This window comes from Microtus pennsylvanicus, chromosome 5, assembly GCF_037038515.1.
Source record: "Microtus pennsylvanicus isolate mMicPen1 chromosome 5, mMicPen1.hap1, whole genome shotgun sequence".
NCBI classification, from domain to species: domain Eukaryota; kingdom Metazoa; phylum Chordata; class Mammalia; order Rodentia; family Cricetidae; genus Microtus; species Microtus pennsylvanicus.
In genome coordinates, this window is record NC_134583.1 from 9,252,287 (window position 1) to 9,363,748 (window position 111,462).

General features: G+C 44.8%; 2 protein-coding genes across 3 annotated transcripts; both read right to left on the reverse strand.

The window, feature by feature from the left end:
* Window positions 1–30,318: 30,318 nt before the first annotated feature.
* On the reverse strand, window positions 30,319–67,423 carry Gabrr2 (gamma-aminobutyric acid type A receptor subunit rho2). The gene is made up of 9 exons (XM_075974628.1): window positions 66,998–67,423; window positions 58,978–59,084; window positions 45,884–45,951; window positions 42,942–43,165; window positions 41,856–41,938; window positions 41,549–41,689; window positions 40,262–40,414; window positions 39,066–39,262; window positions 30,319–33,524 (listed from the first exon to the last, which is right to left on the reverse strand). Exons 1-9 carry the CDS (start codon window positions 67,183–67,185, stop codon window positions 33,213–33,215), a joined length of 1,473 nt encoding a protein of 490 aa, XP_075830743.1. The 5' UTR covers window positions 67,186–67,423; the 3' UTR covers window positions 30,319–33,212.
* Window positions 67,424–82,804: 15,381 nt separating this feature from the next.
* Window positions 82,805–105,142, reverse strand: Ube2j1 (ubiquitin conjugating enzyme E2 J1). Of its 2 annotated transcripts, XM_075971260.1 has the most exons (8): window positions 104,912–105,142; window positions 98,565–98,638; window positions 97,635–97,766; window positions 95,052–95,136; window positions 94,222–94,327; window positions 92,394–92,523; window positions 90,074–90,193; window positions 82,805–85,577 (listed from the first exon to the last, which is right to left on the reverse strand). In XM_075971260.1, exons 1-8 carry the CDS (start codon window positions 104,940–104,942, stop codon window positions 85,302–85,304), a joined length of 954 nt encoding a protein of 317 aa, XP_075827375.1. In that variant the 5' UTR covers window positions 104,943–105,142; the 3' UTR covers window positions 82,805–85,301. The 2 variants fall into 2 exon arrangements, with proteins under 2 accessions (XP_075827375.1, XP_075827373.1); XM_075971258.1 differs by lacking the exon at window positions 90,074–90,193 and having other exon boundaries at window positions 104,912–105,087.
* Between the last annotated feature and the right edge of the window lie 6,320 nt (window positions 105,143–111,462).

Sequence of the window (111,462 nt, forward strand, 5' to 3'; positions counted from 1 at the left end):
TGTAGATCCTGCTGTCACAGAGGATGTCACATCTACATGTTACATTGTGTCCTGTAGATCCTGCTGTGTGCAAAGGATGTCACATCCTACATGTTACATTGTGTCCTGTAGATCCTGCTGTGTGCAGAGGATGTCACATCTACATGTTACATTGTGTCCTGTAGATCCAGCTGTGTGCAGAGATGTCACATCCTACATGTTACATTGTGTCCTGTAGATCCTGCTGTCACAGAGGATGTCACATCTACATGTTACATTGTGTCCTGTCGATCCTGCTGTGTGCAGAGATGTCACATCTACATGTTACATTGTGTCCTGTAGATCCTGCTGTGTGCAGAGATGTCACATCTACATGTTACATTGTGTCCTGTAGATCCTGCTGTCACAGAGGATGTCACATCCTACATGTTACATTGTGTCCTGTAGATCCTGCTGTGTGCAGAGATGTCACATCCTACATGTTACATTGTGTCCTGTAGATCCCTGCTGTTTGCAGAGGATGTCACATCCTACATGTTACATTGTGTCCTGTAGATCCTGCTGTCACAGAGGATGTCACATCTACATGTTACATTGTGTCCTGTAGATCCTGCTGTGTGCAAAGGATGTCACATCCTACATGTTACATTGTGTCCTGTAGATCCTGCTGTGTGCAGAGGATGTCACATCTACATGTTACATTGTGTCCTGTAGATCCAGCTGTGTGCAGAGATGTCACATCCTACATGTTACATTGTGTCCTGTAGATCCTGCTGTCACAGAGGATGTCACATCTACATGTTACATTGTGTCCTGTAGATCCTGCTGTGTGCAGAGATGTCACATCCTACATGTTACATTGTGTCCTGTAGATCCTGCTGTGTGCAGAGATGTCATATCCTACATGTTACATTGTGTCCTGTAGATCCTGCTGTGTGCAGAGATGTCACATCCTACATGTTACATTGTGTCCTGTAGACCATGCTGTGTGCAGAGGATGTCACATCCTACATGTTACATTGTGTCCTGTAGGTCCTGCTGTCACAGAGGATGTCACATCCTACATGTTACATTGTGTCCTGTAGACCATGCTGTGTGCAGAGGATGTCACATCCTACATGTTACATTGTGTCCTGTAGATCCTGCTGTGTGCAGAGGATGTCACATCCTACATGTTACATTGTGTCCTGTAGATCCTGCTGTGTGCAGAGATGTCACATCCTACATGTTACATTGTGTCCTGTAGATCCTGCTGTCACAGAGGACGTCACATCTACATGTTACATTGTGTCCTGTAGATCCTGCTGTGTACAGAGATTTCACATCCTACATGTTACATTGTGTCCTGTAGATCCTGCTGTGTGCAGAGATGTCACATCCTACATGTTACATTGTGTCCTGTAGACCCTGCTGTGTGCAGAGGATGTCACATCCTACATGTTACATTGTGTCCTGTAGATCCTGCTGTGTGCAGAGATGTCACATCCTACTAGTTACATTGTGTCCTGTAGATCCTGCTGTGTACAGAGATGTCACATCCTATATGTTACATTGTGTCCTGTAGATCCTGCTGTGTGCAGAGGATGTCACATATACATGTTACATTGTGTCCTGTAGATCCTGCTGTGTGCAGAGATGTCACATCCTACATGTTACATTGTGTCCTGTAGATCCTGCTGTGTGCAGAGGATGTCACATCCTACATGTTACATTGTGTCCTGTAGATCCTGCTGTGTACAGAGATGTCACATCCTACATGTTACATTGTGTCCTGTAGATCCTGCTGTGTGCAGAGGATGTCACATCCTACATGTTACATTGTGTCCTGTAGATCCTGCTGTGTGCAGAGATGTCATATCCTACATGTTACATTGTGTCCTGTAGATCCTGCTCTGTGCAGAGATGTAACATCCTACATGTTACATTGTGTCCTGTAGATCCTGCTGTGTGCAGAGGATGTCACATCTACATGTTACATTGTGTCCTGTAGATCCTGCTGTGTGCAGAGATGTCACATCCTACATGTTACATTGTGTCCTGTAGATCCTGCTGTGTGCAGAGATGTCACATCTACATGTTACATTGTGTCCTGTAGATCCTGCTGTGTGCAGAGATGTCACATCCTACATGTTACATTGTATCCTGTAGATCCTGCTGTGTGCAGAGATGTCACATCTACATGTTACATTGTGTCCTGTAGATCCTGCTGTGTGCAGAGGATGTCACATCCTACATGTTACATTGTGTCCTGTAGATCCTGCTGTGTGCAGAGGATGTCACATCCTACATGTTACATTGTGTCCTGTAGATCCTGCTGTGTGCAGAGATGTCACATCCTACATGTTACATTGTGTCCTGTAGATCCTGCTGTGTGCAGAGGATGTCACATCCTACATGTTACATTGTTTCCTGTAGATCCTGCTGTGTACAGAGATGTCACATCTTACATGTTACATTGTGTCCTATAGATCCTGCTGTGTGCAGAAATGTCACATCCTACAAGTTATATTGTGTCCTGTAGATCCTGCTGTGTGCAGAGATGTCACATCCTACATGTTACATTGTGTCCTGTAGATCCTGCTGTGTGCAGAGGATGTCACATCCTACATGTTACATTGTGTCCTATAGACCATGCTGTGTGCAGAGATGTCACATCTACATGTTACATTGTGTCCTGTAGATCCTGCTGTGTGCAGAGATGTCACATACTACATGTTACATTGTGTCCTGTAGATCCTGCTGTGTGCAGAGATGTCATATCCTACATGTTACATTGTGTCCTGTAGATCCTGCTGTGTGCAGAGATGTCACATCCTACATGTTACATTGTGTCCTGTAGACCATGCTGTGTGCAGAGGATGTCACATCCTACATGTTACATTGTGTCCTGTAGGTCCTGCTGTCACAGAGGATGTCACATCCTACATGTTACATTGTGTCCTGTAGACCATGCTGTGTGCAGAGGATGTCACATCCTACATGTTACATTGTGTCCTGTAGATCCTGCTGTGTGCAGAAGATGTCACATCTACATGTTACATTGTGTCCTGTAGATCCTGCTGTGTGCAGAGATGTCACATCCTACATGTTACATTGTGTCCTGTAGATCCTGCTGTCACAGAGATGTCACATCTACATGTTACATTGTGTCCTGTAGATCCTGCTGTCACAGAGGATGTCACATCTACATGTTACATTGTGTCCTGTAGATCCTGCTGTCACAGAGATGTCACATCTACATGTTACATTGTGTCCTGTAGATCCTGCTGTGTACAGAGATTTCACATCCTACATGTTACATTGTGTCCTGTAGATCCTGCTGTGTGCAGAGATGTCACATCCTACATGTTACATTGTGTCCTGTAGATCCTGCTGTGTGCAGAGGATGTCACATCCTACAAGTTACATTGTGTCCTGTAGATCCTGCTGTGTGCAGAGATGTCACATCCTACTAGTTACATTGTGTCCTGTAGATCCTGCTGTGTACAGAGATGTCACATCCTATATGTTACATTGTGTCCTGTAGATCCTGCTGTGTGCAGAGGATGTCACATATACATGTTACATTGTGTCCTGTAGATCCTGCTGTGTGCAGAGATGTCACATCCTACATGTTACATTGTGTCCTGTAGATCCTGCTGTGTGCAGAGATGTCACATCTACATGTTACATTGTGTCCTGTAGATCCTGCTGTGTACAGAGATGTCACATCCTACATGTTACATTGTGTCCAGTAGATCCTGCTCTGTGCAGAGGAAGTCACATCTACATGTTACATTGTGTCCTATAGATCCTGCTGTGTGCAGAGGATGTCACATCCTACATGTTACATTGTGTCCTGTAGATCCTGCTGTGTGCAGAGATGTCACATCCTACATGTTACATTGTGTCCTGTAGATCCTGCTGTCACAGAGGATGTCACATCTACATGTTACATTGTGTCCTGTCGATCCTGCTGTGTGCAGAGATGTCACATCTACATGTTACATTGTGTCCTGTAGATCCTGCTGTGTGCAGAGATGTCACATCTACATGTTACATTGTGTCCTTAGATCCTGCTGTCACAGAGGATGTCACATCCTACATGTTACATTGTGGCCTGTAGATCCTGCTGTGTGCAGAGATGTCACATCCTACATGTTACATTGTGTCCTGTAGATCCCTGCTGTTTGCAGAGGATGTCACATCCTACATGTTACATTGTGTCCTGTAGATCCTGCTGTCACAGAGGATGTCAATCTACATGTTACATTGTGTCCTGTAGATCCTGCTGTGTGCAAAGGATGTCACATCCTACATGTTACATTGTGTCCTGTAGATCCTGCTGTGTGCAGAGGATGTCACATCTACATGTTACATTGTGTCCTGTAGATCCAGCTGTGTGCAGAGATGTCACATCCTACATGTTACATTGTGTCCTGTAGATCCTGCTGTCACAGAGGATGTCACATCTACATGTTACATTGTGTCCTGTAGATCCTGCTGTGTGCAGAGATGTCACATCCTACATGTTACATTGTGTCCTGTAGATCCTGCTGTGTACAGAGATTTCACATCCTACATGTTACATTGTGTCTTGTAGATCCTGCTGTGTGCAGAGGATGTGACATCCTACATGTTACATTGTGTCCTGTAGATCCTGCTGTGTGCAGAGATGTCACATCCTACATGTTACATTGTGTCCTGTAGATCCTGCTGTGTGCAGAGATGTCACATCCTACATGTTACATTGTGTCCTGTAGATCCTGCTGTGTGCAGAGGATGTCACATCCTACATGTTACATTGTGTCCTGTAGATCCTGCTGTGTACAGAGATGTCACATCTACATGTTACATTGTGTCCTGTAGATCCTGCTGTGTGCAGAGGATGTCACATCCTACATGTTACATTGTGTCCTGTAGATCCTGCTGTGTGCAGAGATGTCATATCCTACATGTTACATTGTGTCCTGTAGATCCTGCTCTGTACAGAGATGTAACATCCTACATGTTACATTGTGTCCTGTAGATCCTGCTGTGTGCAGAGGATGTCACATCCTACATGTTACATTGTGTCCTGTAGATCCTGCTGTGTGCAGAGATGTCACATCCTACATGTTACATTGTGTCCTGTAGATCCTGCTGTGTGCAGAGATGTCACATCTACATGTTACATTGTGTCCTGTAGATCCTGCTGTGTGCAGAGATGTCACATCCTACATGTTACATTGTATCCTGTAGATCCTGCTGTGTGCAGAGATGTCACATCTACATGTTACATTGTGTCCTGTAGATCCTGCTGTGTGCAGAGGATGTCACATCCTACATGTTACATTGTGTCCTGTAGATCCTGCTGTGTGCAGAGGATGTCACATCCTACATGTTACATTGTGTCCTGTAGATCCTGCTGTGTGCAGAGGATGTCACATCCTACATGTTACATTGTGTCCTGTAGATCCTGCTGTGTGCAGAGGATGTCACATCCTACATGTTACATTGTGTCCTGTAGATCCTGCTGTGTACAGAGATGTCACATCTACATGTTACATTGTGTCCTATAGATCCTGCTGTGTGCAGAAATGTCACATCCTACAAGTTACATTGTGTCCTGTAGATCCTGCTGTGTGCAGAGATGTCACATCCTACATGTTACATTGTGTCCTGTAGATCCTGCTGTGTGCAGAGGATGTCACATCCTACATGTTACATTGTGTCCTATAGACCATGCTGTGTGCAGAGATGTCACATCTACATGTTACATTGTGTCCTGTAGATCCTGCTGTGTGCAGAGATGTCACATCCTACATGTTACATTGTGTCCTGTAGATCCTGCTGTGTGCAGAGATGTCATATCCTACATGTTACATTGTGTCCTGTAGATCCTGCTGTGTGCAGAGATGTCACATCCTACATGTTACATTGTGTCCTGTAGACCATGCTGTGTGCAGAGGATGTCACATCCTACATGTTACATTGTGTCCTGTAGGTCCTGCTGTCACAGAGGATGTCACATCCTACATGTTACATTGTGTCCTGTAGACCATGCTGTGTGCAGAGGATGTCACATCCTACATGTTACATTGTGTCCTGTAGATCCTGCTGTGTGCAGAGGATGTCACATCTACATGTTACATTGTGTCCTGTAGATCCTGCTGTGTGCAGAGATGTCACATCCTACATGTTACATTGTGTCCTGTAGATCCTGCTGTCACAGAGGATGTCACATCTACATGTTACATTGTGTCCTGTAGATCCTGCTGTGTACAGAGATTTCACATCCTACATGTTACATTGTGTCCTGTAGATCCTGCTGTGTGCAGAGATGTCACATCCTACATGTTACATTGTGTCCTGTAGATCCTGCTGTGTGCAGAGGATGTCACATCCTACATGTTACATTGTGTCCTGTAGATCCTGCTGTGTGCAGAGATGTCACATCCTACTAGTTACATTGTGTCCTGTAGATCCTGCTGTGTACAGAGATGTCACATCCTATATGTTACATTGTGTCCTGTAGATCCTGCTGTGTGCAGAGGATGTCACATATACATGTTACATTGTGTCCTGTAGATCCTGCTGTGTGCAGAGATGTCACATCCTACATGTTACATTGTGTCCTGTAGATCCTGCTGTGTGCAGAGATGTCACATCTACATGTTACATTGTGTCCTGTAGATCCTGCTGTGTACAGAGATGTCATATCCTACATGTTACATTGTGTCCAGTAGATCCTGCTCTGTGCAGAGGAAGTCACATCTACATGTTACATTGTGTCCTATAGATCCTGCTGTGTGCAGAGGATGTCACATCCTACATGTTACATTGTGTCCTGTAGATCCTGCTGTGTGCAGAGATGTCACATCCTACATGTTACATTGTGTCCTGTAGATCCTGCTGTCACAGAGGATGTCACATCTACATGTTACATTGTGTCCTGTCGATCCTGCTGTGTGCAGAGATGTCACATCTACATGTTACATTGTGTCCTGTAGATCCTGCTGTGTGCAGAGATGTCACATCTACATGTTACATTGTGTCCTGTAGATCCTGCTGTCACAGAGGATGTCACATCCTACATGTTACAATGTGTCCTGTAGATCCTGCTGTGTGCAGAGATGTCACATCCTACATGTTACATTGTGTCCTGTAGATCCCTGCTGTTTGCAGAGGATGTCACATCCTACATGTTACATTGTGTCCTGTAGATCCTGCTGTCACAGAGGATGTCACATCTACATGTTACATTGTGTCCTGTAGATCCTGCTGTGTGCAAAGGATGTCACATCCTACATGTTACATTGTGTCCTGTAGATCCTGCTGTGTGCAGAGGATGTCACATCTACATGTTACATTGTGTCCTGTAGATCCTGCTGTGTGCAGAGATGTCACATCCTACATGTTACATTGTGTCCTGTAGATCCTGCTGTCACAGAGGATGTCACATCTACATGTTACATTGTGTCCTGTAGATCCTGCTGTGTGCAGAGATGTCACATCCTACATGTTACATTGTGTCCTGTAGATCCTGCTGTGTACAGAGATTTCACATCCTACATGTTACATTGTGTCCTGTAGATCCTGCTGTGTGCAGAGGATGTCACATCCTACATGTTACATTGTGTCCTGTAGATCCTGCTGTGTGCAGAGATGTCACATCCTACATGTTACATTGTGTCCTGTAGATCCTGCTGTGTGCAGAGATGTCACATCCTACATGTTACATTGTGTCCTGTAGATCCTGCTGTGTGCAGAGGATGTCACATCCTACATGTTACATTGTGTCCTGTAGATCCTGCTGTGTACAGAGATGTCACATCTACATGTTACATTGTGTCCTGTAGATCCTGCTGTGTGCAGAGGATGTCACATCCTACATGTTACATTGTGTCCTGTAGATCCTGCTGTGTGCAGAGATGTCATATCCTACATGTTACATTGTGTCCTGTAGATCCTGCTCTGTGCAGAGATGTAACATCCTACATGTTACATTGTGTCCTGTAGATCCTGCTGTGTGCAGAGGATGTCACATCCTACATGTTACATTGTGTCCTTTAGATCCTGCTGTGTGCAGAGATGTCACATCCTACATGTTACATTGTGTCCTGTAGATCCTGCTGTCACAGAGGACGTCACATCTACATGTTACATTGTGTCCTGTAGATCCTGCTGTGTGCAGAGATGTCACATCCTACATGTTACATTGTATCCTGTAGATCCTGCTGTGTGCAGAGATGTCACATCTACATGTTACATTGTGTCCTGTAGATCCTGCTGTGTGCAGAGGATGTCACATCCTACATGTTACATTGTGTCCTGTAGATCCTGCTGTGTGCAGAGGATGTCACATCCTACATGTTACATTGTGTCCTGTAGATCCTGCTGTGTGCAGAGGATGTCACATCCTACATGTTACATTGTGTCCTGTAGATCCTGCTGTGTGCAGAGGATGTCACATCCTACATGTTACATTGTTTCCTGTAGATCCTGCTGTGTACAGAGATGTCACATCTTACATGTTACATTGTGTCCTATAGATCCTGCTGTGTGCAGAAATGTCACATCCTACAAGTTATATTGTGTCCTGTAGATCCTGCTGTGTGCAGAGATGTCACATCCTACATGTTACATTGTGTCCTGTAGATCCTGCTGTGTGCAGAGGATGTCACATCCTACATGTTACATTGTGTCCTATAGACCATGCTGTGTGCAGAGATGTCACATCTACATGTTACATTGTGTCCTGTAGATCCTGCTGTGTGCAGAGATGTCACATCCTACATGTTACATTGTGTCCTGTAGATCCTGCTGTGTGCAGAGATGTCATATCCTACATGTTACATTGTGTCCTGTAGATCCTGCTGTGTGCAGAGATGTCACATCCTACATGTTACATTGTGTCCTGTAGACCATGCTATGTGCAGAGGATGTCACATCCTACATGTTACATTGTGTCCTGTAGGTCCTGCTGTCACAGAGGATGTCACATCCTACATGTTACATTGTGTCCTGTAGACCATGCTGTGTGCAGAGGATGTCACATCCTACATGTTACATTGTGTCCTGTAGATCCTGCTGTGTGCAGAGGATGTCACATCTACATGTTACATTGTGTCCTGTAGATCCTGCTGTGTGCAGAGATGTCACATCCTACATGTTACATTGTGTCCTGTAGATCCTGCTGTGTGCAGAGGATGTCACATCCTACATGTTACATTGTGTCCTGTAGATCCTGCTGTGTGCAGAGATGTCACATCCTACTAGTTACATTGTGTCCTGTAGATCCTGCTGTGTACAGAGATGTCACATCCTATATGTTACATTGTGTCCTGTAGATCCTGCTGTGTGCAGAGGATGTCACATCTACATGTTACATTGTGTCCTGTAGATCCTGCTGTGTGCAGAGATGTCACATCCTACATGTTACATTGTGTCCTGTAGATCCTGCTGTGTGCAGAGATGTCACATCTACATGTTACATTGTGTCCTGTAGATCCTGCTGTGTACAGAGATGTCACATCCTACATGTTACATTGTGTCCAGTAGATCCTGCTCTGTGCAGAGGAAGTCACATCTACATGTTACATTGTGTCCTATAGATCCTGCTGTGTGCAGAGGATGTCACATCCTACATGTTACATTGTGTCCTGTAGATCCTGCTGTGTGCAGAGATGTCACATCCTACATGTTACATTGTGTCCTGTAGATCCTGCTGTCACAGAGGATGTCACATCTACATGTTACATTGTGTCCTGTAGATCCTGCTGTGTGCAGAGGTGTCACATCTACATGTTACATTGTGTCCTGTAGATCCTGCTGTGTGCAGAGATGTCACATCTACATGTTACATTGTGTTCTGTAGATCCTGCTGTCACAGAGGATGTCACATCCTACATGTTACAATGTGTCCTGTAGATCCTGCTGTGTGCAGAGATGTCACATCCTACATGTTACATTGTGTCCTGTAGATCCCTGCTGTTTGCAGAGGATGTCACATCCTACATGTTACATTGTGTCCTGTAGATCCTGCTGTCACAGAGGATGTCACATCTACATGTTACATTGTGTCCTGTAGATCCTGCTGTGTGCAAAGGATGTCACATCCTACATGTTACATTGTGTCCTGTAGATCCTGCTGTGTGCAGAGGATGTCACATCTACATGTTACATTGTGTCCTGTAGATCCTGCTGTGTGCAGAGATGTCACATCCTACATGTTACATTGTGTCCTGTAGATCCTGCTGTCACAGAGGATGTCACATCTACATGTTACATTGTGTCCTGTAGATCCTGCTGTGTGCAGAGATGTCACATCCTACATGTTACATTGTGTCCTGTAGATCCTGCTGTGTACAGAGATTTCACATCCTACATGTTACATTGTGTCCTGTAGATCCTGCTGTGTGCAGAGGATGTCACATCTACATGTTACATTGTGTCCTGTAGATCCTGCTGTGTGCAGAGATGTCACATCCTACATGTTACATTGTGTCCTGTAGATCCTGCTGTCACAGAGGATGTCACATCTACATGTTACATTGTGTCCTGTAGATCCGCTGTGTGCAGAGATGTCACATCCTACATGTTACATTGTGTCCTGTAGATCCTGCTGTGTGTAGATATGTCACATCCTACATGTTACATTGTGTCCTGTAGATCCTGCTGTGTGCAGAGATGTCACATCCTACATGTTACATTGTGTCCTGTAGATCCTGCTGTGTGCAGAGATGTCACATCCTACATGTTACATTGTGTCCTGTAGATCCTGCTGTGTGCAGAGGATGTCACATCCTACATGTTACATTGTGTCCTGTAGATCCTGCTGTCACAGAGGATGTCACATCCTACATGTTACATTGTGTCCTGTAGATCTTGCTGTCACAGAGATGTCACATCCTACATGTTACATTGTGTCCTGTAGATCCTGCTGTCACAGAGGATGTCACATCTACATGTTACATTGTGTCCTGTAGATCCTGCTGTGTGCAGAGATGTCACATCCTACATGTTACATTGTGTCCTGTAGATCCTGCTGTCACAGAGGATGTCACATCTACATGTTACATTGTGTCCTGTAGATCCTGCTGTGTACAGAGATGTCACATCCTACATGTTACATTGTGTCCTGTAGATCCTGCTGTGTGCAGAGATGTCACATCTACATGTTACATTGTGTCCTGCAGATCCTGCTGTGTGCAGAGATGTCACATCCTACATGTTACATTGTGTCCTGTAGATCCTACTGTGTGCAGAGGATGTCACATCTACATGTTACATTGTGTCCTGTAGATCCTGCTGTGTGCAGAGATGTCACATCCTACATGTTACATTGAGTCCTGTAGACCATGTTGTGTGCAGAGATGTCACATCCTACATGTTACATTGTGTCCTGTAGTTCCTGCTGTGTGCAGAGGATGTCACATCCTACATGTTACATTGTGTCCTGTAGATCCTGCTGTGTGCAGAGGACTGCCACATTATGTAGGTGGAAGACCAAACTAAATTTGAGAGTGATACATATTAAGTTTCAATTTTTATTCTTATTATGACTATACAGGTAATGGAATGTATTAAGTTGTTTATAAAATGAAAGTTCTTGTGTGCATTTATGAAAGGGGAGAGAGAGAGGGAGGGAGGAACAGAGAGAGGAAGAGAGGAAGAGAAAGAGAGGCAGAAAAACATGCTTATTTGATTGCTTCCCTGTTGGTGTTTTTGTTTTGCTTTGGTATGTGCTCCACACGCATGTGCATATGAGTGCCTATATGTATGAGCAAACGTGCATGTGTATGTATGCATGCGGGTGAGAGTGTGTGTCTGCATGCATGTGGAAGCCAGAGGCCGATATCTGTGCCTTCCTTGACCATTCCCCTCTTTCCTGAGGCAGAGTCCCACAGGTGAACCCAGAGATCACCAATTTGGCCTGTCTAGTTAGCCAATCACCCCTGAGGATACCTGTCTCTCCTCCAGAGCCAACAAGGCAACGGAGCATGCAGCAAGAGGATTACAGGCAGCTGATGCTCTTGCCTGGCTTTCTATGTGAGTCCTGGGGACCCAAACTCGTGTCCTCTTGCTTGTCCAGAAGTGTCTCACACAATGAACAACCTCCCCAGTTCCTGTGTTTTTTATTTTTGGGGGGAAGGTGGGGAATGGGGTGCGGTGGTCAGGGTCTCTCTATGTAGCCCTAGCTGTCCTGGAACTTACTATGTAGACCAGGCTAGCCTTGGACAGAAATCTCCCCGCCTTTGTCAGCTTTTAATAAACTTAATTTCCCACTAACACTACATGACAAAGACTACCTGTGCCCTCTTTGTAGAAAAAGAAAGTCACCAATATAGGAGGGAGCTCTGAGAAAGAAGTGGGAAGTGCAGGCTGGAGAGACAGGACCACCAAGGGGCAGTCTAAACACGTGACTTACTGAAGTAGGGGGCACTTCCAGACCCATTCCTAAAGTCACTGTTTTCAAGCCAAATACTCCCTTCTTGAGGACTTCTCTCCCTTTGTCTCTTATTCCGCAACTGTCATGACCTCTCCACATCAGTACAGAAAATCCAGAAAGAAAATTCCTTGTTGTGGGAAAGAGCCAGGCAGTAGTTTAAGACAGCTAACTCTCATGTGGCCTCCAAGAGTTCCCTTGTGTTAAAATGATAACTGAGCCAGGCATGTCCAGGTTCTTGGCATCTTGTTCAAGGGGTTGAAATAAAGGCACACACGGACAGCCAAAAAGTAGCCAGGAAACTTGATTCTGAAGTAAAATGATAGTACAAACCAGAAAGAAATGCTTCCTCGAGTGTGAGAGCAGGCCTCGCGGAAGACAGTGCTCAGGGACTGGGTTGTTGCTGAGGCTTCCTTCTGTGGGGCTCAAGAGGAAGCGGAGGTTAGTTGCTTGCTAAGGAACATAACATGGGCGGTTCTGTTTTGTTTGTCAGGCTTAAATTTTGTAGGACTTTGCTCAGGGCCCACGTACCTTTCCACGGTTTTAATTATATGCTCACTCCATTACGCATAGGCATAAACAGTGAACAGAGGGTCTAGAAGGCGAAAGACAGTTCCAGACAAAGTAGGCTCCTAGCCTGTAACATATTGGCTCCACAATCACAGAAGCTTTAATCAGTTGGCCATGCAGAATGCTGAACTCAGTCAAGACTTCTCTGCTGGGAACTTCAGTTTCCGGTTGCCCCTTAGCCAAGCAAGTATCACGTTCTCCACAGAGAGGCCAAATATTGTCTTATGATCCATGATGCTTGCGCTCATTTCTACGATCTTAACCAAACTGGCTACATATTTTCCCCTGTATCTACAGAGTCTTTTTAGATGCAAAGTCGTGGTTCAATTGAGATGGGAGTTGGGGCAGGCAAATAGACACAAGAAAAGCATGATTCGTGGAAGGAATACCATTCTTGGGTGTAGTTATAGTAAAAACCAAGAGTAGCGTTGTTTTTGTCACTTAGGAATATATCAATTTTTTTTTCAAATATCTTGGACAATTTTCAAATTATCTAAAGACAAAAGGATTAAAGAAAGTAGAAGAAGAAGAAGAAGAAGAAGAAGAAGAAGAAGAAGAAGAAGAAGAAGAAGAAGAAGAAGAAGAAGAAGAAGAAGAAGAAGAAGAAGAAGGAGAAACAACTGTGTGGTTGTGCCCACCTTTGATGCCAGCACCCAGGAACCAAAGGCAGGGAGACCTCGGTGAGTTTGAGTCCAGCCTAATCTACATAGCAAGTTCAAGGACAACCAGGACTACATAAAGAGACCCTGTCTCAAAAAATGAACAATAAAAAACCTCAAAAACAAAGCAAAAGAAAAATTAGAAAATGAGAGTTATACATTTTAGAGCAGGTCAATTAACACCCTTTAATTATAACCATACTTAAGTGTCAACTCCCACAACCTTTCTGTGACATTCTTTAAGCCTTCTTTTGTCTTCATCTGTTCATTTAACAATCTTTTTTTTAAATTACAATTTGTTTTTATTTTTATTACTGTGTGGTGTGTGTGGTTGTGTAAGTGCACATATCCAGGTTGTGTGTGGGTTGTGTGTGGTTGTGTAAGTGCACATATCCAGGAGCAGAGCTCAGAGAACAGCATCTGGAGTTGGCCTTCTCCTTCTGCCATGTGGATTGTGGGTATTAAATGCAGGTTATCAAGCTTGCACAGTGTCTTAGTGAGGGTTCCTACTGCTATGAGGTGACACCATCACCATGGCAACTCTCATAAAGGAAAGCATTTAATAGGTGGCTTACAGTTTCAGAGGTTTGGTCTGTTATAATCATCGTGCAGGCAGACCCGGTGCTGAAGCGCTAGCTCAGAGTCCTACATCTTGCAGGCAACAGGAAATGAGCTGACTCATTGGACATGCCTTGATCATACATGAGACCTAAAGCCTGACTCCAGAGTGACACACTTCCTCTAATAAGGCCACACCTCTAAGAGTGCCACATCTATGGGAACCATTTCCTTTCAAACCAGCACACATGGCAAGCACCTGAGTAGCTCACCAACCCTATTTCAACTATCATTTCTCTTAGGGCAAACTCCATATAAAAGCCTTTCTCATTTCCCTTTTTATTAATTTTTATTAAAAATGCATACTCTATAACCTTTATATGTATCAGTGTGTATTTTTTTAACTTGATGGTTTCTTTCTTTGGTGGGGGGGGGGGGGGAGGCGTGGCGACTCTCACTGTATGAAACTGGCTGGCCTGGACTTGCTATGTAGACCAGCCTGGGCTGGAGAAATGGCTCACCAGTTAAGAGCAATTACAACTACTGCTCTCTCAGATGCTGGGGTTCAGTTTGCAGCACTCACATGGCGGCTCACACAACTGCCTGTGACTCCAGTTCCAGAGGATCAACTAGGCTGGCCTCAAACTCACAGAGACCTCCCTGCCTCTGCTCCCAAGTGCTAAATTAAGGTGTGTGCCTGACTTTTTCAAGTTAAAAACTCAGAGATTAAACAAGCAGAAAACCTAGAGAAAGTTATTTCCCCAAATACATTGCAAAAGATAAATTAATGATGTTTGTATGTACCTTAAATAAATCAAACAGGCTTTAAGGTTGCTATTTGATCCCTTCACTTCAGATCTTGGCAATTGTACAGAGACATGATCAACATAAGGGTCTTGAAAAAAAAAAGTTTTCAAAGGAATCAGTACCTGTAAAATATCATCACTGAAACCTTTACACACACACACACATTTACACACACGCACACACATTTATACACACACATTTACACACATGCACACACGCACACACAAATGCATTGGTAGAAACATCACGTAGACAGGAGACAGAAAAACAGAGGGATCATTGCTTCCCATGGGCCTCAGATGCCATCTGCCGACACTCTCAGTTTTTAGGTCGATGAAGCATTAGGCAAGCGGGTTTATAATTATCTCTGAAAGGCAGGTAGAGTGCTCAGGAGTGGATCACCTACAAAGGTAAAATCAGGGTCAAGTTGAAGTTCCCTTCTTTTGGGAATTTTCTGGTTCCCTGGTAAACTGGTGTGTCTTGGTAGATGACCACAAAGGCCTGAACATAAGTTTCAGCCCATTTTCCTGACAATAATGAGTGTAGGCAGGGCCATCATGATGATGTGGAGTCTAGGGAACAATGTGACGGGGTCAGCTTCTGCCTGTGGAAGATGGGGGACAGTCTGGGGCAGCAACCAGTACCCTGTTCACTCTCCAGCTTTGTTTCCGCCCATCCTATGAACCTGTTTGACTGGGCGCCATTTCTCTTGGGCCCACTTCCTAGTGAGGCTGAGCAGAGATGAAGTCAGGTGTTGTCCAGCCTGTTCCCACAGGGCTGTGATCAGCTGTGGTATTTCCAGTGTGTCCCCAAAGGGACCACCATTCTGTGTCTGCTGCCTTCATTCTAGCCAGAGTCTTGGATCACGAGGGGCTTGTGCTTGCTTGGTTTGGTTTTGGAGGGGCTTTTCGTTTGTCTGTTTTTGCTTTTTTGAGATAGATTCTTCCATGGCATAGGCTAGCCTTGAACCGGCAATGTACCTACCTTGACCTCTGGTGTGACTAGGATTACAGGCCTGCATCACCAGGGTCCAGCTTTGGAACACTGGTGTCTGGGTTTGGGGAGCCTGAGATGACTGCTTTGCTTTGCTTGCACGGCCTTTCCTCTCAAGACTGTGGAGCTGCCATCACTGTGGCTCATTCATCTTCTTCTCTACCCCTCACCAGCAAAGAAGTTACTGCTGGTGGAATTCTGCCTTTCTTTTTTTCTTGCTTCCTATGGTCAAATACCAGGTGTTTTGTGTCCTGAGAATAATTACGGAGTGGACTGAGAAGTCCGTGAGGCACTGGTCCTCTTTCTCTTTCCTTCCCATGAGGCATGCCTTATGTTTTACTTTTCCATCAGGATCCGAAGGGCTTTGTAAAATGTGATCTCTGGTGAGAATAATCAAAGATTACAAACACAAGCAAGCTATGGGGAGACAGCAGGAGAAGCCACATATTCACCTCAGCCCTGAGGATAGAAGGCTTGCTGTTTTGAATGTCTTAAATCCTGCTCACCCCACCCCTATTTTTGGATTATGAACCACGGAGCCTTCCCAGAACTGCCACAATCTTCTCAAGTTCCACCTGTTTTGAAGTGCTGTACTGTCATTTTTTTCACCTGGAGATAACTCCCTCTGGTTTAAAGAAGAATGGCCGCTATAGGCCATTGGATGCTTGCTTCCAGTTAGCGAACTGATTTGGGAAGGATTGGGAGGTGTGGCCTTGTTGGAGAAGGTAGGCTTAGAGGATTCGAAAGCCCACACCATTTCGTTTGTACCCTCTTCCTCTCTCTTACTGCGTGCCTGTGGAGGGGATGTAAATTCTCAGCTATTGCTCCAGTGCCATGCCTGTCGGCTCCTCGCCATGATGGTCACAGACAGACCCTCTGAAACTGTGCATTGAATGCTTCTTTTATCATTGTTGTCCTGGCCGTGGTGTCTCCTCCCAGCAATATAGCAGTGACCAAGACACCCTCCAGATTACTGAATCACCTAGCTCTTAAAATAAACAGTAAATATTTTAAACATGCTGGCCAATGAAACAAAACGATATGAACAAGTCACAGGAGTGATATGAACTGAGCTGACCCATGAGAAGAACAGACAGCTTAAAATAAAACGCAGCCACAGTTCCAACAGAGGCTGAAGATCCTGGCCAACTCTGAGGAATCTGAAAGAAGGACAGTGTTGCCTGTGAGCTACAGGGTCTGCGAAGATAATTTTATTTGCAGCATCCAGAGAGTTACTTAAAATGACCTTATGCAGAAAAATATTGTCTCATAAAATAAGAATTCTAGGATTTGGGATAGCTTGATTTTGGGACCAGTGGTGCAATAAACATCTGGATTTCATCCTTCCATCCTTCGTGTCTCTTTTTCCCTTTGGCCATTTTACTCATGGTTGCAATAAAAATGCCAAGAGCAACAAATTTCCTCCTTCAGATCTAGTAGAAAAAACTCTTTCCAGTGTATGGAAGATGAGCCCGTCCTTGTCCTAACCAATTCGCTTTTCCAGGGCACAAATGTGTTCCCATTGCCCTGGATTCATCAGACTCTCTCCTGGACCCGGAGGAGCACACGTGAAACTAAGCCTGCTCTGATCAGGATGGAGGCAATCAGGGTCAAACAGAGACCATCACTAAGGGCCCCACTTCAGACACAAAACCTTGTCTGCAACTGAATATGTCACGGGCCCTGGCCGCTCCTCCCAGAACCCTTCCTGGACCGGGAGGCCATAATCCAGTTTTGGAAGGAGAGCTGAATTTGTAGTGGCTGTGAGCCGAGTGCTCTTTCCGCGATGAGAGGCTAAAATGACGGCTATCATCATATGATAAAGAGGGAAAGACTAAGAGAAGGAAAGAGGGCAAGCAGGCACTTCCAGAAGCAGGCAGCTGTTACAGCGGACTTCCTTTTGGAAAGTTCAGCCTTGTCTCCCTCGGCTGGAAGCACCGTAAAAAAAACCACACACGCACCCTCAGACCCTCACAGGCCTGTCTTTCATGTTCCAGCTAACTTCATCCAAAGGCTCCAGCTTCTTGGTGATGGAACCTGGTGTGTTTGGCAGGACTCCAAATGTCTGAGACCACCTAGGGAGTCTCTAGGGAGTGCTGTGCGGAAGAGGTGTGTGATGAAGGTCTACGTGACCACTTAGTTGTCTGAGGACCAGAAAGAGAGACTTCTTCCCTTGCGTTCCAGAACAGTCAGCAGGCTGGTTCTGAACAGGGAAAGCTTGCAGCCCAGTGATTCTTGGCATTTGCTCAAGTTTCACATCCTGGCCTCCGAACAGGTGCCAAAGGCCCCAGCATGCAAAGCCAGACCGCACAGCTCAAGACACCAGCCCCTCAGGAAACGGTGATCTGTAACAAGGTATCATCATGTTGCCACTGCCCCCTAAAAGCTTACAATTGCTCTAGGGACTTTCTCCAGAAAAGTTCTCTCCTAGCCTCTCCGCCCTCTGCCCCAGCCTTCTCCCTGTGCCCACCTCTCTAGTTCTATCATTTTCACTAAATAATAAAAGGGTTTGATTTCACTTTATGTTTGCTTCCTCGTGTGCAGTGAACGCAGAGACTGGAAGCAGATGCTGACAAAGGCCCTCCTTCCCGTTAAAGCTGCTGTCCTTTGCTTCTAACATACCTGCTCACTTTTATGTCTCAGGTTCTCTGTCCCACCTTGAGACCTGATCACAGTCTCAAGGCCGCTTCCAATAAACCGAATTTTCTAAAGGGGATGGATTATGCTTCCGCTTTCCTGTCCTTCCCTGACTTAAGCTATTCTTTCCTCATTTTAAAGAGAGACCAGGGCCTGCTGGTCCTCTTCCACATGAGGCTGCCCTGTGGTCGCTATCAGCCCAGAGGTGGGACTTCAGCCTACAGACTCGAGTTGTCAGTGTTTGTGGGTGAAGACACCAAGCCTGTGCATCTTGCCAACGCAGCTGAAATCCTGAGACACTTGCTGCAACTGTCAAGCAATTGCAGTTGCTCAAGGGAAACCACTGATGTGTGATTTGGTCAGATGCCACCTAGCCCTTCGACTGCTGTGTCTCTATACACTGTTTCCTTTGGGGAGACGGGGCTCTGGGCTAAGCGGGAAAGGTCAGTGAGCAAGTTCCTCTGTTATAAAATGGAGAAGTAACAACCCACCAGGAGTAGCTGTGTCCTCCTCAGCTGTGAACTGCACCCCAAATCATGCCTGTTTCCTTTATTTGATGGCAACTGATAATTATCTACTGTTAAACATTGTCGGGGGAGGTAGTGTGTTGTGCTTTGTCCTAACCAATTCTTCTGCAATCTTTGGCTCAATTCTGTAGCTATCCCAAGCAGGTTCAAGTTGTGCTTGCGTTGTAGAGGGATAAAGCAGGGAAAGTTAAACACGCAGGCTTATCTCCTTGAAGGAAGGAGATGTTTACCTGCCTTCCACCTGGAATGCTGGGAAAAACGTGACTTATGACCCACACTGTAGCACACCACGCCCACCGGTCTGCACTCTTTGCGCTACCATACAGTTCGTGAACCGGGCAAGGGGCTGGAGATTGAAACACACAAAGACACACAGACAGTGACACGGGTCATCCTTGAAACAGGAATGCCCCCTTTATTGAGTCCAGGGGCAGCTTCTATAGGGATCCTTAACTGATAGCCACGCCCCAGCCAAACCCATTAGAAACAACCACTCTCTTGCCATCAGGAACTCCTGAGGGTCTCGTGGGCAGAGCAGCTACAAGCTGTCTCAGAGTAGAGAAAAACAAGTTGTTTACCAGAAATTCAGGATCTGTGGGTTCACAGATCCGAACACTGTAGGGCCAAGCTTCCCTCGACTCCTTCAGAATATTATATTGTTCATACTAGACTTTCCCCACCTGACCTCAAGTCTCTTCTCAGTCCATAAAGCCCATCCTTATGAGAGATGTCATTTGTATTTTACAAAAGTCTAAATAGCTTCCATGCTATCTCAGGGCCAGGCCAATCCTGGCTCCCACAGGCACTATGCTTACCTCGGTCATTCTCCCGACACCTTCATCTTGAGCACTGTTTCTAAGTCAGCAGACCTGTCTTTATGGAAGAAGCCACTTTGTAAAGAGTTTCAATGTAAACATGTCTGAAGCTTTGTTGTACACACAGGACTGAGGTAATTGTTACCTGAAAACCTTGTCCCAAAATTTTGCTGTGCTTAAATATGAGACAAGGCTCATGCCTTTAATCATAGCACTTGGGAGGTAGAGGCAGGCAGATCTCTGTGAGTTCAAGGACAGCCTGGTCTATAGAGCAAGTTGTAGGACAGCCAGGACTGTTACACAAAGAAACTCTGTCTCAAAAACACAGACAAACAAGAAAAAAAAACATCTGAGGTCAGACTTTAGAAGTTTGAACTAGCACTGGCTGAATCATGCTGAACTGAGTTTCATTCTTTTGTCTTTTTGAGATGGGTTTCTCTGTAGCCCTGGCTATCCTAGAACTCACTTTATAAACCAGGCTAACCTCAAGCTCACGGAGATCCTCCTGCCTCTGTCTCCCTAGTTAGTGCTGGGATTAAAGGCATGTGCTACCACTGCCTGGCCTGAGTTCCATTCTCATCTCTGTGAATTGTATCGTGCTAATCCCTGCCCCCCAACACACACAATGTGTCACCCCCAAGTCTTCACCAAGAGCATCTATATTCTATGGCCCTGTTTCTGTGCCAAGATGTGCAAGTCACACATACCTTCCACTTTCTTAGAAAGTCAAATGCATGCCTGACTTAAATATGACCTCAGAAGCACAATAAGACGAAAGAAAAAAAAAACAGACAAAATGGGCTTCATCAAAATAAAAAGTATTGTGTTTCAGCAACCAACATTAAAAATAATTAGAGAATCAGTTGTCTGGAGAAAGTGTTTGCAAAGCATACACCTGCTACAGAGTCTGTATAAAGAATATATAAATAATCCATGAAACCCAGAGGAAAAGAGGCAACCAAACTTAACAGTGGGCAAGCAATATGAATAAACATTTGCCAAAAAAAAAATACACGAGGAGCCAATAAGATATGAAAAAACTCAGCGCCATTGTCAACAAGAAACCGCCAAACCAGGCCACAAAGAGGCCACTTCATAACTACTATGAAGGCAACCTGTAGTGAGGAGCAGCAGGCTGCGTCCCGCCACCCGGCTAGCTTTACACCTGAAATAATTATACGGAAACTGTAGTCTTTTAAACACTGTCTGGCCCATTAGTTTTAGCCTCTTATTGGCTAGCTCTTATATATTGATCTAACCCATTTTTAATATTTTGTGTAGTACCACGAGTTGGCTTACCAGAAAAGATCTTAACCTGCGTCTGTCTGGAGTGGGAGAATCATGGTGACTGTCTGACTGGGCTTTTTTTTTTTTTTTTAGTATTTTGTTTTGTCTACTCTGCCTACCTAATTTTTTGTCCTATTAGGGCCAAGACAGTCTCTTTATTTAACCAATAAAATTAATACAAAACAAAAGAATCTCCCCCATCAGCAGCCCTAGAAAAGGAGACAATAAAAAGTATTGGAAATATTTTTTTTAAAAAAAAAAGCTTCATGTATTGCTGCTAGGAATATAAAACAATGCCTGCACTTTGGAAAACAGCTTAACAGTTCCTCAAAGAGTTAAGTAGGGGGCCATCCCATGACAGCAATTCTACTCTTAAGATCTTGTACCCTGGAGAAATTTTTTTTAAATGTCTGTATAAAAACTTCTGCGTGGATGTTCTTAGCAACATGATTAATAATAGCCAAAAGTTGAAAGAAACCAAATGCCTATCGCTGATGGATGACTAAGCAGAAGAGAACATATCCACGTAATGACTATTATCCAACAGTTAAAACGGAACAAAACACAGATGTGTGCTGAAACGTGGGTTAGCGTTGAAAACGTTCCCTAAAGTGAGGCTGGAGATACAGTGGGTTATGGCTTAGTCATAAAGCGCTTGACCTGCGCAAGGCCCTGGTTCAGTCCCCAGGACTGGAAGAAAGGCAGGGACAGAGGAAAGGGTGGTGAAGGGAAAGACTCTACGAAATGGAAGAAATCAGTCCCTCAGGACCACCCATCGCCAAGCTTCATGTATATAACGAATTCATTGCAGGGCAGCAGAAAGTCAACTTTGCAGGGCAGGAATGGGAAAGTCACAGATGCAAGGACAAGAAGCTTCTTTCGAGGGTAAGGAAATCAGCACCTGGTTGTGTTGGTTGCATGAATCAGAGTCTAAAAGTCAATGACTCTCACTTTTCAACAGACGAATGATATGTTAGCGGATCACATGTCAATACAACTATCTCAAAACTGCACTCTGGCCTAGCACCCAGTAATCACTCCCCCCACCCCGTAAACACAGGAGACATAATAACACATTCACACGGTCTTGTGTGCAAATGTTTCTATATGCATTTACAGATGTTTGTCTCGGTGCAGTTTAGCAGAAGCAGCTAGGTCTGCCCATCAACAGGAGAAACCACGGTTAATCACACAGCGGGATACCACCGCAGTGTCTACAGGCAGGAACAGGAATTAGCCTCAGGGCTGTCATACTGAGAGGACTAAACCAGGCATGAACGAGTGCTTGCCTCGTGATTTTGTGCATACGTTTAGAAATGGGAAAATGAACTGAACAGCTGAGGACAATATTGAGGGAAGGAGGCGATGAGGACGGACTGAGACACGAGAGATGTTCACAAAGAATCGGATGTGTGTGCCGCCAACACACATGTAGGCTGTTCATGTCACTGCATGTTAAGTGTACCTCAGTGTAGCTATTTAAAAGTACATCATTAAAGGTAGCCTTCCCAGGAGGAGACATGATTGGGCACTCCAACACTTTAGGGGCCTGTGTTCATAAGAAGGTGTCTGAGAGGCAGAACGGAGTAAGGGAGAGTGGGTAGCTAGCGGCCTGTCCCTTGGGCCTGAACTTCTCAGCAGGTACCATGGAAACACCTGGTTATGTTTGGGGCATCTGGATGATCGGCACTTTCCTCCCTTCTGCTTCCTCTCTTCTGGAACTCCCTGTTTTCATCTAAATACATACAAACCAAGAGTAAAAACTTCGCATAACTTGTTTTTCATCTGGATGTTATGAAGAAGAAGTGGGTTGCTGTCAGTTGTTTTAACTCTTTGCTCTTTGGGGGGCCCACCACCAAGCTCCCAAATAAATCACACGGGAGATTTTTTTTTCTTATAAATGCCCGGCCTTACCTTGATTTATTTCTAGTCAGTTTTTTTGTTGTTGTTGTTGTTGTTTGGTTTTTGTTTTGTTTTGTTTTTTGTTTTTGTCTTTTTGAGACAGGGTTTCTCTGTAACTTTGGAGCCTGTCCTGGAACTAGCTCTTGTAGACCAGACTGGCCTCGAACTCACAGAGATCCGCCCGCCTCTGCCTCCCAAGTGCTGGGATTAAAGGTGTGTGCCACCAGCGCCCAGCCTGGTCAGCTTTTCTTAACTTAAATTATTCCATCTACCTTTGCCTCTGAGCTTTTACCTTTCTCTTACTTCTGTATAACTTACTTTCACTCTTACTCCGTGGCTGGCTGTGTGGCTGGCCTCTAGCTCCCTCCTCTCCTTGTTTTTGCTTCTTCCACATTTCTCCTCCCATTATTCTCTCTGCCTGCCAGCCCCACCTATCCTTTCCTGCCAAGCTGTTGGCCATACAACTCTTTATTAGACCATCGGGTGTTTCAGACAGGCAAAGTAACACAGCTTCACAGAGTTAAACAAATGCAACATAAAAGAATGCAGGGGCTGGAGAGATGGCTCAGAGGGTAAGAGCATTGCCTGCTCTTCCAAAGGTCCAGAGTTCAATTCCCAGCAACCACATGGTGGTTCACAACCACCTGTAATGAGGTTTGGTGCCTCTTCTGACCTGCGGGCATACACACAGACAGAATATTGTATACATAATAAATAAATATTTAAAAAAGAAAAAAAAGAATGCAGCACATCTTTGCATCATTAAACAACTGTTCCAGAGCATAAACAAATGTGACACATCTTAAAATAATGTCCCACAGCAGTAGGTGGCCGCCTTCTGGAAACTTTCCTTTGCCTGGGTTTTAGGAAGAATTTCACACACTTCAAGATCAGACTTTCTCTGTCTTGTCAGTCAGCTTCCAATTGGTTATATGGAGACTTCTTATTAATTATGAAAGCGCAGCCTTAGTTTAGGCTTATCCCACTAGCTCTTACAACTTAAATTAACCCAATTTTTATTAATCTACGTTCTACCGCTTGGCTTTTACCTCTCTCCCATTCTGTGTGTGCAACTTGTTCCAGAGTCTCCACAGAGTCTCCTCTGCATATTGATTATCTCTTCCTACTTCCTCTCTCTGCCTGGAAGTCCCGCCTATGCCTCATGCCTCAGCTATCATAGAAGATAGACATAGAAGGCAGATATTCAAGTAACCTTGTACAAAGGGCCAAGTACTGGGCACATTCCCTGTCCTCAGCACGGTAGCATGTGCTCTTCCCTTGTGTCCCTTGAGCTGTGCTCAACTCTGGAGGAACATGGATGAATCAACAGAGGAAACTTCTTAGAAAACATTAATGAGCCCACTATATCCCCAGCCTCAGTGGGCACTGTATCCATGCTATTTTCAGCAAAAGGACAGACCCGTGGTACTTTTGGAAGTTGATCCCATTTTGCAGATGAGAAAATTAATGCAGAGAGACTCCACAGCTTGCTTAATGCTGGCTAGTGTTTACAAAAAAGGGCTTCCTCACTTCCCCTTGGTTAGCTCTGGAGCTCAGGCTACTTCACAGTTGGCAAATCACTTGACATTGGTGACAATAGAGGACTTCACAGTCTGGACATAGATTTCATCCCTCTGCCCTCTGGCCCTTTGGGATGTCTGCGAGAACTCACTGAAGTTAGAATAAGATAGCCACCTCCTCGCTCAACAGAAGGTCCTCCATCTTGTATTGCTGTTGAGACCATTCTGGATTTAACTAGAATTTGCTTTCCTTGATGGAGAACCCTATGAAAAGTTACTCAGCTCTACCCTAGAACCAAGGCCAAGATGTCTCTGCTAGCTTATCCTGGCTTCTGTTAAACTGCCTGCCAGTAAAAACTTATGGCATTGGGGTTGGAGAGATAGGTGGCTCAGTGGTTAAGAGCATTGACTGTTCTTCCAGAGGACCTGGGTTCAACTCCCAGCAACCACTGTCTGTTACTCCCATCTCAGGGGACCTGGCACCCTCACACAGACTTACAAGCACATAAGATAAAAATAAATAAGCCTTAGCTGGGCAGTGGTGGCGCACGCCTTTAATCACAGCACTCAGGAGGCAAAGGCAGGTGGATCTCTGTGAGTTCGAGGCCAGCCTGGTCTACAAGAGCTAGTTCCAGGACAGGGACCAAAGCTACAGAGAAACCTTGTCTCGAAAAAAAAAAAGTAAATGAATAAATAAACCTTAAAAAAGATGTGTGATGTCATTGAATTCCACCTGATTCATGTATTTTCTTTCAGAGACCTATAGAATGTCAACAGGTAGAAACTTTTCAGTGTATCAGGTCCTGGGTTGGCTCTCCAGCAGACCACACCCGCACTCACCGTGAGGTTAAACAAGACAGAAACTCAAGGGTAGACAGCTAAAGCTGTGCACTGTCTTCCAGAAAGTCCTTACAGCTGTTCCCGGCTCACCCCTCCCTGTTCTAACAGTGGGCAGCGCTTGATTTATTGGCACAAGAGGGTGGGTGATAGTGAAAGACCCCCAGTGCTGGGGAGACTCTCACTCAAGTCTCGGGATAACAACGACCCCCACCAGTAACTCACGAGAGACCGTCCTTGCTGCAATCACACGAGGCTTTAATGATGAGATGAGACGGGAACCAGTGTACTGAGGCCGAGACTCATAACCCACACACGGAAGAGTTTGACCCCGAGTGACCCGGAGAAGGGGTTTTTATAGGAAGAAACCACAGCCCAATAATAGGGGCAGGGAAGGTGTCACAGAAAGTCACAAGGAGACAACTCCCTGCTCTCAAGATCACTCAAGGTCATAATCAGCTAGTTCCTAAAATCACAAGGGGGAAACTCTAACTTTACCTTCAGCTAGTTCCTGAAACACAGTCACTGAACCAGCTAATCCTAGATTTTTGATTCTTCTCTTCCTGCTTGGATTTTTGGCTATTTTCTTCCTGCTGGGGAGGTCTGGATTTATCCAGGTCTTTCTATAGGAGCTCTCACCACTGCTTTTGCCTTTTAGAAAACTAAGTGGTTAAAGGGGCAAAAGTTGAGATGGTGTCCACCCAACGTGTGGGGGATAGAGGCTAGCACACGTACTTCCAAGGTCTGAGGCGGGGACCTGGTGACCCAGTCATAAGCACTGTTCCTATACCACTGCCTTCCATCCCTGCTGGAGCCCACAAGACTATACAGTAATGAACAGTCGACAGATTCGTAAAGGCAGACCCACAAGAGTACAACTATGGAGCACTTGTCTTTTGGAAAAGTCACTGTGAAAACCTTGTGAGGCCATGATTCTTCATAATTCCTTTAAAATGGGATTCATTCCCAGAATACCTCAACAGTGTGACTTCTGTAAGGGCAGCAGAATGACCTTGCTCCAGTCCCCCCCCCCCCCAATACACACACACACACACATACACACGTCCCGAGGCCTCAGAGCAATGGCATTGACTCTTTGTTCTAGCAGTCAAATTTACATAGAGTCAATTCCAAAAAATTACCGCTAAGAGATCACATAGAAATTTCTATAGAAGACAGGCACTGAGCAGGAAGGCAGCGTGCCCCACCTTTGTAACAAATCTGAGTGTTCCCGAAGCTGGTTATCACAAGGAAGATTGGTTGAGGAGAATGAGTGAATCCAGGATTCGGGGATGTTTAGTAACTTTATCTAATGGTTTGGAATGTCAGGTATTTCCCCTAGAATGCTGGCTCTTTCCTGGGTCAGGTCACCTGTTCTGGAGTACTGTTTTGTCAGGTTCTACCTGCCCTCTTTGTGACATATATATATATATATATATATATATATATATATATATATATATATATATATAATCATTGTCCTTGAATATGGAATTTTCCAACTATGTCTGTAAAAATAGAAACCTCGTGCAGATCTTCTTCTCCTTGCTACTTCTTCTTCTACTTCTTCCCCTTATTCTCCTTTTTTCTTTTCCTTTTTCTTTCCTTTCTTCTCCTCACCTTTTCTGTTCACTTTTTCCCCTTGCACAAAAAATAAAGAACATGTAGAGGTAATGTTCTTAAGTTAATGCTTTTACCCTCAGATCCTCGCCTGCCATAAACATTCAATTCTGAGCTCTGAGAGGGTATTGCGACTGGTACTCAAGGCCTCCAATAAATCCCAATATTATATTTATTTATATTGTTGTTTTTTTTTTACAGTTTAGGGGAAGCACCATTGAGAAGACAACTTGCATTCAGAACAAGTATGCCACTATGTTATTTTTTTTTAAATTATTGTCCAAGAGTAAGAATCAAAAACAGAGCCAGGTCGGTGGTGGCGCATGCCTTTAATCACAGCACTTGGGAGGCAGAGGCAGGAGGATCTCTGTGAGTTCGGGACCAGCCTGATCTACAAGAGCTAGGTCCAGGACAGGCCCCAAAGCTACAGAGAAACCCTGTCTCGGAAAAACAAACAAAAACAAAAATCAAAAACAGCCTTCCCATAAGTAGCATCATCCTCTGGGCATTTCTACTGTGTGGTCAAGAGGAGGGTCAATGCCTTGCCCACTGAGCAGCTGTTACTCTTCTTGGTGTTTCTGGTTACCGCCAGCACCTTTTTCAATGTGATAGCGCCAGCCTGTCTGCTCCCTTCACAGTTCCCGTACCAGGTGTGACGGCAACCTTCTGTTGGCTGACGCTCCTGTACTGGGCCCTGCTCCTTCACACACAGACTCAGCTTCCCGTTTCACAGCCCTCACACAGTCTAGTAATCCTTTTGTTGTTGTTGGGTTTGTTTATGTTTTTTTGTTTTGATTTTTTTTGAAGACAGGGTTTCTCTGTATAACTGCTCTCGCTGTCCCCAAACTTACTTTGTAGACCAAGCTAGCATATGAACTCACAGAGATCCCCTGCCTCTGTCTCTCAAGTGCTGGGATTAAAGGGGTGCAGGGTGTGCCACCACTGCCCGGTAGTCCGTAGTCCTAACTCTTTATCTGCCTCCCAACCGGAGACCAGCACTAGGCTTTAGATCTGACACCCCCATTTTCTTGTCATACTCCCCGTCCTCCATGAGAACAGTTTACACACAGCTGAACTCAGCATGAACTTTCTGTTGTTATAATCTTTTCCCCTTCAACGGTTCCCTCACTTTTAAAATTCATGCTCTTCCTTCTACAGATGTTTATGGAAAGGGTGATCCAAATAAAGGTAGTTTTGAAGGGTTCTAACTCATACACATAAACTAGAATGAGCCATGAGCATTCTTCTACAGACATGGCCCAGATCAGACATGTCAAATTCCTTCCCTGGGTTTAGTCTAAGTAGAGAGCTCCTTCCCCCAGCACCGTGGAACTAGAAGGCTGTGGTCACAGACTTTCATGACCACCTCCCTCTCTTCTGCCCACACCCGCAGGTAAAGAGAACCCATTTGAAGAGGGTGAGAATAGAGACAGGTCCTGAGGTGACCCGGGGGTGAAGGGACATAGTGTGTCCCACCTCAACCCTGTGAGTTCCCAGGCTTGCCGGCTTTCACTCTATGGCCCTTTGGTGTTTTATTTGCACCGTTTATGCCACCAGCACCTAACCAGGATTAAAATACAAAGTTATATTCTATTGGCAAATAAGTTACCCACAATATTTTTTCCCTACTCAAAATCCTTCTTGGTCCAAACTTACCTTTCGGATCCAGTCTCTTTTGCATATCATATAGGCATGTACTTATTGTCCCCTGAACACCCCTGCTCTTTCCCTTTGCAGTGTTAAGCCCCACGCTGCCATAAAAGCATGCCTATCCATTGCTGAAAAATTGCCACCTGGTTCAATCCCAGATTCCAGCACTGCCCAACCCCCCAAAACCTGAAAGCAGTACTTCCCCAGTCCTGTGACCAGTCCCTCCTCTCAGCCCACTCTCTGTAGCTCACACTCCTCAGTGACTGCGGTGTTTCCTACTGGCTTACCCTCCCCCAATCCCATTTCCAACATGAACTCCTGAAGATGGTGCAGGACTCTCTGGTACCTGTGAAATGTACCCAACCATCCATTTTTTAATGACATCTTTTTCTTTTATTATTCTAATATGGATTTTTTTTCACAATTTAATATTAATCATGCCACATACAATTGGCAGCATTATTTTCTTTCTTGGGGTACATAAATTCGAAGTGTATATCATATCTAATTATATCTTAGATTCCTTGAAATAAAGCACCATTCAAATGCCCCGTAACAAACGCTCATTCTTCTGTCTTCTCAGTATTTCCTCAGCGCCGTCTTCTTCTCCCACCACTGTTTCCAGTTTGGCCTCCTCCAGTTTTCTCGGGCAGAGTCAGACTATTAGATCGCAAGGCGTCTGTGAAACACAATGGTGTTGCGGTGTCATGATCCCACACAACGGAATCACTTTGAATTCTGAATGTTCGCTGTAGGCTTCGTCTCCGTTACTAGTCAAAAGTTTTTTTTATCTGCTCTGTGAATGGGCAGCTTCGTTACGAGCCGCAGTTTATGAAGACAATGTAGTCAGAAGCAGAGCGAGGTGGAGTCAATGACTTTCAGCCCAAACAATGCATCTAATCCGGTGGTCTTGACCAGGCAGATCTATGGAGGGCCAGCCAGGGAGTCCTCATTGGCACCACTATGGTGGAGACCTACCATGAGTCCTAGCACCTGTCCTTCCTGCAGCCTGGGAACCAGCTCTCCAAGCTTTCCCTCCTCCTCCCGTCTGTCTACACAGGCTGATCCTTTCATCCAAGGCAGTGGTTCTCAACCTGTGGGTCACGACCCCTTTGGCAAACCTCTATCTCCAAAACATTTACATTATGATTCATAACAATAGCAACATTACAGTTACAAAGTAGCAACTAAAATAATTTTATGGTTGGAGTCACCACAGCATGAGGAACTGTATTAAAGGGTCGCAGCATTAGGAAGGTGAAGAACCACAGCTCTAAGAAACTTTCTACCTTTATGAAATGTTCTACAGACCTGTGTTGTCCCGCAAGAAACCACAGGGATTTGGGGCTACAGAACAGAAAGCCTGAAGTAAAGTTAGTGCCACTGAGAACCAAGTTTCAACTTTATTTAACTTTAATTAATTAAATTTAGATGTGCTGTAGCACACCGTGCCTGCCTGCGCTCTATGCGCTACCATACAGTTCATGAACTGGGCAAGGGGCTGGAGATTGAAGCACACAAAGACTCACAGACAGAGACACGGGTCATCCTTGATGCCAGATTGCCTCCTTTATTGTGTACCAGAGCCACGTCTATAGAGATCCTTAACTGATAGCCACGCCCCAGCCAAATGCACCAGAAACCCCTGCCATCAGGAACTCCTGAGGGTCTCGTGCTCAGAGCAGCTGCAAGCATTACAAGTAGTTTACCAGAAATTCAGGATCTGGGGAGGTGGGGGTTCACAGCTCCCAACAGCCCACGGCTACCATATCAGAGAGTGTGTGAATGAATTACCACCACAACCAAGAGCCAAGTCCCTATTGTCAGAGTCCAGCTCCGGCAGGGCTCAGGTGCTACAGTCTGAATATAGATGTCTCCCAGAGGCTCACATGTCTGAATTCTCTGTCCTAGCTGGTAGCACTGTTTTAGGAGACTGTGGAATCTCTAGGACATGTGACTTGGCTAGCATATGGTCACAACGGTTGGAAAGGTTGGCTTCAAAGGTTTTATCTGCACATGGCTCTGCCCGAGGTTTCTGCTCTGAGCACAAGATCCACCAATTTGAGTAGCCTCAGCCATTCCTGCCGGTATGAACTCTTCCCCTTGACACCAGACAAGAGCAATGAAACAAACTGTTCTTCTTTTCAGTTACTTCTGTTACAACACAAAAGCAGCTACTGCAGGAGACAGCTAGGAAACAGGATTAACTGAGCTCCGTGTTCCTGAACTTTGCAGTCTCGAGAAACACCATCAGATACCTTGTGCCCCGGGGATCTGTTCAACTTCCAGCAAGGCTGCAGACTAAGATGGGTCATGTGGACCATCAGCTACACCAAGCTTCCCTAAAACGTGTGTACACTTTGATGAGCAGGTTGACTTTCCCTGGATACGCATCATTGCTGGGGAAAACAAGCACAATTGATATAGATCCAAGAGGAGAGAACATTTTAGAGTTCTGCACTTGCTCTCCCAGACCCTTTCCTGGACACCTCTTCCTTTGCTGGTTCTAGCTCTACAATATGGTAATACATTGTAACCATGAAGATAATGGTTCATCTGAGTTCCGTCTGAATTCCGTGAGTCCTTCTCGAGAGTTCTTAAATCTCAGGGTAGCCTCAGAAGCTTACTGAGCTTGCAGCCACCTAAGGCAATGTATGCCACAGTGGAACCTAGACCAGTCTGGCTGATACTGCTCTATCCCACAGCCTCTGAACTGGTGGGCTAGAAGCTACAGCTGGGGTCAAGGCTGGTAGCTAGAGATGGTGAGTCTTTAGCATAGGCAAGGGACCGTTGAAAGGAGTGACTGGAACCAGTAGACACAAGGTATCTATGTAAGGAAATAGAGGACAGGCGGTGGGGAGTGATCCCGGAGAAGGAACCAAGATGTGAGAGCCCAGTCACGCTGAGCGAGCCGGAGCGAGAAGATCACACAGCTGCATCAGGCCCCTCCCTGGCTTGGAATCCAGGGAGGTTCTGATATTCCTGTGTGCCTTGTCTTCAGGACTAAACCCTGCCCTGCAGCAGACTCTGCAATCTGGAGCATACTTAATTTGAAGCAAGATTTTGCCCCACTTTGAGGATCGCGTTTCTGCTCTTGACTAGCTAGCTACCCAGCCCTTTACAGGAAGCTGGTGGGGACAGTAAGAAAGAGGGTAAGGCGACGTCCGTTAGTAAGCAAGAATCTGGAGGGGGAGATTCCCTCTGCTCCTCAAAGAGAACCTTCTGACCCCAAATGCCTTAACTTAAAAAGCCTCTTATCAAAATCATATCCTTTGTACCACCCAAAATTCTGGCAGAGATTACCTTAAATTTTCTGGTCATCTGCTCCCACAATTTAGTGTCAGCTAAACGAGCCAGACTACCGTCTTAATGTTCACTCAGTGGCAGTAGAAGAAACAGCCACTCCTAGAAGTGAGGGGTAAGTCACTCTAGGGTGTGGACCCTTCTTGGAGTAGGTGGGATCTCTAGGGTGGTAGCTGGATGTGGACGCGGGGATAATGATAATGATGATGATGATCAAGGACACTATCTTGCTGAGGAAGAAGGGGAGGAACTCGAAACAGGAAGTGGGGGTATCTGACTAGATTTCCACTGCAGACCCGGTCCCCCTCTCTCAATCACACTGTGCTTTCTCCAATACTCAAGTCCTGGTATAGTCTCAGCCCTCGGTACATTCCACAAGGATGCCTCGAGGGGGCAGCACTGAGCTGGCTTCATGAGAATCTCACAAGAGCCTGGAAATGCTTTTCTAGACAGACCTAGAGTAAAACCAGCAGGAAGCAGAATGGGTCTGTGAATGAGTGAGGCAGGGGGGGAAAGAGGACACAGACGTACACTATGTATGTAGAATGGGTATTGCTTAGAGAGGCTCAGCAAAGGAAAAGACGACTGGGCACAGGGTGGGGACTCCGTGTTAACGAATGACTGAATGAAGAGGGAAATGAATAATTTCCTCTAGCATTTATAAAATCATGCTGGTTGCCAGTTTTGTTTAAGCCAAATCACTTCCCGTCTCCGTTCTGAGAACTTTTCCCTCCAATGTAGGCACTTAATCCAACTGAATGAGTTCACAGACTTTTGCACCCAGTTTCTTACCCAGAATGCCCCTTATAGTTTGTCCTTCATTTTCTTTCTTCACTTACCGAGCATCTCAGAACATTCGGGAGGCCTTTGAGTCTTTTATTAAGTAGGCGTGGGGGAAGTTCTTGGGAACAAGTTCACATAGAACAAAGGACAGTGCTGTTGAGACGGGGGAGTGTGTGATGTGGAACACAGCATGAACGAGGAAAAGATCCACAGATTCGGGGTGAGGGCAGCTGGAGGTCCCTGGGCTCCTCCAAGCCAGGGGCAGCTGCTTGGCCTGGTGCAGGAAGTGTGGTCATTAGGTCCATGTGTCCACCAAGAGTTGGCCACGCCCTGTCCTAGACACAGCCTTGGAATCCCTAGGCAAACACTGACCAATAAATTAGGTTGAAAAATATATAGAAGGCTGGAAATATCAACCTGGAGTATTTGTCAATGGCGTGAGTGTTCTGGAAGATGTAGAGCCCCACTTGACCTTTGAGAAGGCCTTTCTTTCTGGAGGTTGCCAGTTCACTGTTAAGGGCCAAATGGACCACGATTTTGTCTTGTCTTTCTTCTTCTGGCAGAATGTGGCTTCTTGGGTAGCCAGCCAGGCTGTTAGCCTCAGACTCACTGTAACTTCCATCCAGCGTCATGGTTCTTGAGTGAGGCATTCCACAGGCGCATGGAAACTATGGGCAGCAAGCAAAAGGCTCAGTTAGAGCTTGAGGAGAGGAAGTGGCCTGGTTACAAAGTGACGACCCATTGCCACTCTGGCGTCCTGAAGATGGGGAGAGAAAGCGGCCTGGTTACAGAGTGACAACCCATTGCCACTCTGGCGTCCAGACAGGTGAAGTTCTGAGGACCTCAGAGAGCACCGAGTCCAGCAATTCTTTACACTGGCTGCTTTGCACACTGTCTCTAAACTGGCTTAAATCTTCCAAGTGGTTCTGCTGTTATGTAGCAGTTTCCTCACAACTGAAACATTCCATCCTTCAGGGAAGCTCATTAAGACAGACACTATGATGGTTTGAAAGAAAATGGTGCCCACAGGGAGTGGTACCATTAGGAAGTATGGCTTTGTTGGAGTAGGTGCGTCCTTGTTGGAGGAGGTGTATCACTGTGGGGGTGGGCTTTGAGGTCTTGTAGGCTCAAGCTACACCTAGTATGGCACACAGTTGCTTCTACTGCCTATGGATCAAGATACAGGACTCTCAGCTCCTTTTCCAGCACCATGTCTGCCTGCGTGCTACCATGACAATAGTGGATGAAACTTCTGAACTGAGGTAAGGTGGTGGTGGTGCACACCTTTAATCCCAGCACTCAGGAGGCAGAGGCAGGTGGATAGCTGTGAGTTTTATTTGAGGCCAGCCTGGGCTACAGAGTGAGTACCAGGGCAGGTTCCAAAGCTACACAGAGAAAACCCTGTCCAAACAACCAAACCTTGGAATTTCTGTCTCTGTGAAACACGGTTAATTGTTCTAACCTTAACTTGGGCCTGGGACTTAACAGAGCAGATGACATCACATATAAAATGACTCAAAACCTAGATAAGCCCCAGATAATTTCTATATAGAGGTGGCTTCCTTTGGGCACTAGCCCAAACTGGACACACACTGTTGCTGTTAAAAGAGTTTTCCCTGAATGTGTGAAGTAAGTTCTCACTGGGTACTTCTCTGGGACAGTAAGTCAGGGTGTGTGTGTGTGGTGTCGCCAGGGGACTGAGCTCAGGGCTTTGTACTGTGGTTAATACAGCATTCCTGTAGGAAATGTCTTGTTTGCATTGCACGGTTACAGCCCAATGTGATAGAATACAGTGTTGGAAGGACAGCACGTCTAGGGAACCCAAGAGTAAAGACTGAGCCTTAATTCACACTTGGCTAATGTTTGCAGAGCATCAGTCAGAAAGGAGCTTCGGGAAGCCTGGGGGTGTAACTCATTGCTTAAGTATTCTTATTTGCAGATGAAATGATTTTAGACATAAAAGACCCCATCTGGAAATGTATACAGCTGATAAATATTCTCAGCAAAGGAGCAGGACGCAGAGGTGATACACAAAAATCAATGGCCTTCCTATATACAAATGATCGATGGAGAAAGAAATCAGGGAAATAGTACCTTTCAGAATAGATGAAAGATAAATAGATAGATAGGTGATAGATAGATAGATAGATAGATAGATAGATAGATAGATAGATAGATAGATAGACTGAGATAACACTAATCAGGCAAGTGAAAGACTTGTTTAATTAAAGCTGCAAGATATTGAAGAAGATACCAGGAGGTGGAAGGCTCTCCCTTGCTCAGGGATTGGTAGGATTAATATAGTGAAGATGGCCATTCTACAAAAAGCAATCTACAGATCTACAGATGCCACACAAACCCCATCAAAATTCCAACATGGTTCTTCACAGGTATCGAAAAAACAATTTTCAGCCTCATATGGAAACAAATGACTAACAAAACAGGACAGCTAAGACAACCCTGAATAATAAAAGAACTGCTGGTGATACCACCATCCCAGAGCTCATCACCATAGGGCTATAGTCACACACACACACACACACACACACACACACACACACACACACACACACCACATATTCGTATACTTGTGGATACCTAATCTTTAGTAAGGAAGTCAAAAGTACACACTGGAGAAAAGACAGCATCGTCAGCAAGAATGGAGCTGGTCAAACAGCATGGACGCATGTAGAGGAATGCAAATGAGCCATACCTATCAAGTCCAGCTGGATCTCAGCATAAGACCTGATATTCTGGATCTGATGAAAAACGGGGAACAGACCTGAACTCACTGGCCTGGGAAAGGACTCTCTGAACAGGGCACCAACGGCACAGGCACTAGGAACAACAATAAACAGGACCTCAGGAAACTGAAAAGCTTCTGTATGACAGAGGACACCATCGTTTGGAAAATGTCTCAGGCTACAGATTGGGAAATGATCTTTATCAGTTATATATCTGATAAAAGATTAATATCTAAAACATATCTGAAAAAAAACTAGAAAGCCCTGAACATCAAGAAAACAACCCAATTTAAAAAGTGAGGTAGAGAACTAAGCAGAAAGTTCTCAAAAGGTGAAGCACAGATGGCTGAGAAACACTTAAATGTTCAATATCCTTAGTCATAAGCGAAATGCAAATTAAAAGTTCTTTGAGATTTCACCTTACCTCAATCAGATTGGCTAAGATCAGTTAAGCAAATGGCAGGAGCCGGAGGGATGGCTCGGTGGTTGAGAGCCCTGGCTGCTCTTCAAGAGGACCCGGGTTTGATGCCCAGCACCCGTACGGCAACTCACAGCTGTCTGTGCTTCCAGTAGCAGGGGATCCAGCGCCCTCACACAGACATACATTCATGCAAAACACCAGCATACAAAAAAATAAAAAGAAAATAAATAAACAAATAAATAAAATGGCAATCCACGCTGGTGAGGATGTGAGGAGTTGGTGAACAGGTTACCTACTGATGGTGGGAGTGTGAGCCTATACAACCACTACAAAAATCTGTGTGGTGGTTCATCAGGAAGTGGAGAATATATCTACATCAATATCCAGCCATACAACTCTTGGACACATACCCAAAATACTCTCCATCTTACTACAGAGACACTTGATCAGTCATGCTCATTGCTGCTCTATTCATAACAGCCAGAAACTGGAAACAGTCTAGATGTTCAACTAATAAACAGATAATGAAAGTCGAGGTACATTTCACAATGGACTATTATTCAGCTGTTAAGAAAAATGAAGTTACAAAATTTGTAAGGAAATGGGTGGAGTTAAAAAATAATTCTTCCTGCCAGGCGGTGGTGGCGCACGCCTTTAATCCCAGCACTCAGGAGGCAGAAGCAGGTGGATCTCTGTGAGTTCGAGACTAGCCTGGTCTACAAGAGCTAGTTCCAGGACAGGAACCAAAAAGCTACGGAGAAACCCTGTCTCGAAAATTCAATAATAATAATAATAATAATAATTCTTCCTGAGGAAGGTAACCCAGACCCCAAAAGACAAATATTGTATGTTTTCTCTTATATGTACATGTTAGCTTTAAAGCCTTCAATATACATGCCACAATCTGGATAACCACAGAGGTTGGGGCCTTGGTAAGGGACTAGTGAGGAGGAGAGGGTCTCACAAGGAAGGGGAAATAGAATACATTTTTATGGAGAGACAAAGAAGAAATTGGAATAAGATTAAATAGGAAGGCTGATAGGAAAAAGGAAGGAATGTAGGGAGAGATAACTAGCACTAATTATTTGAAAATCATATGGGAACTACTACTGTAGAAGTTTCCTAAAATAATATATATATAAAAGAAATATAAACAAAGACACCAAATAATGAGGGCGACAATGTCCAACTAGACATATTATGGTACAAAAATTTAAAAAAAAACAGTACCAGGAATGGTTTACATATTGTTGGGTCATTGGCTCATTGGCCAAAGAGCCTCCTAGAAACCCCAAACATCACAGGCTACGGTCACTCTCCACAACCAGAAGGTAAGGTCCTATTGCTGAGGACAACACTTACATATCTCATTGAACATGGAAGAGTCTGGTTGACGCCTAACTAGAAGTTGCACCCCTACTGACTAGCATTCATGGTACTAGAAGGTATTATACATGCTACCAGAGGAGAAAGATAGTCTTCAACCCAACCGTAAACCCTGTGACCTACAAGAGAGACCTGTCTGCAAGATATACTGGCACTATAGTGGTACAATAGTTACAGAAGTATCTACCGACATTCTGATTGTATGGATTTAAGGCTCACTCCATGCGCATATTGCTAAAGTGACCAAGAACCTGAAACTCGATAGGCCATCGGCCTAGGTAAAAACCAAATGCTAAAGAACATAGCAATAAAATGAGTCCTGAGGGCATTCTTCTATATCCACAGATCAGGGTCTCACTCAGCCATCATTAGAGAAGCTTTTTCTCGCAGTAATGGTAATTACCATAGAGACCCTCAACAGCACAGTGTACAAACTGAGAGAATTTGGAGCACTCAGTCCTAAATGGGATGCCTTCATCAAACTTTCCCCCAGGGCTCAGGGATCTACGTGGAAGAGAGGACAGCAGATTGTAAAAACCACAGGCAATGGAGGACTCTCAGGAACCCATGTCTTCCAGTCGGAAAAGGACTCACAGAGACTGTGACAGGATGCACAAGGCTTGCGCAAAGTTCAGGCCAGATTGGGGTCCCCGCACTGAAAGGGGGAAGTGGACAGGGGTTCACATGCCTAACCAAAAAGCTATCTGTAATTGATATCCACTGGCAAGGAAAAATTAGTTTCCACCATCAGAGTCTCAGAAATCTATTAGCCTATCGCTTATGATCAGCAGCAACATAAAACACAGTTGTATTTTTGTAGACTGCTTGTTTTATTTTGCTTTGTTTGGGCATTTTTTCCTTTTGTCTTATTGGTATTTTGTTTGTATATTATGGTGTCAGATTTTGTGGGGGATTTTGAGAGGGTGTTTCTTGTTTTTTTGAACGGGTTTTTGTTGTTTGTTTGTCTGAGACAGGGTTTCTATGGGTAGCCCTGGGAGTCCTGGAACTTACTTTATAGACCAGGCTGACCTTGAATTCAGAGATCTCCCTGCTTTTGCCTTCCAAGTGCTGGAATTAAAGGTGTGTGCCACCACTGCCTGGCTTTGTTTTTTAAAAAGAAAGAGAGAATGGGGGGGGGGGGGGAATATAAAGTTGAGTTGGCTGAGAGGTGGGGGAGGGGCCGGGAGGAAATGGGTAAGGGGAATCCATGATTAAGCTATACTGCATGAAAAAGAAACAGTTTTGGATCTTAGGGTTGGAGCACTAGGTGGCGGTGCCTGGTGCCTGCTGCGGCTCCTGCACGCCTGCTGCCTGCTGCGGCTCCTGCACGCCTGCTGCCTGCTGCGGCTCCTGCACGCCTGCTGCCTGCTGCGGCTCCTGCACGCCTGCTGCCTGCTGCGGCTCCTGCACGCCTGCTGCCGACACTTGCTGTCAAGGTCGAGGAATGCAAATGGTACCACACACCACCCTTAAAGAGCTTCTCGCCTACCACAATTTCCGTCCCAGCAGGGCAAGAAGAGAACTGTTCACACTTTGGCATTAATGCCCCTCTTTCCACAGGCATTGGCCCCTCCTAACTGTCCCCACCCAACCAAGGAACTAATTCTCATCCAAACTCCAGCCCAGCTTACAAGAGAAAAGGATTGAAGTCTCCTCACCTTCTCTCGAAACTTCTGTTCCTTCCGCTCCTGCACTGTGGTCAGGTAATTGACAGCCGCGTACTCCAGCACTGAGAGGAACACGAACACGAAGCTGACCCAGAGGTAGATGTCCACGGCCCGGATGTAGGACACTCGGGGCATGGAGGCATTCACGCCCGTGATGATGGTGGACATGGTCAGCACTGTCATGATGCCTGTAAAATCATCTTAGTTCAGTTGCTGCCCCCCCCCAGAGGTGTGCCCACATCCCACAGACACGATTTCACTTTCTCTGTCTCTTTAAATCAGCTGAGAAGTTTCCTGGACATATTTCCACCCGGTAGAGGAGTGAGGCCTTGCTTCCTAAACAATCAGGCCTTCCCTGACTCACCCCCTTCCAGAACTCAAGAAATAGCTGCCTGCTTTCAGTCACCTGGGGAGTCTGGGTTTCTGTGATGTGTCTGACAAGGTCATGTCTCATGAGTGACCACTTGTGGTGTGGAATTCAACACTGACTCAAGGACACCTCTGAAGGGACAAGCACAGTTAGTTAATTCCCCTTGTCTAAGCCACATTTATTAAGCTCTGTCCCGTTCTTCTCCACTGTGGTTTGCCTAATAAGTTCTCCCATTTGTCAGGGTCCACCCTGATTTTATCTGAATTGCAAGGCTGGATTGTAAATTTTCCCTCTGGAATTCAGGGTCTGGCAGAAGCCAGAACACAGCCCTCACCCCAGGAACCGCCTGCCTCCAGTCTTGGACTGTCCAAGCCAGCAAGGCGCTAGGGTTTACAAAATAATTGTTGGCATTTGCCGACTCGTTCATTGACATTTTAGTACTTCGTTCTCATACTGGCATGAAAAGGTTGGGGTTTCCAGATTGGCTCCACCTTTGAATTGATGCAGACTGAGGGGTACAATGATAGTTCCCCAGGTTTTCACAGTATAGATAGAGGAGGCAAAGGCAGGAAAGTTCCCCTTCAACTCACAAGCTCACAGGTAAGAATTCTAAAGATTTACTTTACTTTTTTTTCTAAAGGTCTCTCTAAGTAGTCCAAGTTGGCTTCAAACTTATAGTCTTCCAGCTCCAGCCTGAGTGCTGGGATTAGGTGACTGAGCCACCATGCCCAGCCCAGGAGTTTAATTCTCCGCTACCTAGCGATCAGCTGAAAGAAAGACCAAAAGCATCCTCCCACGCCTTATCAAGTACTTTTACCCAGTGAGACTCTGGCAGGCACAGCTCTGTGGTCGATCCAGAAGGACACCCAGGACAGCATGACCATCAAGGTGGCGGGGAAATAGGTTTGGAGCAAGAAGAAGAAGATGTGGCGGTGTAAAGTGAAGTTGATATAGAGTCGGTTATACCAGCCTGGGGGGACACAGGAAGAAGGAGTGAGGTTCCCGCCAGAGCATCCCCGGAACCCATATTCCCTGGAACCCTTATTTCCCGGAACCCTTATTCCCCGGCACTGCTCACCAACCACAGAAAGGAAGTTCCGTAGGCGTGATACAATGCCTTCTCTCCTAACATGCGAGCCCTTGCTGCAATAACCACCTAGTACACACTCTTATGAAGTCTGACCTAACTTTCCTCAGCAATTTGGGGAAAGCGTAGAAGGAAGCACAGATTTACTTTGTAGTTTATCACTTGCAAACTACGGCTGTGTCTCTGCTCGGAGTTTAAGAAGGTAGAGTGGTTCTATGTTTTGAGGCCAGAGTTGCTGGGTCAGGAGCCGGAAGAGACGGGCTCTCACCCTGGGCCTGGCTGGCACTCCCTCAGTCACACCAGCACAGAAGCAGGCTGTTCACAAAACTCGGAAGTCTGGCATCGCTTCTACTTCCGACACTCCATCCTCCTCCTGGGGTCCTTTACTTGGGGATAAACCTGATGCTATAGTACCAACTCACTGTGCACTCCGAGAACCCCCGATCAATAGCTGTATAAAGAGTTTGACTGCGTAAGAGTGGGCTGTGTTTGGCAGGCTCTTCTGTGGCCTTATTTGCTCTGCATCACAGCCGTGCAGGGAAAAGTATTTCTTATCGTATCTTAACTACACTTTGATTTTTCCTGCTGGCAGCTGAACCCAGGGCCTAGCACATGCTCAGTCCATGTGCTACCCGTGACTCACACCACCAGCCCCAGCAGGGTCTTTCCTGCTCTTAAAAAAGTGATATTTGAAGGCCAGGCAATGGTGGCACATGCCTTTAATCCCTGTGCTCAGGAGGTAGAGTCAGGCGGATCTCTGTGAGTTCCAGACCAGCCTGGTCTACAGAGTGAGCTCCAGGACAGGAAGGGCTACACCATGAAACTCTGTGTTGAAAAACCAAAATAATTAATAATAATATATATAATATATAAAATATAAAATAAGTGCTATTTGGGACTGTTTTATTTGAATAGTCAAATCAAAATTCTATTTGCTGGGCGTGGGAAGGGTTAAGGCTGGAGGACTCAAATGTGTTTCTTCCACATTTGAGTCTTGCTATGACGGAAATTAGCTACCAGTACTGCTGTAGAAGGCCAGTCTGGAAGTTGTGTGAAATTTCTGAATCAGAAACTGGGACAAGGAGATCTTGTCATCCGTTTTCAGGGACTCGTCCCCATTCTTCCAGTACAGCATCAGATCTTCATCTGTGTACGCATCTAGGGGAGAGGAAGACAAGTGAAGTCGACACCTTTACCCTCTTGTGGACACTCTGTGCCAGGGTGAACAGCTGCTACCGCAGGGGGCAGTCCTCCAGCACACAGCCCTCCAGGGGCACGAGACGGGAGAGGGGAAGGCAAAGGCAAGAACTCAGTAGACACTTACAGCTCTCTAGCTCCAAAGAGCAGGTCTGGGAGTCCAGGGGGAAGTGACTGAAGTCCATGTTGCACATGGCGGTGACCGTAATTCTGCACGACACAGAGACATGAGCTCGCTTGAGGGTGGACCATCAGCCCAGGCTCTGCCCACACTGAGGAAGACCCGGAACACCGCCCTTGCTGGGTCACCACCAGGCATCAGGCATCTAAGCCATGGAAACGTAACTAGAGCCTTTGTCTTCTGGGACCCTGGTGGGGGTCCTTTATTGGGCTTGCTGTCCCCCAGCTGCTGGAATGGGGGTGCTGGCTGCTAATTGCCCATGCTTGCACCCTTCTCTTATACCACCTCAGCCAGCAGGACAGCCTCCCTCAGAGATGCCTGGAAAGCGAGGCCAGCACCATCGTCCACCCAAGATAAGAGCCCATCTGGTACTAGCATTAATTTTGGAGACTCATGTTGCGGGAGGTCCTCCCACTCCTCCAGCCTATTGCCGCTGAGATACCAGCCCCTTGGGGCGTGGTCTCTCTCCCTTTAAAAAAGCGGCCACTTCCCTCTCCTCTCTCTCTTCACTTCCTGCTCCGCTGGCGACTAGACTCCTGGTCGCGTAGAGGGCTGTTGCCTGGGACAGTGATCTGTAAGTTTTTCCCCTTTAAATAAATATCACCCTATTAATCATAATCCCAAATTGGTGTGGCATTGTTTGTGACTTACGCCTTCAGACTCATATGAGCAGGCCAGGAATAAGGACCCTTGAACCACCAAGCTCTCACCAAAGCCAGTCTGCAATAGCACTTAATAAACAGCAGCTACTGTTGATCATTTTAAATTATTATTGGCAATCAACTAGAGTCTAAGGGATAAAAGGTCATTGTTCCCGTCAAGTCTGGCCAAACTAGTCTTTTAGCTCAAGTGTGAGGCCCCAGCAAAGAGGAAGTTGCCATCTGCAGGGGTGGAATCAGACTGAGTGGCATCAAAAGGCTTGTGCCAGCCCACAGGCCCTCCTACAGAGACACTCACCAGGGCTAAAGGAGCCGACGAGACACCCTGGACTGGACGGGAATAATGGCCCCAGGACGGTTACCGGACGGTTACCTCATGCTGTAGAGCACGTGGCCGTCGGGGAACACTCTCAGCATGATGTTGTCAGTGGTGGTATCATGAATGAAGGACCTTTTGGAGTGAACAAAGAAGACATCGGGAACCCAGATCTTCTTCACAAGCCTGCCGTCAAAGGTCATGCTCTTGTTGCTGGTGCTGGAGAAGGCCAGCCTCTCGTCCTTCCAGTAATGCCTCAGGTACAGTGTCATTGTGAAGTCCTGGGAACCAGGGAAGAAGCCAGAAGCTCTTTAAATAGAACCGCCTAGAGAGCATCCCTCCCTGCAACTGACCCATTATCCTCTACTATAGAATACCCATCATCCTCTACTACAGAATATCCAATATCCTCTACTGCAGAATACCCATCATCCTCCACTACAGAATACCCAACATCCTCTACTGCAGAATACCCATCACCCTCTACTGCAGAATACCCATCATCCTCTACTGCAGAATACCCATCATCCTCTACTGCAGAATACCCATCATCCTCTACTGCAGAATACCCATCACCCTCTACTGCAGAATACCCATCATCCTCTACTGCAGAATACCCATCACCCTCTACTGCAGAATACCCATCATCCTCTACTGCAGAATACCCATCATCCTCTACTGCAGAATACCCATCATCCTCTACTGCAGAATACCCATCATCCTCTACTGCAGAATACCCATCATCCTCTACTGCAGAATACCCATCATCCTCTACTGTAGAATACCCATCATCCTCTACTGCAGAATATCCAATATCCTCTACTGCAGAATACCCATCATCCTCCACTACAGAATACCCAACATCCTCTACTGCAGAATACCCATCACCCTCTACTGCAGAATACCCATCATCCTCTACTGCAGAATACCCATCATCCTCTACTGCAGAATACCCATCATCCTCTACTGCAGAATACCCACCATCCTCTACTGTAGAATACCCATCACCCTCTACTGTAGAATACCCATCACCCTCTACTGCAGAATACCCATCATCCTCTACTGTAGAATACCCATCACCCTCTACTGCAGAATACCCATCACCCTCTACTGCAGAATACCCATCATCCTCTACTGCAGAATACCCACCATCCTCTACTGTAGAATACCCATCACCCTCTACTGCAGAATACCCATCACCCTCTACTGCAGAATACCCATCATCCTCTACTGCAGAATACCCATCACCCTCTACTGCAGAATACCCATCACCCTCTACTGCAGAATACCCATCATCCTCTACTGCAGAATACCCATCATCCTCTACTGCAGAATACCCACCATCCTCTACTGTAGAATACCCATCACCCTCTACTGCAGAACACACCAGATCCTGCTTCCAGATTCAGAGTGATGACTCTGTGGCCCTGAGCACAATGGCCAATATGATGGTCAACACGATGGCACTGTGGCCATTGGGAAGAGAGTGACTCATTTTTGTATCTGAAAACACAGCTATGGTGCCACAGCCTGGCCACAGCCCAGCAGGGTGCAGTGAAACCCTGGTCTTTTTCATGAGGTCCCCATGCACGGGGCTTCTTACTAGAATAAAAGATGAGCACCAGCAGTCAGTTGGGAAAGAAAGGTGTCACAATTCCCATCAGTGAATTTTCTTAGAAGAAAAGGGCCTCAAGGCCATGACTAAGACTCAGGGTTGGAGGAAGAGCATTAGGAACAGTATAATAAACGTGACGGACCTTAAAGGGAAGGAGAGGCTTCCCTTAGAAACCTGGACAGGAACTTCATTAAGAGTAAGAATGAGAAAGGAAAAGGAGAAGGGGAGGGGGCCAAAGAGAGGAAGGGGATGTGAAAGGGGTGGGTCAGAAGAGCCTTTTCAGAAGAGTCTTTCAAGGCCACCTCCCCAGCAACCTCCCTCCAAAGTCTCAAACCAATGCCCTGAACAAAGGAAAGATTAGACTTCTAGGAACCCTTGAAGGTGTGGGAAGTTCCCTATCACATGATTTAGATCAGCACAGACTATGTGACAAAGAGCCTGAAAGAGCCAAGGGTTATAAACTGAGAGCTGTCAAGTCACCGCAAAGACTGCAGAAGTGTTTTCCCAGAGGCAGCTGGGGAGATGTAGCCGGCTTCAGGCATTCCAACACTGCTTCAACAGGTTTCAGATGAGTGGTCAGCGACAGAAACCTGGACAGTCAGGTGTCCCTCTTATGAAGATTTCTGGCACTGGACTGTGAGATCCTCGAAGGCAGAACTGTGTTCTTCACACACTGAATTACCACGCCATTGAATTGAATGTCTAGCAAGGCACATGGTAAGCGCTCAATAAATGCCTGCTAGATGCGGGCTGGGGATGTAGTCCTGTGTAGAGCACTTCTTTAACTCATGCAAGCTCCTAGGTGCAGTCACCAGAACTATTAAAAATACGTTCTCACTGGAAAACTGGAGCAATAAATTCCGAGACAGCTGCACATTTACTACGGAGGACAGAGGAAAAAGTTTGCAAACTAACAGAATGAACATAAAGAGGACTGAAGGCGTGGAGGGGCAAGCTCCCCTTCAAGGTGAGGGAACCTCCTCAAGAGAGTCAAAAGACAGGATGAACATTGAGGGTGGGGAGGGAATGCCATGGAAGGCTGGGAGCTGTGCTCACACAAGAATGGAAAATCAGATCCTTGAAGGATTTCAATCAGAAAGCCATCTCCAGCACTCCTCCAAGTGGGATTCCTTGGGCCCCTTGCATTTTATTACTTGCAGTAGACTTTCAAAAGGCAGATGTGGGCTTCAGTCCCAACTAATTTTTCCAGTAGAAACAATAACCCTACTCTAGATGTTACTGTACCCGGGTCAGCTACCCCCAAGATCCAATCTGGTCACCTTCTGCTTTCACAGTCACAACCTGCACCCCAGAGGCCCCCATGCTCTTAGCATCTCAAAAGTGTGATCCCTCACCAATGAGGTCAGCCCGGGGCAGTGCCTACCATGTCCACCTCGGAGATGCTGTCCAGACTCTCCACCTGCACGTCCACACCCACAGGGATGGCCGGGCCTGTGGGAGAGCAGAGACAGCTGAGTAAGACACAGTCCTCTCTATCTGGGGTAGAGGGACAACCCAGCAGCTTCCCTGTGGAGTGAGGGTTGCCTCAGGGGTAAAGCAGGACTCAGATTTCTATGTGGGGTGCTTTCTGCTCACCCCTGATCTATAAAATGCCTATGCTTTATCACTGAGGTCAGAGACCGGGGCGCCAGCCCACACTGCTCCCAAGCTGAAGGGAATGTTCTCTGTGCTTGCTGGGCAAGTTACAAACTGGACTATGCCTCTCTCGTAGGCTGTATCTGCAGCGGAACTGAAAGCAACAGTGTGACCACAGTGCCTGAGTGGAGATCATGGTCCCTGACTGACCCAAGGATGAATCACCTTCCTACAGAGAAGCTAACGTACAGCAGGAGTCCTGCCCTCTGGTAGCTTTCAGTCTGGTATGGGATGAGTTCTCTACCATCCCATCACAGCGCAAAACAACACTGTGAAGGTTCTCGTGCACCGGGTAAGACTCTATGGCCAGATTTCTAAAACTGTTTATCTAGGGGTCGTGTCTTTTTCTTGAGCTGGATGAGAGTTACATTGGTGAGTTTATTTAGTGAGAAGTTGTTGAACAGAGCACGTGGTTTGTGCACTTTTTAATCAATGTATACTGAAGAGAAAAATCTTTTAAATGATTTTGATTTAATGAGGCCAGACATAGTGGTGCATGCCTGTAATCCCAGCTAGTCAGGACACTAAGACGGAAAGATAGCATTTTGAGGCCAACCTTGGCAACTTAGCTGGCCCAGGTCTCAGGTTTTTTTTAATAAAAATTTTTACAATATTTTTTAATATTTAAAAAAGGAGAAAAAATAAGAACTTGGCATCTGTCAATCACAGTTAACATCTTTACACCCATAGCCAAACAGCTGCTCTAAAGAGGTAGGCAAGGTTGGGTCTGTGATTTAAAATTTCCCCCCAAAATATAACAGGTTCAGAAGGCTTTAGCAGCAAAGCACCAAGGGTTTAGGAGGAATTAGCATCCTTCTATACATTCTCCTGGAAGATATAGGAACAATGTTTATGAAACCAAAAGAGACATCGAAAAACATCAGCTTATTTTATGAAGTCAAAACAAGGACGAAAAAGGCAAAATCACAAGCCAGCCTCACTTAGGACATGGAAGCTAAGCTCCTAACAGACCAACAACAGCATCCAGCACTAAACTTTAAGGTTTGTTTGTTTCTATGTGCGTGTGTGTTTTGCTGGGAGTCAAATGACCTGGGACTGGATTTGCAGATGGTTGTTAGTCTCCATGTGGGTGCTGGGGAGCGAACACCCAGCTCTCTCCAAGAGCAGCCAATATTCTTTTTTAAACTAGAGCTTACTTACTTACTTATTTATTTATTTATATTCTATATACCAATCCCAGTCTCCCTCCCTCCTCTCCTCCCTCTCCCAGGCAATATTCTTAACCACTGACTTTCTACTCCAGGCCGTATGTCATCTTTAAGTTGTCTTTATTTAGGAACTAAGTATTTGTTTTAATGTTGGGACTTCGTATGTAGGTGTAGTACTCAGAATTAAACCTGTGCTCTTACACATGCTGGACAAAGACTCCACCGCTGAGCTATAAACCCGGCTCTATCATTGGGAAGAATCAAGAGGTTCTGTAGTTAACAGTAGGAAGTTAAGCGTTGCTGGGAACAAACCCAGAGCCTCCTCTATGATAGGCAAGAACTCTGCCCCTGACTTATAGCTCAGTATGCCCTCTTCTTTGTGAAGACATCAGTTAACAAAGTTGCACAGGATTATGGGGGCAATGTTAGAGGGAAACAGAGACCACAGAGGGGGTGCTGTTGGTTTTTTAACTCTGACTCTTTTGGTTCTTTCTTCTTTGGCAGGCCCGCCATCTAGCTCCCAAATAAACCACACAGAGGCTTTTTCTTTCTTATGAATACCCAGCCTTAGCTTGGCTTATCTCCAGCCAATTTTTCTTAAATTATCCTGTCTATCTTTTGCCTCTTAACCTTTATCTTTCTCTATTTTATATACCTTTCTTTCCTTCTTACTCATGGCTTGCTGTGTAGCTGAGTGACTGGCCCCTGATGTTTACTTCTTACTCATGCTGGCTGGGTGGCTGACCCCTGATGTCCTCCTCCTCCTTCTCCTTTTCTTGCTCCCCAATCTTTTCTTCACCAATTTCTTCTGCTTATTCTCTCTCTTTGCCAGCCCTGCCTAGCCTTGCTCCTGCCTTGCTATTGGCCATTCAGCTCTTTATTAGACCAATCAGGTGTTTTAGGTCAGCAAAGTAACACAGCTTCACAGAGTTAAACAAATGAAACATAAAAGAATGCAATACATATTTGCACCATCAAACAAATATTCCACAGTGTAAACAAACATAACACATCTTCAAATAATATTCCACAGCAAGGGGGGTGTCTGGTATTAGGTTCTGCTTCTCCTGGGAGCATTTGTCAGTTCTGGAGGGAACTAGGGGTGTATGTGGTGCTTTTGATGATTTTGGGGGGCTCAAGAAAAGAGACTAGAGTCCAGAGCCACCAATACAGCTGCTGTATACTACCTTCCTAAAGACCACACCTTAGTGGTGACAATAGCTCAAACTTCACCTTAATGGACAGAACTTCATGTACAGCTCAGCTTCAAATCATGTCAGTGTCTCTCTTTGTCACTTTTTCTGTTGCCATGATAAGACACCATGATGAAGGCAACTTATAAAAGGAATGTTTAATTTGGGTCTAATACTGCAGAAGGTTAAAGTCCGTGACAAACACTGGAGGCAGTGTGGCAACAGGCACGTACCCAGGCGTGGCACTGAGGCCTTTAGCTGAGAGCTCATACCCTGACCCCCAAATACAAGACAAGAGAGCTCGCTCACTGGGAAAAACATGCCTTTTTGAAACCTCAAAACTCACCCCCAGTGACATACCTCCTCCAACAAGGACATGAGTCCTAATCCTTTCTAAATAGTTTCACCAACTAAGCATATCAGCCTGTGAGGACCATTTTTATTGAAACTACCACACTTCATTCCCTGGCCTCATAGGCTCCTGGTCAACGCATAATGGAAAATGCATTTAGTCCAACTTCAAAAGTCCCATAGTCTTTCACAGTCTCAACACACTTTACAAATCCATAGTCTTTTTTGAGACCGGAGGCAGTTTCTTAATTGGAACCTCCTGTATAATCAAAAAGCAAATCATATACATCCAACATACTTTTGCACATAATATACATTACCATTCCAAAAGGTGTTGGGGTCCGGTGGCAGCCAGGACCATAAATTATTTCTCTGGACCAGCATGGAGGTGCGGGAATAAAGACACAACTCACATGGCTTCATCGGGAGGGAGATTCTCAGTGGTCCCTCACTGAATCCTGAGTTCACATCCTGAAAATTCCCCGTTTATTCTTCAAACAGCCTTTATACCAAAACATAAGCTGAGGGGGAAATACATTAGCATTCTGTTTCCTAGGCAACCAGGTGAATGGCTTTTAGTCACGTCCACATCTACCTGTGCCTGCTGTCAAGTCTTCCTGCTCTGTGTGCTAGCTGTCATGTAGGCTGACTTAGCACCTTTTCTCAGGCATCCTCCAAATCACAAAGAAAGAAGCAAAACAACATCCTGACCCTTTGGTAGGGTAGCGACAGCCTGTCTGGAAGGGTACGTGACCACCTCAGGTACTAAGTATGGCCTGAGAGCGTGGCTATCACACAATGTAGAAATATGGGCCTACAGAAAGGAAAGAATGGAGCCTGAGGAGGAACCAAAGCAAGGCCAAAACCTGGCCGAGCAAACTTCAAATCTTGTAGCCACATATCTGATGTCAAGGGCTTAGATGACTTTGCTCTTTCAGTTTCGCTGACTGCAAAATACTCGCTCTTTGGCTGCTCCCACTTCCTGTCTCCCTGGCAGACATCCCTCAGCTTTGGCATCTCCAACATCATGAGATCATTAAGAGATCACAGATTTCACCTTCACATCCTCACACAGTGGCATCTTGGGGCCTCCATGCAAGGATTCCCCTGCCACATGCCTGGCTTCAGCAGCCATCCTTAACCGCTGGGGAAGATTCCACAACCCCTTTACTCATTGTCCTTCCTGAAACTAAAGCCAGGACTACGTGGCTGAAGTTGCCATGTTTGGCTATGTGCTTGGGTTGGAGCCTGGCGCCGCTTTGGATTACATTTGCATAAACTTTGATTCGTTGCTCCTAAGGAACAAAATATTCCTCAAGCCTTTTTTCCCCCCAAATTACAGGATTATCTGACTAGAGTCTTGTCCTGAGGGCCCTGCTCCCCACGCCCTGTATCCCATTTCCCACGGGGCCTCTCCTTAGCTTTTTCAGCCCATGTTTTGGCTCCAACATTGAATTTTCTGGTGCTCTTTTTCTCCTCCACTGTACACTTCAATTTTCTTCTTGCTCAGCCTGTTCTTTCTCCTTGGAGACCTGTATGGACCAGTCAGATTAGGCTGCCAGGGAAATTAGTCTGTCATTCTTTCAATTTTCAGGCAAATTTTTAGGACAAGGACAAAAAGCATCCACAATCTTTGCCAAAAGACATGAACGGTTCTTAGCCCAGTTGTTAACATTGTTCCCCTCTGAAGCTTCCTGAGCTGGGCCTCCAGAGACCCACATCGCTCTCAGTACACCACACTCCAAGCTCCTGTTAGGATGGCCCCTTAAACTCTGTTTACAGCATTCAGTCACTCTCCTAGCCCAAAGTCCCAAAGTCTTCCTCCTAAATGGAACAAAACACAACAAAAACATCACCAACAGAAATGTCACATCAATACCCCATTCCTGGAACCGCAATCTGTATTAGTCAGCTTCTCTAGAGGAACAGAACAGATAGAGTGAATATATACATTTAAAAGGGGATTTTTTTTTAAAGAATGTCCTAGAAGTTGTGGTTCAGCTAGTCCAACAAAGGCTGTCTCCTGAAGAAAAGGCCAAGAATCTGATAGCTGCTCTGTCCATGAGACTAGATGTCTCAGCCTGTCGTCAGTCTGTTTTGGAATCCTGAAGTAGTTAGTTCTAATACCAGCAAAGGCATGCCTCAGTCGTAGGATAGAGGAACTTGCCAGCAAGAGTGAGAGAAGGTGGGCAGGAAGCAGAAGTTTCCTTCTTCAATGCCCTTTTATATGGGTGCCACTATAAGGTGTGGCCCAAATTTAGGGTGGGTCTCCCAAACCTCAAATGATCCAATGAAGAATAATCCCTCACAAGTGTGCCCAGCTGCTTGGGTACTATCTGAGTCAAGATGTAGTCAAGCCGACATCTAAGATTAGCCATCACAGTGTCTGAGAGAGAGTAAAAGCTACAAGGAGTACTAGTGCCCCTGGGCCATCGACTGACTGCGCTCAAGAAAACACTTGACCTCCTCCAGTCCCTACCCCCACACAGACCACAGAAAGATGGGCATTCAGCATAAAGCCAACAGCACACAGCTCCTCTGAAGCAGTGGAAGAGGAGGAAGGGTCACACTGCAGCCTCTATGGCCTCACGGGTGAGCAAGAGTGAGGTCATTCTTGGGTCTATCGTGGACTAGGGAAGCAATCTCTGAACATGCCGTTCCTGTCCTCCTCAACCACTTCTTCAGTAGGATGAGATTGCTGTAAAAATAACAGAACTCAGAGCACAGAAGACAAGTCCGCAGAAGCTACCATGCCCTTGTTGGGGTTCTGTGATCTAGCAAGCTCCAGAGAGAGTAGAGAGCCATTTCCTCTTCCTCAGGTCCCCTTCTGGCCTTGCATCCCCTCTCGCCTCCTTAGGTATCCTTCATACCTCCTGCAAGCTGCTGACTACTTATGTCTGTGTCCTGGCCCCGCCCACCAACAGCCCCATGTTGTGATCGTCTGGGTCAGGGGACAGGTGGGAGACATCCTGGAGCCTCTGGGAAAGGTACAGGGTTTTGCATATTTGCACATGCCCATGTATGCATGTGCACTCGAGTGTTTATAGGATGTGGATGGAGAAACTGAATCATCTTTATTCTGGGAGGCAGACTTTTGAAAAACCATGCAATATCAAAATTTAGAACAAGTCAAAGGATTGTTATACTGTCTAGGTCTCAGTTTTGTCCTCATTGTTGGTGTTCGTGTGGCCTTGGGCACACAGATTTCCCATCTGCCTGCTAGGCAGAGACCTTAATTTTGATACACTGTTTAAAGCCCGGGAAGGGTCCTACACACAGGATTAAAATCAAGGGACAGCCAAAGTCAGCCCCCTAGATTTACTTGGTTTTAGTAGTGTTTTCATGAAGAGCACAGATTTTGGAGGTTACACGGTTGCCAGTCTGTTACATTTCCCACTAGATTTGTTAACAAGGCCGTGAGCTTGGAGGTTAGGATGGTAATGATTACCTACAATACTTTTCAGAGCTGTGGCTGTTTTTGCAGAAAGCACCAGTCCTCCCATTGGGCCTGTCACCGTGCCTGCTGTGTGGCGAGAACAGAATGAAGAGGCTGAATCTCTGCCTTTATACTGTGTCTTCCCCTTTGCAGATTTAACCTTTGGGTCAGGTGGGCTTGACCTAAACTTGCCTAACCTCTTTCCTCCCCTTCATGCCAAGATAAAAGTCACCAAAACAACATTCCCATTTAGGCCACTGAAGTATCTATCATCCAGGAGTCCCCCAGTCTTGCCATTACATCCTCTTCCCCTGTACCCCCCACTCAAAGCCTATGCACAGAGCTGACATCCCAAGACAGTCATCTTTGGCAATGGCCTCTCTGCACTGTTAGTAGTGCATGTTCCTAGTTACCACGGAAATTGAAAAACAGTATCTGTGAGAGCCTCTATTATCTGCTGAGAAGTTGCCATATCAAAATGCATACCGAAGAGAAGGCAAAGAATTCTTCAGGCTCCTTTATGGAGCCTCTTTTGATGATGAAATGATCTCAAACTAACAAAACTAGTTAAAATGAAGGGCAAACGTGTAATAACAATTTCTTATTGGTTGTCTTAACTTGACAGTTTGAGTGCCAGATTGTTAAAGAAATAAATGAGGGCTGAGAATATTACTTTATAGTAGAATATGTGGTAACATGTGGAGAGCTCCAGTTCCGGTCCCAACTTACAAAGAGAGGGAGAGAAGGAGAGAGAGGGGGAGGAGAAGAGAGAAGGGAGAGAGGGAGGAGGAGAAAGATGAGGAGGAGGAGGAGAAGAAGAAGGAGGAGGAGGAGGAGGAGGGGGAGGAGGAGGGGGAGGAGGAGGGGGTGGATGGGAGGGAGGGAGGGGAGAAAACAAAAGACTAGATATTATTGCAGTGTGACTTGAATGAGTCCTCACATGCATGCAGGTTCTCCTAGGTCCACACAGGGGCACTTACTGACAGCACACTCTGGCGTTTCATACTGATGCTGTCTGCTACAAGCCCTGAGCAGGAAGCCAGGCTCTGGAAGTGGCTGCTGTGATTACTTTCTCTAGGAGCTCAGACCAATGAAAAGAGACAGGCACACACCTGGGTGCTGTTGGAGGCTGGAAGAAGGCCTAGTTAACTCCAAATACAAGCGATAGAGGAAATTCCAGAGGCTGGAGAGATGGCTCAGTGGTTAAGATGAGCATATGATGCTCTCCCAGAGGACCTGAGTTCAAGTCCCAGCACCCACAGGACTGCTTAAAGAGACCTCAGGCATGAGTGGCCTATGCCTGATAGCCATTTCCTTTTGCTGTTGTTGGCATTCAACCTGTGCACCCCTGCACCCCCTGCACCCCTGCACCGCTGCACCTGCTTTGTGGCTGGGATGTTTCCTGGGTTCCATTTCCTTTCGGGTCAGCCTCTTCCCTGTAACCCATCACCTCTGTAGTCTCTGCTACAACTGGCCATGTTTCACCTTTCCTGATAGTAAGGCCCCTTCTTCCTCAGCAGCCACTCACTACTCCCGTAGCCAGCTGTCTCCTGAAGCAGAAGTCTCACCCTCTCTTCTGGGACGATCACTGGCCCAATTAACACAGCTGTTTCTAAAGGCCACTCCAGGTTCTTCCAGTGTATGCCGTAAACACACACACCTCCTATGTGAATATGAAATAAGCTCACTGTGGCTGGTGAAATAGCGCCCCAGATGGATGTTCGTCACACAAACCTAATGACCTGAGTTCCGGCCAAAACCCGGGTTAAATACATTGCCCTCTTAAAACGCAAAAGCCTAGTAGACAAATTAATTTCTTAATCCTTCAACTGTCCCCCAAGAGGAAGGCCTGACAGCTGGACTTCCTGTGAGGGTGTGAATGAACACACGTCAAAGGCTTTACACATGTTATCTCTGACAGTCTGGGCAGAACCCATATGTTGATGACTATTCCCTTTCTATAAAGGAGCGAACAGAGGCTCAGAAAAGATTGGGGACCTGCCTGAGGATATCCTGTGGTTACTGACACCTCGAGAAAATGTGTATCCCTGCCCCAGGAAAATGGGGGGGTGGTCCTGAAGGCTGTTGGAAGGTGGAGCTAAGGACAGCAGCAGCCTGCCTGAGCTTGACCTGCTTCGCCTCCAAATGCCCCGGCCGTTCACACGCATGTGGTTAGGGTGACCTGAGGGTCTGTGTACTCTACTGTTCTCCTTTCGTAGGAGACATGCTGGCTCTGTACCCAGCTGCCATCGCCTGGATGCTTACGCCCCACAAAATGAGAATGTTGAACCCCAGTTGTGCCCCCTAGGTAATGTTATCAGAGAATAGGTAATTAGATCTTGGGCATGGAACCCTCTCTTGAATGAGATTCCTACTCTTTTAAAAGGGGTCTCAGAGAGATCTCCACCCATTCACCGTGTGAGATATGACAGAGGTGAGAGAGGACAGAGACCTTCTATATTGTGTTTTATGGGCACATTGGACTTCACATTGTAGAAAAGAATCTTCACATAGATGTTGTCAATAGTTCAACGCAGGTGCACCCTAATGCTACTATTGGTTTGCTTGCTCTGAGTCGACGCCCAGCCTGGTAGTGCTGCTGCAGTGTGAGGTTCACGGGCATGAGAGCGTGCAAACCCCGCTGCCCAGAGAACTGCTGACGTCTGTCATTCCAAAGCTCCATCTTGCCCCTCTGGGCAGCTGGGAAGCTCATCTTTGAAAGATACTTTGTTGTTGTTTATTCTCTCCTTCCCTCTCCTGCTCTTTCTAAAGTCAGAATACTGCTTCTGTTTCCACTGACTGTCGATATTAGCTGCTTCCTGGAGATGAGCCATAACCCACTGTCCTATCAAACTGCAGGCTTTCTGAATAAAGTGCAGTTTAAAAAGCCAATGTCCAGCCCTGTGAAATGGCTCAGCCAGGCCATTGCCCGGCTTGCCACCAAGGCTGACAAGCTGAGTTTGATCCCTGGAACCTACATAGTAGAAAGAGAGGACTCCCAAAAGTTGTTGGCATGGCAAGTGTGCACTAAATAAATAATTGTAAAAAAATATATTTAACAACAGATAGTTATAAATTAAAAGAAATAAAGAAAAATAAGCCACGTAAAAATGATACATTCACAGAGAGTCTGGATTATATACATTATGTTTTCTTTAAAATTTTTGACTGTAAAGGAGCTAAGTACAGAGAGACATTTCATTATATGGGCTGCCAAGTGGAACCAAAACAAATATCATGAGGGTATGACTTCAAAATTTGGGTCTAAAGATATGATGCTTTGGAAAGGGTCTTCTTTTGTTTTCACAGAGGATGAGACCCTGTGGATTGCGTCTATCCCAATATGGTATGATAGACCACGCCCTCCCGAAAAGTTGCTATGAACACCTTCAGAAAATTACTTCATTCAACTGCCGACTGTGATAAACCTGACACATAGGTTACACCCTAAACGACCTGATTAACAGCGCCCCCATTCAGCAGAAAGCAGTTTGGAGAGAAATAACTGCGCCCATATTCCCAAATATTGTTTATAAACGTTCTTTTACATTTAAAGGGAGATATGATATAGGTATAAATAATTTACACTGGTATGGATTTTAAGGTCAATTTTGTTATATGTATATGTGTTTCTGCTCTTTATTAAGGTATTGTGATTGTAAAGTTCATTTTAAAAATGTAATATATAATAAAAAATATAGGTTGTTTGTAGTAATAAGGGCAGCGGGGCTGCATCCCCGGCACCCGGCCGCCCGCACAGCTAGCTTTACCTGAAATAATTACACGGAAACTGTATTCTTTTAAACTCTGCTTGGCCCATTATATCTAGCCTTTTCTTGGCTAACTCTCACACCTGGACTAGCCCATTTCTAATAATCTATGTAGCCCAAGAGCTGGCTTACCAAGAATGATCTTAACCTGCGTCTGCCTGGAGTGGGAGAATCATGGCAACTCTCTGACTCAGCTTCTTTCTCCCAGCATTCTGTTCTGTTTACTCCACCCACCTTTGTTTTAACCTATGAGGGCCAAGCAGTTTCTTTATTGCTTAACCAATGAAATCAACAGATTGATATATGACACTCCCCCATCAGTTGTTGATGGATAATCATCAATAATAGTCAAGCTTATAGTCATGTTAGTTAGATTTTCTAGATATATAGAGATATATTTCAGTTAGATAGGCATTCTTCATATCTTTCAAAGACTGCAGAATATGGCATTTAAATGTTTTAATAACTTAGGGCTTTTCATGACAATGAGACATGTCTGCTCCTGGCAGCACCAGCTACTTCAAGAGGAAGATGGGCATCAAAGAGGATCCTTATGGAGCTGGATAGTCATTTGGGCAAGAAACTGCTCTTGCCTGGACTGTTGCATAAACTGGACACAAAGAACCCGCAGAGAGAGGACTACTGAACTTGCCTAAAGGTGAGATGGTCTTTCGGGGTTCCTGATTCATGAAAGAGTCTGTGAGACATTCTACAGGACACAGCAGATAATGACTGTCTTTAAAATTTCCTGCTTCATGAAAAAGTCTGCTGGATACTATGGGCCTGTAGGCTGAAGATGGATGCCCCAATGGTACAAAAGAACTTTGAATGACTGTCCAAACAACGAGATGTCTCTGTCATTTCTAGAGTTTTGAACTTCTTGTTTGCTTAGGTAATATTATATCCTTCTGGAGTCTTTGATGGAGTTGAAAAATGGTTAGTTATAGTTTTCCTTAGTTATAATAAAAGATAAAATAGATATAAATTTTGTAACTGTAATTCTTACTTGATAACTGTTTTGTTATATGTAATTTTACTATGTTAAAGTTAAAGCCTTTCTTTTTTGTTTAAACAGAAAAAGGGGAAATGATGGAGGTGGGTCTTCTTTCTATATGTTGCTTTCATTGGTTAATTAATAAAAAAAACTGCTTGGCCTTTAATAGGACAGAAAATTAGGTAGGCGGAGTAGACAGACAAAATGCTAAGAGAAAGAAGCTGAGTCAGGCAGTCGCCACGATTCTCCCACTCCAGACAGATACAGGTTAAGATCTTTCCTGATAAGCCACCTCGTGGGCTACACAGATTATTAGAAATGGGTTAGATCAATATGTAAGAGCTAGCCAATAAGAGGCTGGAACTAACGGGCCAAGCAATGTTTAAAAGAATATAGTTTCTGTGTAATTATTTCGGGGCATAAGCTAGCCATGCAGGTGGCCGGATGCCAGGGACGCAGCCCGCCGTTCTTCAACAATACTCAATTGCTGAGGTAGCGAGATAGTTTAGTGGGTAACGGTGCCTGCCACCAAGGCTGAAAACCTGAGTTCCATCCCTGGGATCACATGACCCAGCACATATACCCACACACATGCACACATAAAATAAATAGCGTAATGTTTTAGCTTTGGTTTTGTTCTTCGAAACCAGGTTTTTCTTTGTGTAGCCCTGGATGTCCTGGAGCTCACCCTGTAGACCAGGCTGGCCTCAAACTCACAGAGATCCTCCTGCCTCTGCCTTCTGAGTGCTGGGATTAAAGGTGTACGCCACCACTGGCCGGCTTGTAATTTTTTTAAAAAATGGATTCAATTCTGTCTTTAGTCATTGGCATTTGTGGTGACATAATGCTAACAGAGTGAGCAGATGTCACCTATGAACCCTTTCTGGACCCAGAATCTGTCTCGCCTTGGGTTTAGGCCTTTGGAATTATGAGAGGCAAGCGTACCTGGGTTCTGAGCCTCCTTTGTGACTACAGCCTAACCTGACTGAAATGCGTTCCTCCAGATCCTGGGAGCCACATGTCCACTCCCTGATCTCCAAAGGGGAACGCTGAGGGGGAGACGCAATAAGAGGTGGGGGGGCCTCAGTAATGGGCCAAGTTCCTGCTGCCACCAGACACCCCAGCTGGCCATCGAGTGATCTATATCCTTGGCTGGTTGTTGGTTTTGGAAAAGACAGTTAGCCTGCTCTCCTTTGTGAAGGTCAACAGTTAGGTGGCTGCGGCCTCTGTCAACAGCCTCTCCACTTCCCCAGACCATTTCTCTCCTTAGAGAGTTTACCTCTCCGCGGGAGTGGAAGTGAGCTGTGACTGAGAGACTGGTACAGGGCGCACCTCAGTTTTGCGGCACTGGGGACAGGTGAGATGAGGGGAGGGAGCACTGGGGACAGGTGGGATGAGGGGAGGGAGCACTGGGGACAGGTGGGATGAGGGGAGGGAGCACTGGGGACAGGTGGGATGAGGGGAGGGAGCACTGGGGACAGGTGGGATGAGGGGAGGGAGCACTGGGGACGGGTGAGATGAGGGGAGGGAGCACTGGGGACGGGTGGGATGAGGGGAGGGAGCACTGGGGACGGGTGGGATGAGGGGAGGGAGCACTGGGGACAGGTGGGATGAGGGGAGGGAGCACTGGGGACGGGTGGGATGAGGGGAGGGAGCACTGGGGACGGGTGGGATAAGGGGAGGGAGCACTGGGGACAGGTGGGATGAGGGGAGGGAGCACTGGGGACAGGTGGGATGAGGGGAGGGAGCACTGGGGACGGGTGGGATGAGGGGAGGGAGCACTGGGGACGGGTGGGATGAGGGGAGGGAGCACTGGGGACGGGTGGGATGAGGGGAGGGAGCACTGGGGACAGGTGGGATGAGGGGAGGGAGCACTGGGGACGGGTGGGATGAGGGGAGAATCTCTTACCTCCAAAGGCCGGCCTCATGGTGAAGTCATGCTCGTCGACTCTGAGCAGAGGCTGAGGTTTTCCTGGCCGGATTTTGGTCACGTCAGGGTTCTTTTTATACAAGTGACTGCAAAGAAACAGAAATGTCTTTCCATGGCCCACCAAGGCACTGGCAGAGGCCCTGTGGTGAATGACTCCCTGCAGGGCCCACCTGGTCTGTACTTTCTCTCTATTCTGACACACACAGGGAGAGAAAAGGCTAAAGTTTCTCCACCACAGGGATGGTCACCAGAGGGCGGGTCCTTCCAAACATTTCTAAGAGCAGATGTCTTCCCAGGCAGAACAGTCTCCTACCCTGGCAAGTTCTCAGTGAATGTGGTTAAGCTGTAGGATCATGAAGGTTGCTAAGTTTTTTCTTTTAAAAATATTTCCCAAAGCTGAGCACGGTGGTACGGTGGCGCAGGCCTTTAATCCCAGTGCAGGTGGTAGAGGCAGGTGGATCTCTGGGAATGCAAGGCCAGCCTGGTCTATAGAGTGCATTCCAGAAAGCCAGGGCTGCAGTCAGACTCATGTGTTACAATGTGGTTTGTAATAAATACACTGTGACAAAAGCAGACACAAATCTCCAAACGCTGCTTTCCCCAGCTAGACCTGGAGTGGCTTCTGTCATTCAGGGGACAGGTCTGTATACACACACACACACACACACCACTTAGCTCAGTCCCTCTGTGGTCCTATACTCTTTCCAGATTAATTTTGCCACCATAACCTCTCAGTCCTAGAGCAGTCAGATCCGACATATTGGAAAGCATTTGCCTGCTGCTCAGGTTATTCTGGGGCAGGAGGACAGTTAGTCTATGGGACACACCTAAGAGGTACCATTTCTATTTTTCAGGCAGACTTGTAAAGGGCGTGACCTGAGCTCATCTCTGTGTCTGCACTAAGCACAATGCCCAGCACACCCTAGATATTCAGTAAAGTAGAAGCAATATCAAGTTGCTCTGACCAGCTTCTAGGAGGAATTTAAACTGAGTCTAGCACATTTAGCCAAAGTTGTTTTAAACCAGATGGTTCTTGGCTTTAGCTTTATATTCCAACTCCCCAGGAGCTTCCAAAACTCCTGATGCTCGGGCACTGAACTCTGTGTCTTTGGGAGGACTAAATTCCGCACTAAATTCCCACACAGCCACACCAAGGACCGCTCCCAATGTGACACCCTAAGATCCTGGTGTACGTCTCAGACTTAACCACACTGTCACCTCCCGGGGAGCTGCTGCACTGCCTCTAGGGGTCTGGGTGATTCTGAGGAGACAGAAGTGCAGGACTCCCCAAAGTCCTGGTGAGAGCTAGGTGAATGGAACCCGGACACTGGCAGCACTCTACCCTGGAGCTGCTTTAGGCAATTTCCAGAATTGCACAGATGCAGGTTGGTGCTGGCCTAAAGGATGAGGTGACCGATGTGTGAAAGGAAGCAGGCCTTCTCGGGACCTGCGAGCTGTTGTGCGTGGAATTCTGGGGATTGGAGAAATAACAGGGTGCTCTTATCCTGAGTCCTCACCACCCCGTTTCCAGACTCTCATCTTACCCTCCTGTTCCTGCCCCCACTCACTTGTAGGAAAACCAGTGTTTCCTGTTTGGACCATAGAAGAAAGGTTTTCTGCTCTGTGACCTCGGAGACCCTGCCTCGTCCCCCCCACCAGCTCAGCACTGACAGTGTAAAGCAACGGGACATCAAAGCTGTGCCATTCATGAAGTAGCCGTCAGAAATAGGAAGCCATTCCCAGCTTAGACAGAATCCAACGCCATTGCTCTCCTGTTTCTCCGTCACACTAGCAACGTGTACCTGCTAGGAGCAACTCATGGCTTGGGGTTACTATCTTGGACGGTATAGATGTACAACGCTCCCATAATCTCAGGACATTTTCTTATTAGCTCAGTGCCAGTTGAAGGGCTGACCAGCCCGGACCCAAACAGATTCCTTTATAAGCTGCAGCCCCCAGCTTAGGGCTTCTCTGTGGGCTGCCGATCTCCATCTCATAGCCCCGGACCTCCCATTCATTGCTCCACTTCCACTGAGGGCTCTGACTCAAACTGGTCCTCCGTGGAGACGTCGGCATCCATACGGACAGCCATCTGCTAGTTCCAAGACCCTGGAACGACGTGACATATTTCTGGGAACAGCTCATCTGCCTAACATGTTCACACCATGGGGAGAACATTGCTCACATCCGCACGGGCTTAACCTAGTTGAGGAGAATGGATAAGTGATGTCACCATAGTGCTGAATGGCATAGAATCACTAAACAGGATGAAGACTAGGAGATGGTTTGGCAGGGAAACTATTGAGGTATGCCAAGAGGAAGTCTTCTGAGACGGGGAGGGAATGAGGAATGGGTGGAGTGAGCCAGGAGAGGCGGGGGGGGGGGGTCAGTGAGTTCAATGCCAGGGGCCATGAGACACCTTTGCCTCAGTGGCCACTTACCTGGCTCTGTCCATCTGGCTCCAGATTACCCATAACCACGTCTTTTGACTCTGCCTGTCTTCGGGAAGCCCCCCTTTCCTGTCTTCACTTTCTCCACTGTGAGGTTCTGAGGTAATGGGTTTCACAGAGGTGTCTGCCCTCAACCTTGGCTGCCAGTCCCCAGCTCCTCCCGCTGTCATGGCCCATCCCCATGAGCAATTAAACTGGACTCCAATGTCTCCCACTTTGGACCAAAGGAAAGCAGAAGTCCAGAATAGGCCAGCCTGCTCTAGGGGCATCTTGTCAGCCTTTACCGGAAGAGACAACAATAGATATGAGTTACAGTCCTCTCTGTTTCCTTTTGTGAAACAACAGAGCTTACTTGTCTGAGCCAGCTTTGGGTTCCTCTCTGCACACAGCGTCCATCAGGCACATCCTACCCCACAGCAGGACCTTCTGACCATGGATGAGCCTACAACAATATGTCATTGCCACCAGGGTCCTGGTTGAGCCTTGCTCTGGTGCTGGCCACTCTAAAAGTTTGGGCAAACGCAGTGGCATGTGCCATGACAGTACCCTATGAAGTTGTTTTCTACCCCCACCCCAAGTCCTTTTAGTCTCAAAATGTTCTTCACCCCAAATAAATCAATAAATAAAGACTATTTCTCCAAAGAGCTGGGCGCCATGTGCTTTGGCCTTCCCAGCCCAGGCGGATCTCTGTGAGTTAAAGGCCAGCTTGGTCTAATTACTGAGCTCCAGACCAGCCAGAGCTATATAGTGAGACTGTTTCAAAAAGACAAAGACAAAAATTCTGAAACAGCAATGCATGACATTGTATGCGGATCTATATGTTACACAGTGTGCTCAAAGAAGTTTGCACTATGCAAATGAGCCACAAAGGCCTGTGCTACAAAACGTGAAAGCCAGGTGCTTTTTGCACGACCACTCTCTGAACTACTTCCTTGGTCTGCTTTCTGTTGCTGCAACAAACACCATGACTGAAAGCAGCTTGGAAAGAAAGGGGTTATTTCATCTTCTAGCATACAGCTCACCACAAAGGGAAGTCAGGAAACTCCAGGCAGAAACCTGGAGGCAGGAGATGACGCAGAGGGCATGGAGCAGCGCTGTGCTTACTGCCTGGCTCCCCATGGCTTGCTCACCCTGCTTTCTTATACCCAGGACTGGCTGCCTAAGGGTGGCACTGCCCACAATGGGCTGAACCCTCTCACATCAATCACTAATCAAGAGTCGCTCCGCAGACTTGCCGAAAGGTTGAGGCGTTTTCTCAACGGGGGCTCTCTCTTCCTGGATAACACCAGCTTGTGCCAGGTTGGCAGAAATCAACAACACAGCTACTTCGCTTTCTCTGTGCTCCCACTTTCTCCCCTGGAAACAGTCCTGAGAAATGCCTCTACTTCTGTAGCCGCATCACTGCTCAGTCCTCTGTTCCAGTCCCAGGGTCAAAGCAGCACGCCATCGGCCAATATCAGGGCCATAAGCAGATCCCAGCAAAGACAGCTGGGGAGGTGCCTGAGGAGCTCAGAGAGCTTAGCAGATCACGAACATTAACTGTGCCCTCTGCCTCGTGGTCGCAAATCCTTCCTGTCAACACACTTTCCACCTCTATCTAGGGGAGCATTAGTGAACCGGAAGTCACAGAATGCTGTCACTTCAACGGGATACAGCAGGCTTAAATCCCTTGCTGCTGAGGCTCGGAGGTTTGTTTTTTAAAGGGACTAATTGATAACGGGAATCACTGAGGTCTCCCTGGGCCCTGAACTATTGTCACAAGGGGCTCTTTCTCCACTAGTCTTTTCCCAGGAATGGCCCTTAGCCCCCAACTCCTGAACCACACCCTTATGGTAAGAAGTCAAAACTGACCAGGAGGTGGTGGCACAGGTCTTTAATCTCAGCACTTGGAAGACAGAGGCAGGAGGATCTCTGTGAGTTCGTGAACAACCTGATCTACAAAGCGAGTTCCAGGACAGCCAGGACTGTCTCAAAAAAACCAAACAGAAAAGCCAAAACTATTGGGTGACTTTAAACCTAACCTTTTGTGAAAAGGGGGGTATTCACCATGCCTGTGGGGCAGCTGTGTCCATGGGGCAGATCAGAGTTCTGATTTGTTAACTACAGTAGCCATGACACCATTCTCACAGTGACAGTGCTCCGTGCAGGCTCTCAACTGTGAATTTTAGACACCCCTCGCCTATCATCAAACTCCTTCAGTTCGAGAAACTGAGGCTCAGCACCATTAAGAAAAATCTGCAAGGCCAGAGAGTAGCTTCCCTGACCTCTCAACTCCCTGTCATGGGAAAGAGTTACTTGGAGGCAGGAGAAGAGGCTGGTCCTGGTCCAGCAGAACAGAACCAGGATGAAAACCAACCGAGGGATGACCAAGGCTGGGGCACAGGGAGATGGTAGTGGGAAAAAGGATGCCCAGACTCAGACTCAAGAGGGAAGGGACTGAGCTGGGCCTCTGCAGGCAGGAAAAGGAAGGAACTAGTGAGGAAGGAGGCATCGCTCAGGTAGGAGACAGAACGGCAGGAAGAACAGAAAGTGTTGGATCAGAGGAGCAGACTCCATTGACCACAATTCAACACAGAGGAACACTGAAGGCCAGGAAGTCAGCGACAGGTTTTTAAAAGGCAGCTGCTGGGCAGAGGAACTGTCTTGTGAATGGTTTGCTAGCGGATGCAAGAAGACTGTTGAATTAGAAGGCATGGAATTGTGTGTGAGGTAATGTTTGTGTGGGGTGGGACTGTGTGAGGCAGACCATGTATACTGTGTACTTGTGATGAGAACCACATGGGTGGTATGCACGTGTGTGAATGTGTACATATATTTGTGTGTGAACAAGACTTCTAAGAAGGGTCCCAAAGCTGTGAACAAAGAGTTTAACTCCTATGTAATGAAATTTTGAAAACTAAAGTATCAGGACCATGACTGGTGCCCCTGCCCCCAGACGGCCTAGCTCTGTGGTGGTTTGACCATATGCACATCCTGAGAAACCAGAAAGACCCTGCATGGTGTTCCTATCCTCTCTCCATCCTTGCTTCAGTGAACACACACCGCATCTTTTCCCACTTGACTCCTCATGGGACAAACTTCAGGAATGGTCCTCACCCCAAATGTCAGATTCAAGCTGTCCCCAGGACCCACATGGTGCCAAGTGACACTCTGGGTCTTCTGAGAAGTAACAGAGGTTGTGGCAGCCAGGCTACTGAGTGGGGTCCTAGAGTCTGGGCAGCATTCCCAGGCACAGTTTCCTGCAGCGCTGTTCCTTTAGTGAGTGAGCCAGCAACAGCATGACTCACACCCCTGAGGCACTCGTGTTCTGTAAAATGAGCCCGTTTAGGCCGCTTTCCAGCATGTTCTCAGTGGGAGGGTGTCCCACAAGTTAGCTGTTGTTTTATTATTTTGAAGAATCAGCGATCTCTAAGTCCCTTTTCAAGGTTCACAACGCCCCTTTGAATCAAGAAGATTCTAGAGTTCTGTTGTGAAGGTATCTATTTAAAATGACCCATGCCAAGGATTCCCAGCCTTCTTTGGCCCTTTATCTCCTGTTCAGAGAACACCTGTGATCGCATTTCCCCAAATCAGAGCTCAGAGATGCAGCTAAGCAGGTGGATTCTGAGGGGCCCTTTCTGGTTCTGGCCTGTTCTTGTGGACACATGACCAAGGTAGGTCTGGGCTGTGCTTCCTGGCTGAGTAGAACAGAGCCTCAGAGAGATTCAGGGGTCCCAGAGGAGCAGGCTCCACCCAAGCACTAGAAGTCAATTGTAATTTTTTTTTTGAGGTTTAATGTTTATTCAGGGGGTTATGGAGGAGGAAGGGTGAAGGGGGGGGACAGAGAGGGAGAGAGAGAGAGAGAGAGAGAGAGAGAGAGAGAGAGAGAGAGAGAGAGAAGAGGAGAAAGGGACAGAGAAGGGGGGAAGCAGAGAAGTGGGGAGAGAGGCAGAAGCGAAGCTGCCTCTCCGAGAGGAAGATGGAAAAGAGCTGTAATTTTTTTTTGTAATTTTATTTTGTACATTTTTAATTGAAAATATAAACAATAATTAAAAAATAAAAAGAAAATACAGCATAATAAAAAACATACATTTCTCAATTAAATGTATTGGATACATATAAATTTTATGGAAAGAAGCAAAAAAAGGAAAATGGTTGATATTTAAGTGCAGACTATCTAGACAAAAAATTTAAAAAATATCATAAAGCTTCTAGTTTCTATGACTAACATCAATTGTAATTTTTATTCTTAGTTTCCTTCTGAAAATCAGGAAGCAGCCAAGACTTAATCTAGTATGCCTATATACAATTGTGTGTGTGTATGTGTGTGTGTGTGTGTGTGTGTGTGTGTGTGTGTACAGATAAGAGGTGTGGGTGGGGATTAGTACAGTTTCCAGAAAAATGTTACCAGTAACAGTACATGATAAAAAATATTTGAAGACCACTGACCTAGTCAATTTCCTTCACAGGCTCAAGGCCCTGCAAATAAACTAACACAGACCCAATCTGTTTATATCCAAAGCACACACACATTCTCAGAACACCTGGAGGAACAGGTGCAAACCATTTCATGCAGGTGTTCATGTCTTCTTCGTGTCCAACAGCCCTTAGGCCTCAGCTTGGGGGAATCAAGTTCAGTACATTGTCCAAATCAGATTTACCAGGAGTGGAGACTATTTTTAACACAACAGTTTTCAGTACAACTTCTGGGCCTAACCAGTAATTCTTGGGAATGTCTGCAGCAGCATTCCCTGTTGTTGAGCATGCATTGGTGCCTGTGGGGAGAGGCAGAGAGAGCAGGAGCTCTCTTTTTCCTTCCTGCCCCCCTTCCTTCCCTCTCTGCCAAGAAGCGGGGTAGACCAGTAGTCTCTCCCGGGGCCCAGTTCCTATGCAATGGGTTGACCAGAAGTCCTGGACTTAGTTCCTCGCTTTTTTCTGCTTCCTGGACATGGGTTAGCCAGATGTCCTGGCTCAACTCTTTTTTTTTTTTAATATTGCTGACAACCTATCATACACTTCTTCTATAATTCAAAACTGTAACTCAAAGCCCATTAATCTGATCAAGTTCTTCCCTGATAATTAAAAAAGACAGTTATCTTTTGTCTATTTCTGTCATGCTAGGGCTCCAGCTCTGGGCCTCATATCTCTGCAAGCACGGAGCAATCCTTCAGCATTGTGTGTTTTGTTAAGAATTCACATTAAGTCCTTATACCGTTTCCCTTTCAATACTTGGCTGAAGTCCTCTGGCCAAGCTCTATCTTCCATGAGGATCTAGCCTGACAGAAGCAAGCAGCAAAATCAGGGAATGTAGAGGGAGTTTTACCCACCAAGTCTGAGCCATCTACCAAAAGGCTCTTGATGCCTACTTATGCCTTGATGTCAGAATCTCGGCTCACTATAGCACAGTGCTCAGCACTGTGGCCGATGTCAGCACTTTGGAGAGCTGGAAGCCCCTCTAGCTGGGGCATTCTACTGGGACATTGAAGGAGGTACCCACAACCCCTTCTGGGGACACCTACTGGGAATACACACACACACACATACACACACACACAACCCGGCAAGTTTACCTTTGCTTGGGCATTTCCAGCTGCCCTGTCCATCTCTTCCTCCTGGTCTTTCTGCTCTCCACAAGAGCCATCAGGCAAAACAAGAAGAAAACAAGTCTCATAAAATAGGGCATTCTGCAAATATCTACGATGCAACAGGCAGTTGTGCAGGGACTTTCAACAGGGCAGGTGCCCCCTGGCTTGACCATGGATCCTGTCTCCAGCCTCCTGGCAGTGCTCCTCGGAGAGGCTGAGCGGGCATGGTTGGCAAGGCTGAGTTTCCCAACCTCCTAATGACCCTGATGCCTGTCCAGCCCCCACCCCCCTCCTACACACACCCGGCCATGACACAAACATCAGGCTTAGTCCTCCCCTCTGCTTAGAGATTGGCCATTAGTCAGGGAGTCTGTCCACCTGGGAAACTGGGATTCCTCTGAACCCTAGAACAGCTTTGGCTAAGGCGGTTATATAAAAAATATTTTAAATCTCTTGAACATGCCAGCTTTTTGCTGAGGTCATTAATCCCTCTCTCTGGCTGCATAAAGCCAGTCTGTCACACCCAGCAGTGGGTCAGCTTTGATTCTGAGTGGATCTGCATGTGTTTGGAGAAAGCTAAGAAAAAACACTAACGGATCCAGAGGGCTCTTTGATCTAAGAGAATATGCTTTGCCTATGGCTGATGATAATCGCTTTTACCTCAAATGTAATGTCTTTTCAGAAAAGACATCAAAGATATGCATTTTGATTTTGAAGGATAGAGTGAAGCAAATAAAAGTCATGATTATGTAATGTAACCTCTTTTCTCTCACTGTGAGCACAAAATTATCTTTGCTTTTTGACCCTGAAATGTGTAAAGTCAAACATCATCAATTAGGCTGGATTTCTAGCCTTTGAAATGAAATTGTGCACACTAGAAGTATGGAGATCTATGAGATTATGTTTAACCTGCTAAGCAATACAATCTGTTTTAAAATTAATTAAAGCTTTGCTGCTGTGTACTGGCAATGAGTTTAGTGTGATAGAAACAGATCTGGGGATGGAGATTAGATGGAAAGAGACAAAATTGGACTTTGATTATATAGGGAAGAGAGAATCAAAAGCAGGAACGAAGAATGATATGATACATCTTATTTTGTAAGGATCCCTAATTTGAGCCAGTTGTTTTGGGAATCAAAATAACCAAAGAGGATGATGTAAGAATGTGCAAATCCCAAAGATGTAAGGAGAAAGACCACTGACCCAAATCATCATCGCCAAATTAATTAAACCAAGATTTTATTTCATTCATGTACACAAGAGGTCTCCCACTAAGGCAGAGTTCAAGAGGTTAGCAACAGATATGGGCAAAATAAGGGGCATATGGTTTCCTAATGGGGGGTTTGGCAGGCAAACAGGCAGGGTTACAGAAGCAGAACATAACAAGTTGGTGGTGACCAGGCAATCATAGTAACCTTCAGAAACAAAGTTGCAACTTTTTGAAACAAAGACAAGGATTCCATTTCCCCTCAAAAGGCAGTGCAGAACCATTTGTAGCTAAGGTTACAGGAGGGGCATAGCCCAATCCTTGAGAAACAGAGGGTTAATCATCAACAGGAAGGAGCCTAGTTTGTGTTTACTATAAGACGGCTTTCACGCCTAACATGGAGGCCGGCTGAATCATCAAATGCAGTATTAGAATCCACACCACACTGCTGCCTGGGCCACAGAACCTGCAGTGCCCTTTCCCAGTCTCCCTGATACCAACAAGCACCGGCTGGGGAGGCTAGCAAGGCACCCAGAGCGTCAGGCAGAAGACCACACAGTCCCGAGTGTGTCAGCAAGGCGAGGAGCGAGGAGGTCAACTTCTGCAGGAAGAAGACAGCACAGCTGTGACAACTGAGCAAGCAGGCAGCAAGTCCAGTGGGCTTGTATTCCTAATATAAGGATCCTGCGTCTCACCTGGTGAGTCAGAGCCCGGCCCTGAGCCACCAGCGAGCACAGAGAGTGAGTTTCTAGGAAAAATGAAACCTCTAATTCTTTTTATTTCAGGAGCTGCCCACTAAGGAGGGACTTTTGCCAAATGGTGTCTTCTCAAAAGAGAGTTCTCCCTTTCTTATTTAACCCCCAGATAAAAAAGACAGTAATATATCTCATTCACAGTGTATCTTCTCACAAGACCATGGTATGCAACTCTAGCTAACACATTCCCAGGTGCCAGGGTTTGAGAACAGCCTGCCTTGCCCGTCTGCTGATGGAGCGAGAGAAGCTCTGAGACACTTACAAAGCTCAAGTTGAGACAACAGCATCTCACCAAGGGCAGTGAACACACTGCAGAGGCAGAGCTGACGTTGTGTAACCTTGAGTTTCTAGAAACAGGCAAGCTTCTCAACTAGACAACTCCAGAAATCCACCTTTGTGGCCGTGTTTATGGGAGGAAGGTTTCTGCCTTTAGCCCTACACTCCTCAGTAAGTCAAGCTTTGAAAGGAGAGGCGAGTTCATTGCAGCCTTGACAGATAAAACTCGAAAAGCACCACAATCCTACAAAGTCCCATTTTAAAGACACCCAAGTGAGAATCTCTCAGGAGCCCATACCCAGTGTTTGAGTATGTCTTATTCTTTCTCTGGCACCGCCCCCTCCACTTCCTAATAACCTCTGTGCTAAAGATTTAGGTTAAATTTTATTTTAATAAATCTTCAGTTCTGCTGGAATTCTCTCCTCCTCTTCCTACTTCTCTTCTTCTTCTTCCTCTTGCCTGAATAGAGGTCCCTAAGGGAAGATGGAACTCTTCAGGTTCTTGTAGGATGTATTGGAGCACTGCCTCTGTTTTCCAAAGTAAAAAAGCAAAGAAGCAACAGAATTCTACTGTGATGTTTAGTCGGATGGTTTAGAAGGTACACTGCTGTTTTTCCTGTCAGCTACGTGCTGCACATGACTCTACTGATATTTTAATTATCGTCTACCGCCCATGGCTCCTCAGTCAGTGCCCTGTGGGCCACTCAGGCTGTGGTCCCATGTCGCTGACTGCTGTGACTGCCATATAAAGGTTTAAATTAAGACTCTATCATTCTACTTATCAATAAGATTCAGAAGCAAAGACTGGGGTGAAAACCTGCTAGCTCAAAGAAGCTGGGTAGCAACTAGCTAGCCTTGCTTTTTGACCAGAGACACCACAAGAGACACATCTCTTCACTAATCCCAGAGCCAAGAGAACTCACGCTCTAGCCATCGCCCTTTCTTTCCTGTGTGTCTTCTTTATCCAGATTGCTGGCTTCTCCATGACCAGTTCCTGTTAGCTACACACTGGCTCCACCCCGATTCAATGTATAACTTTATTGGGCAGTCTTGGGAGTGTCAGAGTGTGATTAAAATATCCCACAGCAGCACACCGCTAACCCACACTCCAAGTAGGCAAGTGTAGTGGAGAGAGGAGATAAACTTTAACCCTAGAATTTGTATGAGCATTGGACCAACAGGCAGCTAGAGTAACCACCTAGATACAAGAAACCTCTTTTTTTCTATCAAGGTGGCTACCCCACCTAGGGCTAGGGGACCCCCTAGATGGGAATCCCCCAAAAATTTCATGCTGGGAGAAGAGAAGGAGCCATCCAAGAGGGAAAAAGCTCGAGAAGAGATGTACTGAAGACGTAAGTCATAAACAATGCCACAACAGTTTGGAATTATGATTAATAGGGTGGTATTTATTTAAAGGGGAAAAAACTTACAGATCACTGTCAGCCCTCTGCATAACCAGGAAGGAAGTCTAGTTGCCGGTGGAGCAGGAAGTGAAGAGAGAGAGAGGAGAGGGAAGTGGCCGCTTTTTTAAAGGGAGAGAGACCACGCCCCAATGGGCTGGTATCTCAGCGGTGATAGGCTGGATGAGTGGGAGGACCTCCCGTAACACCTCCCCCTTTTGTTTAAATAAGAGAGTTCTAAACCTACTATGAAATTATATACAATAAGTACAAATATCCTATTCTAACTAGCTTTGGTCTTGTATAATAAATAACTTGGCCAAGTCATGAGAGAAAAGTAACTACATCTATATAGTCTTCAACCCCATCGAAGATCTGAGAAGGGAAATAATGTTACCTGGTTAATTAGGAAGTTCAGTAAAACAACTTCCAAAACATGCAACAAATCACAGAGACAACTAGCTACCTAGGCAATCACCCAAAGTCACATTAGCAGCGTTGAAGCAACCAACTTTGGCTAAGGCCTAACATAACTGACACATCATTTTCAAAGGCAAGCAACTTTTCAAAACTAGCTTACCCTGTCTTGGCAGGATAAGACAGCCCTGTTTTATCCATTGATGCACGCTCTGTATCTTTGTCAGTGGTTGAGGTATGGGCATTTCTTTGCCCCAAGGCCAGTTCTGCCAAAAAGAAAGGCTCCAGGTGGAGTGTCTTTGGTGCTCAACATTCTCTCGGGAACAGAGTGGTGTTGCCAGGAGCAATTGTGTCTCACTACCACAAAACTCTGAGTTAGATTAAAGGCCATTTTCTACAGCTCTTTGAAGAAGTTGAAGATTATCTATATATACTGAGTATAATCTCTATATATCTAAAGAACCTGATTAGTCTAATTGTAAATGACAAACTTAGATGACTATTAGTCTATATAATTCTCAATATCTATCTAACTTAAAGACTAAGACAATAAACGACTGTGAAACAAATGAGGAAATGACCTCCAAATATAAACAATGTACAAATATACATTGCAGTAGGTAAATATATATCAATACACAAACATTATATAAGTATCTTAATCAGAGGTAGAAATGTACACTGCAATATGGTAAATATATACAATATATATATCAATACAATATATGTCAATATATAAGAATGTTTTAAACAGAGGTAGAAACATGCATGCATACAATAGTCAATATAATTTAACTTTGTATCAATATACAAGAATCTATACCAATATATTTGTCTAAAAACAGTAACTCACAATTACAAATCTATTATCCCATCATCCCTCTTTTTTTTTTTCAAAATGATCCCTGAGCTTATAAAATTCCTCCCCCAACCCTCAATCGTATACTAATTATAATCAACCCCTAAATGATGTCCCTAAACCCAAGGGCAAACTTTACTGGGAGAGGGGACGTTGTCCTCTAGAATTACTTCCAGCTGTAATGGGGGCGATGTTCTTTCTGGGTAAAATGATGGTTAAATTTCAAGATCAATGTCTTTTAAATTGCCAATAGTCTCTGAGTATTTTGTGCAGGTCTGACCAAAATGTTGTATAAGATGTGCACCATTTCAGCTAACCAAATTGGAACTGTCTTATGCAGCTGGTACCCAAAGCAGGTCTTGTAGTAGCGCTATCAGTATCATGACGTCATATCAACCAGATGGAGTTGTTGTTATGGGGCCCCATCTTCTTCCTGGAAACTTCAAATGTCACTTCAGGAAAAACTCATTGTTCATTATGAAAAACTTAAACATTAATCATATAGACATATATATATATTCAATGAAAGACATGATAGATATATTCAATGAAAAGTATGATAGATATGAAGAAAAGCAAAGATGTTTTCTAAATTCATATTTCTTTCTGTCCCACATCATGGCTCTTGACATGAGACGGAAACTCCAGAAACTCTGGGTTTTTCTCTTACTAACAGGCTTGGAATTGGAGAGGGACTGAGCCAGAGTCCAACTTCAAAACCAGCTTTATAAATTTAGAAATATGGTTTAATATTACTTACACAACCCTTTCAGTTTTCTTGATATTTCCTATTGGGCAGGTATTTTTCCATCTGTCAGTATCCAAATATCCAGGGTCCCTTGAATTTTTCAAAGATGAGTGTTTTCCTGTGGAGATAAGAACAGAACCCTGCCCCCATTCTATATGTTTTTCTTACCACCTGTATGAATATCATCATTGTGGATAAGTTGTCATTTCTCCTTTCCAAGAGGTTTCTCCTCTTCAAATTGAAACTTTATTAATTTTGATGGTATCCACAATTTTTCTTCTCCTGTGGAAACAAGAGCAAAACCCCTTGCCCAACGTAGCACATCTCCTGGCTTCCATTGAGAGGTCAGCACATCTTTGAAATGAATCGGTTGATTTAGTTCAGCAGACTTTTCCATTATCCAATGTCTTTCTGCTGCTGTCATTCCTTTCTCATTAGCGTTAAGAAAATTCAAGGTTAATAAAGCATTATGTAATCTATTTCTGGGGGTATTTTCAGTCCCTTTCTGTTTGTTCAGCATATCCTTTATAGTACGATTTGATCTTTCTATAACTGCCTGACCTGTAGGATTATTTGGTATACCTGTAATGTGTTTTATATTATAATAATCAAAAAAGCGTTTCATTTTCTTAGATACATATGCTGGACCATTATCTGTCTTTATTTGCGCAGGTATACCCATGATGGCCATAACTTCCAATAAATGTGTGATTACTGAATCAGCCTTTTCTGAGCTCAGGGCAGTAGCCCATTGAAAACCTGAATACGTGTCTATGGTATGGTGTACATATTTTAATTTACCAAATTCCATAAAGTGGAACACATCCATCTGCCAGATTTCATTTCTCTTAGTACCCTTTGGGTTACTCCCTGCAGGCAACGGTGTTTGATTATAGAAAGAACAAGTAGGACATCTCTTTATAATATCCTTAGCTTGTTGCCAAGTAATGGAAAATTCTTTCTTTAGGCCTTTACTATTGACATGATGCTTCTTATGAAATTCTGAGGCCTGCAACACACTTCCAATCAATAATTGATCAATCTCAGCGTTGCCTTGGGCTAGAGGACCAGGCAGACCTGTATGGGAACGGATGTGTGTTATGTACATCGGACAAAGCCTGTTCCTGATTATGTCTTGTACCTGGATAAACAATGAAGTCAACTCTGTGTCATCTGGTATAAATTCAGCGGTTTCAATATGCAAGATAACTCTTTCTGCATATTGTGAATCTGTAACTATATTAAGAGGTTCTTTAAAATCCCTTAGCACCATAAGAATGGCATATAATTCTGCCTTCTGGACAGAATTATAAGGGCTTTGTTCCACCTTACTCAATTGATCTGACTTGTAACCTGCTTTCCCTGATTTATTTGCATCAGTATAGAACGTACGGGCTCCAGTTATTGGAGCAACACGTACAATTCTAGGAAGAATCCAAGAAGTTCTTTTTATGAGGTTAAGTCTACCACTTTTAGGATAGTTGCTATTAATTTCTCCCAAAAAATTAGCACAAGCTCTTTGCCATGGTTCGTTGTCTTCCCATAACTTTTTTATTTCTTCAGTAGTAAAAGGCACTATAATTTCTGCTGGGTCTATACCTGCTAGTTGATGAAGTCTCAGCTTACCTTTTATAATTAATTCAGAGACTTTTTCCACATAAGTTTTTAATTTTTTACTTGGTTTCTTAGGTATAAATATCCACTCTAAAATAATATCTTCCCTCTGCATTAGAATCCCTGTAGGAGAAATTCTGGAAGGCAATATGACTAGGATGCAGCTAAGATTTGGGTTCACCCTATCCACATGTGCCTCCTGTAATTTTTCCTCAATCATTGTCAGTTCCTTTTCTGCTTCAGCTGTCAGTTCTCTTGGACTATTCAAATCTTTATCACCATCTAAGGTTTTGTTTAAATGAACTATTAGATCAGGTGTTATCCCAACAGCTGGTCGTAGACTGGAAATGTCTCCTAACAATCTTTGGAAGTCATTAAGAGTCTTTAACCGGTCTCTCCTAATTTGTGCCTTTTGCGTTTTAATTTTCTCTAATCCTATTCTGTAACCTAGGTAATTAATAGAATTTCCTCTTTGAATCTTTTTTTATATATATATTTATTTATTATGTATACAACATTCCTTCCATACCTGCCTGCATGCCAGAAGAGGGCACCAGATCTCATTATAGATGGTTGTGAGCCACCATGTGGTTGCTGGGAATTGAACTCAGGACCTCTGGAAGAGCAGTCAATGCTCTTAACCTCTGAGCCATCTCTCCAGCCCCCTCCTCTTTGAATCTTTTCAGGGGCAATTTGTAATCCCCACCTAGGCAAGACTTTCTTTACTTCTTCAAACATCCTTTCTAAAGTATCTTTATTTGAATCAGATAACAAGATGTCATCCATGTAATAATAAATTGTGGACTTGGGGAATTGTTTACGAATTATTTCCAATGGCTTACTTACAAAATATTGGCACAATGTAGGACTATTGAGCATACCCTGTGGGAGGATAGTCCATTGATATCTCCTATTAGGCTGAGAATTATTATAAGTAGGCACCGTGAAGGCAAATTTTTCTCTTATCCTTTTCTTGTAACGGTATAGTGAAAAAACAATCTTTCAAATCAATAACTATAAGAGGCCATCCTTTTGGTAACAGAGAAGGCAAAGGAATTCCAGACTGTAGTGGGCCCATAGGTTGAATTACTTTGTTGACAGCTCTTAGATCTGTCACCATTCTCCATTTACCAGATTTCTTTTTTTACAACAAACACAGGAGAATTCCAAGGGCTGGTTGATTCTTCAATGTGGTGAGCATCTAGTTGCTCCTGCACCAGCTGTTCCAATGTCTGTAGTTTATCTTCAGCTAGAGGCCACTGTTTGATCCATATTGGCTTCTCAGTTAGCCATTTTAAAGGTAGGGCTGTTGGTACCTCTAAAGGTTTGGTATTTGCTGTATGTTCTTGTATAGCCTGAATGGCTGGTGACCTTTTTCCATAATACCTCATCATATCCTTCCCAGAATTATGAGTTCCTGGAACTACAGGAATGTTAATCTGGGTATTCTATTGCTGTAGCAGGTCACGGCCCCATAAATTTATGGCAATATTGGCTATATATGGCCTTAGTCTTCCTATTTGCCCTTCGGGCCCTATGCATTCAACCCATCTTGTGCTTTGTTTTACACGAGATAGGGTTCCAATTCCCAGGAACTGAACATCTACCTCTTGAAGAGGCCAATTCGGATGCCAAGGTTCTGGCATAATGATACTTATATCCGCACCTGTGTCTAATAAGCCTTCAATAAAAGTGCCATTTATACAGACTCTTAGCTTTGGTCTTTGATCATTAATAGAAGTCTGCCAAAATATACGTTTACTCTGTCCAACTGGGTTTTTTGACTCATCCTCCACACGTAATTCATCATTTAGACCAGTATTACTTTTTACAGCAGAAATTGGAGCTTTTAATTTTCTTGGTGAGGCACGTTCTCCACTGTGACTGGGAATGACTGGGCCACTGTTGGCTTGGGGGCCTGCGAGAGGCCCCTCAAGGAGTTTCCCAACGGTATCGGGTTGCCTTGTTTTTCTGTTGTTGACCTGCATTCATTGGACCAATGTCGGCCTTTACCGCATCTCCTACATATACCTGAAGGCCTAGGTCTCCTACTTTTGTCATTCCCAGAGGAGATAATATTCCTAGAAATTCTGTGCCTGCAATCCCTTTTCAGATGTCCTAATTTACCACAATTAAAACACCTGGCAGTTTGATGTCTCCTCATTGCTGTGGAAATCGCTTCTCCTACCCAAGATTCATCCTTATAGCTAAACGTCTCAACATTCATCATATGCTGAATCCATTCATCCATAGGTGCTGATCTAGACTTTAAAGGCCCAATTATCTTTTTGCATTCTATGTTTGCATTCTCAAAAGCTAGAGATTCAAGAAGTATTCGTCTAGCTTCTGGGTCTGTTACCCCTATGTCCAGAGCCTTAATTAATCTTTGCAAAAAGTCAATAAAGGGTTCTCTCTGTCCCTGCCTAATTCTGGTATATGATTCAACCCTTTTTGCTGGATCTTGTATCCTATCCCAAGCATTTAAAGCTGCTTGGTGACATAGACACAGTACTTCATCATCATAAAGAGCTTGGACCTGTGGATCAGCATATTCTCCTGCACCAAGAATTTGATCTTGGGAAACCTCAATACCTTTTGCTCTTCCTTGCTGTTCCATATGTTTGGATTCTTCTCTGAAATAAATTCCAAACATCAAGGAAGGTCCATTATCTAAAACTGCAGACACTAACTAGGGGGTAGCTCTAGCATTAGAAGCCCAAGTCCTTATCATTTCCTTTACGTATGCATTGTGCAAGCCAAAATTAACAACAGCTTGCTTGGTGTCCATCTAGCTTCTCTGACTCCCTTTGAGCCTTTAGAAGTTGATGCTTTGTCAGAATTAAGTATAGGGTATGCCACTAAAACCTTGGGTAAGCCAGTTCTAATAGCTGGTGTTGGCATTGTATCCTGTCCTTGTGCCTTCTTACTCTGTTCACCAGCTCCAATCATTTCTTCAATCATTTCAAGTCTTCTTATTATTGTCTTTATTATTGTCTCTTTTGAATCCTGAATCTCCTGACCTGCATGAGTAAAGATTGTATGGTTCTTAGGAGTGCCATGATCTTCCTAAATGATAGAATATCCAAAAGAATACTGAAACCTAGTAACCAGTAAATTAAGTTATCCCCATAGTCATATAAACCTTGCATGATATAACCCATTGTATTGGTAACCAGAACAGTAAAATTCGCATTGGAAACGAAAACTGCCATATTACCTATTATCCAGCAGGTGGCGCTGTTGCCAAGTCTCGACGAAAACAGGGTCCTGTTTCAGAGTCTGCCTAGTATTTGTTAAAAACTGGAAAATGTAAGTTGCTCAACAAAGTAAATGTAATTAAATCAATTCCAGAGATGGAACCAGAAACCAGAATCCAGGGGTAGAGAAGAGCAACCTGGAAGCCGCTTATGCCTCCACGTGACAGAGTCACCCTGAGGGGTTGCAGCTTTCAGCAACCGCGTGTTCTGGTTCGCGCCACTTAAGAGCTGTGCTTGCAAGGGAGATTTAAAAACGACTCAGAAAAGAGCAAACCACGCGGGCAGAGACTATGCGGGCCTATGGAGTTTAAATCCACGTGGGGAGGCCAAGGCCGTCGCCGCAAGGCACAGGCGGCGGCTGAGGAAGGGAGGGCTCCCGCCAAGCCGCAGCCGGCAGCCGAGCGGGGAAAGGAGAGGTTCTAAAACCAAACATTGGGTGCCAATTGAAGACGTAAGTCATAAACAATGCCACAACAGTTTGGAATTATGATAATAGGGTGGTATTTATTTAAAGGGGAAAAAACTTACAGATCACTGTCAGCCCTCTGCATAACCAGGAAGAAAGTCTATTTGCTGGTGGAGCAGGAAGTGAAGAGAGAGAGGAGAGGGAAGTGGCTGCTTTTTTAAAGGGAGAGAGACCACGCCCCAATGGGCTGGTATCTCAGCGGTGATAGGCTGGAGGAATGGGAGGACCTCCCGTAACAATGTACAACTTGTCAGCCAGCCTTACAGAATGAGACTGAGCCCTGACATTGTGTTGATAGTGGGAGAGCCTACACCGTGACCCAGCTTGACTGTGCGGGTTCTCTTCGTCCCTTTTCCAATGTGGCTACACTGAATAAATCTCTTTTTTCTGGGTTTTGTGTGTGTGTGTGTGTGTGTGTGTGTGTGTGAGAGAGAGAGAGAGAGAGAGAGAGAGAGAGAGAGAGAGAGAGAGAGAGACAGACAGACAGACAGAGAGACAGACAGACAGACAGACAGACAGAGAGACAGAGAGACAGAGAGAGAGAGATTTGGCTAGTTTAACTAGATTCTCGAGAATTAGTTGCTGAACTTGGCTTCTCGGGTTAAGACTGTGAACCCCAAGTTTGGTAACAGTAACATCTGTACTGTTTTAATTAAGGGGTAGCCAGAGCAGAAGCATGGAAAGACCAGCTGAGAGGCTGACTGAAGGTAAAGAATGGTGTCAGGAAGGGAGGAGTAAGCAGTGGAGGCCCAGCATAGCACGGACAGAACGCAGGTTATTGGATCTAGGAAGCAGAACACGGTTTCTGACTCAGCTGGCCATTCTGGTTCTGAATCATTTGGAAAAACCTAATTACAATGACCTAAATGGGTTGGTGGGGGGTGTGATGGGTCAGCAGGTAAAGGGACTTGCTGCCAATCCTGACAGAATTTCACACCTGTCAGCTACAAACGCTGTCAGGGTCTGTCTGCTCTGGACACTTAATGTAAATAAAATCCCACAATGCATAGCCTTCCCTCAGCACAATGTGTTCAAGGTTCATCTGTTATAGCATGTGTCAGCACAATGTGTTCAAGGTTCATCTGTTATAGCATGTGTCAGCATAACGTGTTCAAGGTTCATCTATGTTATAGCATGTGTCAGCATAACGTGTTCAAGGTTCATCTATGTTATAGCATGTGTCAGCATAACGTGTTCAAGGTTCATCTGTTATAGCATGTGTCAGCATAACGTGTTCAAGGTTCATCTATGTTATAGCATGTGTCAGCATAACGTGTTCAAGGTTCATCTATGTTATAGCATGTGTCAGCATAACGTGTTCAAGGTTCATCTGTTATAGCATGTGTCAGCATAACGTGTTCAAGGTTCATCTATGTTATAGCATGTGTCAGCATAACGTGTTCAAGGTTCATCTATGTTATAGCATGTACCAGCATAACGTGTTCAAGGTTCATCTATGTTATAGCATGTACCAGCATAACGTGTTCAAGGTTCATCTATGTTATAGCATGTGTCAGCATAACGTGTTCAAGGTTCATCTATGTTATAGCATGTGTCAGCATAACGTGTTCAAGGTTCATCTATGTTATAGCATGTGTCAGCGTAACGTGTTCAAGGTTCATCTGTTGCAGCATGTGTCAGCATAACGTGTTCAAGGTTCATCTATGTTATAGCATGTGTCAGCATAACGTGTTCAAGGTTCATCTATGTTATAGCATGTTTGCTCACCTATCCCTTTTATAGGCCAAGACTGTTCTATCACACAGCTGGAAGTCATGCTGTTTGGCTGTTCATCAGCCTGTTTCTACCTTTTAACAACAATGCTATGAATGTCTGTATAGACATTTTTGGTGTGACACAGCACATGCGTTGAAGTCAGGGGACAGTTGGCAGGAATCAATCCTCTGCTCCCAACGAATGTAGGACCCTGGGATCAAACTCAGGCTGTCAGGCTTAGCAGCAAGTACCTTAACCACTGATTGATCCCACGTTTTCCTTTGGGCTCAAAAATGGACTAGGATTCCTAGGTCATACAGTAACTTCATGTTTCACTTTTTAAGGGACTGTAATTTTTGAAAGCGGCAGCACCATTTTACATTCTCACCAGAAATAAAGGATTCCAATTTCTTCACAAAATCATCTGTGTGTGTGTGTGAAAGATTTATGTGCGCAAGTGTTTTGCCTGCATTTATGTGTATGCACACTGTGTGCTTTGTACCAGAGGGAGTCAGAAGAGGGACCGTGTGGTGGTTTGAAAGAAAATGGTCCCCAAAAGGAGTGGCACTCTTAGGAGGTGTGGCCTTGCTGGAGGAGGTATATCACTGTAGAGGCTGGCTCTGAGGTCTCACACACGCTCAAGCCATGCCCAGTGAGATGACCACTTCCTGTTGCCTGCACATGATGTAGGACGCTCAGCTCCTTCTCCAGCACCACATCTGCCAGCACGCCACCATGTCCCATGCGATGATAAGGGACTAAAGCTCTGAAGTGTGAGCCACCCCAATTAAATGTTTTCCTTTTGCTGTGATTACGGTGTCTTCAAAGAAACCCTAATACACCCTGGGACTGGCCTTAGAGATGGCTTTAAGCTGTCACCTAAGTGATGAGAGCCATGCCCCATCTCTGCAAGGACAGCGAGTGCTCATTCCCCAAACCCCCTCCCCACTTTTAAGACTGGGTTTTACTATGTAGCCCATACTGGCCTCAACTTCCCTAGTGCTAGGACCACAGGTTGCACAACTTATCGGGAGTTTGTAGTCTATAGTGTGAACATCCCAGCCATACTTGTGGAGTGGCATCTTGGTGTGGTTTGATGTGCAACTTCCCAACATAATGATGCAGAGCTTCTCTTTATATGCACATGCTAGCCATATTCCTTTGCAGAAATGTGTATTCAAATGCTAGCTTTTTGCTTTTGTGTGTGTGTTTGTGTGTGTGTGTGTGTATTTAAAGGTCTCGTGTAGCTCAGGCTAGCTTTAAACTATGTAGCCAAGGACGTGAAACTGATCCTCCTGCCTCTACTTCACACATCCTGGGATTACGGGTATGTGCCACCATGCTCAGCTTCTAATCTGTTGTCATTTTTAAATCAAGTTATCTAGTTTAGCAATGAATTACATTTATTTATTTATTTATTTATTTTGATTTTTGAGACAGGGTTTCTCTGTAGTTTTTGGTTCCTGTCCTGGAACTAGCTCTTGTAGACCAGGCTGGCCTTGAACTCACAGAGATCCACCTGCCTCTGCCTCCCGAGTGCTGGGATTAAAGGCATGCACCACCACCGCCCAGCTTGTTTTTTGTTTTTTGAAACAGGGTCTCATTACATAGCCCGGCTAGCCTGGAACGCACGATCCACCTGCCTCCTAAGTGAAGGAGTACATGCATGCGCCACTAAGCCCAGCTGTTACTTTCTTGATAGAGGGTCTTTGAAATACAAAAATAAGTTTCTTTCAATGAATTACAGCATCCCTTTCTTTGGTTCCTTGTGCTTTTGAACGTGTAGCTGAGAAGTTACTCCTAGCCCAGGGTGACAAAGGCAGATTCTTCTAAGGTTTTATAGTTGTAGCTGCTCAGTTTTGACATGGGTCTGGCTATGTAGCTCAATGGCCTTGAACTCCAATCCCCCTGCTCTTGCCCATCCAGTGCTGGCACCACAGGTGTTTGCCACTGGCTGTAGTTCTTACACTGAGGTCTATGATTCCCTTTGACTTCATTTTGTCTTTGGCACAGGCTATGGAACGCTGGCTCATTTGAAGACAGAGGAGTCAGGCCCATGGGCTAGAGCTCAGAGACGCTAGCTGAAGCAGGACTCCGGTCATGCCAGCAGGATGGCTTAGGCAATGGGAGAAGCAGAAGCAGGAGTCCTGAATGAAGCCTCGCTGTTTATAAAGAATGGCACGAGACTGGAACATCCAGAGGCAACTGCACAGGCTAGAAAGTGGCTATGAAAACAGCGACAAAAAGCTCAAGGAAAGTGTAAAGATCCAGACATGGCACTCAAAGGAATAGACAAGAGGTAAGATTAGAACACCACCTTTGTTCAAAAACAAGCTGTGAGTATAGTCCCTGGTTTTACTGGGCAGGCCACACAGCTCTGAAAACACCCATTCAAAAGGTATTTGAACAGCTTCCTGCCAGTCTCAATGGTTCCGGTACATCCTCACTACTCTTGGTCGGTTGGTGTAGTACAGCTATTTCCCTCCAACCGAAGTGCTCTCCTTTGAAAAAATAAGGGGGAGCTTATAAGACTCAGGAATACAGGAAACCTGCAAGGCTTACGAAGCTCCTGAAACAAGATTCACAAATCCCATCCCAATGTCACAGAAGCAGCAACTGCTTGGGGAAGACTCCAATCCTGCCTGTCATCATGCAAGGTCCTCCAGGGATGCTGTTTCCTGGGTCCTCACCCAAGCTGGGGTGGCCTTTTCCTCGATGTCACTGCCTTTAATTCCCTCGTGCTCCTGTAAGTAACCCCATTAAACTCACTAGCGCACTAGCATCGTCTAGAGGTAGAGCCCTGTTCTCACTAGTCTCATTGCCCCCAGGAAAAGTCTCTGTGTTCACTCACTCACTACCTACTTATCTGCAGGTAACAGAGCAATGCAGACTTTTCAGCACACCACCCTAGGTCCCTGGAAGAACAGGTTTGCGAGGCTTTAGATTCTGGGCTATAAAATGGGCCCTCTCAAGACACCACAATGTTTCTTCACAAACCAAAGCTGAATAAACAAGAGTTCTTATTCTCCTGAAATATGAGGGAAATTTGTCATTTTCATAGCAAACTCAATAAATAAGTTTTTATTTAATTCATTGAGAAGCTTGATGAAATCATTTATTTCAGTAGAATAAAACAATCAGCAGCATGGAAGAGTAAAGTGCTACATAAACTCCAAACACACAGAAGATCTGGAAGGCTCATGGGCTCACACCTCTACAAGCGAAACAGGCAATTTTCAAGCATGCTATTTTAACTACCGTGATGTGCAGTCATATGCTACGCTGGTCAGTGAAGCTGTGAGTTTTTAAATCTGAGAACTAGAGAAACAGGAATCCTAAGACTGTACCTAGCAGCGTCTACATGGTTTGGGCCATATGCTGGGACTAAGGGCTAAACTGAGGCTTTAACAATGGAGGCTCTTCAGTGATTCCAAGGTGGGGGTGGGAAGACAATTTTTAGATAGCATTATGGGTGGGAAGTAAACTGTACCACTTTGATGTGTGTATCAAGTGCTAAAAAATACCAACACGCATTCGGAGGTAGCCAGTTAGCAACAGTGAGGGGAGAATGGATGAGATCACAAAGCAACCTCAGTGCTTAGCAGAGGCGCCCACGGAAGATGCAGTAGGATCACAGAGCTGCCAAAGCTGCCAGTCTGGCTGGGAGGAAGACTGCTCTAGCGGTGAGCCAGCTCAGCACAGGGTGACGTGTGGGTTTCTCTCCTAAGTGGGAAGGCCACCCAGGAGACCACTGACCCAATCAATGTTTTTCATATTTGGTATTATAAACTAAGACCTCAAAATATACTTTTCACAGCAAGAAAATTTTAAAAAATGGTAACCTATAGTCTTCCTGTCATGAGGTCGTCACAATATTCTTGGCTTTTTAGACTTTACCAATTTCATAAACAATCTGAATAACTATAAAATGCTAATCTATTAAACTTTAATAATTTAACTTATTACGGCATAAGAACCTTTTTAAATTTTAGGTGTTGACACAATGAAAACTGGCTACCAAATAAAAATGGAAATTATGTTAACTGACCCAAAAATCACATAATAGAAGTAAAAATTAAACTCACCTCTAAAATGATTTTGTGTGCTGTTTCTATCTTGCTCATAATTGTATTTAGTTAAAACCACATACAGACTTTACAACTACACCCTGACACATACTTTTTTTTTTTTTTTTTTGGTTTTTCGAGGCAGGGTTTCTCTGTGTTGCTTTGGAGCCTGTCCTGGAACTAGCTCTTGTAGACCAGGCTTGCCTCGAAAACACAGAGATCCGCCTGCCTCTGCCTCCCGAGTGCTGGGATTAAAGGTGTGCACCACCACCGCCTGGCCCTGACACATACTTAAAATATGTATGAGCTACTAACTTTTGTAGATTGACCTAGAACCCAGATAACTATTTATATTGTCTTTAAAAAAACAAAAGAAAGCTTACAAATGGGCATGATATATTTAAAAGCTCGGGACTACCTATATTTTCCAGTTAAATCAGCAATACAGGCCCCTTAAGAGCTCCCTCAAGGTTGCTGAAGGAACATGCCCAAGGCAATCCTGCCTTAAGTGGTCTCACTAGGCACTGATTACAAATTCGATGTCAGCATCTAGGGAACTGACTGGCACTAAGTGATAGATCAACTTTTCCATTGAAATCTTTCTTGGGCTTTGACTAGTGAAGAATTTTAAATAAAAGTTGGATTGTTTTTAATCCCTCTACTACTGTTACTTAGGCCCTGAGTTCTTCTATTAATATTTGAATATTATGTATATTCCTGGAATAATTTAAAGCTACAGTGACTACAGAGCTGGGCATATAACTCACATCAGGTACAAATGAAAGCAGAGCAGAGTCAAACTTTATGATCTCCTCACCTAACATGAAAGAAGATTCGAACTATTTCTTGGCATGGATCTCATCTGTGTGCATACTGGAGGTGTTGACAGCATATCAAAGTGACTACAAAGCCTTTCCTCTTCAAGTAATATCCAAAAACAAAAATATAACGAAGATCTTCATCAATGTCTGAAATAAAATTATTCTCACTGAACAAAGTTTCAAATACAAAGATCACAGAATGGGCGACCCCAGTCTGTCCTATTATGATGCTTTTCAAGAAACTAGTGAGCGATGTGCCCTCCCCCTGCCGTTCTTCATCCCCTCTTCTACACAACTAGAGAGGGTACTCAGTAAGTGATACTGAGTAACCAGTAATACTCGGGATGTGAAAACATCACCTTTTATCTGAAAACTCCAAAGGACTACATAGAAAAGCATTGCAAATCCATGGGAAAGCAGCTTGGGTGTGAGCAATCACAATAAGTTATTTGTTTGTGACGTAGATTAAATAGACAAGGAACTATGGCTTCCAGACCCTTAATCTAAGCAGGACAAATTGTTGGGACATGGCCTGAATGTCTACCTATAGCACAAAGAATTTATAACAATAAAAAAGTAATGAAGGGTAAATACAAAATAATATTTTGTAAACAATCCTTAGGTTATACCCAATGCAGAATGTTTAATGAAGCAACTGAGTCTCAGCTCTTAAGTCACAAACCAGCATTATAACTCAAAGTCAAATATGTACTCATTGGCCAGATATATCCGTCGGAATATAAGAGCTGCCAGTGCCAAAGTCAGGATGACGATGAGCATGGCAGACCCGCCGTGCTCAGTATGGTTGGCTCTTGGCGGCTGGCCTTGGGTCACATCGGGGGAAGTAGACCTTCTCTGACTCTGCTGCTGGGCCCGGCGCTGTCGAGGGCTCATGGAGGTATTCTTAGGAGCTGGTTGGGTAGGTTGTGGCAAGGGTGCTCCAGATGGATTCTGGGTTCCATACTAGAAAACGATAAGAAAATCTGTTTAAAACTGGCAAAAAACCAAACCAAAACAAAACAAAAAACCAACATTTGTACATGCACTCATGAACAGTTTAAGGATATGTGCAGTATGATGAAGGTAAATCTACAAAGACCATGAAAATGCTAAGACTAGGCACCAACACTGATGAATAAGCCAGAAACACGAGTTATCTTGAGCCCTCACGAGGGGGAGGAGCCTGTTTATCAGCAGACACAGACGCTGCTCTGTCTCTCCAGATGGTAGACACAACAGCAGTTTCTGCCAGGCATCTGGGTACTGCTCCTCTTTCAGAAGATCCAAGGAGAGAAGCAATCTTTTGCACTTTCAACTTGAGAGTTACCCATTACAAAGAGTAGAAGGAGTGGAACTCCAAGTCATTTACCTTTGATAAACCCGACTTCTTCAGTATTACCTGACCATATCGACATTCATCAGCCATAGTAAGGAAATAAGCCACACACTTTCATATTGCTATTGTAGAAATGTGCTTGCTTTCAAACAGCACATCCTTTCCCATAGTCCCAGACAAGTGAGCTAAACACAAGTCTAAAAGCCTCTTTAACACAGTGCTGGATATAAGAGTGGCCTGAGTACGTGAGTTCCTCAGTGTGTGCTGCTCTGTACCTGATGTTCCCCCAAAGCCCTGCTCAGCCAGAGGACAATTATGTGACACAAGGGTTTCAAAATCTTGAGTTTGCCTCAGAGATAATACAACTGGCAATACCACATTCAAAGAAGTCACACAATGTATGGACTATACTCAGACTCCTTGACCTGCCTCGACTGCATCAATGCCTTTTAATGCATACACTGGGAGTAGCTGTTACCACTAGAACTAATTTTTTCAGACAAGAAATAAGAATGAATGTTTTACTCAGAATAAAATGAATTAAATACAAGGTATTTCAAACACTTTCCAACAGGGAAAACGTAAACGCTTAAAAGAATCAAATAATATAACCCCAATTCTTCTATTAATCATTAAGAGTATAAGCTTTGTGCTGGCAACAACTCTAACAGGAAGGAAAACTGCTGCTCTGAGTTATTTGCAGGATTTCCATTTGAAAGCTGACATCCACTTCCACATTATGACGTGCTAGCTGAGTGTGACAGCTCCCGCCTGTAAAAGCAGCACTGATATGTGAAGACAGAAGATGGTGAACTCAAGGCCAGCTTGGGCTACCTCCAAATACAAAGGTGTGGGGATGCCCCGTCGCGGCAGAGCACTTTCCGAGCATCCACAAAAACCTGGGTTTGATCCCTAGGATACGAAAAAAGCTTAGATAATCTGAATTTCTTAAAATTATTCTTTGTAGTTTCTTACATGGTCTTAAAATTATTCTTTATAGTTTCTTAAATGGTCTTAAAATTATTCTTTATAGTTTCTTAAATGTTCTTAGTTAACCCATAGTACAGAGTTATAGAGAAACTACTGGTGAGTTTGAGCTTAAAGTAGCTCCAATGCTGAATTAAGAGCTGCATAAACTTGGACTTGTACCTAGGGCTCCAAGGGACAACCTGCCCACGGAAGAGTGCAGACACATAAAAGTCAATGTTGCATGGTGGCATGTCATCACAAACGCCATACAGTAAGTGAACCAATATTCAATGAGTGAACTGAGTTACAGCAGCCAACAGAGAAGAATTACAGTCTAACTTATGTATCCTTCTGACACTCAGCTAAGAGCGTAAATGTATTCAGTAGATCTGAGAACTGAGGCTTATAGAGCACAAACAGCTGGTGACCCAGCTGGCCCTGAATACACGATCCTCTTGCCTCAGCCTCCCTCAGCGCAAAGAGTGTAGGTATGCACCACCATACCCAGCAACAAATAGGTTTTTTTTGGAGACAGTGTTTCTCAGTGTCGCCCTGGCTGTCCTAGAACTCACTCTGTAGACCAGGCTAGCCTTGAACTCAGAGATCTGCCTGCCTCTGTCTCCCAAGTGCTGGAATTAATGGCATGAGAAACAGGTTCTTAAGGAAAAAGACAATGACAATATCACTATAGCCTAAGAGACTGACTCATACTAACGTTTTTACTGACTTATTTTTTCCTTAGTTTGAGGGGAGATTATCTTGCCCATAAAATTAACAAAATAAATTATAATGGTTATATAACAATTATAAGCGTTTATTTCTAGTCTGGCTTTGTCTAGTAGCTATGTGTTCCTAAGCCAATGTCTCAGCTCCCTCATCTGTACAATGACGATGTCCAATTCAGCAGTTGTGAGGATTAAATGGATTAACAATATAAAGTGCTTAAACACAATTACTTACTAAGTGTTAATCACTATTAATATTATTACTATTAACATATCCTTTTGGAGGCATCCGGATTTCAGTTCAAAAATTAAATTGTAAATTTACTTAGGATAGTTTGTAGCCTCCTTATTAGTATGATTAATATATTTATAAAACAATCATTAAAACGTGATTGTATTCTGAGCACTTGAAGGTTAAGGCAGAAGGATTGGTAAATTCCAGGCTAACTTGGACTACATAGCAAGACATGTCTTTTAAAGAAAAAAAAAAAACACCCTAAATGGCTCATTGCACACAAGAATCTAGGCTTGATCCCTGGCATTACAAAATTAATCAATTGATGCCAAATACTTTAGTACATGTGCTTTAGCAAAAATGCTTATATAATGTTTTATTTAGGTTTCTGTATTTCAGATACCTTTTGGGCAGTGACCATTGGCTAAAAACTGATGAAATGTTAAAATTTTTCCTATCTAAATAATTATAGTCATATAGTCGGTGAGATAGAATGCTTTACTATGGTGTGCATGCACATATACATGTGGGTGCAGGTTCCACGGTACACTGTGGAGGTCAGAGGACTACTTAGTGAAGTCTGTCCTGTCTACCTTGACGTGGCTCCAGGGACTGATCTCAGGTTGCCAGACTTGTGTGGTAAATGTCTTTACCCACCGGACCATCCCACCAGTCCTGGAATGCTTTTTAATATAAAATAGAACGACTTACTCAAACTTTAGTCCCTGGGATCGCAGAACTGATAGACTGAGGAACATAAGCTGCTATCAGGTATTTTTCCTAGACCACTTACTATATCAAAGCAGTAAGTCACAGACATAGTAACTAAAATAGGTGTAACTGGAATATGTTACAAGACACCCGACAGTGGATTTAAAGTATACTGATATGCCATCTTCCTCCCTGAAAGAAAACCACTCAAAACTGTTTCATCCTTTGTTTTCAATTTTCCTGACCTTTGGGTCCTTTAGGATTAGTGAGATGACTTAGTGTATAAAGGTGCTGCTGCAAAGCCTGGTGACCTAAGTTCAGTGCCGGGTGCACATGGCAGAAGAGAACTAATTCCCACACGTTGTCCTCTGCCCTCTATACATACATAATAGCATATGCACACCTTCCTCAATAAATCAATAAATGTCTTCTATAAGCCACATGGGGAAATAAGATGTGGTTACCTAGTCAAATAATCTTTAACAAAACTGATTCCAAGAGTGGTAAGTTCATCGTGTATACATGTTAAGTCACTTTCCCCTCATAATCCTCATTATTTAGCACCAATCCAGTAATATTTTTAATGAGTAATACTCTGATCACCTGTGCTGACTCACTGTTTAAAGCAATGGGTCAGAGTAGAGCTAGCTCTCTCATAAGACACATTCAATCTTTCATCTAACAATTCCTGCCACTTACTCCACACAAGGCAGTGTTCAACAGGGCTGCGTGAGTGGAGTTTAAGTTCTGCATCTATGCTTCTAAACAGAGCTGCCAACCACCTGCTGCGGCTGTGGCGTGCCTAGGACTAGGACATGCTAGTGTGCCGGAGGGCCAACACTGATGACTTCACTAAACCTTCACTGATTTAAACTTAGATAGCCATGTGTGACCAGAGGACAGGTAGAACTACCCCAAGGCAAGGCAGCACCTCCCATCTATCAGATGCATGCTAAACATGCATGTTTTATGCAGGCTAGCATTATGTGAAAGAAGCATCCTGAATGACAGCAGGACTTAGAAACTATCTCATCCAACACCACTTAACAAAAAAACTAAAGCCCAGAAAGATGTATTCAGAACAGCATAATTAGTGGGGCAGCTGGGCTATAACTTTACTACTAAGAAAAAATTTTCAGTATTTAATCTAGAAGGATCTTACCTTACTCCAAACAAGTGTGTGTTTGTATGCATGTAGGGTGTGTGTATGTTTGTGTGTGGTGTGTGCGTGTGTATGTGGTGTGTGTGTGGTCTGTGTGTGTGTGTGGCGTGTGTGTAGTGTGTGGTGTGTGTATGTGGTGTGTGTGTGTATGTGTGGTGTGTGTATGTGGTGTGTGTATGTGTGTAGGTGGTGTGTGTGTGTATGTAGGTGGTGTGTGTGTACGTGGTGTGTGTGTACGTGGTGTGTGTGTATGTGTGGTGTGGTGTGTGTGTGTATGTGGTGTGTGTGGTGTGTGTGTGTATTAAAGGACAAGAGCCATACCGATGTGCCGGCTGTAGCACCCTGGAATGTTGTAGGTAAATCGTCTTGTGAACCATTTAGTGAGAAAGAGTGGTTTAAGTCTGATTCAGCGATAGTCTTTCCAGATGAATTGACTTCGGCCTATAAATAAGATATACCCAAGAGCAGTGTTAGAAGAAGAAATGTATCAGCAATCAACTACTCCCTCTGGGTCACCCTCATCACTCCTTTCTTACGAGCTACATCACCAGTCAGCTAGCTTTGGGCCGTCTGCATCTGCTATCCGCCAGGTCTGACGGGAAGGGCACAAGACAGCCTGCATTCTCAGCGGCTGCTACCTGCTGAGAACAATGCTATGGCTCCTAGCCTCAGTTCCAAGAATCCTTGCAAACTAAAGCTGTGGGGTGACTTTTAGATAAAAGTCTGACATAACTATGTGAGGCTAGCTTGGGCTGTTTCCAACAATAGTAAACAGTCCCAGGTTAACCTAATTACTGTAACTGCTCAAGTAAGCTGTATGTATTTCCTCAATCTGAAAAATCACAATATTCAAAACAAGAAAGATTTTAGGTGTAGAAGAAATCCAGGGAAGATCTTTATACTTCCTCTTTCAGGAACTATGATAAAACTGAAGAAAAAACCCAAGAACTGAACCCAGGATCACAGAGGGCAGAAAGGCAGGTCAGAGGGAGAAGGCAGCATATGCTTAATATGGGTTAATTAAATTCCAGAAACACAGTGTGTTTACTCAAAGTATTAAAATATTATATAAATTTTATATTTGGGTAAAAAGGTAGAAAATTAGAAACATGCTGAAATATTAACAGCAGTTAATCTCAGAGGTGAGGTTACCTACTTTGTTCAGAAAGAACAAGAAATGGGATAGATTTTTGCGGGTGAACTGAGGGCAGGGTAGTGGTGAAGGACAGTACTGGGAGGACAAATGGAACTGGGGCATTTCAAGAGCGATGTAGAAACGTAATGCAGGGGGAACTTCCTGGAATTTATAAGGGTGATTCTAGCGAGTGCTCCCAGTAATGCGGGGATACTAAGCCTGAACTGGCCATCTTCTATAACCAGGCAAGACTTCTAATGGTGGGACTGAGACATCAAGCCAGACACAAAACCTTCCACCTCCAATCTGTTCTGCCTGCAAGGTGTGCTGGGCAATGGTGGCGCAGCACTAGTAGGAATGGCCAACCAATGACTGCTCCAACCTGAGGCCCACAAAAGGGACCACACCCCTGACTCTGCCTGGATAGCCCAGAGATCTAGGATAGAACCAAACAGGACTAACATAAATAGACAGACGGACAGATGGACGGATAAATGAATAAATGATCCCTAATGATTTTCTGCTATACTTATAGACTGGTGCCTAGCCCAACTGTCATCAGAAAAGCTTCAAGTAACTGATGGGAGCAGATGCTGAGAGCCACAGCCAAACATTAGGCAGAGCTCAGGGAACTCAGAAGAGGGGAAGGACTGTAGGAGTGGTGAGTACACAAGAACATGGCCCACAGGATCTACTAAGCAGGACTTACAGGGGCGCACAGAGACTGAAGCAACAATCTCAGAGTCTGCACGGTGCTGATGCTGACCTAGGCCCTCTGCATATATGTTATGGCTGTGTAGCTTGGTGCTCCTGTGGGACTCCCAACAGTGGGAATGGGGAGGGGGTATCTCAGACTCTTATGCCTGCTCTTGGGACCCTCCTACTACTTACTGGGTTGCATGCCCAGACCTGGTATGAGGGTTTATGCCTAGTCTTATTGTATCTTGAACTGACATGTTCAGTTGATATTCCTGGGAGGCTTTCTCTTTTCTGAAGGGAAATGGAGGAGGAGTGGATCTGGGGGAGAGCAAGGTTGGGGAAGGACTGGGAGGAGTGGAGGTAAGGAAAACTGTGATCAGGATGTAATGTATGAAAGAAGAGTAAGAGAAAGAAAGGGACAGAGAGAGGGGGAGGGAGAGAAGAGAAAGAGAAGAAAAAGACTAGGATTTATGAAGCACTATGTGGTATACGTGTTAATTAACATATCCTGACAAAAGTCCAAAGAAGGTACTACTATTATTTACAGGTGTAAGGGGGCACACGATGGTAAAGCACTATGTCTGGGATGTCAGCAGTAAACGGCAAAGCTGATCTGAATGCAGCCTTTAGCAGTCTAGCTATAACTATGCCCCAAAGTCTGCATTAGTGTAGCTTATGTTTTGTATTAAGAAAACACTCTTTATAAAAATCTCATGTCAGCAGAACTACATTACTTCCCTTTTTATCTAGAGTTCAGCAGTAAACAAAAAGGTTACATAAACAGATCTGTTTAGGAGTTTATAATACCTTAAAACTAATTTGTCTCGCCAGTTCTTTGGCTTCTTGGTCAGCCTGGCTGGAATCACTTCCAGATTTTAAAGGCAATAGGACATCCTTCATGGCAGAGCCACAGCCTTCACAACAGAAATCTTGTGATCTGGTAGGAGACAATGTTGTTCAATGAGCATAAATCAAACAGCTGAGTACTAACTCCCCTTTACAAGATACTCAAATGGCGGCTAGAGTGCTCTTCCAGAGGACCAGGGTTCCATTCTCAGAACCCATATGGCAGCTCACAGCCATCTGTAACTACAGATCTAGGGAACCCAATGCCCTCTTTGGCCTTCACAGATGCTGCACATACATGATGCACAGATGTACATGTATGAAGGCAAGACATCCATAAACATAAATCAAAAAGAAACAAATCTTTAAAAACATTTTAAAGATACTCAAATATGGAATAACTAAAAGAAAAGGGTACTTAACAACTTCATAGCACAGTCACCCACAGGCCATGAGACAAGGGAGCAACTGTGTTCTGAGGAAAGTAAATGGTTCATTAAAAAACAGCTTAGGTTTCATTTTTAAAAAAATAAGTTATCTAAAGAAAGCTTCAGATCTACAGTGGCAACATATTTATGTAAACTGTCTATTATACTCTGTGATACCATCCTGAAGAACCCAGACCATGAGCCTAGTCAAAGTCTGTGAAAAAGTCTAATATAAAGCTCCAATTATATCTTAGCAAAAACATACAACCGGAAAGAAGTCAATTAAAAATAGAATTTATGAGCTAGGCAGTGGTGGCCCGAGTCTTTAATTCCAGCACTTGAGAAGCAGAGGCAGGCAAATTTCTATGAGTTCGTGGCTAGACTGGTCTAAGAGTTCTAAGACAGCCAAGGCTACACAAAGAAACCCTGTCTTGAACAACCAAAGAAAAAAAATAACAGTAATAATAATAATAATTTATGCTGGGCTTGGAGGCATACACCTTTCATTCCAGAACTCTGAGTTTGAGGCCAGTCTGGTCTATATAGTGAGTTCCAGAACAGCCAGAAAGGAAATGGTACTTTGAGTTGAATGAAATTTTATGACTATATAGAAAAACAAAACTAAGAGAGGGCACGATCACCATCATATCACTACCTAATAAAAATTTCCTTTATTTTATCCCAGATCACTTATTGAATATCTGCTACATAAGTTGAAGCTATGTGAGCTGCTACAAAGATTGAGTGGGCTCCTTCACAGCCCCAGGGAGTTGATCTTACAGTCAGCTGTATGTAAACAATGGCTAATGGCTCCTCCCACTTGTGATGCCAACCGAAATGGGACAAAGAGCCAGTAACGCTTTCTCGGAAATTCTGTTTCACTGGAGTAAACCAAATCTTAGTAGAATGCTCCCAACTACTTTATTTTCTAATTATTATTTTATGAGTACTGGTGTTTTGCCTGCTTGCATGTCTGAGCACCAGATGTGTTCCTGTGCCCACAGAGAAGAGAAGAGGGAGAAAACTGGATCCTGTGGGGCTGGAGTTACAGACCGTTAGGAATCATAATGTGGGTCCTCTGGAAGAGCAGCTAGTGCTGACCACTGAAATCTCTCCAGCCCATCAACTACTTTTAAACGAATGAAATAGTTAGGCTGGCAATACAACTTAGTGGAAGAGTACCTGCCTGAAATGGAATGAAATCCCGGGACTGATCCAAAATACTACAAAAAAAATATCATGAGATCAATTTTTTTAATATTCTGATCACTCCAAGGAAATTTTCAGAGTTGGATTTCTACAATGCTAAGACTGGATCCTTAACCACTAATACCACTCGGCCCTAACAAGGAAGAACTTACTTTTTGGCAAGTGCTCTTCTCTCCTCGGGTGTGTAATCTAGAGAACCTATGGCTCCCTCTCCTTTAGTTGGCATAAAACCAATGATGGCCAGCAATGCTGTCCTTACTGAAACAGAAAATGAACATCAATTCAGTGAAAGGAGCTGGGGCAGGAGCTGGGGCAGGAGCTGGGGCAGGAGCTGGGGCAGGAGCTGGGCTGGGGTAGATGCTATAGTAGTAGCTGGGTTCGGGTAGGAGCTGGGCTGGCGAAGAAGCTAGGGTAGGAGCTAGGCTGGGGTAGGAGCTGGGCTGGGGTAGGAGCTGGGTTGAGGTAGGAGCTGGGGTAGGAGCCAGCTCAGCAGCGCAAGCGCAGGGACCCATGCCCCCTGTATGCTTGCTGTAAGAAAGAAAAAAGAGCAGTGCATGCTCTACCCATTCTGGGGAAGCAGACAGGAGGCTCCCAGGAGCTTGCTTAGCCAGCAAGCCTAACAAATATGCAAACTCCAGGTTCAGTGAGAGACCTTGCCTCAAAAAATAGGGTAGAAGAGAATTAAGGAAGACACCCCTCAACAACAGTTGGCGTCCATACACATCTGCACACAAACATAAGCATGCGCAGGTACACACACACATACACACACACACAAATACAAAATAAAAATTTTAAAGGGAACTAGGTTTACTCTGGAAAAAAAAATCTGAAGGTTTTCAGGAGATGTGAGAGGTTATTAAAGTTCTATACAAACTTAGACATGGAAAAATATTTGTTAATTTCCAAGGGTACTACATATTAGCCAAAACATCTTTACTCTCGAGTGTATTATAAGCAGCTTCTATTGACTAATACTCACTGCTCCACGAAGGCTGCCAGGTTTCAGGATGATGCCCTGAGATGCTTAGGCAGATCTTCTTGCCTACTTCAAATCGCCCATTAGCCTTAGAAATAAAGAACGTATTTTAAAAACTGCAAAAGTCTATTTAATGCCTTCTGCTTTCCAAGAACCAATACATACCATATTTACATATAAATAGTAATTTTAAAGATAATATTTAAAGAAATTTAACTCTAATAAAGGAGCGGTTTTTTGTCCTTGTATAGGCATTCAAAAACATTTGTTAAAGGCTGAATAAAGTTGTTTTTTTTTTCTTTTTTTGAAGGTGCACTGGCACCTCTCTGAGCAGCACAGCTGGAACTGATGCTATGCCTTGTGCCTACTACAATCTAGGTTTGCATAAAGAGAAGACACATAGATGCCAAGTCACCTAACATGCTGGAGGAGGCTTTAAGACAGGAGCAGTTTTTCAGAAGGTTAATGCCATTTAATTAGATAGAACGTGGTAAAGGAAGAGTGGAGACCATGACTTTGATTTGGACACAGAACTGATGGTTTATAGGAAAGTAACCAATGACATCGAGCAGGCAGGCAGAAATAGAAGCATGCTGATGTCAGTAAAAGATGGAGACTCTTGACACCTTTTTCAGAGGTGACCACTGCAATCCTGAGCAGGTGAACAGCCACAAGGCTGAAGGAGGTGCGGAAAAAGGCACTAAGGCAGAAGCCCCGCTGGGCGGAGGCTGACTCAGTCCTGCCTCATCATGGGTCATGTTCAGTAAATATTTGCTCAATCAAAATTGAAAGTGACTTTTTTAAGAAAGAAAGTGAACAAGAAGGCAATACTGACTACTGACAAGGATAGGGCTCCTTTTCAGTGTGATAAATCCAACTGATCTACTGGCTAACTACTGGTAAAAAGCTGTTATCTATTGCCCAACACACACACACACACACACACACACACACACACACACACACACACACTCATATACACCAGCCCCTTTCTCCAAGCTATAGTCAGTCTCTCTCTCTCTTACACAAACATACACACACACACACATATACACATACACACAAACACACACACACACACACACACACACACCTCTCCACCAGCCCCTTTCTCCAGGCTGCAATGATATTTCATTTGTATTTTTTTTTTTTTTTTTTTTTTTGGTTTTTTTGAGACAGGGTTTCTCTGTGGTTTTGGAGCCTGTCCTGGAACTAGCTCTTGTAGACCAGGCTTTTCATTTGTATTTTAATAAGTAAAGCTTGCCTGAGGATCAGAAGGCAAAACAGCTACATTGGTCAGCCATACAGGCCAAGCACTGGTGGCGCACACCTTTAACCAAAGTAGCCACACTAGTTAGTCACAGAGGCCAGGCAGTGATGGTATACGTCTTTAGTCCCTGCACTAGTGAGGAATATAAGGCAGGATGAGATAGGAGCTTGCTCTCTGCCAGTCTGGAGATTTCACAGAGATAAGAGCTCTCTAGTGGCTTGGCTGCTTTGCTTCTCTGATCTTCAGGTTGAATCCCAATACCTGTCTCAGGGTTTTTATCATTCATGCTGCAGCAGACCTCTTGTTTCTCCCAGTTAACTGAAATAAGTCCTGACACGGGAGCCTAAAGGGCTGCCCCAGCCTTCATATCAACATCAACACTTAGCAGTAACAGCCAGTGCTTGCTGAGCAGCTTCTAGATGCCTGGAACTTTAGGATGTGGCTGTACTTGCCACAAACAACATTCCATCAGACAGAAACAAAGATAATAAATATACAACCTCCAGGCGGGGAATGGAAAGAGCACTGCTCAGGGCCCTGGCCAGCTGACCCTAAAACAAGCACCTTCTGCACGCTCCAGAGCGCAGCTGGAGCTAACACCTGTGTCAGAGAAGACTCGATGAACAGGATGAAGACTGAAGCTGTAGCAGTTCTCAGGTAAGTGTCAACAGACAGCATTTGTGAAACGACTGCAATAGTCTACACACGAGTAAGATCATCAAAGAGAAAACAAGGCAACAAAAAGGTCTGTGCGTGTATGGATGGATGATGTGTGTTGCCTTTTTCACGGTTAGGAAAGGATTAAACCTAAGTGAGAATGGGACAGGTTAGCAATCCAGAGAGTTAATATACCAATGTTCTTTCTTCCACATGAAAAGAGAAGACAGAAAGGCAGAAGTTCTGAGATACAAACAGAAATAAAACAGCATTTATTAAGGTTTCTAAGAGCTATCACAGATCCTGATCTTTTCTTTCCATGTCAGCCATTACAGCTCACGGCATATATGAGGAAACTCATGAAAACGGTGTGAGATGGATGGGACACTGGAGCTGACACGAGCTGCACTCAGCATCACCACGTCCAGGCGGCATGTCACGGAGTCCTAACCACTGTGCTATGACATTATGCATTCGCCAGTATCACCAGTGCTTCACAGATACAACAGCTTCCTCGGGATTAATCCAAGGAGAAATTATTGCACTCCTGATGGCAAAATTAGAATATTCTACTTCATTTCTTATAAATTATGCTGACTACATTTGCAGATAACTGAAGAAGTTACCCACAAGCACTGTAAAATGCCAAGAACTCTTACCGTTAGCAGAATAATGCTCGGTGGTTTCATGGGGTACTCTGGTGGCAGAACTATGCGTCCATGATAAACTCCTCCATCAAAATCAGAATCTGGGGGCCCTCTAACTGTGAAGTGCCATTCAAAAAGGTTATCCTAGGCAAAAACAAGAATCCACAGGATCAGGAACATTTAAACATTTTATCATTTTTATTAATAGTAACATTAAAAATGCCAAGTGAGGGAAATCAAATGTTTCCTAATAGTGCTATTAGCCTCTAATGCTCAAGATGCCTCAAAAGTCATAAGCAAAAAGGTGTTATTTAACATAAATTTTATGTTTCATAAAAGATGAAATTTCTTTTAACCAAATATTTAATTTGGTTTAAAATTTAAATTTAAAAATTATATATTCATAAGTAAGATCCATTTAAACTGGAAATTAATGCCTCAAAAAATCAATTAGTGGAAATAGTCAAATCATTAGTATATATTTGAGTTGTCTTAACAAAGCTTTAAAAAGTATTCTTCATTATGTAGAACTGACCAGTAATATTAGTAATGTACATGTCACTGTACATTACTAAGTTCTTACACATACTATCTCTTCACTATTACTATGAAAACCCGACTATGCACAGTCAGCACCCTCCTTTCAGAAAGAGCAGAAGAGATGCTTGTGTCGGTAGCTGCAGAGACCCCACAATGGTCTGAGTCTTCCTGAAAGTGCAGTGTGTGCGTTTTTACTGACCCTCCCTCCCTCCATACTGAACACCAAGTAAACATCACTCACAGACAGAATCCCTAAGTTGTGTTGCCAAAGGAGCCAGACAAAAGGCTAATAAAACACTCATGAAACAGAATACAGTAGATCAATAAGAAGCTCAAAACACATCAACAGTCAAAGCAATGGACACTGAAGCACTGCAGTCCTCAGGAGAGACAGAAACCAACCTCCAGAGGCTGAGCGTGGTAATGATCGGTGGGGTCTTTCAATTCGGCCGCTTCTTTCATCAGTCGTTTAACAGCTAAAAGAAAATGGAGATATTTAAAACATACTTGTCCAAGTGATTGGCACAGGCTGATAAAAACCTTTCTAGCCAGGTGTGGAGGCGCATGCCTTTAATCCCAGTTCTCAGGTGGTAGAGGCAGGTGAATCTTTGTGAGTTCAAGGACACCCCAGTCTACGGAAAGCAGACAGAAGAAAACAGGTCCTATCTACCTACTTTCCCTTGAAAGAAAACCAGGTAGTTGAAAAATAAAAAGCAGGAAGCTCTCCAGACGGGTAGGAACAGGCAGAGAAGATAGAGTGAACCATACAAAGGGTAGGTTAGAGTGTGGGAGACACAGGCTAATGGGGAAGCAACTCCCACACACAAAACCAGATCAATCTGGTGCTGCTTTTCATACAGTGTCGCCTGAGTCTAGGTTTTTTTGATCTAGGCTTTAAAAAGTTCCTAGCCAGGATTGAGGGCACACAGGTGTAACCCCTGAACGCAGGAGGTCAAGACAGGAAGATTTCAAGTTTGAGGCCAGCCTGGGCCACACAGCAAGACTTTTTCAAACAACTTAAACTAAGTTTACTTCATAACTGTTAATATTCTTTTCCATCTACTACTCTAAAGCGAGTTCATCCACTTTATCAAATACTTCAAGTACTTACTAGGAGCTAGAAGTGGCAACTACAATTATAAAATTCTAGGGCATCAAGGAGCTTAGAGTTAAGAAGCAGTCAGTATTAACACAGCATGAAAACATCTTTAGTAGAAACATGTTTGACACAACCTCTCCCTCCAGATTCTAGACACTCAACTTCGTTCATTTCTCAGACACACCCTACCCTTTCTCTATTCCAGGCCTCCTTACTTATTGTTTCCTCCGTTGGCAAAGCTGTTCTGGCCAGCCAGTGTCTGCACGCCTTTAATCCCAGGACTTGGGAAGCAGAGGCTGGCAGAGTTCAGAGGCCAGCGTGGACTACAAAGTGGAGAAAAAAAAAAGCTGTTCTGGCACCTGTCACCATCTAGACTGGCTCCTACATATAAGCAATGCCTTTTGTTATTGTCTTATTTCACTATGGATTTGCTTTATTGAGACAGGTTTCACTATGCAGCCTTGGCTGGCCTGGAATTCACAGAGATCCACTTGCCTCTGCCTCCTGAGCACTGGGATTAAAGGCGAGTATCACCATGCCTGGCCTTCAAGCAATTTCTTCAGAAAGGTCCACTTGATACTTACCTGTCCTTCCCAGAGGGACTAGAGATTCTCATGTGGGCAAATGAAAGTGTCTGAAATAGGACAGAGACTAGGACTCCTCTTCCAATGATCCTAATGGCCAGTCATGTTGGGACCAGCTTGAGTCTCTTCCTATGTGATGTCACGACACTGTACCTACAGTACCTGTTTAGCCCTTGTCTTTCCTGCTAAGTAGTGGAAGGCTCTACTTCACTATGGCCTCTTCAGAGCTTAGAACAGAAAGTATAAAAATACAACAAATGAATGTTAAAGTCTTCCATCATTTCTCGTCCAAGAATCTAGAACTGTGACTGGCAACATTTTTTAAATGAACTTGACATTAAAAACTTTTTATTCAACACTGATAAAAAAAAAGAAAAAACAATCCCTCTCTGTTTTGGTTGAAAAGGTCAGTGTGGAAGGTCAGGGCCTCCCATCTAGAGGCCTGTGGAGGGAGACTGAAGGCTGTTAGGGTGGCTCAGCAGATCTTGTTCAATCCCCAGGACTCAGGGGCATGCCTGTTTGTAAAGCCAGCACTACTGTAAGACAAGGTGGAGACAAGAAAAGCACCTGCAGGCCAACTAGAGCACACAGCAGAAACAGCAAGAGTCTTCATCAACAAGGTGAAAGCAAGAACTGATGCAGGAAGGTTGTCCTCTGACCTCCACACATTCACCTTGGCACACGCACACCTGCACACATAATCATAAAACTAACAATGATGCTAACAGTGATGTCTTAGGGTCTGTATTGCTGCAACAAAACACCATAACTAAAAAGCAAGTTGGGGAGGCAAGGGTTTATTCAGCTTACACTTCCACATTGCTGTCATCACCAAAGGAAGTCAGGAAAAGAACTCAAAGAGGGCCGATTCTGGAGGCAGGAGCTGGTGCAAAAGCAATGGAGGAGAGCTGCTTACTGGCCTGCTCAGCCTGCTTTCTTATAGAACCCAGGACCATCAGCCCAAGGATGGCACCACCTACAATGGGCTGGGCACTCCCCCCAATTGATCACTAGTTAAGAAAATGCCTTACGGCTGAATCTTACAGAGGCATTTTTCTCAACTGAGGCTCCTTCCTCTCTGATGACTCTAGTTTGTATCAAGTTGACATAAAACCAGCCAGTACAAATATAATAAAAGTCCTCTTCTATTACTTCCCCTACTGACAAAAGCACTTTAAAGAAGGGTCTATCCTCACTCCCAAGGTAGTTAGTTCATGGTAGGGAGATCATGCGGCAACTGGCTGGTTACACTACATCCACAGTCAGGAAACACAGAGACAAGTGCCAGAACTCAGCTCATGTTGTCTATCAGTCCAGAACCCTAGACCATGGGATGGTGCACCCCACAGTTAAGGTTAGCCTAATCTATATAATCCAGTCCCTCACAGGAAATGCTCAGAGGCTCATCCACTGTCAGGCTGACAACCCAATGTTATGATGGTTAATTTCAACTGTCAATTTGATGAGACATAAAATCACCTGGGACATAAGCCTCTAGTTATGACCATAGGAGATTATCTTGATCTGATTATTGAAGTGGAAAGACCCACCCACTGTGGATGGCGCCATTTCCTAAGTTAGGGTCCTGGACTCTGTGCACATATACACATATATACCTATACATATAATTGTGTGTGGTATGTGTGTGTGTGTGAGAGAGAGAGAGAGAGAGAGAGAGAGAGAGAGAGAGAGAGAGAGAGAGGACTTTCTGCACTGTGACTTTAGATACCATGTGACTACAGCCTCAAGCTCCTGCGGCCACAACTTCCCCACTACAATGAACTGTGAGCCAAGAATAAACGCAATCACCCTGCAGCTGCTTCTGTCAAGAGTATTTTATCACAGCAACAGCAAAGGAATCCAGATAAAAACTAGCCATCACATTCCTGTTTTAAAGCCACTTAAAAATACCGATTCCTAAGGAGAAGGGTCTCTATGGAATGTCAAGGTACAAAGAGCTGCCAGGCTAGAGCGGCGCCTTCCTCCTGACAGCCCATCTCTTGCTTCAGCCCCTGCTCCTCTCTCCTTGCAAGATTATTTCCTAGAGCTCTCTGAGTGTGGGAGACAACATCAATTAAAGAAGGGACTGACAGCTGCATTCCTACTCCTAAGCCGTTTATAGAGGCCATCTGGTCTCTCCGGATCAAGACTTTAGGCTCCATGGCCCCAGCATCTGCTCTCCTCTTTCGCCCAGCTAGTTCACTGCTTACACTACATTTAGAACCAGAAACATACAAATAAAGGGATCTTTTATAGGCCATGTCTTCCAATCATCAGTTCCCCTGGGAAGTCCCTATCTTACTATAGCCAATTCCCAAGACATGGTGAATTTCAGGAGGCAGGTGCATTAAAAACCTGAGTCCTAAATGATGCTCCCAATTGCCTCTTCCTGTTCCCAAGAATGAAGGCATGTCAGCAAAAGTTTAAGAACTAATGTTTTTACTTACAAAGACACTGTGAATGTGTTTACTTTTTAAAAAAAAACTGAAAATGTGACAGCGAGTTGCTTAGTAGGTAAAGGCACTTGCCACCAAGCCTGACAACGTGAGTTTGACTTCTGAGTCCCACCTGATGGAAGGAAAGCACTGAGTCCTCTTATCTTCATCTGAGTGCCGTGGCGCATACACACACAAACACGCACACTAAATACATAAACACTAAAACAACATAGAGGACTGGAGATAATCCAACACCAGCAGATAGAAAATGAGTTGTTTACTTCCTTTCACGGAGCCATTAATCTACAAATAATGAAGGTCTGAGACTAAAACAAAGCAAGCATTACCACCAAGCTTCTTAGTATTTTAACAAGTTTTATGGCTCATCTAATTCACCTCGATAAAATCAAAATCGTCTACACCAACAGGAAAAAATTTTTAAAACTTTCCTTTTAGAATACCATAATCTTTGAGGAAACTAAGAACAGGATGGAATTTATAAAAAGTTAATCAAAACTCAACATACTTTGGAAATTTATTAACTCACTATGTAGACCAGACTGGACCTCACATAGATCTGCCTACCTCTGCCTCCCAAATGCTGGAATTAAAGGTACATCCTACCATACCCAGCTATCAATGTATTAATTTCTAAAGTTGCTTAAATTTTATCATAATCTCGAGTACGATAACCTATCAAGATTGAGCAATTTGGGGCAGGAGAGATGGCTCAGAAGTTAAGAGCACTAGTTGCTTTTCCAGATAATTCCCTGGTTCAATTCTCAGCACCCACATGGCAGTTCACAAACTGTTACTCCAGTTCCAGGGGATCTGACACCCTCCCTCACACAGATATACATACAAGCAAAACAATTCACATTAAAAAAAATGAATCAATAAATTAAAATAAATCATTAAAAAAAGATTGAGCAATTTCCTGACAACATTTCACGAGGCATTATTCGCTGACATTCACCCAAGTACGTCTGCTGATCTAGAGCAACTGCATGACTAACAAAGTACACACAACTTACCACAGTTCTACTTTCTTTTTAATTAATTGATTTTATTTTTACGTTCAGTGGTGTTTTGTCTGCATGTATGCCTGTGTTGGGGTGTCAGACCTTGGAGTTACAGACACTTGTTAGCTGCCATATGGATGCTGGGAATTGAACCCAGGTCCTCTGGAAGAGCAGTCAATACTCTTAACCACTGAGCCACCTCCCCAGCCCCGCAGTTCTAGTTTTAAACTCCAACTAATTCAACCATTCTGGCATCAAATTGGTAACATTCAAGCATTTCTACTTTCTCTGCCTCTTTTTAATTCTTTAGGTTGTAAGTGATAGGCTGAAGACAGAGGATGTGGTCCCTTTAAAATTCAGCTGTGTTGCCGGCCAGTGGTGGCACACACCCTTAAATCCCAGCACTCGGGAGGCAAAGGCAGGTGGATTTCTGTGAGTTCGAGGCTAGCCTGGTCTACAAAGTGAGTTCCAGGATAGCTAGGACTGTTACATAGAGAAACCCTGTCTTGGAAAAATAAAAATCAGCTGTGTAAATATCATTCTTGCACAGGCATGGCCTATTTTAAATAAATCTCCTAAAGTATGACGGATTCTACAACCGGGCACTGAAGGACACTTGCTTGTCAGTATTCAAGCTGACAACATTCTGTCCAGTCAATATCCTCGGGCTTTCATTTCTATAGTCTGAACTTTTTTTAATCAAAGACTCACAATATCCCATATGGATGTTAGACTTTAAAGTCCAAACTAGGAAACGGTGTGGGAAAGAAAACACAAAAACAGCGGCAAGGGTACTAGTTCAAGAATCAATACCCTGAGCTTTTTATTCAGAGCTAATGGGGTTTCTTCTCCTGACAAATTTATCAGGGTACATTTAGAATAAATACCATTTACAGAATCCAGTAACACATATCACACCAGCTTTAATATTAGAGAACTGATCATGGTTTGGGGAGTTCGTTTTTGTTTTCTGGTTGGGTGGAGAGGACGTTTTTGTTTTTTGCATTGTTTTTAATGCGCCAGAAAAAAAAAACAAACAAACTGGAGGCCGGGATTGTCTAAATGAAGGAAATAAATTCTCCGCGTGAATTCAGACAAATTAGCAGTCCACCCCCATCCAATCATGATTAATTTTCAAGTACACCGCTCAACTAGTTCAGTTACAGGACATGTTTTTCAATGTCTATAATTCTGTCCTTCTCCGAACACTGAAATGGGATATTTCAACGACAGATCCCCCAAAACGCGAGTCAAACACCTAACAAAGTTGCTCGGCAGCGACAGAGAGGGTCCTGAGGATGCGAGTACAGCCAGAAGGGATACGGTCAGTACTTCCCGCTGACGTCGCCTGTACACCTGCCCTTGGCAGGACCGTCGCCAGCTCCACTCGGCGGGGACTGGGAAGGGAACGTCAGGAGCCATGGGGCGACAACCGGCCTGGGGCTCCGCAGCGGCCGCCCCGCCCTGCGGCCTGCACCCCGGGACCCGCAGCGGCCTCGCGTAAAGCGCGAACCCGGAATAGCCGCGAGAACCGGGGGTACGCGAGCCGGCCGAGGCGCCGCTCAGAGCCTCCGAGCCTCCGCCCAGCCGCCCCAGCCCCGCTCACCCGGGCTCTTCAGGTTGTAGCGGGTCTCCATGGCGGGGCTCCCGCTGCCGCTCCCGTCGGCGCCGCGGCTGCCCGGGTGTCGCGCGGCGGCGGACGTGCCTGCCGAGGGCCTCCGCTGACACCGCCCAGTCCGGCCCGACCGCGGGCGAGGCGCGAGGCGAGGCCGGGCCGCGGGGTCCGCCTCCCTGAGGGCCGGCGGGGCGCCGGGGCGTCGCCGAGCCGGGAGCCGGGCTGCGGACGGCCTGCGGGGATGACGTCAGAGCCAACGCGCCGCTGTGTCACCGCCCGCGCCGGCTCTGTGAGGTCGGCCTGACGTGGCGGGCGCTTCGTGGCGGGACCGGTGAAGACCGGCGGCTTCCCCGTTGTTCCCCGGAGCTCGCGGGATGATCGGAGGAATTAGGCCCCATGTCTCACATGACAGGGAATGGCGTCTCTTGCCCGGTGGAGGATCTGAGATCTGGAGTCACATCCTCAGTGTCTCGAGCAATAGGCAAATAGCTACTGCCCTGCCCTTAATGTCTTCCACTCTAACTTGCATTTGAGTGTGTGGCGAATGGGGTAAACCTTGTACCTGCCGTGGACTGGTTATGGGACCGGCACGCTAGTTCTGGTGGTCATGCCCTTTACCTTGGCTTCCAATTCCCGTCCTATTAATATTGGCCATAATGTTTCGTATAGGGCTCCCCAGAACTGGGGTCTGTCGCAAACTCTTTCTAGCTCTGCTTCATCTAAAAATAGGTACTTTAAAACTGATTTCCCCAGCACTCGGGAGGCAGAGGCAGGCGGATCTATGTGAGTTCGAGGCCAGCCTGGTCTACAAGAGCTAGTACCAGGACAGGCTCCAAAACCACAGAGAAACCCTGTCTCGAAAAAACAACCAAAAAAAAAAAAAAACTGTCTGATTTTTTAAGTGAGTTATGCCTGACTACCCCTCTGAAACGCTTGGCCCTTGAAACCCCTGTAAATGATAAGTAAAAAAGGCCAGTGGTTACTGGTTCCATAGCTGGTTTGATCGGAATCCATGCTAACGTCTTACTCACAGGCCCCTTGGATCCTTGCAACATCATCGTGGGTGTAATGACTGGGCCCTGATTAATTAACCGATTATTTCTCAATCCCTGCTCCTTCATAAAAGTCAAGTATTTGAAAAGTAAAAGAAATGCAGAGTGAGGTGACTAAGGTAACATCATTTTGTCCCGATCTTACCCTGACTCCATTTTGTGTCCGGTTGGGCACTTTTTCAGCCCCTACCTGATCTGACCAGTCACGTCCGCCTTGGCAGCACATTGGGACTTCCCATGGCTCAGATGCATAACCAAAATATCTGCTCAAAAGTCAAAACAAATGCCACCAGGTTGCCCTGACCTGCACCTGACAATGTCACTGTGGTTTCTCTTTAGAAACGCTGTACCCTGAGCTTTGGTGCTGAGAGTTTCTTTGGGGCAAGACTCTGCTCTTGGTCGCTGGCTTAAATAAAGGGTTGTAATTTGACCTCGTATGGTGTGGTGGTCCATAACGTTACACCTGAACTATCACGGCAATGATATAGGATAATAACTTGTACCCGAGCCGGGCGATGGTGGCACACGCCTTTAATCCCAGCACTCGGGAGGCAGAGGCAGGCGGATCTCTGTGAGTTCGAGACCAGCCTGGTCTACAGAGCTAGTTCCAGGACAGGCTTCAAAGCCACAGAAAAACCCTGTCTCGAAAAACCAAAAAAAAAAAACAAAAAAAAAAAAACTTGTACCCGAATAAAACTGAAAACTTAAATGAATTGCTTGATTTCTTTTCTTTTTTTTAGCCCTGGTTCTCCTGTGCTTAATTTCTTTAAGACTTCAATTGACTTCACCCATTAAAAAACCTGTTATTTTTAACACTCTGAGGAATATGAAGAATAACTTATGAAGAATCAATGAATTGATCAAGCGTTCAACACAAAGACCTTGTCCCAGGTTGTGAATGTTGAGGGCAGGGGACCCACATTCAAAGGGGTTTGGTTGATCTCTTGGGGGGAAAAGGGGGAACACATGGGGATTATAACTCAGAACTGCCAGCCAGGGATACACAGAGAAACCCTGAAGTGTTTTGAACTTCATCTTCTGTCATTTGTGGTAGCTCCTGAGACAGCTTTGAGAGAGAGAGAGAGAGAGAGAGAGAGAGAGAGAGAGAGAGAGAGAGGAGAGAGATTTTCCAAATTAGTCCTGGGATAGAACCTTTTGTCTCCTCTAAATTGTAACTTTCTTCTAGGAAGAAGTTGGTTTTCTGATAAAATAAAGCATTCTTTTGACAGACCTAAACTTTTTGGGGGAAAATTCCCTTCCTATCCAGTTAGTCAAAAATTTTGTAACCTTTACGTAGTATTACTTCCTTTTCATCAACATATTTTCCCCTCTGTACATGTTTCAATTTAGAGAAAATTGAAGTTGAGTTTTCTCCTGCAGCAATTATGATTAAGTTTTGACATAATTTGATGCCAGATTTGCTGCTGCTGGTTTTTTTCAGCTAAAGAAGGAGAGGCCATACTTCCTACTGAGCTGACTTTATACAGAGGAGAGCCCCCAAAGGGCCTGGTGTTGATGGCGTTGAGAATGAAACAAAAGGGAAGTACCATTATTGCTCTTGTTTGGAAGGGGAACTCCAGGGGCGAGCACCCAGAGACTGGTGGTAGGACCGGAATGACCACAGGCCCCTGCAGGCCTGGTTATGAGGTCCATTGCTAAGCAACGACAGGGAAGGTGTTACGTTGGAGAAGAGAACGCAAAGAATGAAGGATCAGTGGAGAAGCACATTGGAGCTGGATTTTGTTTACTTCTCTCTTCACCAGGTTATCAGTTGACTCTGATGGGGTTCATGTCCCACCCGAGGGAAAGGGCACTACTTGACCCTGGAGATGTCTGCCATGCAAGCGTATTGCAAATTTAATCCATTTTACTCAATCACTTGTTTTTAAAAAACCAGGAAATTTTTGTTTTTGTTTTTTATAGATAGATAGATAGATAGATTATATATATATATAGTGTTTATCTGTGTAATCTGTGTAGCCCTGGCTGTCCTGGAACTCGTTCTGTGTAGACCAGGCTGGCCTCAAACTCAGATATTTGCCTGTCTCTGCCTCCAGAGTACTCAGATTAAAGACGGGCACCCCACCAAAAATCAGGTTTATTCATATTATTTCACATTGAACAAACCTTAAGTTTATTTTAGTTGTTTTGAGTTACTTTAGGCTTAACTTGAACAACATACACAGAAGACTATACAAGGGGATCTAGCTATAGACTGTACTCACCCTCCAAGCTTGTCTCTGAAAATGAATTTCATTTGTGCTTAGCATGACTGCATGCAGAATCATGCTTAGGGCTGAAGTAAGCAGGTTAGATCCCATCTCCTGACCCAGGTTCTAGTGAACAAAAACAATATAAAATTTTCAAAAATTATTATCCATAATAATAACATTTATCTGTAACTGAGAAGCAGAAACAAAAACAAGAGTCTCTGGACTCAGGCAGAAACAAAGGCAGACCATTGATTGACACAGGCCAAGGGAGTCCCCAAAATAAAAGGGCCGTGTCAGAGGAAGCAGACTTGGAGACCCCAGAGACCTAGCATAGCTTCTGGCTTCAGTCTCCTGCCCAAGCAGGGCAGCTAGAGGGACCCAGCCACACACACACACAAAAAAAAAAAAAAAACTGGCACCCATAGTCACTCTGAGGTGGAGTCCTGGACCATGTGCTGCCTGGGATCTTTGTGGAGAAGAGGGGCTGCTCTGTTCCCACCCACATCACAGACCGGCTCTGGGGACACCCACTGCTACCACACACCCTGGGCCACAGGCCATCCTGCCCCAGCTGGGACCTTATCACATAGAACTTGCCCCCTGTGGGCTCAGGGAGGAAGCTGGGTGTTAACTAGGTTCTGGCTCTTTGGGAGGCCATGCATGGGAGTGAGCAAGGAGGGTAAGAAGGGTTGAGATCAGACTCTGAGGGGCTGAGACTCTGGGAGAAACAGAGGAGGGCAAGCTGGGCAGGAGGGACCTGGTGAGGAGAGAGAGGAGCATGGAACTTGGGAGGGAAAAGAGAGAAGCAGATGGGGAGTCCCCAGATAAAAGACAAAATGAAAGACACCAGAAGACAGAGTCTACTGGAAACACCAATATAATGCCATTTACAGCATCACTTTTTCCTGTGGCTTTTTAATCTATATTTTCTTTAAGATTCACTTGGCTAATATCGTTGTGAGCCGTGTGGTATCCCCCAGAACTGCAGAATCAGGGATGAGGGAAGGACCCTACCCCGACTTGCGCTTTTGTTTTTATTTAGACTGTGGTTTTTGTGTTTTGTTTTGTTTCTTTTACACTTTGAAGCTTTGTTTTTTTAATTAGTAATGGGCTAAGCTGGCTCAGCAGTTAAAAGCACTTGCAGAGAACTGGGATTCAGCTGCAGCTCACAGCCATCAGCAACTCCAGTTCCAAGGGATCCCATGCACTCCTCTGATGTCCATCAGCGCCGGGCACATACACACACAAAGTAAAGCTAAAAAGGTTACTGTCTTAAATTAGTAACGAAGATTACAACCTGTATCCTCCTTTCTCTCGGTTCTTATGAACCAATTGGCTAGAGGGCTCTCATCGTCTAAATTCGGCTCTAGAGGAAACACCTGCAGCTGTGATCGAACTGTGGCGGGGGCGGGAGGCATCCGATGTGTTTGCAGACAGCTGGGCAGTGCCCTCTGACGCATCTCAAGAGCTCTTCATGCAGGGTCCCTCGGCCACTCTGCCTGTGCCCTTTTCCCCCTTGTCCCGACTCTGCCACTCCTGTCTATCACTCCCCCCCCCCCCCCCCGTTCCTAGCTAGCCAGTTGCTGATTGGTGAAGTTTCGAAGCCTTCATACCAACCTGCATAGCTTAGAGCGCAGCCCTTGCGCGCCAATGCGTCAGTTCCTACTCGCTAGGAACCAATCTCAGTAAAACGCTGAGTTCAATACTTTTTAAGCAGATTGTTGTATTTTTCACTGTAATAGCCACAAACTTTAAAAAAAAAAAGTTCCTAAATACATGTTGCGTTCTTCATTCGGCAGACACAGGTCCACACATACAGGAATCACGGAACTTCTGAGAGCACTTCTGGGGCCCCGGCATTCTGGGCAATACTTAGCGGTTTCCTTAGCTCACTCGTGATAGCACTATACTGCTTTCCCTAGAGACTCAACGTGCAGTATAGGCAAAGCTTGACAGCCTAACCCTGGACTTCCGCACTCTCGGCACTCAGCACCCAAGAGGCCCACAACCTGCCTGTCCCATGAAAGGCCATTGGCACTGGTTTTACTTCCCCAGAGACCTGAAGTAGAGTTGAGATGCAGGTATTTGTAAACAGTAATATCTGACAGATGTGGCCGAGTAGGAAGTAGAATTTTTGGACTTTCAATCCGTTGGTTTCGACTAAAATACTGTTCAGGAAGACAAGTTACCTTTTAAAATCCTGAAATGGTAGCCATTTTCCGTTATAAAAGCTACCCACCTCGAATGGGCACAGAGAGACAAAAGTCATGCCAATCATTGCTGAGGGGTGAGCTTGGGGACATGCAATGGCGGTCATCGTTATTAGAAGGCTCTTGAGGAATCATCGAGGAAAGAAAGAAGCAGCACTCGGGAGGCAGGGGCAGGTGGATCTCTGTGACTTCAAGGCCAACCTGGTCTACAGAGTAAGTTCCAGAATGGCCAGGGCTGTTACACAGACAAATCCTGTCTCAAAACACCAAAAAAAGAGAGAAAGGAAGGGAAGAAAGGAGAGAAGAAAGAAAAGAAAAAAGAAAAGAAAGAAAATAGAAGCCCTTATTTGTGGTGATTACTAGTACGCAGAGTGAAACAGCCCTCTGGCCCGAGGGTGCCTTAATGATAGAGCACTCACCAGCGCAGCAGCGCCTGGTATAGATCCCAACACTAGGAAAAACCAAAAGAAATTACAGATCGTACAGAGCTGTAATCCCAGCGCTCTGGGAGGCTGAGGGGAAGACCACAAGCTCCAGAATACCTGTCTTAAACAAGCAAATTGGTCTGCAATCCAGTAAAGCTTCCACTGACAGTAACGCACTAAACTTGAGGTGTGTAGGGTCTGAAACACCAAGAAGGCTGTTGGGTCATTCAGTACGTCCTAACGATGAGGAAGGAATGAGAAGGAGAGGTGAAGAGCTGAACAGAATTGTGGGAGGAAGACAGTTCATCTAACCAATATTTTATATAATTTGTGATATAAATGCAAAGATTTAAATATACGGATAATTTAAATGGACTTTATATCATTTACATGTATAGCAATGTACATTAAATAGTGCTTTAAATCATATAGTTTTTGAATTTCAGCACATAGATACATGCACCATGTGCATGCAGTGTTTATGGAGGCCAAAGAGAGCATCAGATTCCTTAGAATGTGAGTTAAATCATCTTTTTCTTCTTTTTATTTTTTTAAGACAGGGATTTTTTTGTTTTGTTTTGTTTGTTTTTGTTTTTTCTCGAGACAGTGTTTCTCTGTGGTTTTGGAACCTGTCCTGGAACT

Coding starts and splice junctions, on each gene's coding strand:
- Ube2j1 (XM_075971260.1), bottom strand. CDS start 104,942: ATGGAGACCCGCTACAACCTGAAGAGCCCGG. Junction 92,524..94,221: donor AGAAGAGCACTTGCCAAAAA/GTAAGTTCTTCC, acceptor GTCTCCTACCAG/ATCACAAGATTTCTGTTGTG. Junction 85,578..90,073: donor GTGCTACAGCCGGCACATCG/GTATGGCTCTTG, acceptor ATCGTTTTCTAG/TATGGAACCCAGAATCCATC.
- Gabrr2 (XM_075974628.1), bottom strand. CDS start 67,185: ATGGTCAAGCCAGGGGGCACCTGCCCTGTTGAAAGTCCCTGCACAACT. Junction 43,166..45,883: donor GCATCTCCGAGGTGGACATG/GTAGGCACTGCC, acceptor CCTGGTTCCCAG/GACTTCACAATGACACTGTA. Junction 41,939..42,941: donor CACGTGCTCTACAGCATGAG/GTAACCGTCCGG, acceptor TGTGTCGTGCAG/AATTACGGTCACCGCCATGT.